General features: G+C 41.7%; 7 protein-coding genes and 1 long non-coding RNA gene across 11 annotated transcripts; 7 read left to right on the forward strand and 1 right to left on the reverse strand.

The window, feature by feature from the left end:
• Positions 1-16,453: 16,453 nt before the first annotated feature.
• LOC309718180 lies at positions 16,454-17,569 on the forward strand. Its single transcript, XR_014279904.1, has 4 exons — positions 16,454-16,556; positions 16,668-16,754; positions 16,859-16,997; positions 17,129-17,569. It is a non-coding gene; the product is annotated as an uncharacterized lncRNA (long non-coding RNA).
• Positions 17,570-19,421: 1,852 nt separating this feature from the next.
• Positions 19,422-25,846, reverse strand: sdf2l1 (stromal cell-derived factor 2-like 1). The gene is made up of 3 exons (XM_082555254.1): positions 25,603-25,846; positions 20,125-20,321; positions 19,422-20,029 (listed from the first exon to the last, which is right to left on the reverse strand). Exons 1-3 carry the CDS (start codon positions 25,778-25,780, stop codon positions 19,751-19,753), a joined length of 654 nt encoding a protein of 217 aa, XP_082411380.1. The 5' UTR covers positions 25,781-25,846; the 3' UTR covers positions 19,422-19,750.
• Positions 25,847-27,568: 1,722 nt separating this feature from the next.
• Positions 27,569-36,686, forward strand: marveld2b (MARVEL domain containing 2b). 2 transcript variants are annotated; one of them, XM_082553339.1, is made up of 7 exons: positions 27,569-27,640; positions 29,882-31,108; positions 32,263-32,298; positions 32,393-32,571; positions 34,086-34,257; positions 34,335-34,385; positions 35,592-36,686. In XM_082553339.1, the coding sequence occupies exons 2-7, from the start codon at positions 29,897-29,899 to the stop codon at positions 35,706-35,708; spliced, it is 1,767 nt and encodes a 588-aa protein (XP_082409465.1). In that variant the 5' UTR covers positions 27,569-27,640; positions 29,882-29,896; the 3' UTR covers positions 35,709-36,686. The 2 variants fall into 2 exon arrangements, with proteins under 2 accessions (XP_082409465.1, XP_082409464.1); XM_082553338.1 differs by lacking the exon at positions 27,569-27,640 and adding an exon at positions 27,647-27,800.
• Positions 36,687-37,683: 997 nt separating this feature from the next.
• On the forward strand, positions 37,684-51,384 carry oclnb (occludin b). Its single transcript, XM_082555249.1, has 9 exons — positions 37,684-37,796; positions 38,396-38,460; positions 39,819-40,488; positions 41,368-41,532; positions 42,809-42,924; positions 44,172-44,276; positions 44,435-44,606; positions 50,458-50,499; positions 50,585-51,384. The coding sequence occupies exons 2-9, from the start codon at positions 38,420-38,422 to the stop codon at positions 50,681-50,683; spliced, it is 1,410 nt and encodes a 469-aa protein (XP_082411375.1). The 5' UTR covers positions 37,684-37,796; positions 38,396-38,419; the 3' UTR covers positions 50,684-51,384.
• A 7-nt stretch (positions 51,385-51,391) lies between these two features.
• On the forward strand, positions 51,392-58,137 carry gtf2h2 (general transcription factor IIH, polypeptide 2). 3 transcript variants are annotated; one of them, XM_082555251.1, is made up of 16 exons: positions 51,411-51,462; positions 51,720-51,834; positions 52,116-52,216; positions 52,302-52,379; positions 52,482-52,518; positions 52,967-53,053; positions 53,141-53,191; positions 53,787-53,841; positions 54,036-54,141; positions 54,221-54,311; positions 54,419-54,614; positions 55,381-55,444; positions 55,535-55,638; positions 55,733-55,835; positions 55,914-55,953; positions 57,361-58,137. In XM_082555251.1, the coding sequence occupies exons 3-16, from the start codon at positions 52,161-52,163 to the stop codon at positions 57,469-57,471; spliced, it is 1,179 nt and encodes a 392-aa protein (XP_082411377.1). In that variant the 5' UTR covers positions 51,411-51,462; positions 51,720-51,834; positions 52,116-52,160; the 3' UTR covers positions 57,472-58,137. The 3 variants fall into 3 exon arrangements, with proteins under 3 accessions (XP_082411378.1, XP_082411377.1, XP_082411376.1); XM_082555252.1 differs by lacking the exon at positions 51,720-51,834 and having other exon boundaries at positions 51,392-51,462; XM_082555250.1 differs by lacking the exon at positions 51,720-51,834 and having other exon boundaries at positions 51,444-51,669.
• Positions 58,138-59,924: 1,787 nt separating this feature from the next.
• On the forward strand, positions 59,925-73,265 carry dhfr (dihydrofolate reductase). The gene is made up of 6 exons (XM_082555255.1): positions 59,925-60,079; positions 60,554-60,603; positions 69,814-69,919; positions 70,124-70,247; positions 70,491-70,606; positions 72,832-73,265. The coding sequence occupies exons 1-6, from the start codon at positions 59,988-59,990 to the stop codon at positions 72,911-72,913; spliced, it is 570 nt and encodes a 189-aa protein (XP_082411381.1). The 5' UTR covers positions 59,925-59,987; the 3' UTR covers positions 72,914-73,265.
• Positions 73,266-79,530: 6,265 nt separating this feature from the next.
• LOC309719067 (multiple epidermal growth factor-like domains protein 9) lies at positions 79,531-121,106 on the forward strand. Its single transcript, XM_082554879.1, has 6 exons — positions 79,531-80,227; positions 86,940-87,159; positions 105,809-105,948; positions 110,902-111,051; positions 118,258-118,527; positions 118,724-121,106. The coding sequence occupies exons 1-6, from the start codon at positions 79,681-79,683 to the stop codon at positions 119,233-119,235; spliced, it is 1,839 nt and encodes a 612-aa protein (XP_082411005.1). The 5' UTR covers positions 79,531-79,680; the 3' UTR covers positions 119,236-121,106.
• Positions 121,107-123,024: 1,918 nt separating this feature from the next.
• LOC309719068 (lymphotoxin-alpha-like) lies at positions 123,025-129,697 on the forward strand. Its single transcript, XM_082554880.1, has 4 exons — positions 123,025-123,492; positions 126,487-126,511; positions 126,601-126,660; positions 126,899-129,697. Exons 1-4 carry the CDS (start codon positions 123,280-123,282, stop codon positions 127,306-127,308), a joined length of 708 nt encoding a protein of 235 aa, XP_082411006.1. The 5' UTR covers positions 123,025-123,279; the 3' UTR covers positions 127,309-129,697.
• The last annotated feature ends 13,995 nt before the right edge of the window (positions 129,698-143,692 follow it).

Consider the following 143,692-nt stretch of genomic DNA (forward strand, 5'->3'; position numbering starts at 1 on the left):
GAAAAAGCAACATGTAATTCCCATAAAGTATGATTTTATGTTCAACACTCTTCACTCACTATAGCCGGTGTAATTGATGGCACAATAAAAATTGTAAACAGTGAAAGGGAGAGTGGGCATCCCTGTCTGGTGCCCCTCTGGAGACAGAAGCTGGAGGATGTTTGGTCATTTGTCCTGACACAAGCTGTTGGGAAACTATATAATGTTTTAACCAGTTCATGAAGGAGTTTCTAAAACCAAATTTGTGTAAAGTTACAAATAAAAATTTCCAGTTAACTCTAGCAAATAAGTTTTTGTTTGTTTTTTTTTTGTTTTTTGCATCTAGAGATGCAATTGCATTGTAGTTTCAGCGTTTTTACTGCATGAATAATCTATCAAATTAAGTAATCAACGTGTATTTGTTGATGAATGCCTCCCATGTATGAAACCAGTTTGATTAGGATTTATTATGAGGGGGGTTATCTCTTTATAGAATTCTGCTGGAAATCAATTTCATTTTTAGATGGGTGTCTGTTGTGAGTATAAAGCTTTGTAAAAGACCCCGAAAGTGTTGTTTTTTCTTTCAGGATCATATACTATTTTAAACGATGTTCAAATGAATGAGAGGAAAAAACAAAACAAACAATCAAACAAACAAAAAGAGGTTCCATAAGGGTGCAATCCGGTCGTTAAGTGATGACGTGACGAATCCTACTTCTGGGCCTAAAGTAGTCTGCGTTTAATATGGCTTTTGTGTTGTTAACATGTTTAATGTTTTGTATTTTCTTCTATTTAATCTCAAAAAGCTCCTAAAACAGTCAGTGATCACTGTTGACCTCCCTCGGCTTTTATTACCGCAAATCATTTATTTAAGCTCAGTTTTTAAAACCTTAGGATGTAACTACAGCCCAGCCCATGCAGCAGTATATGAATGACTAACCTCGTATTGTGGATGGATTATCTCAGTTGTTCTCCTGGCTGAACTTTGGTACTTTTACAGCATCCTGCCAAGCAATTACATTTGTTCCTGACCACCAAGAACACTCACGTTAACTTTTGCGTGGAGAAAAAAGTTAGCTTGTTTATATTATGCTAACATAGCTGTGTCGCTAGCGGTCACATAGCACATCATTATAATCAGAATCAGAATCAGAATCAGAATACTTTATTGATCCCTGGGGGAAATTATTTTTTGTTACAGTGCTCCATTTTAAACCAACATTAAGACAAGACAGACAATACGCTAACTAAGAATAGTACAATATATACATATATATACATACATACATACATAAGTCACTTATAAATAAATATTTGGAAAAGAAACATGTGTAGTTGTAGCAGCAAACAGTGTGTTAAGTGGATGCGTTGTACAGGGAGATGGCCACAGGCAGGAATGATTTCCTGTGTCGTTCAGTGGTGCTTTTCGGTAATCTCAGTCTCTCACTGAACGAGCTCCTGTGACTGACCAACATGTCATGGAGTGGGTGGGAGGTGTTATCCAACATTGTCTTTATCCAGCATCCGCCTCTCCGACACCACCTTGAGGGAGTCCAGCTCCATCCCCACAACATTGCTGGCCTTACGGATCAGTTTATTAAGTCTGTTGGCATCTGCGACCCTCAGCCTGCTCCCCCAGCATGCAACAGCATAGAGGATCGCACTGGCCACCACAGACTCATAGAAAATCCTCAGCATTTTCTGGCAGATGTTGAAGGACCTCAGTCGCCTCAAAAAATAGAGACGACTCTGGCCCTTCCTGTAAAGTGCTGTGGTGTTTTTAGCCCAGTCCAGTTTATTGTCAATGTGTACTCCAAGGTATTTATAGTCCTCCACAATGTCAACACTGACCCCCTGGATTGAAACAGGGGTCAAGTGTTTCCTGGTCTTCCTGAAGTCCACGATCAGTTCCTTGGTCTTTGCCACGTTGAGCTGCAGATGATTCTGCTCACACCACGTGACAAAGGAGTCGACCACAGCCCGGTACTCTGTCTCATCATCCCTGCTGATGCATCCAACCACCGCAGAGTCATCAGAAAACTTCTGAAGATGGCAGGTCTCTGTGCAGTGGCTGAAGTCTGTGGTGTAGAGGGTGAAGAGGAAGGGGGAGAGGACAGTCCCCTGTGGTGCCCCTGTGTTGCTAATCACCTTGTCAGACACACACTGTGGGAGACGTACATATTGTGGTCTTCCTGTCAGGTAATCAACAATCCAGGACACCAGAGAAGCATCCACCTGCATCGCTGCTAACTTATCACCCAGGAGGGTCGGCCTGATGGTGTTGAAAGCACTGGAAAAGTCAAAAAACATGACCCTCACAGTGCTCGCCGGCTGGTCCAGATGGGTGTAGACACGATTGAGCAGGTAGATGATGGCGTCCTCTGTTCCGAGACTAGGCTGATAAGCGAACTGAAGGGGATCCAGATGTGGTCTTACTATGGGTCGCAGCTGGTCCAGGATGAGCCTTTCCAGGGTCTTCATGATGTGGGAGGTCAGTGCCACGGGCCTGTAATCCTGGGGGCCACTGGGACGAGGCGTCTTTGGTACAGGGACGAGGCATGATGTCTTCCACATCACCGGGACCCTCTGCAGACTCAGACTCAGCATAAACAGTTTATGAAAGACTCCACACAGCTGGGGGGCACAGGTCTTGAGGACAAGGGGACTCACTCCGTCTGGTCCAGCAGACTTGCCTGAGTGAAGTCTCCTCATTTGCATCTCAACCTGGTATTGAGTGAAGGTGATGGGTGGGGGAGGGGTGTCAGGAATCTCACAGGAGGCAACATGTGAAGAGAGAGGCTGGCACAGTGGTGTGGCTCTGGATTCCAGGCTGACTGCAGGTGAGGTTGTGGGGGTGGGAGCAGACACTGTGGTGTCGAATCTATTGAAAAACAGATTCAACTCGTCGGCTCTATTCTCACCTCCCTCAGCTCCCCTGCTGTTGGTTGGCCTGAATCCAGTGATGGTCTTCATGCCCCTCCACACCTCTCTCATGCTGTTCTGCTGGAGTTTCCACTCCAGCTTCCTCCTGTAATTGTCCTTAGCCTCTCTGATCTTGTCCTTTAGTAACACCTGGACCTTCCTCACCTCCTCTTTGTTGCCCCCTCTGAAAGCCCTCTTCTTGTTGTTGAGGAGGGCTTTGATGTCCTTAGTCACCCACGGCTTGTTATTTGGGTAACAATGAACAGTCTGAGCTGGAACAATGGAGTCGGTGCAGAAAGTTATGTAGTCTGTGATACACTCAGTAAGCCCATTGATGTCCTCGGCGTGAGGCTCACAGAGTGTTTCCCAGTCGGTCACCTCGAAACAGCCCTGTAGTTCCGCTATTGCCTCCTCTGACCACCTCCTAACAGTCCTGGTGGTCACAGGTTCCCTCCTCACAATTGGCACATAGCGGGGGGTGAGGTGAATCAGGTTATGATCTGACCTACCAAGTGGGGGGAGGGAGGAGGAGCTGTATGCATCCTTGACGTTAGCATACAGTACGTCTAAAGTTATATACCAGCTAGCCAAACTTCATGTAACAAGTGTCACCTGGCAGTTTGTTGCTCTCTGCCAGGTGATTGGCTGAAGAGCTGTGAAAAGGTAGTGGGTGTGTGGGGGGAAGTCAGCGCACTTCTGTGGAAAAAACCAGAGGCAATTAATTCACTCAGGTGCGAGTGGGTATACTGTCATGTGACCACGAATTTTAATAGAAGAATTGATCAAGCCCTAGATCGACTGCGCGCAGGGAAACTGATCAATATTCGGTGCTGTCTCTGCTGTCCTTTTTTCGTTCTTTTGATTGATTTGTAATTTTGTTTTGGTTAGTCCGTCCAGCCGTAAAGGGGGTTATTGATTGAGAGTAAGTTGTGTAAGGGCGGACTAACCTCCCTTTTTGTTTTTTGTTTAATTGTTTGTGCCTCTTCCCTTTATCTCCCAGATTGCAGGCCATGCATAGCACTGATTCCCAGCTGCGCTGAGACCCGAATTGTTTGCAGTGTGTGCCACGATTGCAGTGTCGCTAAGCAGGTTGTGACGGGTTGCAGTGTTATTTTCGCACAGTTTGTGTGGTAAGTCTCATATGCAGCTGGGATATCAGCAGGATGTGTTGTAAGTCCTGTCTGGAAATGACTGGGAATTTGCATGTCTAACTCATGTAATAAATAAATGATCAATTTATTTCTTTGCCCCGTTTACTCATCCCTTGTCCTCGGTTACATTCAGTAACCCTACAAATGTCACTGCTGTTTAGTTTTCTGTCTGTATGTTGGAAGTGATAACAGAGCTGTACATTTTAATTTGTTTCCAAAACCCCGCAGTCAGGAAATGCTATATTGTATTTAGATAGAAGCTAGCGAGCTAACTCCCTGCTAACTTCTAACTCCGTTAAATGTCATAAATTCCGTTTTCATGGATGCCTGGATGTTAAACTCAATTGTTACACCTGGTAGAGCAGAACGCTGATCATTTTATTAAAGATGAAAGACTTTAGACAGTTTTTCAACTCTCAGTAATGCCATAGTGATCGTTTGATATATGGACCTGCAACGAAGTTTAGGCCCAGACACGGCTAGTGACGTCAGACTTGACGACCGGATATGTACACCCGGATGGTGTTTCAGCTGCTGGCTGAATTCCAAAGATTCCCTCAAGAAATTGAATTCACAATATAGAATGTTGACCAGAGACAACCTCGCGCCGAAGCTGGAAAATCGCTTATCAATTAATTCCAGAATGTCTGCAAATGTCTGCAGAGAAAATATGGTTTTGGTTGTGTTTTTTTTGTAACTGACACTCAACACAGATGAGTGAAAGCAAGAGCTGCACATTAGCATCTTCATTAATCTCTCCTGACTTTTCCCCCTGTTTAAGAGCACAAAAGTTGGAGGCACTGCAATGTTTGGCTTGAGGACCATCCCTGACCTGTAAGAGAAATCCTCTTGTCAATCACCATTGACTTGATGAGAAATAGCATGAAACCTGGCTTAAGTCTTCGCACCCCAGTGAGAAATATTGTTCCAAAAGCACGAACAGCTCCATGTGGCGCAAAGATTTTAAGATATCAGGTCAAATAGGAGAGCCTGGGCAAAAAGACAGACTCACATTTTCCAGTCTGACCAGACAAATTGAAAATGGGATCAATAAAGGCTACCCAGAATCAGAAATAACTGATGCTATAATTTGTGCTATCACACCAGGCTTGCAGTTAAGGAGTTACCTAACTTATCTTCTCAGGTCTCATTACCAGGAGAAAAGTGCCACAGAGTTATAGAAACAACTCATCTCTGAGGTTCAGAGTAGTAGAGAGATGCCCAACAATTTCTTGATCAGGACAATGGACATGAGATAGAAAATCCTGCTTGCTTCTCAGGGGGTTGAATGTATGTATCTAAAATATGATCCCTTAGCTACTGCAAACAAATACTTCAGATGAATTGTTGCTAGAGAAGCTAAATATCCCAGTCACAAATGAAATGGAAATCCAGCTCCATCATGAGTAGCTACTGTATATACTGTCCAGTCTAATGATTCCCCAGTGGGAAAGAGAAGCATAGCCCAGAAAAGAGTTCCTCCTTCCCGCCGATCTTCTCAGAGATATAAAAGAAATGCATGCTGACATGGTGCTGCTAAAAGATTTGAGGGCTGAAGTTACCCAAATAAAAAAAAAACCATTCAAACTCAACACCAGCATCTCAGCAGCCCGTTTTACCACCAGCACCCTTCTACAGCAGCACAGAAATACCACCCAGGGCATAGACCTAGGCATGTGAAGGGAACAGCACAGTGGGACACAGGTTCACAACGTTGTGCTACAGATGAGATGTTTGCATGAAACAGAAGAGACAGACTTTTAATTCATTTGAAAGCCTGATGCTTAGCCTTGTCCACCCTAGCTGTAAAACTCAGAAACCAGTTTTACTTGTTATCATCTATCGTCCACCTGGGCCTTACACAGAGTTTCTGTCTGATTTCTCAGACTTTTTATCTGATTTAGTTCTGAGCTCAGATAAAATAATTATTGTGGGTGATTCATCCATGTAGATGCTAAAAATGACAGCCTCAACATGGCATTTAATCTGTTATTAGACTCAATTGGCTTCTCTCAAAATGTAAAAGAACCCACCCACCACTTTAATCACACTCTAGATCTTGTTTTAACATATGGCGTAGAAACTGAACATTTAACAGTGTTTCCTGAAAACCCTCTCCTGTCTGATCATTTCCTGATTACATTTACATTTACAATAATTGATTACACAGCAGTGGAGAGTAGACTTTATCAAAGTAGATGTCTTTCTGAAAGTGCTGTAACTAAGTTTAAGAATATAATCCACCCACGGTTATCATCTTCAATGCCCTGTACCAACATAGAGCAGAGCAGCTATCCGAATGCTACTCCAACAGAGGTCGATTATCTTGTTAATAATTTTACCTCCTCACTACGTACGACTCTGGATACTGTAGCTCCTGTGAAAACTAAGGTCTCAAATCAGAAGTACCTGACTCCGTGGTATAATTCTCAAACACGTACCCTAAAGCAGATGACTCGTAAGCTGGAGAGAAAATGGCATATCACAAATTTAGAAGATCATCATTTAGCCTGGAGAAATAGTTTGCTGCTTTATAAGATAGCCCTCCGCAAAGCCAGAACATCTTACTATTCGTCACTGATTGAAGAAAATAAGAACAACCCCAGGTTTCTCTTCAGCACTATAGCCAGGCTGACAAAAAGTCAGAGCTCTTTTGAGCCAACCATCCCTTTAACGTTTACTTGTAATGACTTCATGAACTTAATCATCCAATAATATAATAATAAAATCCAATAATAACTCCAATAATCATCCCACAGATGTAATATTATCTACAGCTACTCTTAGTACCGTTGATGTTAAGTTACTCTTTTTCTCCAATTGATCTTTCTGAGTTAACTTCAATAATTACTTCCTCCAAACCATCAACGTGTCTTTTAGACCCCATTCCTACAAAACTGCTCAAAGAAGTCCTGCCATTAACTAATCCTTCGATCTTAAATATGATCAACCTATCTCTAATAATCGGCTATGTACCACAGGCCTTCAAGGTGGCTGTAGTTAAACCTTTACTCAAAAAGCCATCTCTAGACCCAGCAGTCTTAGCTAATTATAGGCCAATCTCCAACCTTCCTTTCATATCAAAAACCTTGAAAGAGTAGTTGTCAAACAGCTAACAGATCATCTGCAGAGGAATGGCTTATTTGAAGAGTTTCAGTCAGGTTTCAGAGCTCATCACAGCACAGAAACAGCTTTAGTGAAGGTTACAAATGATCTTCTTATGGCCTCTGACAATGGACTCATCTCTGTGCTTGTCCTGCTAGACCTTAGTGCAGCATTCGATACTGTTGACCATAATATCCTATTAGAGCGATTAGAACATGCTGTAGGTATTACAGGTACTGCGCTGCAGTGGTTTGTATCATATCTTTCTAATAGACTCCAATTTGTACATGTAAATGGAGAGTCCTCTTCACACACTGAGGTTAATTATGGAGTTCCACAGGGTTCAGTGCTAGGACCAATTCTGTTTACACTATACATGCTTCCCCTAGGCAGCATCATTAGAAGACATAGCATAAATTTTCACTGCTATGCAGATGACAACCAGCTCTATCTATCTATGAAGCCAGATAACACACACCAATTAGTTAAACTGCAGGAATGTCTTAAAGACATAAAGATCTGGATGGCCGCTAACTTTCTGCTTCTTAATTCAGATAAAACTGAGGTTATTGTACTCGGCCCTGAAAATCTTAGAAATATGGTATCTAACCAGATTCTTACTCTGGATGGCATTACCTTGGCCTCCAGTAACGCTGTGAGGAACCTTGGAGTCATTTTTGACCAGGACATGTCCTTCAACGCACATATTAAACAAATATGTAAGAATGCTTTCTTCCATTTGCGCAAAATCTTTACAGTTAGAAATATCCTGTCTCAGAGTGACGCTGAAAAACTAGTTCATGCATTTATTACTTCCAGGCTGGACTACTGCAATTCATTATTATCAGGATGTCCTAAAAACTCACTGAAAAGCCTTCAGCTAATCCAAAATGCTGCAGCAAGAGTACTGGCAGGGACTAGAAAGAGAGAGCATATTTCTCCTGTTTTGGCTTCCCTTCATTGGCTTCCTGTTAAATTCAGAATTGATACATTAAAATAACAGCCTGCATTCCATCGAAATCACTAATGAGATGTTATGGCACAGCAAGAACATTACTAACCAAAATAACAACGTAAATAACGTTTCAACATAACTTTATTATTCCATGAGTTATTTACAAGTTTCTCTTTGTTCACAGCCATTGACATGTCAAAGAGGTTAACACGTGAGGAGCGGATCACAATTGTGTTGATATCTGGTGAACGCAGTAACCGGGTCATTGCAGCAGATTTCAATGCAAGACACCCTACGAGACCACCCATCTCCCATGCTACAGTTAGCAAACTGCTTGCTAAGTTTCGCGAAACTGATTCAGTGTTGGATTTGCCCAATATGTGGACGCAAGAAAACTGTCACTAATGAAGAAACAGCAGTGGCTGTCCTAGCTTCATTCAGCAAGAGCCCACAGCATAGCACGTCACTGGAGAGTGGCATTAGTCGAACATCCCTTCGGCGGATATTAGCTACTCACAAATGGCACCCTTACAAACTTCAGCTACTGCAGCATCTCAACGAGGATGACCCAAATTGGCGCACAGAATTTGCAGAATGGGCAAAACAAAAACTGGAACAGGAACCTCAGTTCACGCAGAAGATTTTGTTCAGTGATGAGGCAAACTTTTATGTGAATGGTGAAGTTAGCAAACAAAACCACCGCTATTGGTCTGACACTAACCCACATTGGATGGATCCCTCCAAGACTGTTGGACCAACAAAAGTGATGGTTTGGTGTGGTATATGGGGTAAAACAATAGTGGGTCCATTCTTCATCAATGGAAACCTCAAGGCCACTGGATATTTGAAATCGCTACATGATGATGTGTTTCCCTCTTTATGCACTGAAGCTGGCACGTTCCCTGAGTTTTTCCAGCAACACGGTGCACCACCACATTATGGGTGCCAGGTCCGAGCATTCCTAGATGAACAGTTTCCTGGAAAGTGGATTGGTCGCCGTGGGCCAGTGGAATGGCCCCCAAGGTCTCCTGATCTGACCCCCTTAGACTTTTATCTTTGGGGTCATCTGAAGGCAATTGTCTATGGTGTGAAGATACCAGATGTGCAGCACCTGAAACTACAAATACTGGAATGCCTGTGCTGGCATTTCTCCTGCGGTGTTGCTGTCAGTGTATGAAGAGTGGGAGAAGAGGGTTGCACTGACAATCCAACACAATGGGCAGCACATTGAACACATTTTATAAGTGGTCAGAAACTTGTAAATAACTCATGAAAGAATAAAGTTACGTTGAAACCAAGCACACCATTGTTTTTCTTAAGATAAGAGAGAGAGATAAGATAGAACTTTATTAATCCCTCGGGTGGGTTCCTCTGGGAAATTCGACTTCCAAAAAAAGCACAGCAACGACCGAAGTTACAGTTACAGAACTGTTATATATATATATATATATATACACACACACACACACACACATATATAAATACAGAGACAAATATAAATAAAATATACAAAGGGGATAAATAGAATAAATAGGAATAAAAAATAAAAAATAAAAATACAAGTTCTTGTGACATTACCAATAAGTTTGATGTGTCACATGGCCCTCTTCCTATTGAAAAAAACAAAAGTTGTATCCAAGATGGCTGACTTCTAAATGGCCACCATGGTCAGTGTTGGGAAGGTTACTTTTAAAATGTATTCCATTACAGAATACAGAATACATGCCCCAAAATGTATTCTGTAACGTATTCCGTTACGTTACTCAATGACAGTAACGTATTCTGAATACTTTGGATTACTTAATATATTATCATGCTTTTTACAACAACGTGAATGTACTATTGCTGTGTGATTTATTACTATTACTGAAGGTCCGCGACTCCGAACTGTAGTAAAGGGACCTCTGACTAATACGGCGGGGTCCCTGTCAGCTCGTAGCCGAAAAATAGCTTTACTTTGTTGTGTGGGTCAACTTTTCTTGCGAGAGACAGAGAGAGGCGTTGAACTTATTGTTTTCGGAGGAAAACACGAACACAGCGTACAGTCGAGTCTTAATAGCTTACTTACAACTGGGCTCGTCACGCTCTCTTCTTGGCTGCAGTGGTTATTATTATATTTACATGCTTCCAGCTCCCATTTTTGCTCGATGACAACTCGTACCTTTCCACTCCCCTTTTTCTCCCTCCTCGCGCTCACAGACATATAACGTGTATGGCAGTCCATTCTCCCTGCAACACGGACTACACTGCCCATGATGCTACATTCTTTAGAGCTATGCTTGTAGCATTCTGCCTGTTAGCTTAGCACAACAACAACAACGAAAAGGCGCTCTCTCACCCAGGAAACACACAGTCGCAGAGAGAGAGAGAGAGCGTCGCCCTGTAACCATGGCAACCGTAACGCTGCCGCCTGGAACAAAAGAACGTAGCTGTCAAAGAAAACCCAAACAGTCCTGACCCGCGACAATATGAAACAGGAAAGTACCGCAGTGTAATCCATTTATTTCAACAAAGAAACTGTATTCTGAATACCACCTTTTTAAACGGTAACTGTAACGGAATACAGTTACTCATATTTTGTATTTTAAATACGTAACATGTATTCCGTTACTCCCCAACACTGACCATGGACACCACCCATCTTGAAGAGTTTGCCCCCTCACATATACAGTACTAATGTGCCACAAACAGGACTTTAATATCACCAACCATTCCCATGTTATTACAGTGTATCCATATAAATGGCCCACCTTCAGTTTTCAGGCCCCTCTTCTGTGGAACCAGCTTCCCTTTTGGATTTGGGAGACAGACACCTACTTTTAAGATTAGGCTTAAAACTTTCCTTTTTGCTAAAGCATATAGTTAGGGCTGGACCAGGTGACCCTGAACCCTCCCTTAGTCATGCTGCAATAGATCTAGGCTGCTGGGGGATTCCCATGATGCATTGAGTTTTTCCTTTCCAGTCACCTTTCTCACTCACAATGTGTTAATAGACCTCTGCATTGAATCATATCTGTTATTAACCTCTGTCTCTCTTCCACAGCATGTCTTTTATCCTGTCTTCCTTCTCTCACCCCAACCGGCCGCAGCAGATGGCCGCCCCTCCCTGAGCCTGGTTCTGCCGGAGGTTTCTTCCTGTTAAAAGGGAGTTTTTCTTTCCCACTGTCGTCAAATTGCTTGTTGGGTTTTTCTCTGTATCTATGAAGCGCCTTGAAGCGACTTTTGTTGTGATTTGGCTCTATATAAATAAAATTGAATTGAATTGAATAGAAGAAGCCATGTCATGAGATCAGAGCTCCACTGACTAATATTGTCAATACTCAACCTTTTGAACTCATATCAATTGATTTCCCACACCTTGAAAAGTGCAAGACCAGTTATGAATACATTATTGTAGTCATTGACCATTTTACACTTTTTGCCCAGGCTACAACTTCCAAATCAGGTAAAACTGCTGCATGCAAAATCTTTCATGACTATGCTCTAAGATTTGGCTTTCCAGCACGAGCGCATCATGATCAAGGTGCTGAATTTGAAAATTAGCTGTATGTGCAACTGAAAAACTACTGTGGAGCTGCTGAGTCCAGGACTACTTATGAGTGCCTTCGTCTCCTCCGTGCTGATGTTGGATGCTGGGGTTTTGCATTGCTGGGACAGGCCATCAAAGAAGTGGAAAAGAGGGCTTTGTTATCCTACCCTGGAACACCACCAAGTCATTGGTTTAGGTATGTGGATGACACCTGGGTGAAAATCAAGTCTCAGGACTTACCAAAATTCACAGATCAAATTATCTCTGTGGACCAACACATCAAATTCACCAGAGAGGATATGAAAAGGGGCAGGTTAGCCTTCTTAGACTGTGAGATTTCCATCAGTAATGGGGGACATCTAAAAGGTGATGTGTACCATAAACCTACGCATACGTATTTAAGGTTTGACTCTCATCATCTACTGGAGCATAGATTGAGTGTCATGAGGATGCTACAACACAGAGCGAACACCATCCCCACAGACACAGCAGCCAGGGAATCAGAAGAACATCACATTAAGAAGGCCCTGATTTAATGTGGTTATCCCAGCCGGACATTTGTTAAAGCTGGGAAGATTCAAGATTGTTTATTTGACACCTAAAGACACTTAAAGAAAGCTCCAGTCGATCCAGGAGAGAAGGACAACTGCTGCCTAAACAAAAACCTAGTAATCCCGTATGTGTCAAGAGTATCGGAACAGTTGAGACGCATTTTTTCTAAACACTGCATTTCTGTGGCTTTTAAACCCCAAAACACGTTGCACCAAAAATTGGTCCACCGCAAGGATCGGGTCCCCCGACACAAATAGAGTAATATAGTGTACACTGTTAAGTGCCAGGAGGACTGCCATACATTAGGTAAACCAAACAACCTCTGGCAAAGTGGACGGCAGAACACAGAACAGCCAACTCGTCAGGCTAGGACTCAGTCAATTTACACCTACGGTGGACACTCTTTCAGCAATAAGAATGTACAGATCCTGTACAGGGAGGAACGTTGGTTTGAGAAGGGAGTCAAAGAGGCCATTTACGTGAAAAGGGAAAGACCATCTCTGAATCAAGGAGGGGGCCTAAGGGTACATCTGTCACCATCTTACAATGCTGTGATTGCAGCCATTCCCCAACTCTCTGTATATGGTACTCATGGCCATTGATCAGTGGTCTTTGATCAGTGGTTGTTGATGTCATAAGAATTTGCATATTAATGATCAAGGAACTCAATTCCAAGCCATAGGTTATTTCAGAGGGGTTTGTGGTTGTGGTGCTAGTTATTATGCAAAGTCAGTCATTATGCAAATGTACTGTTTATAAGGTTTGGGAAACTTGCAGTCAGCGGAGACTGAGGAAGTCACTTGGACGAGTGACGAAACGTTCCACTGAAAATACTGCATCCAGATGAAGAGACTCAACTTTTGGTGAGTGCTCAGACTAGAAAATATAGGAACCAGTCCATTTGATAACTGTGGCCATAGAGACAAACTGCTGAAAAACTAAATGCAACTGCAGACAATGAATACCTTCTTCTTGAGAAGATTTCATTGTGCATTCATACTTCAGTGTTAAATCTGCATCATTTGTACATCACAACCACAAACCCCTCTGAAATAACCTACTGCATATCCCAACGGACACCTCCCTGGAAAGGTAACATGTCACACTGATCCAGTGGCAACTATTGGGATCGGCCTGTTCAGTCCCTTCAAACCCTCATATGCATTTCCACTTACTTTTTTTACACAGTCCATTTTGCTTCAGAAGGTTCCTAACTGAGAGAAAGGTGAGCCAGAGGTATCTGTGTGGTAGCAATAATAAGAGCTGTTTCTCTATCTCTATTCTTTAAATACAAAATAAAGGAGCTTCAGTGCTTCCATTAGCATAGGAAACACTGGAGCATCATTTATGAAAGAGGAGGAGAAAACGCTGTCCCATAAATTATTGTAATGGATCACTGGCATACAAACAATCTGTATAATAAAATTGCACAGATCATGGAATTTCCTCCCCCTAATCCTTAACAAGGAGGAGGACATGAGATGAGAAATGACTTTGGTTCACAAGAGTAAAATATAAGAAAATAAGATTGATTTAATTTTTATGTGCTATGGGATAGATTTACTAAATTCAAATCATTGTGATGTTGCAGTTGCTTGGTGACCTATCAGCAATGTACTTTAATTTAATTTATATAGAAAGATACAGCTTGTTCACTGCAGTAAAAAACAACATTATGCGACTACTGGATCAATAATCCAGCCTGAAAACATCACTGCAATTCAGATAAATGACAGGAAGCCAAAGGAGAATCTATATACTTTTGATATAACCAAAAACTCTTCTGATAAGACTGAGGTGTTATATTTTCAGAGGACTGCACAAGAGAACTTCTGTACAAGTTGCAAACCTTTTTCCATACAAAGTAAACAAAAAGCAACAATTGCTGTACATCATATAGGTTATGTGGGAGTCTCTACAGAGTCCCTGCAGAAGCCTAAATCAGCTCTTAGTCTACAGCTGTTAGGGTATACCCTACACTGTTAAAGGCCAAACTTCAATGAGATTCCATTTAAAATGTGTTCAGGAGGATGTTGGTTTTCCTTTATGAACTAATGCCCTATGTTCTGTCTAGGTTCCACCTCCTCTGTCCTGATTGGATGCTGCTCACAGAATCCACCTAATTGCCAATCAGCAGAGCACTACTTAATGCCTGTGGAGCTGTTTTTCTGGGCCCCCTGGCCATTTTGATTGCTGTACCTGTGCAGGATTGCATGCCTTTTTGACTTGTATGTGCATTTTGTGTTTCTGAGTTCAGACTGCTTGTAGGGGAGAGCTGCCTTTTGTTTTGATTCCCTGTTTCCTCCTGTTTATGTGATGTTAGGTAGGTTATAGGTTTGTAACAGAGGACAAGGTACGAGTAAAAGGGGCAAGGAAATAAATTGATAATTTATTTATTACATTAATTAAACATACAATTTCCCAGTTATTTTCAGACAGAACTTAAAACACGTCCTGCTGATATCCCAGCAGCACATGAGACTTACCACACAAACAGTGCAAAAAATAACAACACTGCAAACTGTCACACCCCGTTTAGCGACACTGCAATCGATTTATCTGTGGCAAGCACTGCAAACAATTCAGGTCTCAGCACAGCTGGGAATGCATGACCTGCAATCTGGGATATAAAGAGAAGTGGCACAAACAAAAAACAAAAAGGGAGGTTAGTCCACCCTTACACAACTCACTCCCAACCAACAACCCCCTTTACAGCTGGACGGACTAACCAAAACAAAATTACAAATCAATCAAAAGGACGAAAAAGGACAGCAGAGACAGCACAGAATATTGATCAGTTTCCCTGCACGCAGTCAATCTAGGGCTTGATCAATTCTTCTATTAAAACTCGTAGTCACACGACAATATACCCACTCGCACCCGAGTGAATTAATCACCTGTTTTTTTCCACAGAAGAGCACTGACCTCACCCCACACACTCACTACCTTTTCAAAGCTCTTCAGCCAATCACCTGGCAGAGAGCAACAAACTGCCAGGTGGCACTTGTTACAGGTTGTATATTTTGTTTTCTTTGTGTTAGGCAAGTTCCTTTTATTTTCATATCAGGGATGTTTTGTTTGCTATGTTGGTCTCACCTCTCCCTGAAGTTAACCCTCAGTCTGAACTAGAACTGAATTAGAATTTCTAGCAAGAAATAAACCTTTTAACTTACCATCTTGGCTCTTCCTTCACTATTTACCTTTATGTTGGTCCCTTCTAACCCCTAGACTAGCCTGGGGACATAACAAATGAGAGAGCGAAAAGCAGTAGTGTTTACCATCATCTTCCATATTTTAACATTTAATAATAAAACTGATGTCATTCCACTGTTCAATCCATTCATCATTTTGCTGGTCCTTTTGTGTTTTTACTTGATATAGCAGAGGTGGTTGTTGACAGATGGAGCACAGTACATCTGCTGACAGCACTGAAAAACTGGAGCTTCGGTATTACTGAATTTGTTAAATATGCTGAATGAATACACAACATAATGACTCGTGTTCCTCACTTAGGCTACTATTTAAGATGAATGGCTAATTAAAGCATTTTAAAATTATGTTAATTACTCGAGTATCAAAGGCTGCTATCCTGGGCCCGTATCCCTAAAGATTCTGAGAATCCTCTCAGAGAGCTCCTAACTTAACCTAAAAATTCCTTGCCAGGAGCTTTAGCTTAGAAGTGATTCCAGAACATTTTCAGTGAACTCTGAGCAAGGAATGGATGGAAAATCTTATCTTAGTGAGGAGGTGTGGTTGACCCCGTTGCTAGGTATGAGTCATCATTTCAAAAGCCGTGATTGGTTGATCCTACAAGTTTGATGGAAATGAGTTTTTGGTGATAATGAGCAAAGGATGTACCCTCAAATCAATAAACATAATTATACACTCTAATCTTACGCTGACTGTAATTGTGAATAATATTTCACATTCAAGAAAATATCTGGAAAATGAATAGTAAGCTGTAGGGGTTATAGCCTAACATTAGAATCTAAAATATGTGAAAACTTAAACTCATTACACCCTGTTCAAATAATGATTCGTGTCTTATTTGCTCATATTAATATCCTAGCTGGCATATTTTGTACTTTCACTCCCATATGGACCCCATTGAAAACAAGATGGCCTATCTCAAGGGGCTGTCCTTAATGAAGTAGAAATCACAACGTTACAAGTCCAGTGTGGTCTTAATGAGGGTAACACGGCTCAGCTTTTATCAATGTCTGTGATTGCTGGCTGGTCTATTTATAAAGGCTTGTTAACAAATATCCTACAAACACAGAAAATGGAGAAAAAAGGACTCGCAAGCCGAACTGGACTGAGGAGCAAGGTTTGTTGCTGGCCCAGTTGGTGAATGAACATAAAGGTATGTTACGAGGAAAATTTGGCCCAACTGTCACTAGCCAAGGCAAGAGGCGCGCCTGGGACACAATATCCCAAATAATCAATGCCTCTTTTCCACTGGTGGTGCGGACAGGCGACGGTTGTGAGATAAGGTGATATGTGCTGCAGTCCAAGGCAAAAGATGAGATTGCAGCACACAAGCAGGAATCCTCACTCACAGGTGAGCAAAATATTATAGCCTACCACATAATCTGGCAACTTGCGCCTGCTGGCAAAGTTAATTTACATGCCTAAGTACTGTGTTCATTGACTGTTTCTTTCTAGGGGGTGGACCACCTGCAAAGCGGCTGTCCCAGGTGGCTGACACTGTCTTTCAAGTCCTGGGACACTCTGAGGTCAGTGTCACCGGGCTGCCAACAGGCATTGACACATCAATGATGCAGGCCCTTGAAGTGCAGCAAAGGTAGGACATAGGGTTATTCATATCTACAGTGTTTATTCATTGCAGAAGCCATTTCATGTGTTATCCATGCTCATTGTATTAAATTAATTTAATCAAAACAATAATTAAACTAGGCCTATGTATTTCTGTAGCATGGAGCCATCACAAGAACCGGGCCCATCAAGTTTGCCGATGAGATTGCCGCCTGAACTATCTGCAGCTGCTACTCAGGATAGCCCGGCGGATCAAACACCATTCCCATCCGCAGCACCTGCTCTGTCAGCATCCCTGCAGGAGAGCAGATTGCAACTCACAATTGATGTGTTTGAACAACAACAAAAAAGTCCTTTCCCTTCAGGAGGAGTACTACCGCCTTAAAATTGAACACCTAAAAAATAAACCATTTACAGATTGTGTTCTGTGTCTTGCATTTAACAATTGCAGGTGATGTGCAGTAAAACTGTGGTAGTTCTTAATACCATCACAAGTTCTCAAAAGACATGGGGCTACAGCTTGCCTGAAATGTAAATTTGTGAAGTTTGCCCTGTAAGGCAGTCCACTCTGGGCTAGGTTCCCCTGTGGAATGTAAATATCTTCTTCACCACCATCCTCCAGAGGTTCTGCAATCTGTCTAACCTTGCAAATATTGTGTAATATTGCACAGGCTATGATGACTTTGCTGACTTTTTCAGGCCTCAGCCGCATCTCTCTGTGGAGAACATGAAAGCGCCTCTTAAGCTGGCCTATGCCACGCTCCACCACTGCTCTTGTTGTCTTGTGGGCCCTACAATAGAATACAGAGACCTTTAATTATTTGATGGAAATATTGCACTACTTGGATGCTCTAACATATTGCTTGCATTTCATTTCCATGATTTTTGTATTGTTTGGCTTACCTGTTATAGTTTAGTTGGGGCCCTTGGCGTGGCTGGAGATAAGGTGTAAGGAGCCATGGTTTGCATGGGTAGCCACTGTCCACTAACAAGTGGTAATTAGCTGGCACATAGCGTCTCTCAAAAAGCTGTCTGATGCTACTCTCGGAGAGCATTCTCGCATCATGTGTGGAGCCTGGCCATTTAGCCACAATGTCCAAAATCTTACAGGCCGCATTGAATACTATTTGCACATTGATGCTGTGGAAATTCCTCCTGTTAACAAAGACAGCCTCGTCCTCTGATGGTGCAATTATTCTCACATGTGTTCCATCAATTACACCCACAACGCCAGGGAATCCTGCAATGTCCATAAATGCCCTTTTATGTGTGTGTAAAGTGCGGGCATCCAGCGGGAATGAAACAAATTGTCTCACAATATTAGGTTGTGACAAAGCTGTCAGTGTTTGGGTGATGACTGCTGACGGAGGATTGGGACAGACCCAAGTCATCACTGCTGCATTGTTGCATTTTCCCGGTTGCCAAATACCTCAGGGTTGTGATTACTTTAGTCTCCGGTGTAATAGCGTTGTGGCGTCGAGTTGGTGAAGTAATTGCATCTCTAAGGAGATCCACCACAAACATGATTCCTGCACGATCCAATCTGTAGCGTCTCAATAATTCCCTGTCATCCAGTGTTTGCAGGACATCTCTCCTGCCTCTTCTGTTGGCCATTTTGTGCAGCTACTTAGGGGAACTCCTAAGCCACTAAAAGTCCTCTTCCCTGCTCTTAGCAGATCTCACCTTAGGAGCCCTTTTAAGCGCTAGGAATCTCGAGGAATAGCTTTTATATTAACTGGGATAGTCGTGTCACTTTTAGGGGAAATTCTAAGAAAACGTCATGACTCTGAGAATTTTCTTAGAATTTGGCCGCTAGGAGCCACTTTTTGCACAAAGATTCTTTAGGGATACGGGCCCTGATCTCCATCACAGAGCCATTCTTAAAGTTTGCCTTTATGAAAAAACTAGAGTGCGCTTTCTAACATTCACACACTTTCATACTGCAACGTAGGGTTAGTATCTTGCCCAGACTGCTCGATCTCCTGAGCCACAGTAGAAAACTCACAGTGAGCAGAGTGCTTGTGGTCCCTTTGTGAAAGACCTCCAACATTGTGCTACGGGGGACTATGGGGTCACAAGATAAGGGTTTTCCTCCATTGCAACACTCTACAAAAGCGCAGTAAAACAATCAACTGTTACACATTACAATAAATAACCAAGCATTGTAATTGGACTCAGCACTGAGGTGGAGTATTCTGCCACCTTGTGAGTCTGGCAGGTTGTACACTGCAGTGTAAACAAAGGCTGACAGGATCAATAACGGAGCCAGTCTTGTGTTGTGCCAATCCCAATGCAGCAGCTAGAGTTAAGGTAGCAGGAGACATCTAGACAACCTGCTAAGCTTAGATAAGCTCAGCAAAGAATCCAGATACCAGAACCTTGCAAACACAGGAACAGTGGCGAAAAGACAGACAGTGAAGTGTGCTCTAATTACACCTATATACACCAAATATGAAATAAAGAAAGGCTTTATTACATACAGTACATGTCATTATGTATTTCTGGACAAAATTAATCAAATGATAGTTTTCTTCAGGGCTATAGCCATCCTCATGCATCTCCCCTGGCTCAATGTTATCCCTCATCACATTCTCCAAGGAAGAAGCTGAAAGAACATATTGAGGCTACACTACGTACACACAAATAATGCCTGCCAACCCCCTTCATGTCACAAAACACCCCGAGTGCTTCACATAGAAAAGATTTCTCAGTCAAGTCATACATCAGGTCCAGGCAGAAGCATGTCCATGCTCATGTCTCCTAATGATGATGATGATGATGTCAGAGTTCATCGTGGCGCAGCGGTTCCTGGCTGGGCTGGATGAAGACACCCTCCATAGTACGCCACCAGTTGTGCTGATTGGGGGAGCTCATGCCGTGCACCTCCCGCTGTCCACGTATGGGGTGGCCATACTGTTCGCCCGTCACACTCAGGAAGACGTCTGTGCCCAAGTGTTTGAAGCGCACAGCCTCGTCGCGCTCCCAGTGAATGCCTTCACACTGAACCGTCCACACGTCCAGGTCGTCACCCTCGCCATTCTCTCCGAAAGCACTCACCTCCTGTGGATGGTGCAGAGGAGAAGGGAAGCATTTGTACCCTGGTGAACATCCACATGTGTTTAAAAGAGCAAGAGAAACAGTTGTGTGTGTCTGACCTGGTTATTAGACAGAGGAGAGCTGAAGTGGTGTGTGTGGAGGTTTCGTCCAGTCTTCATGTGTGTGATGCGAATGGCCTGGCCACATTTGATGGGAGCACCACGCAGACATGGATTGTTGGGCTTCCCACGAACCTGCCAGTAGCTGTTGGCATCATCTGCATTCTCCACTCCAGTTACAGACTGCTGTCCACTGCCTACACACACACACACACACAAAATTATACAATTAAGTGGCATCGAGGCATCATGCATTTATAGTACTTTTGATCTTGAATTATTAATTACTGTTCCACCAATGAAGCACAGAGTGCTCAGTGCATGCAAGCCTGTTAAGATTCAGCAGCCAAGTAGATAAAGACTTGTTGTTGAGCATTGTGCTCATAGAACAGGCTATATGCCCATTATATACAATTTCATTCTCAAGGTTTGCTAATATAACCAAAACCTTCTGCAGATGATCTCCAACTCTGCCCATTTACTTCAATAACAGTCTGCATTCCATCGAAATCACTAATTAGATGTTATGGCACAGCAAGAACATTACTAACCAAAATAACAACGTAAATAACGTTTCAACGTAACTTTATTATTCCATGAGTTATTTACAAGTTTCTCTTTGTTCACAGCCATTGACATGTCAAAGAGGTTAACACGTGAGGAGCGGATCACAATTGTGTTGATATCTGGTGAACGCAGTAACCGGGTCATTGCAGCAGATTTCAATGCAAGACACCCTACGAGACCACCCATCTCCCATGCTACAGTTAGCAAACTGCTTGCTAAGTTTCGCGAAACTGATTCAGTGTTGGATTTGCCCAATATGTGGACGCAAGAAAACTGTCACTAATGAAGAAACAGCAGTGGCTGTCCTAGCTTCATTCAGCAAGAGCCCACAGCATAGCACGTCACTGGAGAGTGGCATTAGTCGAACTTCCCTTCGGCGGATATTAGCCGTGGGCCAGTTGAATGGCCCCCAAGGTCTCCTAATCTGACCCCCTTAGACTTTTATCTTTGGGGTCATCTGAAGGCAATTGTCTATGGTGTGAAGATACCAGATGTGCAGCACCTGAAACTACGAATACTGGAATGCCTGTGCTGGCATTTCTCCTGCGGTGTTGCTGTCAGTGTATGAAGAGTGGGAGAAGAGGGTTGCACTGACAATCCAACACAATGGGCAGCACATTGAACACATTTTATAAGTGGTCAGAAACTTGTAAATAACTCATGAAAGAATAAAGTTACGTTGAAACCAAGCACACCATTGTTTTTCTTGTGACATTACCAATAAGTTTGATGTGTCACATGGCCCTCTTCCTATTGAAAAAAAACAAAAGTTGTATCCAAGATGGCCGACTTCTAAATGGCCACCATGGTCACCATCCATCTTGAAGAGTTTGCCCCCTCACATATACTAATGTGCCACAAACAGGACTTTAATATCACCAACCATTCCCATGTTATTACAGTGTATCCATATAAATGGCCCACCTTCAGTTTTCAGGCCCCTCTTCTGTGGAACCAGCGCCCAGTTTGGATTCGGGAGACAGACACTATCTCTACTTTCAAGATTAGGCTTAAAACCTTCCTTTTTGCTAAAGCATATAGTTAGGGCTGGACCAGGTGACCCTGAATCCTCCTTTAGTTATGCTGCAATAGACGTAGGCTGCTGGGGGATTCCCATGATGCATTGAGCTTTTCCTTTCCAGTCACCTCTCTCACTCACAATGTGTTAATAGACCTCTCTGCATTGAATCGTACCCGTTATTCATCTCTGCCTATTCAACAGCATGTGTTTATCCTGTTTTCCTTCTCTCACCCCAACCGGTTGCAGCAGATGGCCGCCCCTCCCTGAGCCTGGTTCTGCTGGAGGTTTCTTCCTGTTAAAAGGGAGTTTTTTCTTCCCACTGTCACCAAAGTGCTTGCTCATAAGGGGGGGGGGGGGGGGTCATATGATTGTTGTTGTTTTTTTCTCTGTATCTATTATTGTAGGATCTACTGTACGCCTTGAGGCGACTGTTGTTGTGATTTGACGCTATATAAATAAAATTGAATTGAATTGAATATGCACTTCTCTCTGAAAACAACAAGTAGATCAACAGGCGCTGCTGAGGGACAATCAATAGGTTTTTGATATAGAATAAAACTCTTCCGTTAGAAATTGCTGGAGACTGTGTGCAGTCTGTAGGTTTATACTTGAGAGGAAACTAGCAGCGTTGTTACAAACTATTCTATGGTATCTTCCAGGTAATGAAATCCTAAAAACTTAATTCTGTTCATCGGGACGTAGGATATAAAGCCTTCCTGACAGAAGGAGTGAACGATGAAGGAAGTTCAACACAGTTGAGTTTTCTTTGAACATTGACTACCATAACAAAACTGAAATGCTATTTGGAGGAAATGTATATTGCCATGATTGTTATTGGGTTTCTGTGATAAGTCAGGCTCTCTACTTCAGGTTCTGAGCGCACTCACGAGAAAAGGACTGCATCATCCCATTGAGTGTGGGCTACTCCAATCAGACACGATCTAATGATGATAGAGATGACGATGACAACGACAAAAATCCAAACAAGAACATCAAGACAATATAACAGTAAAACGTAATGCTTTTGCAAGTAGGACAAGAGTTTAATGCAGTAGAAAAATCACTATTAACATTAATACTGATAGCGTAAAAATGTTACTGTCACACAGCCTAATATAGGAGACGTAGAAAACACTTCACTTTTGTCTGAAGATCACAGTGAAATTAATTAGATTCATTGATTCATTCATTCTTGGTGTATGTCCTGTGTCCTAGTAGTTGTAATTCTAGCAGTATAAATGAGAACAAGCAGCTTAATTCTGTATTTAGAATTATGTATGAAAACATTTGGCCATTCTGCAGCACCAGCTGAACACATGCACATTCCAGTGACAACACAGTGCAGTCTCAGCTGGTACTTTACAGCTGACAGTGAAGTTGAACAGCAGTCTAATGCACTTAAACATTCAAGAATCTCTTGCAGACAATTTTGAACCAAAACACATAACCTGCTCCCAACCAGGTTACCATGGTGAATAAGTTGCTATGGTGATTTAGCTGGGCAAAAAGAGGGCCAATTTTTTGACATAGAAAGAAAGGCTTTAAGGTCAACATAGCTCGCTACCCCATCAGTCTCGCTCTGTACACAAGATTATTCAACATCAGATCCTGTCACATCCACATGTTGAAGATCTTGTGTAAAAGTGGACGTCCCTGTTCAGACTTTAAGTATATATTTTATATTGTTATATATCAGGGATGTCACCAGAATTGATACTTATGATACCCTTTGATATAATATTTATAATAATGTGTATTTATTTAATTATCTGTCAAGTACCACTGGCATGGTAGGGAGCTTATGTACCAAGGCTGCAGTTTTTCCGGAACAGATGAGTCTAGCATACACTTACAATTGTTCTTGTCCATCCTTACATGCTGATAGGAAAAGAGCAACCACTAGCACAGGAAAAAAATACACGTGGAAGACTGCAGCTAGTGCAGCTGCCATTACAGCTCTGCCCAAACAACACTTGCAAGAAACCAGATTTGTTTTGTAACTGAATTTCATGGGCAGGTGTGGGCCATTCCTTTGTTATATAAATATCAACATCATCATTAGAGCTTAGAAAAACAAAACTAATATGTTACATTACTAAATCACTGAAGCTTGAGATGCTAGCTGCGTTTCCCAGAGATTTCACTTGAAACCACTGTGACACCTTGGCCCACCCTATCATGTGACCTACTGAGGTCACTTGACATAAGGTGTGAGTTGGGGTTTTGAATGGGTTAGAGACTCAAGATGTTCCCACCTGACAATACCGCCACATCAGCACTCATATAGTAGAAGAAAACTAGAAGCAAAGACATTGCAGTGCGTGTTTTCAAAGTATTTTCCACAAAGTCTCACCCTTTCAAACTGTTGCAACATGTCTTTCTGTATTATCTGTACATCTTTGAGCTTCTGCACTGATATGTCATTAAAATAGGGGTAAAAACCGACAAAATGATACGGTCTTCAACCCAGCTGCAGCAGTAACGGCACAATGTGCCAGGTTACGAAAATCAAGCTGTACATGACCTGCAGGAATGCCAGCTTGCAACAGTGGACAGGATGTCAACTTTGTTGTATGATGCTGCATGATCTCCAACTTCTCCTAACTAAAAGTCGCAATAAGGAAGGGGTGGGCATGTTTTACTGTCTCTGCTGCCTGCAGAGAATAGGTTTTTACCTTTACCCATTTTTCTAAAATGAAAGATGCTACGCCATTTGTCTGTCCATTTTACAATCACCATCCAATATAAAGCCCAGATTTGTAACTGTGTGCTTAATATGTGGAGCCAATTACCCTTTATGTTAAGCTCAATAAATTGAATATTCTATTCTGTGATGCAGCCTGTCAAACTTATAATGTTCTGACTACAGTTAGATTCAGTGTGGAGTTTGAATGTTCTCCACTGCCCTTTGTGCAGACTAGTGACCTGTCCAGGTGTGCCCTGCCTTTCCCACTATTACAGGACAGTTTGGTCCATATTTTGTGGGACAAATATACCTGTAGACCACCACATTTCATTTAAGCAGCTTTACAAAATCCACAGTCATCTTTATACACATGTCCGATTTCAATGGTTCAAAAAATTAACAGAAAACTGACTGACAAGTAGCTTGATAGCTGGGTGAGGCCTGCTCAACTGTCATTCCATAACAAATGAAGCAGACATAATATCTACATCTGAATTCAAAGTGTTGATTTTGTCATTTAAATGTGAGACCCAAAAGAGACGTCAGTGCAAGCTGACTTGACATCAGTTAAAGTCTAGGCTGTTCTATGATTTCAGCTATATTCACTTCTAAAATGACTTATCTGAGAAAGTTTGACGTCACATGAGGCTAAAGTGGATGTGCACTTGTCCCAGGCTGGCTACACATGTAACAAGCATTACCTCGCTTTCAAACCAGCAACTTTCAGGGACAAGGCCGAAACATCTGCTAGGACCGTACGATATGAAAAAGAAGTGAGTTTCATAGTTTCAGTGAGTCACTGTTACAGTATGCAAACCTTACTTAAAGCCTCTCTACCAAATGGCAGATGTGAAAGTCAGCCTAACCCTGGTGCTTGATGGGGACGACCCCAAACTCACTGACTTAATGGATGCTCTTATAAAGCAGGTAACTCTATAATGCCAAACTGCACTGATGGGAATATCAGTTTCTCATTCTTGTGCTTATAGCACAAAAGCAGCACGCTCCCAAAGACTAACTAAGACATGCAATCATGGAGCGAACCTCTTCTTAACTTCAGCGTGGGGAAAGGTAGTCGGAAGTTGTGCTCGGGTTGAATTTCCGGGTATTTTTTGCTTCTACAAAGCTCTTCTAGCACAGTAAGCGCAATGCTGACGCCTCAGAGCTGCTGTGGCCGTACACCGGCAGCTCTCTGAACACTTACCTGAGCCGTACTTAACGTCGTGGGAGTGCAGTCGGACGTTGTGTCTGGTGTTAAACAGTTTGACTAGGGAGCCGCAGGTCACATAACTGAGCTCCGAGTCTCGTCCTTCACAGCTGGACCACAGCAGCAAGAAGAGCAACGACCTGATGAGCCCGCGGATAGTACCAACCACCTCCATCTTTGTGTCTCTGCTGTCATGACCGGCACTCACTTCCGAACCGCAATGCTGCTTTCCACCAATCACCACTTGACAAGTCCTAAAATACGGAAGACAATGTCAACACGTGATTGGTCAGAATAGGCATATGCGTCGTTATAACAGTTAACGACAAACAGTAGTAGGATTCATGCAGAAGCAGCTCCGCCCCTCACACGTTATTCCCGATTTAAACTGCCTGTCCCTCTGATGATGATGATGATGATGATGATGATGATGATGATTGGATAACCGTGGTACATTGGCATAAACATTAGTTGGCCTGGGAACTCAGATGAGCCGAAATAGACAAGATAAGATGTGGTTTTGCCACTCAGATGGATTCAGGTCAAATCTACTTAACAAATACTGTGAACAGTAAAATAAAATAAAAAATCTTCTCAAAAGACGAAATAGCATTTGGTGATGTTTCAGATCGTCGCTGACTGCAAAGGCTCTTCCTCCAGATAGCTATCAGCTACTACCAGTTGGCAGTGAGGGGAAGGGAGAAGAGAGCGGGAGGAGATGGGACACATGGCACCCACCACCTGTACAATTTAACATACACAGTAACCTGTCTAGTCTAGATGTGTTTATGTTATCTAATTTAGAAGCGTATTTCTATACATACAAGACAGAGAAAAAATTATGTATTAATTATGTATTGTCTTGACCACGAAAGTGCACTTATGTTCATGCCAGTGCACTGAATCATTATGCTGTCATCATTGATAGTCAGCTGTCAGCCTCTGATCTCTCTTCTGGCCTTTCTGAAACTTTTAAATAATATAGTTATTGTCACTTTGTATCGATACAATCCAGTTGCCCTCTGAGCACGGGGGAGTACTTCATTTGATCCAAAAAACACACTGAATGTAATGTACCCGATCATTATAAAGAACTTGGCAATGGTCACTGGTGGAATATCCTTCATTTCTAACACATGCACACACAAAGAGAGAAAGAAACAGGTGAGGGTGAGACAGAAGGATAAACAAAATAGCAAAGAAAAGAAAATAATTAAATCTAGAAGAAAAGAATAGAATCCGAATTTAGGTTCTCTCTTCTTTGGTTTACTTTTACATTGGATCGACTCACAAAGTGTCTGGGAGAAGACGTGCAAAGTAAAAGACGTATAAAACCATCAAATGTAATCTCATAAATTGTCAATAGTGAAATTTAAACTACCCTAAAATCCTAAATCCTAAAATTCCTACAACATAGCTATATGGATGTAGGTGCCATTTTTCAGCGTCCCTTTGGATTTCAGTATTTGATAAATGTTTTTTCCTGCAGATTGATTGACTCTGCCTGTTAATCATCACATCGGCCATTCAAAAAACGAGTCACTGGAATTAATATGTTTATTTTACTGCTCTGTGCATTAAACTATCAGACTGGTGGTTTTCTGCAGCATTAATTACATGTTCTGCAACAGTGCGGTATTTTGTTTGTATTTTTAATTTTTTTTATAGATTTTTAATCACCATCTCATAATGTCTCTGACTCATTAGGATCAGATATTAGGACTCATAAGGATCACCCTATGCTGAGGAAGTACATTTCTATAGAGTAAACTGCGCTCACATCTATCAAGAAATAAGGGGCTAAGCTACCGATATCACTTACGTTTCCAATCAACATTTTTTACAGTTATAATAAGTGATACTTTTTTTTGCAAAAGAATAAAAATAAATGTATTAAAATATTACTTATAAAAACGGTTGTTGAAAGTCGCCTTTACTCAAGGGAACACAACAATGTGGCGTAAGAATTAGAGAGTGAGGATTCAGATGTGAAAAGAGGCCGTGAACGCATCGTGAGGCTGGCCGGACAGGTCAGGTAAGTTTTACCGCGGTGGGGAGGTGCGAGCACTTTGCTTTTCCGGCTCCTGACTGCGCTTTAACCACTGTTCATAGCGATGCCTGACCTATAAGTGTGAGAAAACAAAGACAGGAGGCTGTTGCCTGTGTCACAGACCAGCACCGACACCAGTGAGAAGGTAAGTCAGCGAATGAGTGAAGTTTGAATAGGAGGGGAACAGATGGACTTCCAGTCTGAAGTGCTCTGTGTGTTGTGGTCAAGCCGTGCACTCCCAGCTCTGCCACCCTCATCATGTGTCGGTGCGCTTTTGGGACCTGACGGTAAAGGCGGTACCTTGTGCTGATGTACAGACGCCCTTTGAAGAACCTGTGACCAACATAAGAGATTAAGCTAGGAGTCCTAAATAGTGTATATTTTGTGAGCCTTGAGTCATGGGGAGTCTGAGCTAAGCTCTGTAAAACTACAAATCTCTCCTTTAGTTTACTTATTGAGGAGTGCTGCCATGAAGCAAGAGAAAAAAACGTCCTATTGTGCAATGTCATACTGAGAATATTCTAGAAATATTCACAAATAACGTAAAAATGAAATTATTGTGAATGTTCTCTGTTTAAACAAAAACAACAAAACAAAACAAAATCTCTGATCTTGTGCTCATTTCTCGTCATTTTACTCATGGAATTAGCTGTTTTGCTACAGTTCCCTTAAGCTTTCCCAGTTTTTACAAATAACAGTTATATTAACTTAATAAATGGAAGATGCCTCATGTAGACAGCCTTGACTGAAAAGTCTGCTGGTGTGAGGCATTCACCATTTTAATTATGGCAAGAGTGCTGCTCTGCAGCCAAATGAAGGACAAGCGCTGAAACCTTGACCTGACTGATGAGATGTGAGACACAGTGGATTGCAGTCAGCTGCACCACACTTAGTGGCAGACAAGCCTACAGTGGGGACCTGAATTAAAGACTCCAGTGACCGAGAAATAGACTTGGTTGATGAAGGACATTTTCTTGTACATCACATATAAGAAAACAAGAAAGCTAGGAAATATTTATGTGGATGATACTTTCCCATGCTTCAAAATCGCCTCAAGGTGTTGAGAGATTATTGTATGATCTTTTAAGAAGACATGGTTCCTCTTTCATCTAAACCAAGCACAAAATTCCAAAACTAAGTTTAAAATAGCCTAAGCACAGTCTGGACCCAAACCTGCTGAGGTGTGAATGGTCAGTGTTTCCAGCATAAAGCAGTTCTGAAAAGGAAAAACAAGCCAAAATTCCTCCACAGCAGAGTTGGTGGGTATTCGGTATACCAAGTATTTATTGGAGCTCCTGTGTGGAGCACTGACACAGCAGTGCAGACTGGATAATCACAGTACTTTTATTATCTTAGAGGGATAATTTTGGAATTCGTAGACATTTAAATCCAAACAGTTTACTGTTCTTCAAATTGAGTAAAGACTGGTCACCCACCAGCAGACGAACAGTTGGCTTTACAGCATACGTTTTGCATTTATGACTCAATTAATGGAATTACATTACATTCTGAATTTGTTTCATCCAATTTGTGTCATCTGATCATTTATTAAAGTTCTCGCTGTAGCTGATATTTTTTTCTTGGACCTTGGCAAAAATTCAAAAGTACAGTGCTGTCATGATTTATGGAAAGCAGTGAAACTGTATCAGTGAACCTGCAAGGAGCAGAGGTATTCAAGGTGGATGAGTTTAAATACCTCCAATGGCAGTGCCCAAGAGAAATGAAGAAGAGAGTGCAGGCAGGGTGCAGTGTACAGTAATGAAAAGGAAGGTTTATAAGTAGGTAGTGAGACCTGCCATGATGTATGCTTTGGAGACGGTGGCACTGACAATAAGACAGAAGGCCAAACTGAAAATGCTCAGATGAGCAATCCAGGATTAGCAATAGGTACATTGGAGGGACAGCTCAGTCTGGGATGAGATGGTTTGGACATATGCAGTGGAGGGAGAGTGTCCAGTTTATCCAAAGGATAATGAAATAATGAAGATGGAGCTGCCAGGCAGGAGAAAAAGTGGAAGACCTCAGAGGAGGTTCATGGATGTAGTGACAGATGAGGATGCTGGGACAGGGTGAGATGGAGGCAGATGATCTCCTTTGGTACCCCCTAAAGGAAGCAGCTGCGAGAAGATGAGGAATGAAACTAAGGCCTGTGTTTTTATTTTAGAGGTGCTGTAAGTTCAGATCTTGGTACTATGCCATTGTAATCCTCTCTGTTTCTCTTTGCAGAAAGTCAAAGCTGCGATGTTTTCAGGAGTCTCCAGATTTGACCGAGTGAGGGAGATGCCACTCTATGACCAGGTCCCAGCAGATTCCCTGTATGGGGACCTTGCAATACCTCCACCTCCACAACTCCTGCATGGGACAGTGCCAGCTGTCAGCTTAGACTCCCTGCCCCCTCCCCCTCTACCTGAACAGCCACCTGTTGGACCTGAAGCTTTCTATCCCCCCAGCAATGACGACCCAATGGACGAAGACCGGGACGCTATGGACATTAAGCCAGTTCGCCGCTTCATCCCTGACTCTGTCAAGAACTTTTTCCGTGGCAACAGCAGTAACCGTGGTAGCAAGGGTGGGTCTGGCCCTGATTCCCCTGCTCCTTCATCCAAAAAGAGTGCTAAGTGCCACACCACATCAGGAGTCCCCTGCTCACCGCCTCACTCTGCCCCTCCATCTCCCTCCCTTCCAGGCTCCTATCGAGACCGCTATGGTGGCTCTGGAGGCAGCTACACATCTCAAAAGGAGCGAGATGGACTGCTGCTCGGTGCCGAAGCATTTGACTCTGCATCTGCAGTGCCCACCAATGTCTCAGTTCAGACGTACCAGGAGCGGGTGGAAGAATATCATGCGCGCTACTCCTACATGAAGTCATGGGCTGGCTTGCTAAGGATCCTGGGCGGTGTGCAGCTGCTGCTTGGAGCTGCAGTGTTTGCCTGTGTCTGCGCTTACGTTCATAAGGACAATGAGTGGTTCAATATGTATGGGTACTCTGGGCCGCAGCTGTATGGAGGGCTTGGTGGAGGCGCTGCTGCATATGGGTCTGGGGGTTATTTATACACAGGACCCAAGACGCCTTTTGTTCTGGTTGTGGCTGGCCTTGCATGGATAGTGACAGTTATTCTGGTTGTTCTTGGCATGACCCTGTACTACAGAGCCATCCTTCTGGATTCCTCATGGTGGCCTCTAACAGAGTGTTCCATAAATCTGGTGCTGGGTGTGCTCTATTTAGCCGCAGGATTGGTGTATGTGAATGACACAACTCGAGGGGGGCTGTGCTACTCGCCAGTCTTCAATAATGGAGTGAACGGTGCATTCTGTCGCACCGAGTCTGGCCAGACAGCAGCCATTATCTTCATCTTCATCACCATGGTGCTCTACTTTATTAGTGCAGCGGTGTGTGTGAAGCTGTGGAGACATGAAGCAGCCAGGATGAGGAAAGAGGGGCTGGCACAGGAGGTCTGACACACACACAAAAAGCACAAAAATAATATTCACAGCTAAATACCTAATCTGACCTTTAATGCAGAGGCCTGGAGATACTCCAGAGAACATTTTGGGGGCTTAGGGTTAAATTTGTCATGTAATAAAACATTAATTCTATTACATGACAGTGTACCCCAGTAAGTAAACTATCATGTTTTTGCACCCATCCTGTGCTTTTATATCCAAGATAAGAGATCAGCACATACAAAACCAAAACCTAATGCCAATCAATCCTCTAGAAAATAGAGTCAGCATTCCTGGACGCTGTTGTAAGACCGCTTTGTAAGTAATGTTAAGTAATCACCCGCTTCACTGGATGAGCTTTTTTTACATGCAACAATTTTATTTTCAGTGTAATTCAGTGTTATTTCTATTGCACCAAATGACAACAACAGCCACAGCAATTTCAAAGTGCATTACACTGTTAGGTAATAACCCTACAATAAAACTGAAAAGTAATACTGAGCAGTGATGCTTATCCTGTTGTGTTTTTGAATAGTTATGCCCCCCAAAGAACTAGCCAGCTGTTATTCTCTTTATCTCCAGTTTTTATTCTAATCTAATATTCAATTGTGTATAGAAAAGCATAGAAAAAAGTGCTTGTATGATTGGGTCAATAAGGCAAGTTCTATTGAGTGATCAGATGGAGTAGAAAAGTGCTATATAAGAGCCAGTCCATTTGTTTATTCGTGTGTTGCACACCTTGATGATTTCACCATGGAAATTAAGCTAAGAAACAAACTGAAGCCCAGCATTCTACAAGGAGAAAGATTATTCACAAGTGGATGTCAAAGCAAATTCAACCCAAGATCAGATTATGCACTGCTCAGAGACACAGTAAAACAACCCAAGAGCTTCATGTCAGATTGTACAGGCCTCAGTGAACGTGAGAGTTCATGACAGTAGAATTAATTCAATTCAATTCAATTCAATTTTATTTATATAGCGCCAAATCACAACATAAGTCGCCTCAAGGCGACTGAACAAGCGTGGTTTGTTTGGAAGGGTTGGGAGTAGAAAACCTCTTCTATCTAAAGAGAACATAGCATCACAGCTTAGGTTTTGCAGAGAGGGTGTATTTACCCAATGTCAGTAAACTCCTGTTTCTCTTTTTCATTACACAATAGATAAGAACCATTGGCTCATCTGTCCCACTCTCTATAGTAAGTATGAGAAAGTGTTTGAAATGTTCCTGCATACACCAAGGTGCACACAGTATGTATGATCTGAACATGTGTCTATGTTTACCTGCCGCAGCTTGGTCCATCCTCCATGGTGTCGGAGCAGACCCCTCTCCCCACCATTCAGCCAGACATCATGGATGCTCCCAACCACTTAAAAGCTGCTCCTCTCATGGCACCAGAGCCAGAGATCCTCCGTGGTCACATACCAGCCGGACACATCCCCAAACCTGTTGTTATAGCCGACTATGTGGCGTGAGTATTACCATCTAGGTTTCGTCTTCCAGCTGTGTATTGTGCATTTAACAGGGAGGCCCTAGTGTAGTATCAGATGTCACATGTACATTTGACATACAAACAGACTGATTAAACACAGTCCCCAATTTTGTTCTCGTGTTGCAGTGTTTCCCTATTGTAGTGTCTTTACCTTACATTATAAAGTGCCTCAAGGGGACTGCTGATTGGATATGATGCTATATAAATAAAATAGAATTAAATTAAAGTGTTTTAACAGAAATAAAACCTCCAGCAGTGCAATGATGACCACTGTGTTTTTGTACATGGGTATTCTGGGAAAGCAGTATCACACTTACGTCTGTAAATGAAAAATACATAACTCCAAACCACCCAGAATGGTGTGACCTCTTTTAGTTTGTGAACACTCCAGTACAGACTATGTGAATTATGGCTCTTCTAGAAAACTCACTGCTACAAAGGCTGAATAACCATTTCACCAGTGCTACTGTTTGTCACACTTTCACGTTAGGCCCATCTCACACAAAGTGGCATACAGTTCATGTGTAGCTTGTTGCGCGTGTTTCTGTTTACACCATCTGATGTCCTCCTGTCGGTCCAGTTACTGGATCAACAAATTTAATGTTGGTCCAGGTTTCATCATTGCAAGTGACTAGTCATACTGTAGTGATGTCATAGCTTTGCGATGTGGAAACACCATCACATCACACACCAAACCCTCACCACAATCACACCTTGGCCCTAACAGCCCTCATTTTGGATTTTTTTTTTCTTGAGTGGACATCCGCAAAGCTATGACATCATAACTATGTTTGGTCAGATGCGATGTTGATCCTGGACAAATATTATTATGATGATCCAGGAACAACACCGACACACATCAGATAGACCTTCTGGCCCAGTGTGGGTAGGACTAGGAAGTGCTGGTCTTTGGCATTTAATGTGCTACACTGTCAAAGAATGCCCTATGGAGAATCAAAAATAAGTATTGCCACACATTTAATTCCTTTATCACTGAACTCCATTGTTATCCAGAAAGTGTCATCACACAGTGTCCTGCTGGCCTAAATACACAGCACAACTCTAAATGTGGGTTAAATCCACACTACAAATAGTACATTATTACTTGTGCTTGATAACAGTTTGCTAAAAACTCCTCTGACCAGCTCTAGTAGAACATTACTGAGCCTTCAAAAACAATTATTTTTTGAGTGCATATTTAAGCTGCCTTCACTGGTTCCTTTATGATCTTAGATCTTTTCATGGATTTGGTGTCAGTAAGACAAAAATTAAAGGTGCACACATGGTTTAGAAAGTAGTTTATTCAGTTACCAGTTTACCAAACTAACTATTTTCTAAACCATCCTCAGAAATCAGATTTTTATTAGCAGTTTAAGATCAAGAATAAGATAAGTAAGATAAGATAAAGGAGGGTATCCCAGTTAAACACCTGTGTTAGACACATTCAGCTGCCAGTGCTCCAAGAAATATTGTTTCCTTTGCTGTTTCTACAGGAAGTATCCCAGCATTTACACAGATGAGGAGAGGGACCAGTACAAGGCTGTGTTCAATGACCAGTATGCTGAGTACAAAGAACTGCATGCTGAGGTCCAGGCCATGGCCAAGAAGTTCGAAGAGATGGATGAAATGATGGCGAACCTTCCATCCCGGCCCTCCAGCCAAATGGTAATTTTGCTAGCGAGCAGATAGACAGACACACACATTGTAACATTACATCCAGTAACACGTTTGCTTTGTTTCAGGAGAAGGAGCGGATAAATGGTATTTTAATGGAGTATCAGAGGAAGAAAGCTGTGAGTATACATCATGAATTGTTGTCTGTCAGACTGGGGTCTTAGGGAAGGGGTGTTTCTGTAAAAGATATCCCTTCATGTCTCTGTTAATAACAGTTATTATTTTTAATAATACTTAGATCAAAGAGCTGCCCCACTAACACTCTGTTGTGCTTTCATATATTTGGGGGGGGGGATGTTTTACAGAAAGGTTTGGATAAACCAAAAAACCTAGCAGACACTTGTTTGAGTGCATAACTCCAAACTCTCATCAAACCTAAGAAGAATCTATTTACAACATATGAATTTGTTTGGAAAATAAATGCAGTTTTTCAGCTGAGTCACACTTGTCTCACTAACCATTATATATCGTTCTTGTGTTAGACTCATATTTTTGTAGTTTCCAGTATTTGTTTCATTATTGTTTTATTTTTATCCATCCATTTTCTGTCACTTCACTGGGCTTGGGTTGCGAATGCAACAGTCTGAGAAGGGAAGTCATTTTTAATTGGACTTTAGTCAAGGAACTGAAACCCCAGAGGTTAATAATCTAGTGCTTTACTGCGCAGCATTAATCTAACATGGTTTTTTATTACAGGAGCATCCTCACCTCCCTGACAAGAAAACAAATAAAATAAAAATAAAACCTACAAGCAAACATATAAACTCCTCATAGAAGGGTCATACCTGCTGAATATCCAAACCCAGTGCACAGTACCACTTAAAATGAATAAATCATTAAAAAAAAAGTTTAAAAAGTGTTCTTCCCTTTTATTTTAGTGAAAAAGCACAAGTAAATTGTTTAAATTTACTTCACATCCACTGTCACAGATGATAGATGAGTTGGTTTTCTAAGTCTCTCTGCTGCTGTACATACAAATCCTACTACAGGAATCAGAAAAATGCAGATGCCAAATCACCTTACTGTTGTGTGGTATAGCAGGTGATGGGTAATGGCTTTTGTAGGATAGAAGGCCATAACAATGACAGTGATTTGGAGCTCTAGCTCAGATTAATCATGGCAGCTTTCTTGTACTATCTATCCTGTTTTCATATTTTGACAAGCAAACGAACACTGAAAGTCTGAAAAACCCAACTTGAGACCTCTAATGGTGTGTCACCATTAGGGTTCAAATGTACTGCCTGGTTTCTTAATACTTGTGTGGTTTACTGAAATCTTTGTGAAGAAATGTACTCAATTTTACTGATTTATGTTTTCCTTGTTAGGACCCAACATATTTGGAAAAAAGAGAGAGGTGTGAGTATCTAAAGAACAAGCTCTCTCACATCAAACAGAAGATTCAAGAGTACAACAAGTCCGTGGGCTACAGCGATGCCAACTAAGCAGTTAACACAGGTGTGCTCAGGTGTGCTCTGTGACAACACAACAGTGGGACTGTGGTGTAAATTTAAAAAAGACGCTTGTCTCTTCCAAGTGAAACTCCCCGTTACTGCTGAACCATAATTCCTGACAACAGAGGTGACATTATCACATTGAAATAGGTGGAAAACACTGCAGTCACTCCATCATGATGGATGGTAGACTCACTGTCACTAGAAGGAACATCGTCTGGGATGTGTCGTCATTATAGAGGGAATAGTAAAAGTCACGGAAACCGTAAACTTCAACAGAGTGTTGGTAAATGAACATGCACACAGCACTCCCCGATAGTTGTAAAAGAACATATTGGGGATTTTGCTGTTTTAGAGACTGTAAGATGGCCATGTTAGCTTAGCATAACAGCAACAACAGCAACTTCAAAAGAACACTGGTAGACAAGCAAAGAGATGAAATCTTCATGTTGGATGTTGCTATGGAAACTTTAATACAGTTACTTTTATTCATGGGCAAGATAATAAAGATAGTTGACTGCTTTCCTCTGACTGGACACTGTTTTTTTTATCTGTAGTTTTGGTTTGGGGTCATATGATAGATATGTGTATTTGCCTTATTTTGCATTTAAACATGAAACCTGTGCTCTGAATTTATATTTTTAACTATAATGTAAATTCTGCTTTGTGATTTGTACAACTTTGCCATAGTAAATATGTGTTTAAAATTGGCTGACATGGTGGTGCAATGGTTGGTACGGTCAGTCCACATGATGAACAGATTCTCCACAAGAGATCTTTTAGGTGCTTGAAGTTAAAGCGAGATGAGGAGGTAGGGAACGCATCACAGGACATTAAAGTTTCCCAGCAGAACCTTGAATCAGTTGACTATTTGAACTCTGACCTGTCTCCGACCGCACAGCTCCATGAACACCAAGCTGTCTTCTGGTACCTTTCTTTTGTAACCTTCATTAAAGTTTTTTGTTTCTATCAATGTGTGCTGCAGTGCCTTCCTTTAGTGCCAGGTTGTTGTTTTCTACTCACTGTTCATTTCATGGGAAAACCTTTAAAGCCGACCACTCTGTTCAAGGAACACAATATGACTCTTGGTGCCAAAAATCCTTATGCCAACTCCCATGACCCCTACCTGAAACGGTGCCCATTGAAAGATTGGTAATAAGTTCTGCTTCCAGGGGTTTTAATTTTGCAGCTACTCTGATGAATAAACTAACAGCTATCCAAAAACAGCAGACCCAGCGACATTTTCTGCAGCAGCTGTTCCTGAAAAACTCAGTATTGTCACTCACACCAAATTTAAAATGGACTTTGAACAAAGAGTTTCTCTGCATTCACGTGTTAAGTAAGAGTATTTGTATAAATGAAAATGAATACAAAGACAGCAGTGACACTGATAAATGGGTAAAGGAATAGAATATTTTCTCAAGGTGTGTCTGCTAGAAACTGTCCAAAAAGCAAAGAAACATGCGGGCTACTAGAAGTGGTCTACTGATGCAGGGGTCAAGGTGGCTGCTGGACTCACAGCGGTGCACTGAGCAGAAGCTCTACCTGCAGAACAGGTTTGACAGGTTACTGTTTGTCCTACCAAGTTTCACAACAGTAGGAAGACGGGATGGGGACATCGGCTCAGGTTTCAGGTACATCGAATTAGTGGACGTATGCATTTTAACAGAGATCAAGTCTGGCACGTCGGGATTCGCATTTCTTGATAGTAACCCTGCTTTTTGTCGAAATTGCGGGATAAATAGATGTTCAAAAGAGATTATGTTTGTTATTTTAAGTGGAGCAGATTGAGAGTTCATTTGTTTATAATCTGGTTTTAAGAGCACTGGAAATAAAGCTCAAACAGTTCCTGGAAGAGTACACGCATCTTCTGCCTGTTTCCAGAAGATGCAGGCACTGAGGACAGGTTAGTCCTGTTTCAAGGAGGAGGCGACCACGTGACGAGCACACGCCTATATGCCCGTCTCATTGCTACCTGAGTGCGCGCTGTGGATGGAGGCGGTCGCGAGCACAGTGTTTGCGTTCGTATTTCAGTGAGTGTGTATTGTGTTCATCAGCAGGACGCCGATCATCACACAGGTAGGTCCCTCTTAAAGGTGTAACTAGAGTTTACGGACAGTTTGAAGTAGAAGAGATGAGCATTGATGTTAAAGTCAGTTTACAAGTGATGGAATGGATCAGTGTTATCTGCTCAGACAGCTGCTTTTAATCTGAAATGGCCACCATATTAACAGGCTTCCTCATAAACACAGGCGCTGTTTTCCATCGTAGTGCTTTCCATAGCCAGACATTGGTCCCCTGATACGTCACTAGTTTGTTAGATTTTCGCATTCATCGTTTGAGATGACCATAAAATATATCATTTTTAACAAAGCGTCAAAGTAAGGCACTTCATGAATATTAGTGCCAATCATTTCTAATCATTCCTAGCCCCACATTTCAGAAAATCAAACGCAATTTGAAGTGTTGACTTTTGAAAAGTATGTATCACATAATTGATTCAGTTACCTTAGACAAGAAAAACAAAGAAATCATGTGAGCTAGGAAATCTGCACAAACACACATTTGTAACAAAAGGCTGAGAGCTGGTATGTGCCTCAGCAGGAAAACTAGTCTGACACATGACATTATACAAAAGCTTTTGGATGCTCATTGCTTCTTGTGTGTTGTCCTACTAGAGTGAGTGGAAGTTGACCTTAAGTATGCCGAGCAACAAACACAGCAACCACAGTGGCAAAAAACGGTAAGCTGAATTCCCTTTATCATTCACTACGCACAGACACCTGCTTCATCTAGTCATTTATGGACTCAGCTGACTTAAGCTCAGTGCAGTGTTTATGGTAAATAAACCTCTGGAAATGTAGACATGTTCGAAGAAAAGCCTCAGAATTCAATGATTTTAAATTAATGTAAGGTTTAAAGGATTTTCACATAACAAAAGTGACAAATTTCATCATTTTTGAGCAAGCGTTTGCTTGTTTTTAAATTGCCAGTAATACATTTAAAAAAGCTTCAATATAGGCATCAGAAGACCGTAAAAGGTTGTGTGATGAAATTCAGGCAATTGGTAATAATAGTTATGCCTTTCTATTTTGTGGCTTTCTCTTGTTTTGTATATATTCCTCTTGACTGTATATATTTATCCTGTTTGTTATTTATTCCTGCTGTCCTACTCTTTATGTTTTATTCTGCATAGTTGACATGGAGCACCCATAATTTCATTGTACATGTGCAATGGCAATAAAGGGCTTTTCTATTATACTCTATTCTATTCTAACATTAATTTCAAATACATGACAAAAATGTTTCATTGCAATTTAAGGCATCCAAAAAAAAGTTTCATTTTCACTGGGAACTAACTCAGTATTCTTTAAGGAGTGGCCCCCACCCAAAATTCAAATGACTGGATTGTTGTATTTGTAGGGCCACAGAATGCATATTTTCTGTTATTAGGTAAACCGCTTCCGCGCCGGACTTTCTGACGTCTTTAGCTGTGCGTGCTTTTCCTGTCTGTGTTCAATCCCACACTATTTCTCTTTGTCACCCGACTGTTGGCATAGTTTTCATAGTTGCCATTTTCCAGCGCTCCAGTATTCACAAGGCATTGCTGCAGTGGGCCGATTCACGTTTGATTAGATTTTTACGTCAGATGCCCAACAGCATTAGTGTCACCTTTTGGGCTCAAACCATAGATCTTTGGCTTATTAGTGTATAAACAATTTGTTGTATTAAAAAAAACTTGAGTTCTACCAAGTTTTTTTTGTTGTTCTTGTTAACTATTTGACAAACGCATCCATCCCTAATAAACTTTTTTTTTTAAATCATCTTTAGCCTTTGGAAAATGTGTGATGGACATCAATGAGGCTTTGGCTTAGTTGGGTTTTAGATGACATGAGGATTTTCTTTTTCAAAGTGATAACCTGTTCATTTCAATGACGTGAAGTAGATCACACCATTATGAGAAGTTGCCCTTGTGATGAAAACATTGACAATATTAGACCTTATTCTTGGGGTAGCCTTGCTATTTTTATATCAGTACTTGGTGTTTGCTTTTCCATGTCTTGACAATGACCACAACTCATCTTCTCTCCTCTGTTCCAGCCACAGGCACAGTGAAGTCATGTCCAACCCAGCATTTTCCTATTATTCTGGAAATAAGGTGCTTCACTTCTATCGCTGGAATTCACCACCTGGTGTGATGAAGATAATGTGCATCATCATTATCATCATGTGTGTGGCTGTGTTTGCCTGTGTGGCCTCCACACTGGCCTGGGATTACGAAATGAGTCTCATGGGGGGCGGAACTGGTCTCATGCCAGGCTCATATGGCAGTGGATATGGAACCGGTTATGGGGGCACGTATGGTGGCTCATATGGTGGCTCATATGGTGGTGGATATGGTGGTTCCTATTCCGGCTATGGAGGAACAAAAATGGATCCCAGATCTGGCAAAGGCTTTATCATTGCCATTTCTGCAATTACCTTCATAGCTGTGCTTATTATATTCATCATGGTTGTGTCAAGGCAAGGTACTGCCCGTTCATCAAAGTTCTACCTGGCATCAATCATTATCTGCGCCATCTTGGCATTCCTGATGATTATTGCCACTATTGTGTACCTGGTGGCGATAAATCCAACAGCACAGTCCACGGGGTCTATGTACTACAACCAGGTGGTACAGATGTGTGCCCAGTTCCAGAACCAGGTCCAGTCCCAGGGCCTCTTCTTAAACCAATACCTTTACCATTACTGCGTGGTGGAGCCCCAAGAGGTGAGACACTTTTTCTCTAATAATGTGTGGTTGGATCTTTGGCACAGGATGTGCGGTTTCTGTGTAGTTCCTTTCTCTGTGTATACTGAGAGTTTGTTTAGTTTCAGCCAGAGAGGTAGCAGTAAATTAAACTCGCAGTTAATGGACACATGAAGATGAAATTACGACTTCAAAAGACTAGAAGAAAAATGCAATAGAACTGAGTGGTGTCAGGAAGAGAAAAGTCTGCAAATGTTCATTTTATTGGAACTTTATGTGTTCGTCTACTTCAAAGTTATTAAAAGCAAAAGAAACAAAAACCTGACAAATGTGTGTGCCCCTCTTTCAGTACTAAATCAGCTTGTTCTGGGTGCACTCAGGGACTGGTGCAATTGAGCTCCAAACTTTTCACATTTCTTAAATTGGGGAAAATACTGAACACCAGTGTTTGCTTGCCTTATTTTTGTTAAATTGACGCCATTAAATGTTAACTGTAAGAACTGCAAACATCACCATAACCCTGACAGAAACGGCGTCACTGACTGTCGCTTGTGGGCAGGAGATATCTTGAGCAGCAGAATACATGTTGGTGATCAGGAATTGGGTGTGTTTCTACACATTTTTGCACTAAAGCAGCAATCAGCTGAACTGAGCAAGCGTGCCGTTGGAAACCAACTAGTACATGTAGTGATACTGGAAACCCAGTTTGTTCTACATGAATTTGGAATCATTGTTTCATGGCAGACTTGTACCTGCAAATGTCCTTTGGCCAACTCATTGTTTGGTGGCAGGTGTTATAAGATTGAGATTTTTAGGGAAATGTGTGAAACTTGCCTGTCATTTACATCCCTGATAATGGGTATTACTTCAGCTCCATGATCTTGGTTGTGCTTCTTGCAGGCCATCGCTGTGGTTATGGGCTTTTTGGTGTTTGTTGCCCTCATCATCCTGCTCGTGTTTGCGGTCAAGACTCGCCAACAGATCAGGCGCTGGGGCCCAGAACGCATTCTCTGGGAGGAAGTCAAGGTTGTCAATGTTGGTCACCACAACAGCGTCGGGGAGTGGGTGAGTCTGTGTGTGACTGTGTTGACATCAGCATCGCATTTACCTGTTTACTAAATAGCAAAAGCCTGTATCAGCTGCAGCGTAACTTAATTCAGTCAAATTAAGGTTGAACTAAATATATCAGGTCAGCTCAACAAATTCCCCACTCAGTCTCCAACTCTCTGTGAATATTTTTGAATATTTTAAATACTGTAAACATGACACAGATCTGCAGTCAAGAGCTGGAACACACAATATCTCTAAGGTGTGTCAGAGGGCTTTAAAATTTCCACAACATTAAAGTCAGTTGCAGGGTGATAATGTGTTATCTGCTCTTATCCACTATTCAGAATGCTTGGTTTTGATCTGTGTAATCTCTAAACAGACTGTTAAGAACATTAAAACAGTCTGGGACATCCTAACAGCACTGTAAATGGCAATAAAGATGCATAGGAGCATAATTCATGTAATTGGCTGCAGATTCTAACCACTACTACTACTTCAGAAATTACACAACTTGTTTGTTACAAAAGCTGAGAATTGATGTGTGTGTGTGTGTGTGTGTGTGTGTGTGTGTGTGTGTGTGTGACAGGTGAGAGAGACACTGGGCAGAGGAGGTTTCACCTGTAGTTTCTGGGTGTGGTCTGTTTAGCCACTCTTAGTTTCAGCATGATGTGCTGTGGTGTCACTGTGATGTCATCTAAAGTGAAACAGCATGTTGTTATATTTTTATTCTTTTAAACATTAACTCATTAGATCTTTCACATGTTCAGATTAATTAATTTATTCCCTGTCTTCCGATGGTAGTGATAAAAATGGAAAATGTGTATCTGAGTATTATGTCCATGTAGCTTTAATTCCAGCTGTGTACTTTCCAAGTAGCACCATCAGGCCTGAGATTTCATCAGGTGTGCTGGTTAAAGGCACTGACTAAGACTTCTTGTTGACAATAGTGAAGGTATTTGTGGTATTCAGACATACAGGGACAAGTAGAGGAACCGGTTGGTCCCTGCGGATGCTTCTTGCTTCATATGGAGGAAACAGGTTTCCATGACCTCAAGTATGAGCGTAGTATCTCATTAGGTTATGATAAGGCACTCTCATTAACGATATGGGACGAAACTCATTAATGTGAAAAATCGTTGATGACATAATCGTGGTATTTTCACCTTAAACCTAAACTCAAAATATTTGTAGAGCCACTTCCACCCTTAAACTGCTCATCATTTGGAAAAGTCCCTTTAATTTCAATCTGGCATTGTAGAAACTCTGAGGCTGACTATGTTTGTTGCTTCAGGTGACCAACGTGTCTGGTGATCCAGAGGTGTTTGTTAATGACCATAACGATAAAGTTGGGGCCTCTAGAGACTATTTAGACCAGCTGGACTACAACAAGCCTCTATACCTACCAGGGTAAGCATGTTCTTCATTGTTATGAAAAGGTATCATTAAGCACTGGGGGAATTGGGGTTTTGTTTTGTTTTGTTTGTTTTTTACAGATATAGTGATGCTAGCAGCTCTATTGGGTTTTTATTCTTGAATAATAAATTACTGAAATGACTGAACAGTGTATAATTTGTTTACTTAAAACATGATAGAGTCTTACCTTGGGTGTCTGGCCTTTTGCACATGCAGCATCACTGTCAGTCTGTTTTTGTAAATGAAGTTTTGTAGGACTAAATGTTCTGGGGTGGGGTGCAGAGGCGGGGGGGGGCTCACATGATCAGGACTGTGGCCTGATGGAGTTAGTTACACAATTTTCCTCTGTAAACCACCAAAGTTCATCTAAAATAAAACAGCTTGGAGACTTCTGGGTGGGACACCTGCTATCCCAGCTGGTGAGGAGGGGTAGACGCTGAACAGTCACCAGTCTATGATGGGGCTAACACAGTAAGACAGACAACCATTCACTTTCACATTCACACCCACACCTACGGTCAATCTGTGTGTTCGGACTGTGGGACAAATTGAAAATGCCCCACACAGTACCCAAACAGACATGGGAGAACATAACTCCACACAGACCATGACACTTACAATCCACCACCAAAGCCTCTTTGATTATATTTTTAACGTCACTAAATTCCCAAGAAAAGGGATTGTTGGTATTATATTGTATTGTTGGTGCTGTAGTGAAAAACACTCACTGAAACACAGAAAATAATAACATTTCAAATAGAAATGTACAATGAAGATACATTTATTTGTGAGTGTGGGTCAATAAGAAACTGTTCTTCATGGTTGTGTAAAAGTGCATCATTATCAACTTTGCAAAGATGAACATCTCAGCTGCTGCAGAAACTGTTTCCTGTGCTGTGTAGAGGGAACTCCAGCTGGTCAGACAGGGATACTTCTGTTCAAATCAGGTCAACAAACGATCAGTGTCCCTGTACCAAATTTGAAATGAGGTCTGGTGCAAAGAGAAGAGGTGCACATAACTCTGTAGTAGCACTCGATCACAGTGATCCATCTCTGATGGGTCAGCTCATCCATAAGTTTTGAAGTTTAAGGTACTGAAGGATAATGGGGAACCATATTAACCATATTTGAGACCAGTTGGCTCTGTAAACATGCTACAAGGGTTCAAGTGTGTTTTTTTTAATGGCAGATACTTATAAGGCTTTTGCAAAAATGGATGAATCAGTAAATCCTGTCTGCAGAGACTCTGACATCAGCAGCTATGTGGGAGGCCTGCAGCCCAGGCTGAGGGACTACGACACTGGTGTGGAATCTGGGGATGACCTAGAGGAAGAAGATTTCAGTGTGTGAGTGCATGTGATTCCATTGCCAGTTATTAGCTGATTGCAATTAATCTGCTATTTCTAGATCAAAGCTGGTAATAAAGAACTTTGTCTTTGACCTTGACTGATTCGTATCTCTTTTGTTTTACTGGTTATGTACTGAATTGTCTTCTTGCATATAGTTTGTTTCCCCCCATTTTGGATGAGCAAGAGCGTCTGGCCTACAAACAGGAGTTTGATAGGGATCACCAAGAATACAAGAACCTACAGGCTGAGCTGGACGGCATAAACCAGGACCTGGCCGACCTGGACCGAGAACTGGACCGACATTCTGATGGCAGTCCAGAGTTCATGGTAAGGGCGGCAGCATCTGTCTGGTTCTTTGAAGGGAAGGTGGCTGGTCCACCCTTTTTTTTTTCTTTTTTTTTTCTTTTGCCTGTCTCGTTTGGCTCTTTTGCCATCAGAATTATTGTCTAAAGGCAAAGAAAGATGCCCAACGGATTTACTTTACCAAATTGACCATCCCAGCCTTGCCGTAATGGTCCATTTGATTCACCTTTTATTGTTTATTTTATTTTCACTTACTGAATACGGGACAGACTTGACTGGGGGAAAGAAGGGGAGAAAGAAAGAGGGAAAGAGAAACAGCTGAGAAGAGGGACGTTGAAACGTTATTTACGTTGTTATTTTGGTTAGTAATGTTCTTGCTGTGCCATAACATCTCATTAGTGATTTCGATGGAATGCAGGCTGTTATTTTAATGTATCAATTCTGGATTTAACAGGAAGCTAATGAAGGGAAGCCAAAACAGGAGAAATATGCTCTCTCTTTCTAGTCCCTGTCAGCACTCTTGCTGCAGCATTTTGGATTAGCTGAAGGCTTTTCGGGGAGTTTTTAGGACATTCTGATAATAATGAATTACAGTAGTCCAGCCTGGAAGTAATAAATGCATGAACTAGTTTTTCAGCGTCACTCTGAGACAGGATATTTCTAATTTTAGAGATGTTGCGCAAATGGAAGAACGCAGTCTTACATTTCATAAATGTATGCCGTACCCTAGGTTTTTATACTTAACCAGCACAAGGCATTTCAAGTAACTGAAATAAAAATTAAAACTGCACTTTTTAAAAAGTATTCTCCATATTATAATAATTAAAAAAAAACTAAATCTAAAACAGAAACCAATGAAAACTACACAAACAATTTTCAGACAATAACAGTTAAGCGACCTAATGAGTATCTAACAAAAACCAAACACTCAAAATGAGTTAACAATGACTGTGATTTAGATTTCAGTTCAGATAAAATATTTACAGTGTGTTATTTATTTTAAACATCCATGTAGATACTAAAAATGACATAGCATTTAAACTGTAATTAGAGCCAACTGGCTTCACTCAAAATGTAAACGAGCCCACCCACCACTTGAAGCACACTCTGGATCTTCTTCTTACATATGACATATAACATTCTTCCCAGAAAAACCTGTTTTTTTTCTGTTCATTTCTTTATAATATTTAGATTTACAATATTACACAGTAGATGTCTTTCTGAAAGTGCTGTAACTTAGTGAAAGGATATAATTCCTCCACTGTTATCTTCTTCAATGATATGTGCCAGCACAATGCAGAGGAGCTACCTGAACTCTACTCCCACAGAGGTTGATTATCTTGTTAATAGTGTTACATTCTAACTGCGTATGAGTAGTAATATACCTGTACTTTTTTTTGCCCCCCCCCCCCCCCCCCACCCCGAGGGCATTCCCCCCCCCACCCCTCTCCCCCTACACCCCCCACACCCCCCACCCGGGCATTTTTCCCCCCTCCCCTATCCCCCTCCGTGTCCATGTGCGTGTGCACGTGCGCGAGAACGGACTTTTTGCACGTGCATGTGTGTCCAGGGGTCATATGAGTTCACATGTGTTTAATAGAGTATTATTTAATGAAACCATAATGTGTTTTAATTAAACTCTTTTTAAAGGATTGTATAGGTCTCAGAGTTCTGTTATTTAGACATAGGTGATTTAATTGAACTACTTTAGGGGTATTTTAACTAGTTAGGAGCCTTTTGCATTTTCTTCAGTGCTATTTAGGAGCAAATAGTTTTAAAACAGAGGGCTGCAAATAACAGGTATCCCTTTAGAAATAAACAGTGATACTTCTAAAAACCGTGTATTCCCACACAGCATTTAATTTAGCTAGTTTAGGAAGATTTCACTTTTCTAATAGTTTCACAGGCTAATAGTTTTTAAATAGAGCACCACAAACAACATGTATCCCTTTAGAAATAAACTGTGATACTTCTAAAAGTACATATTCACACTAGCGCTGTATCAACCTCAATGTGGCTTTAATGCAACTAGTCTTATAATTATCTACTAGTCTGCAACAGTTAGACTCGCTGATTACACATAGCTGATTTAACTACTTTAGGGGCATTTCACTTTTCTAAAAGTTTCACAGGCCAATAGTTTTAAATAGAGCACCGCAAACAACATGTATTCTTTTAGAAATAAACTGTGATACTTCTAAAAAACACATATTCACACACTCTGTAACAGTTAGACAGAGGGGGGTACAGTTAGGCTCCCAACAGTCTGTAAAAAAGGTATGAAGCAACAAAAGAGGAGACCTTATCAAGAGCATCCCAGCCCAAAGGTGTTTCTTCACAAATAGTTAATTCCCACACTCTGCAACAGTTAGACTCGATGATTACACATAGCTGATCAGAGGGGGTGCAGTTAGGTGCCCAACAGTCTGCAAAAGAAGTCATGAAGCAAACAAAAGATGCTCCTTATCAAGAGCATCTCAGCCCAAAGGTGTTTCTTCACAAACAGTTAATGGCTTTAATGCAACCAGTCTTATCATGTCAGAGGCCAACAGAAACCATGTCCAACAGAGTCTCCAAAGGCCTGCCACCTTTCTTCCTTACATCATGCTCTTTTATCTCTACATCTCAGAGGTCAACTGAAAGTAGCCCCACCTATATAAAAACACCCCATCAGACACACAGTATTTTCCTCAGCACTTCACAACTGCCGCAAGGTATAGCGTTTTAACTTGTTATTTTTTCACCTGAATGTGCATTGGAGCCGACTTTGCTACCCGCACAGAGCGTTTCTGACAGTCGGACGCTGCTTATACAATAGAGAAAAGCAACAATACAGAGTGTTTCTCTGCTCCAAGAAATCCGAGGGCCTTTCACAAGGTAAGCATGTCTGTTATACCCAGGGCATAAATGTCTGTATGTCAGTGCTGATTATTCAAACATTGTTTAAAATGTGACACATATGTTGTCCGAAAACATTTCCTCTAAATTTGCAAAGTTACTGATTTAAAAAATATATATTTTCGAATTTTTAGTTGCATGTCAAACATATGATAGACTCTTGAGCATATTCGTATAGCTAAATTCACAATGGTATAACCGTGCTAAATAAAAGAGGCCCAAGCACCAATGCACTCTAATCCACTCCGCTAAACTGTATGTTGATAAGTACATGTAGCGTACCTCTACCTCTACAGCTGAAAACAGTTTGTATCCGCACTCTGAGGGTCTGCTGAATTGTTTTAATGGCACTTTTTGACGAACAGCAGATGATGAAATCCTATTTATTGTAGAAACTGTCCCTAAGCTATTGTTGCTCATACTTACTGAGGTCCCTAGCTACTTCCTTACTATGTCAGTAAACTTTTTTGAAAAGGAAGCTGTTGTAGATTTAAAGAAACATCTTAATTGAAGCAAAGGCAAAAAAAAACTGGAATGAATTTTATGTGACTGTTCATATTAAAGCCAACAACAAGTGAAAATCCAAAAACGGCTCCAATCCTTTGTATTAATGATCTCCCCCCCTCTCTCTCTCTCTGTGTGTGTGTGTGTGTGTGTGTGTGTGTGTGTGTGTGTGTGAGTGTGTGTGTGTGCCCTCACAGAAGGAAGGTCACAGCAGGAGCTTTTCTCAAACGCATTACCAATCAGTTTTTTACAAGAAGTGTAGCTCATACAATGGTATAAATGTATTCTTTGCGATACTTTATAAATATGAAGCTAAAGATTTTGAGTTCGTGCACATTATGAAGCAAGAATCTAAATATCTGTGTCACAATGATTTCTATAAAAGCGTGTTGTTTATGGGGATAATGTAACAAATCTTTTGTGCGTCCTATTAATGATCAATGATAATTGAAGAGGAACCCTGACTCAGGACATTTTCATGACAAGTGACAGCGCAGACAACTACTAATGAGAGAACCTGTTTTATCATCATAAACACGATGATATGAAGCATCGTTAAAGTGTCACTTCAGTAATGTTGACTCATGTTTTTAATAATGACATGTTTTTAACTGTTGCAGACTAGTAGATAATTATAAGACTAGTTGCATTAAAGCCACATTGAGGTTGATACAGCGCTAGTGTGAATATGTACTTTTAGAAGTATCACAGTTTATTTCTAAAGGGATACATGTTGTTTGTGGTGCTCTATTTAAAAACTATTAGCCTGTGAAACTATTAGAAAAGTGAAATCTTCCTAAACTAGCTAAATTAAATGCTGTGTGGGAATACACGGTTTTTAGAAGTATCACTGTTTATTTCTAAAGGGATACCTGTTATTTGCGGCCCTCTGTTTTAAAACTATTTGCTCCTAAATAGCACTGAAGAAAATGCAAAAGGCTCCTAACTAGTTAAAATACCCCTAAAGTAGTTCAATTAAATCACCTATGTCTAAATAACAGAACTCTGAGACCTATACAATCCTTTAAAAAGAGTTTAATTAAAACACATTATGGTTTCATTAAATAATACTCTATTAAACACATGTGAACTCATATGACCCCTGGACACACATGCACGTGCAAAAAGTCCGTTCTCGCGCACGTGCACACGCACATGGACGCGGAGGGGGATAGGGGAGGGGGGGGGGGAAATGCCCGGGTGGGGGGTGTGGGGGGTGTAGGGGGAGAGGGGTGGGGGGGGGAATGCCCTCGGGGGGGGGGCAAAAAAAAGTACAGGTATATTACTACTCGTATGACTCTGGATACTGTAGCTCCTCTGGGAAAAAAAAAAAAAAGCCTCAAATCAGAAGTGGTGACTCCTTTTAATGACTCACACATGTCCACCTTAAAGCAGATAACCCATAAGTTACAGAGGAAATGGCATGTCACTTATTTAGAAGATCTTCATTTAGCTTGGAAAAAGAGTTTGCTGCTCTATTTAACAAAAAACAAAACAAAAACAACCCTGTAAAGCTAGAATATCTTACTATTCATCTCAGATTAAAGAAAATAACAACCCCTATTTTAGGCAGGCTGACAAAAAGTCAGATCTCTGTTGAACTGACTAGTTCTTTAACCTTAACTAGTAATGACTTCATGAATTTTTTTCACAAATAAAGTTTTAACCAAAAGAATATTCACATATTCTGGAATATGTGCCACAGGCATAAAATTCAGTACTGGAATTTATCCTTCTGAGTTAACTTCAGTCCTTACTTTCTGAACCAGCAAAATGGGGGGTGGGGGGGGGGTTGTTTTGTTTTAGACTCCATTCCTAAAGACTGTTCAAAAAAGTCTTGCCATCAATTAATCCTACAATTTTAAATCTGATGAAATTTACATTGTATTCAATTTCATTGTGAATGTACAAGTTGCAGTGCAAGGCAACAATTTAGCTTCTAACTGTCAACAGTTTAACAGCAGATGCGAGGTGGCTGGTTTTATAGGAAACTTTATAAGACTGATATGTTGGGGCGACCATGGCTCAGGGGAATTGGGAAGCTCATCTACTGGAAGGTTGCCGGTTCGATCCCCCTGTTCTCTCTGTCCTGGTTGTTGTGTCCTTGGGCAAGACACTTTACCCTACCGCCTACTGGTGTTGGCTAGAGGGGCGATATGGCAGCCTCGCTTCTGTCAGTCTGCCCCAGGGCAGCTGTGGCTAAGACTGTAACTTGCCTCCACCAGTGTGTGAATGTGAGAGTGAATGAATAGTGGAATTGTAAAGCACTTTGGGTGCCTAGAAAAGCACTATAAAAATGCAATCCATTATGTGTTTGCTTATATTCAAATAATTCTACTCAAAATCAAATAATAAATCCAGTAATAAAGTGTTAGAAATGGTTTGAAAACTTTAGCATAAAAGAAAGTTCTGTGTGAGAATTTGGGATGATGCTTACTTCTTTAGCCATCTAATATATGTAATCTGATCTCAGGATGCCTTGAGTGACTATAACAGGCTGAAGGACTTCAAGAAGGTAAGGTTATTATTCACATTCTCAGCAGTGAAATTTGTGTGTAAAGAATTCAAACAACAATACCTTTCTTATGTATTGTCCACAGTCATCAGAGTACCAGATTAAGAAGAAGAGGTGTAAATATCTGAGATCCAAGCTGTCGCACATCAAGAGAAAGATCAGTGAATATGACCGTCGACCCTGAACCTTCAACCCAAGACCCTGTCTATGAACTGAACTGTCCAGTTTATGATGAACTCCTGTATGATTATTATTATAGTGATGCTCTTGCCTATGAAATGCATTTTTATAAGCCAATCAAGTAAGAGTTTTTCTACAACAAAAGGATAAATAAAATGTGGATTTTTTTTCTTTCTTTTTTACCTCTCAGTTCCACAAGTAAAATTTTGAAAAACAAGTAAGGTTTATAGACTTTATTGTTTTTCTCTTGTGATCCGAAATGTTTTGCATAATTGTGGGCACAGTTAAGATGAGACTTATAAATTTGTTCGGTATCGGAGTAGCTGTGCATGTGCTCTTGTAAATGTTTATTTTTATTCTTTCGATTGTTCTGAAGTAAACTTTTCTATACTTTATTACCTTGGCATGATGGATATAAAGGAAAACTCTGTTTAGTATGGGCGCAGAGCTTATGTTATTAGCACATAGCATAAATGTTCATGGATCTGGGCGCTAATAACTTCTAACAATTGCCATGTACTGCATTAAACTACCATTAAGCATTGTCATTTTTTTTAGTTTTCCCACTGATTTTTGCACTCTCCCTGATATGTACAGTATGATGTAAAATCACAAAGCTATTTGTTTGTATATGACACTGTGTAAACTTTCATTATAATGCCGCGGCCATCATGCTACGATAATAATAAATAGTATGTCACCGGATCCTTTCTCTTCTTTGCCCGTTTCCATCCGGAGGAAAAGTCTTGTTGCACAGCTTGCGTTACAGTATAGTCAGAGTTGGTGAGTGTTTATATTTATTGTTTAGTTAGTATAGTAAGTTATAAGGTGTTTAAAATCATAGTCCTGTGTAACTGCATGATGTGAGTCCCGCATCATGCTTGTTGTTTGAACTGCATGAAAATCACTGATTTATCAGGACTTTTAGCTAGCTAGCTAGCAGGCGGAATAGAGTCGACGAGCTGGAGTAATTCGTTGGTGGTGGAAAGTGTAAGTTCATTTCAAAACCCGACTTCATCTGTCGCTTCTCTCACTGTAAGGTCAGCGAACCCAGTGTCAGCCTCACGCTGTCCTGGAAGAACATGGAGGGCTATGAGCTGTGGCTCAGCGGACTGCACTTACAACATCTGTTAGCTTGACTCTACTTACAGGCAGGTCTGTGGCGCTGATAACGACCCGTACGTAAAGGTGCTGTTTGGTCTGATGATGGGGTTTTTATTAACATGTTTTTATTTACCGCCAACTTCCTAGAAGGTAGCTAGTCACCGAGGTAATCTACAGTAATCGATAACTGCCACTGTGCTTCTAAGCAAGGCACATGGGTTAAATGCAGAATGAGCAATAACCGAAATGTGGCCATACGTCCTATCCTTAATGCAGCGTGTCATGAGTTATTGTGAGTCTGTAGTACCGAATGTGTGTACTTGGTTTGGCAGTGATTTGGCTGGGAGCGTCTGTTGAATTTCTGGCCGCCAAACACAATGGATGAAGAACCAGAGAGAGCCAAGCGCTGGGAAGGGGGCTATGAGAGGACATGGTGAGACTGCTCAGCCATGTGCATCTGCAGCTTGAGCTGTGTGTCGTCATTCCCTGGATTATTGTGGAATATGTTTCATCCTCAGGGAGGTGCTGAAGGAGGACGAGTCAGGCTCACTCAAAGCCACAGTGGAAGAGATTCTGTACCAGTCCAAACGGAAAAGGTGTGCGTGTTTGTGTCTACCTGTCTGTCTGTCTATCCATCCCATGATGAAAATGCTTGTGTCTTCTCCTGCTCCTCATCTCATGCTTTCTTTGCTGCACAGGGTGATAGAGAGCCATGGGCAAGTGAGGCTTGGAATGGTGAGTTGTGCAGAGCCTTGTGTTTCCCACATGCGTAACACTTTTTGTGGTTCGTTATTGAAGTGGAGTGCTGTTTCAGCACTCTGAAATAAAGCATAGAAAATTTACACACAGTTAACTAATTATTCTAAATATGTGAGTAGTTGTGTGTATATCTGTATAATATCATGTGTTTGCAGAATGCTGCTGGATCTTTACTTTTCAGTTTAAAACCTTGAAGTGACTGTTTATGTGATTTGGTGCTCTATAAATAAACCTGAAATGAATGAGAAGTTTCCTGTCGTAGCACAAAGCCAAGGCCTCTGAGCTCTCATGTCAATATAGGATCTGCTGCACATTCTATATTTGTAGCCCAACATACCCGCTGGTTAATATTGTGCATAACATCTATTTTTTTGAAAAAATTGAAAAAGAAAGTTAAGATGTTAAAGGTTGTTTTGTACTTCAGATGCGTCACGTGTATGTGGTGATTGACTGTTCGCGTAGTATGGAAGACCAGGACTTAAAACCAAACCGCCTCACCTCTACTCTCAAGGTAAAGCAGAGCTGTCTCCCTGGACACCAGCAGCTACAGTGTGATTGTCTGCTAACCATCTCATCTCATCTCTTCTTTCCTCCTCAGCTCATGGAAGTATTTGTTGATGAATATTTTGACCAAAATCCCATCAGCCAGGTATGCCATAAGTCATATTCTGCCCCTTGTCACTGTATACAAACACACACTGGTTTCATACTTTTACTCAGATGCCCAATCCAGTTAGTTTCCTTTTGACTCTTAGCTCCTCCTAAACTACTGAATTCCTCATGCTCCCTCTAAGGCTGGGCTGCTCAGCTTATACGCCTGCTGATTGTGACAGACAAAAAAAAGTTTGATTTGCCAACCTGGAGCACAGACTTCATGCTACCACAAAGCAACACCTGATAATTTTATAAAAATGCACAAAGACAGTTGGGTGTCTTAGATTAGTGAGGGTGACAGACCCTGGTGGAAATGGCCCAACATGCAGTTCTAATGGAGAGACGTCCTGTCCGTGAAGGTTGACCGGGTTGTAAACATGCTTTCTAATCTGTATATGTCAGGTTTAACATATGAGTGTCCTGACATGCTTTCGAAGCCAGTCTTACGGGTCCACTGGAGGTGCCAGAGTTTCAGCATTGGCCCCAGGTTGCTGCTGGGTTACACTCGGCTGTGTGCGGATGTTCAGCAAACTTCCAGAGACTAATGAGTGACTGCTAGTAAGTGAGTTGTGCTGTGTTTTGTTTTGTAGGTTGGTATTATCACCACAAAGAACAAAAGGGCTGAGAAGCTGACTGATCTGGCAGGTATCTGTGATTTGGTCTCTTTGAACCAATGTTTTTTGATTTGCCACTAAACCTTTTTCTTTTTTTTAAATTAGCATCAGTGTGCCAGTGCCAGTGTTAGTTTTTTGGTTTTTTTTGTTTTTTTTTTTAAACCTCACGTCATCTGTTCTGTAATGCAAATGTACTGTGTGTGTGTTGTTTCACGGCATCACCAGGAAATCCAAAGAAGCACATCACTGCTCTGAAAAAAGCTGTGGACACTGTTTGCGTAGGAGAGCCGTCCCTCTACAATTCCCTCAACCTGGCCATACAAACCCTCAAGTAGGTTTAGCAGAGTCATTGTTTTTGATTAGCTTCTGTAGTGAGACGTCATTGAGCTGCTGTCTGCCTCTGTGTGAAGGCACATGCCTGGACACACGAGCCGGGAGATCCTGATCATCCTCAGTAGTCTCACTACATGTGACCCAGCCAACATCTATGAGCTGATCAAGGTGAAGCCACTCTGTTTTTTGTGCTGAGAGTCATCAGTCCATTGATTATCTTATAGACAAGTTAGCTCAGGTCCAGAGACAGCTCTGTGCTCCATCTCCTCCGTCAGACCCTGAAGTCTCTGAAGGTGCGGGTGTCTGTCATCGGTCTGTCAGCAGAGGTCCGGGTATGTACAGTGCTGACGAGAGAGACAGGTGGCTCGTACCACGTGATCCTGGATGAGAGCCACTTCAAAGAGCTGCTGATGCTTCACATCAAACCACCTCCTGCCAGCTCCTCCTCTGAATGCTCTTTAATCCGCATGGGTGAGTATGCTGACGCTGTCTCCATCTCTTGGTATTCAGTCAGCTCCTCTCCCGTCACTTACCTACAGCTGCAGCAAAAGCCTTTGGAATTAGTAGGATTTCCTTGTGGATCAAAGTTATTAATAAAAACAATGGAACTAAACCAGTGACACTGGTGAACCCCAAGTAATCACTGGAAGTGTCACGTTCACCTTCTCATATACTTAAGCTCTTTGTGTACGTTGCGTCCAATATTGAGGCCACCAGTAAAAGTAACGCACTTGTCCAACTGTCCAGGGTACAATGTGGGTACATGCTGTCAGCAGGTCTAAACACAGAAGCTTTGTTCTGTTAAGCTTCAGTGCTTGCTGCTGCTCTGGTGATTCTTAAGTAGTGTTCTGCTTTGTTTTATTCCCTCACTGCATCAGCAAATCTGACTCACTTTCAGCTGCTAGACTTTGGAGATGTTTTCCTTCAAAATAAAGCAGTGGTTATTTCTGTGTCATCTGTAAACTGTTGATCTTATTATGTGCTGATGAACCTTTAGGTCTTTAGAATTGTGTTTGTATGCTTTTGTGGCTTTGTGTGTCTGTATAATGCTTCTTCTAAGCTCTTGTGAAAGTTGCTGTTCATGGTTAGATTAGTGTTGAAATCCTTCAGAGTTTCTGATAGCTATTTCTTGTGGTGACGTTTTGAAATGATTCCTTTGAAACAGAACCAAGATTTGGAGAAAAAAAGTAAGTCATTCTCACTGAATCCACTTGATGTGAACCTTGTGTTTGCTCAGGTTTTCCTCAGCATACCATTGCCTCTGTGACTGACCAGGATGCCAAGCCGTCGTTCAGCATGTCGTGAGTAGAAAGCAGTGCGATTAACCGCATGGCTAAGACTGCAGGTTAAAATGAATATTTGTTTTGACGCTCGTCTTTGTGTTTGTCCAGTCATCTGGACAGCAGCAGTGGTCCAGGTCTGTCTCTGGGAGGATATTTGTGTCCACAGTGCCACGCCACTTACACTGAGCTTCCCGTGGAGTGTAAAGTGTGTGGTATGTACTGTTCAGTTAAAGGATTAGATGGGAAAATTTTTTTTTATTTTTGTTGTTGTGTGTTGACTGGCCTATGTGCTGTTTTATCTCCAAGGTTTGACTCTGGTGTCGGCCCCCCATCTTGCCAGATCCTTTCACCACCTCTTCCCCCTCCAAGCTTTTGTAGAGAGTCCAGTGGAGAACCTCCAAGGAGACAGGTAGCTGTGATCTACTCTCACATTGAGATGCAGATGGTGTTTCACTGCATGTCTTATACTGTTGTGGTTTGGTTTCAGGTTCTGTCAGGCATGTCAAGCAGAGCTGAAGGATAAAAGTGTAAGTGGCTGAATATCTGTGCAGCACAGCACAGTGTTATTCTTGTTGTGAAATGAACTTCCAGTTTTACTCATAAAAGCCAGTTTGCCTGTCACAGTCAACTGCCCTCAGTCTTTGCTGTGTAAATTGAGTCATTTGTCGAGGTTTACAAGTGATTTCTGCTCACGGGTATGCGAATAACAAGACACACTTTAATATTGGCTTTAATTCACAAAATGTTTCAGAAACATAACATCCAGCTTCTGTTTGGCTTGCTCTAAAGATCAGCATCTCTGTCGAAGACTGGGGGAAATGTGGTCTGTGACAAGCCAGTATAGTTACCCGTTCTTTTAAATTTGCCATGAGGTTCACCAGTTTTATATATTAACACACCTACAATCTCATACAGCAGGCATCTGCATATGAATATGCAGAATCTGCAAGATTTTTGCTTTTTCCTTATACAGTGGATAGCCATCATCTCACTCTTGCTGAAATTTGTCTGCATCCCAAACCATGACCACTCTACATGTCCTCCTAAGAACCAGGAGGACATGTAGAGTGTTTTTAGTCTATATCTTTTGACTTATTTGAGCTACCCTACTAAGTCCTGATGTGCTAAATAGAGGATATGCTGGGCTTTCCATAGATATCTCATGTGTTTGGGTGGAATCTTTTCACTCCAAAGAGCAAGGAAATCACACAACAAGTTCAACAGGAAGATTCCTTTTTTCCTCGGTTCTCAGGAGGATATAAGCCCAATTCCACAAAGCTGGGATGCTGTCAGATTTAAAAAAAGAAAAAAAACATTGCAACAATCACAAACACATTTCATTCAGAAAAACACAAGATGTTTAAACAGAGGCAAATTGTTTCACAAAAGGTATTTGCTAATAAGGCGAGAGACAGACTTTCTCAGGAGTGAAGATGGATAGTTTCACCAACCTGCACAAAACTGCATCTTTGAAAATTTGAACAATTTTAATGTACCTCATTGTGAAATTGTCAAAACTGTGACTTGTGCCATCATCTTCAGTTCATAATAATAATTATATAAGTGTCTCCATGCTGCCCCTTTTGTATCAATATTATTGTTGTTATTATATGTATATTATTTAGGTTTTTTTTTAAAGATTAAATAATTATTTAAAGTATATGTAAATATAAATTTATACCCATCTAAGAATGAATGCAGATAGGATAAGTCAGCAGACTACTTGATTATTTACAGATTTAAGCAGCACACATTTCCACCCACATGTGCTGGCTGGCAGAGCTTAAGTTTTGGTGAAATCAGGGGCCCGCCTTCAGTTGCTGTGACACTTTGTGCCCTGCTGGATTCATTTAGATTTTTTCTTGTAAAAACTGTATAATGTCTTTATCTGCCTTTTATTTATTTGCTCTGTCTGCATACCTGTGACATTCCAGATGTTCAGCTGTCCATCGTGTCACAGTGTGTTCTGTGTGGAGTGTGATCTCTTCATCCACGAGTCTCTGCACTGCTGTCCCTGCTGTATTTACTGTCAGACTGTTCCTTGAATCTCTACACAAGCTTTATTCACATCTGATAGGATGAAAATGAGGTCACGTGATTTTTTTTTTTTCCAACAAGGATGATTCTTATGGAGCTTCTCACTGAACACTTGAGATCTGATGACTGGGAGTATGAGATGCTTTTAGTCCATAATTTGAGGTGGAGAGACTCCTGTAAATACAGCTGCTGAGCTGCTGCATTGGTTTCTGTCATCAGATTACCACATACATAAAGATTTCTGTCATCAAATATGTCAGATATCTTTGGTAAGCATTGTAAAAATATGTTTTTGTACTCTAGCTCTGGCTGTAGCATGATAGCTGAACACTTGTACTTCAAGCTAAATTTCAGCAGGTTTCGTTGAGTTTGGATTTTGGGGGTTCCACCCACTCGTCAGTTGTAAGCGTTTTACATTTTACCCTTATACTTAGGACTGACTTTGACTTTGATGTACTTTAAGACGGCAGCTTTTTGACTAAATAAAAAAATGCAAATGTTTTCAGCAGAATTGTGTTATTTCACAAAGAAGACAAGCCGTATAGCTCTCCGAAAGAAGAAGCAGTCATCTTTCATCTCTCGTCAGTATCTTTTCATGTTCGGGTGGCTTGGACTTTATTATCCTTTGCAACTAACAGTATTCAGAAAATCCCAATTAAACTCTCAAACCTTCATCAACAGGCTCTTTTGGCATGGTCTTTGATCTATAAACATAACTTTTCTCCACAAAGATATTATATTTGGAACAACTGTAACATTCTATACAAGAATAAGTCACTATTCTTTGAAAACGAGTTTAATAAAGGGATTCTTCTTGTAAGTCAAGTATTCAGTAATGCAGGATTATTATATAATTACTCAAAAACAATACAGAACTCCTTTGGGTATACACCCAAAGGAGTTCTGTATTGTTTTTGATGCCATACCATCTCAGCTATCCATGTTGTTTAGAAATACCACTGTCTCCCCACATCTGTTCATGTCTTACCCTGTTCTGAAAGAGTCTCCTTTAGGTCAGATTTGATTCTCCTCTTGTAAAGGTGTGAATGCCAAGATTGGGTCTCTTTTTCAAGAGTCACTTATCTCTGTTCCTCCATCCATTTAATTCTGGACTCATTTTGTCAGGACACTGACTGGAAAAAGGTTTGGTCTTTGTAACAAAAAATCCTCCTTACTAACAAAATGAGATTTAATTTAAGCTAATTCATAGATTTTACCCTGTTAAAAGCTTCCTTTAAAAATATAAGTGACATAGACACATTTTGCGCCTTTTGTAAGATTGTCCCAGAGACCTGCTCGCATTTACTTTTGGTTGTGTACCTTTACTCAGATTTTATGGAGAGATATCACTAGTTGCATCTCTTACAGCATCTTATCAAAATTTGTACCATGTTTTTATTGTAATCAAAACACGTTTTTATTTGGTTATACTGACTCTAGTGAGCTTTTTACCTCATGAATCTGATTTTACTCCTCGCCAAATACCGCATCCATAAATTCAATTCAATTTCAATTCAGTCTTTATTGACAGACTTTATTTCCATAGTTAAAAGGATGGCTCACTGTCGGATCTGTGTGTGCTAAAATTATACTGTTTCTAGAGCCGTCCAGTCGTTCTCTAAAAGTGAACTTTAAATTCCGTAAAAGTCCAAATACCCACAGCTACAAACATCTGACTGGCACTAGACCCTCTAGGTATCCTAAGAAGGATTCTCCTTGCATCATTATATGCAACATGCAGCTTCTGCATGCTACATTGTTTGTAAGATGACCACAAGCGGGCAGTATATGGCGGTGCGCTTTAAACCCACTTTAACTGGAAGTGAAGAAAAGCTGAATTTGCGTACAATAGTATTTTCCTGCACAGAGTTTACACCGTTGTCGCTATATATCATCATCATCATCACTTATTTGATCAGTAAGGGGGTAAAGGGGGTAGGAACCGTAGAAGTGTAAACTACTCCTTTTCGAGCACACACATTCTATAGACATAAATATATACATGAAAATTTGATGATTTTTAAGTTTTGTTTTGTTTTTCTTTTTTCTCTTGTTATTTCAGTTATATTTGCATGTTCGAAATAAAATTCTATTCTATTCTAATAATAAAGTGAAAGATGTATTTCACCATTAAATGTAAGTTCTCAAACAAGAAACCGTACTTCTCCCCTTTCAGGAAAGAATTAGATCTCTGACTACAATTTGTTCCTCTCACAACAAGAAAGCTTTAAAAACCAAAAATATTTGTAATATTTTTAATCTCTTTAATTATTCGGCGTCAAAGCATCTCTCGCTTTTGTCCCCCTTTTAACCTGTATTTCTATACTATTTGTTTAATTATACATACTGTTCCAATGTATTATAATTTTGCACTACAATAATACATTGTGTTCTCCATGTATTATGCTTGCTGTTGTTAAAAAAGGTTTCTGTTGAAATAAAGTTGGAGAAAAAAAAGAGAAGCAATCGTCGTCATTTCCGGCGTTTCTGTGGCGGGAGTGTACAGTGTCAGTCCACGGTAACGATGGCCCGCGTTTTGAACGCCATTGTGGCCGTGTGCCCTGACCGGGGAATCGGCAACAAGGGAAACCTGCCATGGCACCCCATTAGGCTCAGGTCAGTCCCGCCGGCCGATGTTTTTGTATCTCTTATGTCGAGTATCTGTGTTTATATTGATTAATCGACAGGATTTCTGAAATGAACCGTTTTGTATGGCACTGTACATCGGCTGTGCTACATTTTTAATCACTGTACATATCTTCAGACAATCAATATGCTTTGGCTAGATCTCTGGTGAAGAAAACATTTTTAATATCTTATCTGGGTAATGGACGTGTACAAGTGACTTTGGCAAAACCTGACAGCAGCTTCTACACTGTGACAGAAATGTTGTTTCTGGCTCAAAGTGACTTAATATCATTCATGAGAAATAAGTCTGAGATGTGTTTGGCGGATTATAGGCCAACAATTCATTCACAACAGTTTAAATATGGGACATTTGTTGGTACAAGCTAAGTCTAACCTAAGGTCAAGCGAGCTGATGTAGCGACGTTAAAATGTACATCTGTAAACATACATGTTCTTTTACAGTAAGGAATTCGCACATTTCCGAAAGATGACAGCAACTCCGTCAGTGAAAGGTAACTCATCTCCACCTTGTCTTTGCTTAGTCACAGGTCAAAGTTCTCTGAGTGACCTAACTTAAACATGAACATAAAGCAACAAGTGTGCTGCTTGTATCGAAGGGCCAGGGTTGAATAGAATAGAATCATTCTTTAATTGTCCCACAAGGGGAAATTTGGGCTACGTCCACACGTACCCGGGTATTTTTGAAAACGGAAAATCTCCGTTTTCAAAAATACCCGGGTACGTGTGGACGTAACCTTGGTTGTAACAGCAGCAAGAAAAACACATATACAAACAATGCTGCTTGGCTACAAACTTTCCTGATACCAACTTACAGTGTCCTATCTCTTTAAGACTGCACCTTACTCCACCCTTACCCTGTCCCTCCCTCTTCTTGAGGTAGGCCTACATGTCTACCACAGCTATTTCAATCTTCTTCTTTTTTCTTTGCAAAATTCACCAAGATTCGTCCTTCTGGATTTCTCTGCTTAACATCAAATCAAATCACTTTTATTGTCACATCACATGTGCAGGTACATTGGTACAGCACATGTGAGTGAAATTCTTGTGTGCGAGCTTCACAAGCAACAGAGTTGTTCAAAATACAATAATGTAAACAAGCAAAATACAAGAATGGCTACATCTGAAACTAATAAATATATGTACAATATATAATAGTATATGCATTTCTGGATGTGTATACTAAATATTTTTCTGTGTGTGTGTGTGTGTACACATATTTTACAAATTAAATAGAGTAAACAATGAATAGAATATATAAAATAAATAAAATAAAATATACAGAGTGAGACATGTGCAAAACAGTGGCATTACTGTACAGTATGGAGTGCATAATGTTAAAGTTCCAGTAGTGAAGCTGAGGTGTCTATGAAGTGTTCAGCAGTCTGATGGCCTGATGGAAAAAGCTGTCTCTCAGTCTGCTGGTACGGGACCGGATGCTGCAGAACCTCCTTCCTGATGGAAGTAGTCTGAACAGTTTATGGCTGGGGTGACTGGAGTCCTTGATGATCCTCCCCGCTTTCTTCAGGCAGCGCTTCCTGTAGATGTCTTGGAGGGAGGGAAGCTCACCTCCAATTATCCGTTCAGAGCACCGCACTACTCGCTGGAGAGCTTTGCAGTTGTAGGCGGTGCTGTTGCCATACCAGGTGGTGATGCATCCAGTGAGGATGCTCTCAATGGCACAGTGATAGAAGGTCCTGAGGATGCGGGGGCTCATGCCGAATCTTTTCAGTCTCCTGAGAAAGAAGAGGCGCTGCTGCACCTTCTTCACTGTTTTGTTTGTGTGTACTGACCACGTAAGATCCTCAGCCAGATGTACACCAAGGAACCGGAAGCTGCTCACTCTCTCCACAGCAGCGCCGCTGATGGTGATGGGGGTGTGTACTTCTCTGCACCTCCGGAAGTCCACTATCAACTCCTTTGTCTTTGCGACGTTGAGGGTGAGATGGTTGTCTTGACACCAGTGGGTCAGGGCGCTGACCTCCTCCCTGTAAGCTGTCTCATCACTGTTGGTGATAAGACCCACCACTGTAGTGTCGTCCGCAAACTTCACAATGATGTTGGAGTTGTTAGTGGCTGTGCAGTCGTAGGTGTAGAGTGAGTACAGGAGAGGGCTCAGTACACACCCCTGTGGAGCACCAGTGTTCAGTGTGATGGGGGATGAGGTGATGCTGCCCAGTCTGACCACTTGGCGTATGTCAGACAGGAAGCTAAGGATCCAGCTGCAGAGGGAGCTGCTCAGTCCTAGATCCTGCAGTTTCCTGTCCAGCTTCGAGGGAACGATGGTGTTGAATGCTGAGCTGTAATCTACAAACAGCATTCTCACATACGTGTCTCTCTTCTCCAGGTGTGACAGGGCAGTGTGTAGTGTCAGGGCTATGGCATCATCAGTGGACCTGTTGTGGCGGTATGCGAACTGTAGAGGGTCCAGTGAGTCGGGTAGTGCAGAGCAGATGAAGTCCCTGACCAGCTTCTCGAAGCATTTGCTTACGATGGGGGTCAGGGCTACAGGTCGCCAGTCGTTCAATGAGGAGATGGTGGAGGATTTGGGTACAGGGACGATGGTGGCCATTTTGAAGCAGGCTGGGACTACAGACAGAGAGAGGGAAAGGTTGAAGATGTGCGTGAACACTCCAGCCAGCTGAGCCGCGCATGACTTGAGGACGCGGCCGGGAATCCCGTCCGGACCAGTAGCTTTGCGTGCGTTCACCTTCCTGAAGCACCTCCGCACATCCTCCTCAGACACAGTGTGCGCACCGCGGATGACGTCAGTGCGCACACTGTCCGGTCTCATGGTGTTTTCGCTGTGTCGAATCTAGCATAGAATACGTTTAGATCCTCACACAGAGAGGCCGTGGTCTGCGGTGTGCTGGTTTTCCCTCTAAAGTCTGTGATCGTGTTTAGTCCCTGCCACATACTCCGAGGGTTGTCAAACTGTTGCTCCACCCTGTCCCTGTACTCACGTTTGGCTGCTTTGATCGTCTTCCGGAGTTGGTAATGTGCGTGTTTGTAGTCCGATGTGTTCGCGGAGGCAAAGGCGGTGCTCCGTGCCGCGCGAACATCTCCGTTAATCCAGGGTTTTTGATTTGGGAAGGATTTAACTGTTCTGGATGGGACGACATCTTCCACGCATTTCCTGATAAATCCGCAGACTGAGTCTGTGTATTCATCAATGTCCCTAGCAGCCACGTGAAACATTTCCCAGTCCGCGTGATCAAAACAGTCCCGCAGCGCAGACTCCGATCATACTAATCCAACACCTACTAGTTACCTGTTATTTTACCTACATGTTGGTGAAAGAACACGACTTGGTGTTGGTGCTATGGTAGAGTATCACTCCCTGCTCCTGTTACTATGAATGATGGTGTTTTTGTATAACTTATCTGTTACAATGGCCTATAATTTTAATAAAAAGCTCACACACGCCAAAGCACATAATTCGATTCACCCACTAATTATATTCGCAGTATTCATTCAGTGTGTCTTTCTGGATTTGCTAGCTTAGTTTAGCTCGTAGCCAGATCTCTAGCAACATGGCCTCTCCACCCGTCCCTCCTGCACTTTCCTGCTCAGTGTGTCAGAAGTTTAGTTACTCCTCTGCCTCCTTTAGTAATAATGATACTTGTACCTGTAGTCAGTGCGACCGAAGCCACCCTCATGTGTTGAGGAGCAAACTCTGGTTGTTGGCAATACTGTTTTGAAACGTAAAAATAATAAACGTGATAACCTCAAATTACAGAAAAAAACCCATCTAGATAGTGACTATAAAAACGATTGACCAAGTTACAGATATTGCAGCTCATTTATTTAACTTTTTCTTTGGTGTGTGGGGAGACATACATGGTGTGCCCATCAAAAGTCCCACGGCTGTCTGCATGAATTATGAGCAGGGCTGAGATTTCGGCTCCCACATACCGATGGACAATTAATAACTGACTTATGAAATTAATCGTGGGACAGATATAATTGTGTCAAACAAAAATGGGCCAGATGTGACCCGCGAGCCATACATTTGACACTCCTGTTCTGGATCTTGTATCTGGCACATATGGCATAGAAACTGAACACTTAAGAGTATTTCCTGACTGTTTTCCTACTTTTGTCTAATCCTTTCCTAATAACATTTAAATTAATGGATTACACAGCACATCAGAGTAAAATAATCTATGGGATAATCGATAATTACTTGATTACTAAAATAGCTGATAGCTGCAGCCCTACAGCTACCTGAATGCTACTCTGTTTTTGTTGTCAAAATTTTTTTATTGAGAATTCCTTAATCATGAATATGCATATTGTCATGACCATTGATCAAAAACTGATCAATGACCTTGAGTACCATTCACAGAGAGTTGGGGAATGGGTGCAATCATAGCATTGTAAGATGTTGAAAGTAAGATTTACCATCTTACTTTCAACATCTTACAATGCTTTGATTGCACCTCATGGTTTATTTCACTCACTGCTCAGTGACGAAGTTTACGTCACTGGGATCCAAGCAGATTTGTGGAAAGTGTGACATTCCTTTTTTTTTTTTTTTTTTTTTTTTTGCAACATCCACATAAACTAAACAACATGGTAAATAATGTAATATGTTTTACACTATCATTGTGAAACTACATATTTTGGAGAGTAGTATATATCGAAAAGTAATTCACTGTGTATCATAACACACTCCAATTCAACAGATGTAGCTCAGGATTTTAGCACAGATTTACCTCTGTCCAGACCCATCATAATTATGTCATTATGTCAAACCCATACTTTGGGTTTTGTGAAAAAACAGAAGCTTGTCAGAAGTTGGTTGTTATTATTATTAATTATTAATGGCCCGCTTGTATGTGGGAGCTGAATCTTCAGCCCTGCTGAGAATCTATGCAGGTAGGGGTGGGACTTTATTTTGATGGGGCACACTATGTGGCCAGTCACATGAAAAGACAGACTGGGACCATACCATCATACCAATTCTTGATTTAACAGGGAGCATATGAAGGGAAGCCAATATAGGAGAAATATGTTCTCTCTTTTTTAGTCCCTGTCAATAAAGTGCTTTGAGTGCTCAGAAGAGTAGAAAAGTGCTATATATGAACCAGTCCATTTACCATTTACTCTTGCTGTAGCATTTTGGATTAACTGAAGACTTCTCCAGGAGTTTTTAAGACATCCTGATAATAATAAAATACAGTAGTCCAGCCTAGAAGTAATAAATGCATGAACTAGTTTTTCAGCATCACTCCGAGACAGGATATTTCTAATTTTAGGGATTTTGTGCAAATGGAAAAAAGCAGTCGTATATATGTTTAGTATGTGTGTTTGAAGGACATATACTGGTCAAAAAAATGGTTCCTCACAGTGTTACTGGATGCTGAGATAATGACATCCAGAGTAAGAATCTGGTGAGATACCATATTTTGAAGATTTTCAGGGCCGAGTACAATGACCTCAGTTATATCTGAATTTAGAAGTAGAAAATTAGAAAGCATCCAGGTCTTTGTCTTTAAGACATTCCTGTAGTTTAACTAATTGGTGTTGCTTCATGGATAGATAAAGTTGGGTGTCATCTGCATAGCAGTGAAAATGTATCCAATCCCTTCTGAAGATACTGCCAAAGAGAAGCATGTATAATGTAAATAGAATTGGTCCTAGCACGGAACCCTATGGAACTCCATAGTTAACCTGTGTGTGAAGAGGACTCTCCATTTACATGAACAAATTGAACTCTTTTAGATAGATATGATACAAACCACTGTTGGACAGTACCTGTAATACGTGTACTGCATGCTTTAATAGGATATTATGGTCAGGGTTTTGGGTGGATAATGGGAGGAGAGAAGCTGCAGAGAGGCATGTAAGACATCTCTGCTTCCTCCTCCCAACTCCGGATAATCACATTTTGGGGTGGTTTAATAAATTTGGCCAGATTTCTAGAAATGAGAGCTGCTCCATCCAAAGTGGGATGGATGCCATCTCTCTTAACAAGTCCAGGTTGGCTCCAGAAAGTTTCCCAATTATCTATAAAGTAGGGGTGCAACAATACACAAAATTCACGGTTCGGTTCGGTTCGATACTTTGGTGTCACGGTTCGATATTTTTTCGATACAAAAAAAATGTTCATGCCTTTTTAATTTGTCATTTATTAAACTTATAAATATATATTTTAACTCAAAAGTACAGTTTTTAAATTTAATGTTGCTGAAACAAAAGTAATTAAAAAAATAAATATATCTCAGGGCTCTCAAAATTTCAAAATCTCTGGTAGCCCTTCGGGCATTTTTTGGTAGCCCAAAATAAATGTAAGTAGCCCGAATAAAAAGAGAGAGCAATTTTGTGATTGATGTTTTGTTTCCTTTACAATATTATACATTAAAGTATAATATTGTAAAGGAAACAAAACATCAGTCAAAAAATTGTTGAAAAACAAATTACAACATTGTATAAAAATTACAATCATCAACTCAAATACTTGGTTCTAATTGAACAGAAATTTCTATGAACTTGTAAGAACTGTGTAGGACATGGAATCAGTCTGTGTCAGATCCTGAATTTGAAATTTCCACTGAAGTCACGGGTAAGAGGCAAGTGGAACCAAGATCTAGGCCATTTGCTTTTTGAAGTTTGCAAAGACTGCTAAATTTTGCCAGTGGTAGTTCACTCTTTGCAACATAGTACGCTGTTCTAAACAGATTTTTCAGGTTTATTTTTAGTATGTTATTTGCAATTGGTGTTTGTTCTGGGAAAGATATTGCAGACTGAGCAATAATGCATTTCTTGCATTTCTCATGGGTTCTAATGGGGGCCTTTCTTAAAATGACTGGTCCCAGTAACAAAGGCGCTTGTCGACTCAGGAATCGAGAGAAAACCAACAACACACTCGGCAGAACATTATGTTATTTACACGGGTGCACATAAGTGGTCCGCATGTGCGCATTCGCTGTCAAAATAAAAGACGCGCACCAGATAAGAAGTTGCAACGCGCGTTTGTGTCCATATAAAAGGCACTGTTTTTGTCCGCTAGAGTGGGATTTTCACGGCACATTCTGCACCACATCTCTGTGCGTTCATCATTTGTTTGAAGCCAGCTCACCTCCTGCAACCACTTTTCCGAGAATACGTGCTGTTTTTATGGTTCGGACTCCTTCTGACATTTTGGAGGTGGAGGAACACCAAAGTAATTGCTTAAAGGATTTTGTTTCTTCGACATCTTTAAGAGTTCTAAACAAATGTCTGTCCTCCTCCAGAAAATCTTATGTATGCAAACACGCGTTTTGGTTTTTTTTTTTGGTTTTTTTTGGACAGCGAATGCGCACCTGCGGACCACTTATGTGCAGCCCCGGTTATTTAGCTTGTCGTATTGCAGCCACAGAAATTCTTTTGTCCATGAAACCATAAAACTGCACTTTCTTTTTGCCTTATAGTCTGATTTGTCATAACTTTTCCGTTTTGTGGTAAGCTTTTCTTTGGCTGTCACTTCTTTACCCTGACCTGTCTTATTTGGCTCAGCAGAACTAAAATATATATCCTGCTGCTTTTACACACGCACTCACATAACGCTCAGCGATTCTCTGCGCGATCAACCTCTCACATGTTTAAGCTGCGGGAGATTTCACTTGTCATGTTTGCATAGTAAGCGAATGATTGATAAGACGATGTCAGAGGAATTGGTGCGCAAATTATCATCACTCACCAATCAGTACTGTCGCTCTCTATACACAGTTTGCGCGATTGCAAAGTGAAAGCAAAAAACAAGCGCAAATTCAAACGCGATTTCAATATAATAATAATAATAATAATAATAATAATGGATACTTTATTGATCCCCATGGGGAAATTACTTGTTTTTCTCTGCATTTGACCCATTCACTCAGTGAAGCAGTGGGCAGCCCACTAAGCAGGCGCCCGGGGAGCAGTGTGTAGGGACGGTACAGGGTAGCCGTTAAGTGGATTCGAACCGCCGACCTTCCGATCATGGGGCGACCACTTTACCTACTGAGCTATCCCTGCCCCCCAATATGTCACATATTGACAGTGGCTCACCGATGCCAATGACATAATTACCCAGCTACATTTCCGAAAGAATGCAAAAGCATTGACATATATTTTTCCTTCAATAGCCCGACGGGCAGGGCAGAGATAGATTTTGGTAGCCCGACTGGAAAAATCGCTAGCCCCAGGACGTCGGGCTAGCGATTTTGCAAGCCCTGTATCTGATTGAGGAATCACTCATCTTTGGAAAAGGGTTTATTACAGAGAAATGGCTCTTTCCAAAATAAAAGCAATACTATCCGCTTCTTCTGGGCTATATTCTCAGCAGCATATTGTAGCGGGTCAGGGCTGTTCGGGGTTCTGTTTGTACAGTTATGTTTTGTTTATGTTGCCATAGTGACGGGTGACGCCCTCTCGCTGCAACGGTGTGTCCTTCCGGGGTCAGAGGGTGCCCTGTGTGTTGTTGTTGTTGCTGTGCGGTTGCCGCGCTGAGCAGTTAGCTAGCGGCAGTGTTCTTCTGCAGATGTCAATAAATGGCTGTGCTCCCTGGCTAGCTCACGGGAAGCAAGACCAAACGACACCTCCGTCTCCTCCTTGTCTGAGCTCGCCACAATATTAAACATATCAGGTCCCCATAAGGAGAATCATGTGCTAACGGCTGTCTAAATGACTCTGGTAAAGTTTGTAGCATGCATGCTTGTTGTTTTTGTCTGCTTCCACTTGATTTTGCACTAGGATGATGTCGGCGTAAATGTGCAGTCATATTCGTTGTGTTCCCACTAGTGCTGTCAGCGTTAATCTCGTTGAAATGACGTTAACGCCACAACACGGCAAATCTCCGTTAATGAGCTACCGCGGATCGCCCCGTGCGTGGGGCTAGACGGCCAACATGTTAACGAGCTAACTGCGCTAACACACTAGTTCCCACCCATGTAATTGAGCATTGCGTGGCACATCCAACATACTGTTTTACTTTTGTCCATGACGCGCTTACCTTCAGGGTCATACGTCACATGAAAACCAAAATAATTCCAAACGCCAGATCTGAATGAGGGTGGGGGAGGTTCAATTTGCCATGTTGCAAGGAGCGCTTAACTTCTGTCTCGCTAGCTTGCCCTGCGCTCTTCCTTCTGACAATGCTGTCTGTGTTGAACGCTCAGTGGATCTGCGCTCGACAGTGCAGCCTAGGCAGAGTAGTCGAACGCAGATTCACTGAGCGCTCAAAATAAATTACAAATTTTGTATTGTTCGATACATATGCGTACCGAACCGAAACACTGTATCGAACGGTTCAATATCGATACGAGTATCATTGCACCCCTACTATAAAGCCCACATCATTTTTTTGGACACCACTCAGACAGCCAGCAATTTAAGGAGAACATGCAGCTAAACATGTCACTCCTGATTGAGGAGAGGACCGGAGAAAAAAGACAAAACAAAAGACTGGGTGGTCAGCTACCAGGACTTTTTCTGTAATTTTACACATTTATTTCTTACAATTTAAGTCTGAAGAGTTCTGACAAATTTCAGTTACATATTTAACTTAATTACACAGACACAAAGTGGAGTTTCACTTGTTCGTCCCACTTAAGATCAAAATGGGCGGTATGTGGCCTGTGACATAAAAGGAGTTTGACACTCCATGCACTGGAGATTGCACGCTAAAACATGTGATAATAATAACTGATTAAATGAATTCAAAACCTGTCTTTGTGCAGGCAAGCAGAATGTGGTGATCATGGGCAAGAAGACGTGGTACTCCATCCCAGAGAAGAACAGACCTCTGAGCAACAGAGTCAACATTGTCCTCAGCAGGAAGTGCAAGTATTTGTCACACACAGTGCCATTTCACGGTGTCACGTTTTATCATAATGCCCAGTGTGCAGTGCATTGACTTCCTGCGTGTCTGTGTGAGTGTGTGTGTGTGTGTGTGGGGGGGGGGATATTTTATTACTCAGTGCAGAGTTTTGCTACACAAAGTATTGCCCTGTTCTAACTGACATGCTGTAACTGGTCATTCTGGTCCAGAGTGCCCCCTGCAGGAGCACACTACTTGGCGTCAGACTTCAGCTCAGCCCTCAGGCTAATCGAAACAGAACTGGCTGATCAGGCCGATCAGGTCTGGGTTATAGGGGGCAGTTCTCTCTACAAGGTATGTTTGTATTCACTTCCACTTTTTTTTAGAGTCAGAAATTGGTCATTTTGAATTAACCAAAAAAGAGTAGGCCAGGCTAACTGATTACATATTAATAGTCAGCTGGACTCTAAATAGTTACTCCAAAGTGGTTTTTACTGTCACACTGGTGACTGCTACTATTGATGGTTATATAGTGAAGCACTTCAAGAGAAGCTGCAACTACACACCTTTCTCTTTAATTATGTTTTGATCATCCAGGAGATGATGGGGAGCACGGGAATGAGAAGACTGTTTGTCACTCAAATTCTGAAGCAGTTTCAGTGCGACACATTCTTACCTGAGATCAGTCTGGACAAATATCGTCTGCTGCCAGAGTAAGACCATCACACATGCTTGGCACTAGTTTATGCATATTTGTCACACATTTCAAATCATTAAACAGAACTAAAATACCCCTGAGTCACACTAATTGTCGGGAATCCTCGAAGAACAGGCCGAGGAGTTTCCCTGATGCTTAGCTTTGTCCACCCTAGCTGGAAAATCCAGAAAACTGTTTTATTTCTTATTTATCGTCCACCAGGCCCTTACTCGAAGAAGTCGTACCATTAATTAATGCTTCAATTAATATTAATATGATCAACTTATCTCTATTAATTGGCTACGTACCACAGGCTGTCGAGCTGGCAGTAGCAATCACCTGACCCATCTGTCAGCTAATTATAGGCCATTTTCCAACCTTTGTTTTTTCTCAAAGGTTCTTGAAAGAGTAGTTGTCAAACAGTCAGTCAGGTTTCAGAGCTCATCACAGCACAGAAACAGCTTTAGTGAAGGGAAAATGATCTTCTTATGGCCTCTGTCAGTTTACTTGTCTCTGTGCTTATCCTTATATTTTATTACAGTGGTTAGAGCAGGGGTGGGCAATTCAAGGCCTCGAGGGCCGGTGTCCTGCAGGTTTTAAATCTCACCTTGGGTCAACACACCTGAATCAACCGATTCGTTCGTTACCAGCCCTCTGGAGAACTTCAGGACATGTTGAGGAGCTAATGTAGCCATTTAAATCAGCTGTGTTGGATCAAGGACACATCTAAAACCTGCAGGGACACTGGCCCTCGAGGCCTGGAGTTGCCCACCCCTGGGTTAGAGCATGCTGATAGGTAAGGTGATGCACTGCAGTTGTTTGAAACATATCTATCTAACAGTCTCCAGTTTGTTTGTTTGTATTGAGAGTCCTCTTCACACACTTAATTACTTGTGTGTAAAGAGGATAATTTTGGGAGTTCTACTGGATTCTGTGCTAGGACCAATTCTGTTTACACTATGCTTATGCACTATCATTAAAAGGCATAGCAAACGTTTTCACTTCTATGCAGATGATATCCAACTTTTTCAATCCATAAAGCCAGATAACACACACCAATTAATTAAACTTCAGTGATGTCTTAAAGAAATAAAGACATGGATGATCTCTAATTTACTCCTTCTAAAATCAGATAAAACTAAGGTTATTGAACTCGGCCCTGAAAATCTTTGAAATATAGTACTGAATGGGAAGTAGAGACTTCAGCTTCCAGGCCCCTCTTCTGTGGAACCAGGTCTCATTTTGAATATTTTTGCATATAGATTGGATCAGGTGACCCTGAATCCTCCTTTAGTTACGCTGCAATAGGTCTAGGCTGCTGGGGGATTCCCATGATGGACAGAGTGTTTCCCTTTCACTCACTATGTGTTTATACACCACTCTGCATTTAATGATTAGTTATTATTAATCTCTGGCTCTCTTCCACAGTGTGTCGTTGTCCTGTCTTCCTCCCCTCACCCCCAACAGGTCGCAACAGATGGCTGCCCCTCCCTGAGCCTGGTTCTGCCAGAGGTTTCTTCCTGTTAAAAAGGAGTTTTTCCTTCCCACTCTTGCTAAAGTGTTTGCTCAAATGGGGTCATCTGATTGTTTTCTCTATTTTCTTTGTATTATTGTAGGGTCTTTACCTTATAATATAAAGCTTGAGGTAACTGTTGCTTGGAGTTGGCACTACCATGAGCCACTGATATTTGGAAGTTTTACTGTAATCCACCAGAATCCCATTTGTCCCATTGTGGGCCAGTGCATGAAATTCTTGTATCTTTGCAAGTTCTATAATGGAGCCGTGTGACTATTTTTGTCCATGCAAGTGTCGAGAGGGAGTATCTGACACTACACAAAAAATAATAATGCAGTGCAGTGCATCATCGCAGTACAATTTTTTTTATATGGAAAATAATTTGTTTGATCCTCTACACCGGGCATTTTGTATAGGGTCACATCAGCCGTGGCAGTTCATCATGGAAAAACAACTAATCAACACATTTCAACTTTATATTCAAAATACTATTTCAAGAATTATCTCAAAATTTGTACCTCCTTCTCAAAATGATCAATAGCTCTAATACTCCTTGGTACACACATAACAAAGTAAGGAAAATGTTGAAGGTTGATTATATAATAAAGTGTTATGTGAATGATGTTGAAATTGGGTATTTGAATGTGAAATAATGCACTTGCCTCTAAACTTTATTTGTAGATGAATCAAGATGCATTAAAGGTTAAAGATCATTTCTCCTACAGGTTTCCAGATGTACCACATGAGCTGCAGGAGGAGAATGGGATTCAGTACCGATTTGAAGTCTATGAGAGCATCCAGGAATGATGAGGCAACGCAGAAATCAAAAAAGTTGATGTGATTTGTAAATGATCACCATTATGTAAATGCTGGACTTATTGTTTGGAACAGACGGCGGAAAACAAAAACAAACCTGTGTTAAGTAGTACTGGAATTGACCCACCACACTTCACAGGTGTGATGGAAGTGATGCTGGGACTAGATCTAGTTTGATTTGAGTTTGTTCAGTTTTGTTTTCTTCAAGTAATGAATGATCTTAGAAAAGGAAGAGGTATGTAAAGGTGTAGTCTCTGATCTCTTTTCTCATATAAATGTGTCACAGCAAAGTAAACAAAATAAAGTGCAACTGTGGCTTCTGGAAAGTCACTTGTTTAATTTATTTATTATTTTGTCCTCTTTCCTTTTGCAATCAGAATTTTGATCTGAATGCACAGTGGTGACGAACACATTTTGCTTTTGCAAGAACAATTGTCAATTTTAAACAACACCTTATACATTTTTGATTACCATTTGGGGGATGCAGAGATTTTGTTACCCAAGTAGCTTTTTATAGATTGTGTTGACTGGGATTAAATTTTTCCTGTACGATGGATTTCAGTTGCTGATATTCAAGGAATTTACTGTTGCTAATTCTATAGTTATTCAAATGAAATACATTTGAAATCTTGTATAAGATGTTCTAGATTTTTTTTTTTATCCCTTTCACCAAGCTGAATGCCAAGCGTGAACAACAAATTGATTCACTGATCTACATCATCAGTTTTATTTTATATTACCTTTTTGACAAAAGCTACAAAATGGATGGCTACAACAGCTAAGTTTGCTTCTTAAGCACTATATGTTCACTAATAAGGGTAGGATAAAGCTGTCGTTGGAAAAAAGATGTTGATAGCTACCATAGAAAATTAGTTAGAGAAGCTTTGAGATGCATGTTTTGGAGACCTAGAGTACTTTTGCCCCTTTTCTCATAGATTTACATACAATCAAAAGTGTCTCTGAAATCACAGGAGTCACCCTCTGCTGGCTATTAAAAGAATGTTGGTTCAAGGATTGTTAACTTGGTAAACTTTTATTAGAGTGTTAAATGGCTGCAAAGTAAAGTCTACAAGGTTTCCCACTCTGACAGCTTTCAGCTGATACAAACGACCAGGCAATCGACCTCCAGTACCTGCTGGGACAAAACTGCCCCCACCCCTCTATTCAAGGCATTTCATGAATAAAAGGGAGAGAAAATTGAGTAGTGTAGAGTAAGGGTTCCCCATAGAGGGCCTTCTTTACCTGTACAAATGCCAGCTGGTACTGCTCCATTCACTGGACAAGATCCTTGGCACCTTTTGGTCAGGTCTGACCACAAACCAGTGGTAGTAACTGGCAAGCCCCAAGACCAGCCTCACCTCTTTTTTTTTTTGTTTTAGGAATGTACTTACCAGTTACTGTACCTCCATCCATCCAATCCAAGAAAATTTGCCAGTAGCCCCTGGATGAATAAATAAACATGAGCTGTGCCTACTCGGTCCAGGAGCTTGCTGACCTGGGCCATGGGATAAGCGTCAAACTGTGAGACCTTGTTCACCTTACTGATACTCAGCACGTGATGAATGACTGTATATTTGCACAATTATTTCTTCTTTGCAGCACCTTTTCAACGACCTCCTGCTGCACACCACAGCTCTCTCCTCTGGGCCGCAGCAGCAGAGCGACAAACCATGCCCTGCCACAGCAACAGAGGAGAGCTGCCTCCATCCTCAAAGACCCCCACACACCCCCAACACAGACTGTTCACACTTCTGCCCTCGGGACGAAGGTTTAGAAGTGTGAAATCCAGAACATCCCGACTCCACAACTCCTTCTTCCCCACTGCTATCAGACTCTTGAACAGCTGACCTATTTTAACAGTAATAATAATTTTTTCACATCAGGTCATCTTACATATCAAACCAGCATATTAAGCTCATAGCTCTTTTGCACACAAATCTATTTAATACTTCAATTTTTGTCTCTATTTATTTATACTATTTGTATTTTATCTGTTCTAGTCCTATTTGTACATATTAACCGGCATCTGTGTGTGGACAGCAGAGAAAGAATTTCATTGCACAGAGAAATTATTTTCTTTGTACACATGACAATGCTTTGAATCTTTGAATCTTGAATTTTTTCTTAATCATGAACTATAAACATTGATGAGGTGCATCTTTTGACTTTGCCTTTATTATAGTTTTAGCATTTTGATGCTGTTAACAGTTACATACTGAGCAAATATGATGATAGCAGCTAACCTTTGCCATGCCCAGCTGGACCACAGACCTTTATGGCATTGTCAAAAGGAGCAGGAAGTGAATTCTGCATGGGACAAAACTCTTCATGTCATTATTTGTGCAGCTATTAAGGATTCTTCAGCGATACTTACCGTAAAAATAACTTTTTTGGCAGGTTTTTGGTGGAGTCTAATGGAGTATAAAACTGGGGCCCATATGTAAATCTGAACCCTTCACACACATAAGTCTTTCTAACTATCCCCTTTTCTGTTTTCAGACTATTTCTTCGTGAAATGAAGGGAAATTGTTGAAATTAGAATTTACTTAATCTTTATTTTCCAATTGAGGTGAATTGTTCTGGAGCTGGTTCCTTTTATCCAACTCAAACCTGTCAATTCATCTTAATACTGGGAATAATGTAAAATAAATCTCAGTTTAAGTCATACACCTTTTCTTAAGCACTGCTAAATGGTCATTTCCATCAGTAATGTTTTGAAACAACACTAATACTAAATAACATATTAATATTAAATAGTACCCTGAAGCACACTGAATTTCTTTGCATCATTTATTACACAATTTGCCCTGAGGATACTCTTGTGAAAGCTGAACTAGGGAAGACATAATAGAAGATATAGTACAAAAACAATGCACAGTGTATCGGCAACTGTAGCCCCAGTAACACACACCTGGGACATAAAATTAAAAATAAATCACAGGAACTCACAGGGAGAGAAAAAATTAGAGCTAACTTCACTGCAGAGATGGAGAAAGATGTAAGAAAAGAAAGGAGAAGGCAGGTATAGACTGCTAGGTGAAACTTGATAAACTGCACATTTAAAGATTATATGTGACGTCATTATTTTTAATCACATATTGGATCTGTATATGATGTGTTTTGATCAAATGTGTGTTTTTATTTTGTGAAACATCTTGCAAAACAAACTGAGTGTAGTAGTTTTGTGTTATTCAAGTGTTGCATGACAATTCTCTGTATCTTTTGCAGGATAAGCAGTTTGGCTTGGACACAGTAACATAAAAAAATATTTCTGGTGAACACCTTCAAAATATTGTCAAATTACATGAATTGTTAAATATGGTTCTTTTTTTCATTTCTTTGTGTGTGTGTGTGTGTGTGTGTGTGTGTGTGTGTGTGTGCGCGCGTGCGCGTGCTTTCAGTATTTTTCCTTGGTGTAACGGATCATGTGTGTTGCTCACAGTATACACGTGTGCTACACTACCGTTTCTGAATATGGCCATATGATTCCGAGCTTTTCTAACAAACTGACTTGTTATCGCCCCATGAGGCCACTAGGGGGCAACAAACACTTGCCAATCATAAACTGACTACAAGAAATCAAGGGACCATACCCTTACTTCCTGTGGTGACCTTAAAATAAACGTCTAAACTTTTGCGTAGGCACAACCTAAACATAACGTGACTCCCCAATCCTTACTCCTCACCAGCCCCAAGAAAAGAGCAACAGCACAATACCATTTAAGATGCTAGAATCAGTTTCTTTGCTCTGGAAGTAGGCAATGCCAAAACATAAAAAAAAAAAACTTCTGTTGAGCTTCCACAACAGAAATTTTAAAAAAGACAGTTCTCTAATCTAGGCTCCCTATCAATGAACAAGAGGAACCAAAGGTAAACAAAAAAAACAAACAAAAAACGACTCACTTCTGCTGAAATGTGCTGTGGTGAAATATTCACAGTTCACTACTTAACAAAGATTATTTACAAAATCCTCTCAACAAACATTTCAGGAGTAAATATAAATAAATACATATTGGGTGATATCTTTTTCAGCTGTACTATTGTGCAGTTGATGGTTGCTTTTTGAGAAGTAACAGAGTGAATCCTCCTGCAGGAGCACTGCTCCAGCCCACACAGCACTGGCATCCACCTCGAGTTTAAGATGGCACATGAAATCTGGAGCAGCGAGGAGAGGAGCGCTGCAAAGGAGAGCGTTAGTATCATCAACAAATTACTTAACAAGTGTCAAGTGTGGAAAAACTACTTTTGCAAACAGATCTACAGCATATACAGTAATTGAACATTTGAATTCTTCTAATGTCTTGATGCATTCTCAATCATCCAGGTAAGTAAATCTCCAAAAGTTGATTCTGTTCATTTGGACGTAGCGTTTTCAGTGGGAGAAACGTTTCGTCACTCATCCAAGTAACTTCTTCAGTCTCAGCTGACTGCAGGTTTCCTCACTGAAGGAAACCAGTCCATTGTTCCTTCAGTGGGCTGGTTTCAGTCATTATGCAAATGTACTGTTTTTAAGATTGGGGAAACATGTAGTCGGCTGTGACTGAAGAAGTCACTTGGATAAGTGACGAAACGTTTCTCCCACTGAAAACGTTACGTTCAAATGAACAGAATCAACTTTTGGAGAATTCTTCTAACCAGTACGGGCACTGTGAACAGCTAACAAATATGAGAAAACATCACGAATAAAGGGTTTTCTTAACTTTTTTTATTTTAAAAACTTGCTTGCTATAAAATCAACATGTGACGCATATGTGTAATACTGCAGATATTAACTGTATGTTTGAAGTGGCACGATGTCCATATTTTTAGGGAATATTTGGGTGGTTAAGGCAGTGCATGTTATTACTGATTTAATAATCAATTACTAAATCAATTAGTAATCAATTATGCTGCAGAATTTTTTTCATTCTACTTTTGAAGGCACATTTTTGTTGTTTCCTTAGAAAAATTAGGAATGAAAACTGATTGTAAAATGAATAAATTGACTCATAAATAACAATCTATAAAATATAAAGCTTTGCTTTTTTGTAGTGTCACAATAATTCCATTCCTGGTGGAATTCATTTCTATTTTATTTATATAAAATTGAACTAAAGTAGCTGGGTATCCTGCAGAGAGGTTTGCGGGGGCCACCCTCAGCTCAAAGGAAAACGGCACCTCATTTCCTAATGCATTTACCTCCATCCCAGAACTGTGTTTCTTTTTCTTTCTTGTAACTCTCTCTCAGCACAGGAACCATAGGATTCACAGGAGGACACTCTGCACCCTGAGTTTTTCCAGCTTTACTCTTTTATATTTTTAATAAACCAAACATCTTCTAAGTGGTCTGGTCTTTGTTAGTGGAACAAAAATGGAAATGTGTTGCTTGAATATAATTAATTTACATATTTGTTGTTGTTTTATAATAACAAGTGTCCTATAATTCTTACGGGTGAGTATTTTAATGCAACATTAAACCTGTCAGTGTGTTCTAGACAATTTCACCACATGCAAGATAGGTATTGCTGAAAACACGATGAAGAAAAACAGGTATGTAAAGATAATTATTTGTTTTTATAAATTTTTTAAAACAATACAATATTAAAACCGGACTCATTTTGATTATTATGCAATATAAAAACACATTTAAAGGAGCAGCATGCTCTGACTATAGCTCTCCCCACATCACATCTGCTGGATAACAACACTGAAGACCTGACAAACCATCTTCTTGGTAGAAGGCTTGTACAGTTTTCATTGTGGGTTTTTTTTTTAACCATGACTAGGTGATGGTTACGCTGCGTTTAAATGTTTGATGGACTCACACGTTTTTATTAGCAAAGCCTTAGCACGGTCCCATTCGCTCATAGCCTTGCTGTCCCATTTTGGGTAAATGAGAAAACTAAAAACGGAAAAATGGTATTACTGCTTTAGTTGTTGTACATGTAGTACATTAAGCTTGCCCGCTGTTTAACCCGTGATCTTTTGCAGCCTGCGCTTTCCATGGTCAGCTTCCTGTTTGATGCTTGGCCCAAATATGCCACCATGTCACTGGTGAGGACATGGAATATGGATTATGCGGTTTCACAACCAGGGTTTAGCAAAAACGTGTTCGTTTTCACATACGTCAGGAGAGAAAATACCCATGATCCACTCAAACTTATGCCCAAGTCACCTTTATTTCACACAGAGCTTTTTATTAAGCTGTAGATTGCGTTTCAGGAAGAGTAGCTCCAGGAAATTTTTTAATGATGCTAGTAAATTTTATGACAGTTAATGCGTGTGGTGTTATTAAGAGCAAGGCAATAATTGGACCTTTAGGCCAGCAATTATTGGAAATTTCCATACCTAAGCGGGCGCATACTGAGGTGTAAAATGGGACAAAAAATAATAAACTTATATTTGCCACATTATTTTTACAAAGTACCCTATCAATACAAAAAATTCATGAATGGAAACCGGTTATAATTTTCGGGGAGGCTGAGACACTTGATAATTTACAACTTATTGTCTGCGGCGTGAAAAAGGGACTATCCAATCAACGAGCGATCGAATGCCCCGTGGGCATTTTTCCTGGGCTCCCATTGGCTCACTGGTACGTCGATCTGAGGAACGGCTCGCGCTAGGTTGCAGCGCAGGTGAAGTGTTGACGGTGGTTCATAGGGCAACAAACAGCAGTGTACGCCGCCGGGAGACATCAATGCTGGAGTACACGTCCATTCAGGGAACGGTCTGAGGAAGACCATTACTGGGGCTTACATGGAGAGCTGAGGCTGAACATGACGTTAACGTCCTTAATGATGTACATATCTCTGCTTTTACTATTTATTTTGTATGTATATAGTGGGTTTTCTGAAGCTGCGCCCCGCATCAGTACCTACGATGCGTCGTCTATCTCCGGGAAAAGCGGCTCAGCCTCCGATGCCTGGGATACCTTCCGCAACGACATGCTTCGCAGTTTACCAGAGAGCTGGTTCACTCTCTCGCCTTCAGCCGGACTCGCACCGTTGCCGACTATTGTTTCAGCCGATCCTTCCACCACCACCACGGCCATCTCCAAAACGCCAACCACGGACCCGACACCCACCCCCACCAGCACAATTCACGCCCCTGATGTTGGAATAATCCCATACACTAAAGAACAAACAACACCGTTTTCCAGGCTAACCGGCGTGCGCAAGCGGTCCGCCGACGCGCGAACATCCCTCTTCACTCCGGAGAAAATGCTGCAGACCTTGGTGTCCATGGTTTCCCAGCGCACGGCCAACGATGCCTGGGCTGCGGATAATATCGACACATCTGTTACCTCAGTGGAGAGCAGCCAGGGTGAGTCCTGTGAAGCAGGAACCTTTGCAGATTTAACGTTTGTGTTGCGCAGTCACATCAGTAGGCTCGGATGGTGGCTCCGTGGGTTTGACGCATCCACCGAATTAACCAGATTGCAACAATGGGCAGACGCCTCAGAGTGCATAGTGTGCCCCTTTGAAAATAAGCAAGAGCCTAGATGCTTCCCCTGCACAGCTCCGTTCTAACATAGGGTTTCATTTTTAAATTATTATTATTTTAGGACGAGTGTGACATATATTACGTTGTTGGGGTTGGGTGTGGGGGGCTTGAGGGGGTGTGTAATCCTGTTGTTGTTCACTCAGTTTCTCCAATTCACAGAGAATTCATCCAAGCCTTGATTCTGTATAGTCAGAGCAGCCATGTTTGCAGCTGACAGGGAATACGCTGCTCATATAGCTGCTTCATCTTCTCCATTGTTGTTTGCTTGGCATATTCAGAACAAGGCCATCCAAGCAAAATGGCTAGGCAGGCCAAGCCATGAATGAGCAATGACAGTGGGGGAGTCTGCCCCCTCCTCCTCCTCCTCTCACACCTCACACACATCTCAGCATCCATGGTGTTGTTCTCCAGTCTGCCACAAATACCGCACAAATGTCCAAAATTCACCTTCAGCAGATGGTGTGTCTTCGTGCTTTGGCTTTCTTTTGCCCTTATCCTGTTGTAACCACATAAAAATGGTTTTTATGTGTTCTTGTTCAACACTGTCTATTCCCTTTTTGTCTGTAAAAGCTTCATCCCCTATCTCCCCGGGCCACACTGTGTTCTGCTTGTAGCTTTATAGAGCACTACACACACCAACACGTACACACACAGTTGCACACCTCCTGAACCTAAGTGTAAAATTCAGGCTACTGTATTTGAATGATATTGGCTTCCCCACACCAGGGGGTCCAATCTAGTCATGTTTTTTTTACAGTGACCCCTTTGTTCTCCTCACTGTGTCCTACCTGACTGTCAGCATTAATCCTAGTGATGGTGGCGGATTAAGAAAGCTGGTTGTGGTGTACTGCAGCCATAAATGGCTATTGAGAAATCTCCAGATTTGACTGGTTTGGGAGGAAAGAAGTAAAGCTTGGGTTCTGGTTGAACTCCTGGTAGATGGGCCATTAAAGATGCACAAATGTTCAGTGGAACATTGTTAAAGAACATCTTCCATTTTGACTGTTTCGAGTTTGATTTTGGCTTAACCTTATAACAGAAGTAGCGTTATGCTAAAATATACATAAGAGGCCTAATTTGAGAGGCAACATGTTTTAGTTTCTGAAAGTGGCATATATCTAAAATACAAACTAACTCTGCTGCCAAGTGGATCACCGTTGACCTGGTGGATGCTCAGAGGTTATTTCTTGGTGCTGGATCACAACTGTATTCCAGAAATGAACACAAGCACAATATTCCCCAGCTCTGACCTGTTATGTTATGGAAATGGAATCCCTCAAGGTGTTCATCTGTGTTGTCAGGTACCTGCATGTTAGCAGGGGATCCTGTGGGAGCTTAGAGGCCACATAAACACCCTGGAGTCTTTGTCTTGTTCGTCAAGCCAAGAGGCTGCCACCATCAGGAAGTGCTTTTTCAACAGGGGGTGGAGGCATGGGGGTCTGCTTGGTCTGCAACAGTGTTTACGCGAGTGGCCCTTTACAAAGTAACATCCACATCAGCATTATCCATTTCACATGTAAGTAGTTTTACTGTTATAGTTAGCTGTGAGTATCTATAAGTCTATAACATGGCACATAAACAAGAAAAAATTCTATTGATACTGATTAAACGTTATCAAAAAAACAGTTTTCGAGTTTATTTTTCTTTTCATAATATGTAAGTAATAAATATGTAAGTCTGTTTGGGCCATAAGCATTCTGGTTGGACAAAATAAGCTTTTGAATTGGTTTACCTTATTTTCTGTCATATGCACACTGTCACAATGGTGGATGCTCACATTAAAAAGGAATGATTGTTCAAATAATGAGGTTAATGTACCTACAAGTAATCCCTATCAGCTAAAAGCTCAGGCTACAGCTCTAAACACTGAGTTTCAGGCTGTTTTTTGTGCTCTTGGTTATATAGAGGTAATATCCCTAATATGGTCAGCTCTCGCTATGAGCACAAAAGTGAACAGACAGTCGCTAGTAAAGCAGAATGAAACAAACAGCTTTGTCTCTGTCAAAAGGCGAACTGAGGAGGTGAGCCAGGGCCTAGTATATGTTAACTAAGAATGGTTTTCTTGCTCTAGTAGAGTTCAAGGATTGAAGTATGGAGCTAGAAATAAATGAGTGAGCAACAAAGTTAAAATGTTGAACTTTGGCTGGGATCACAGAAGCCCCACCCACCTGCTGTTCAGACCTTCTGTTCATAATTGACAGCCAATAAGAAAAAAAAGTTAGCCCAAAGAGGAAAAACAGGTTCTGCACGCGAGCAGATAAATAAAGATTTTTGAACTGCGATTCATGCAAATATACTCTACCAGAGTGCAGGAAGTGTTCAGTCAAAATGCAGCATATTTACCAAACTGCTTCCTGGATCCTTTTTCATGTTAGTGAGGCATTTAGTCATTTCTCCTTTTAAGTCATTTGATCCACTTTGTTACGTGAACCGTGAGGTCAAAATGAAACACATGGCCACGTGTCAGGTCATAAATGGAAACTTCAGCTGGCCTTGTTTAGATTTGTAACTTCAAAACCCCCCAAACTCTCTATTCTTGTAGCGTGAAGGCCACTCACACGACATCATCACATCATTCGGGATAACGCCTCGCTCGGCTACCTCAGTAGATTCTCTTCCAGGGCAGAGGCCCCATAGACCAATACCATGTGGTGTTTTTCCACAGCTTTACTTTGCAAAGTCTCCCAGTGCTTCATGGAAGATAATGCGTTTTGACTCTCCAAACAAATCTCAAAGCACAATGATTGTTTTCACCATAGCAAGCTCTAAATTAGGCAGGACAGGAGGCAGTTGTTTTGTTTTTCTTTTTCTTTTTTCATGGCGAGCAGTCTGCCACTGTCTGTTCCTGAATACCAGCAGCCATGCTGTCACAACCCTTTACAGCAAGTTAAATAGGAGAAAGATGAACTCTTGCTTCGGTTCCTCCTCACCTTCTCTTCCTCGCTGCACGCAGTTCCAGTGCAATCTAAATCAAACTTGCTGCCGCGGCCTCACAGAATCATCTCACACCTAGCGGAAGCTGGGTTTTAAGAATGAACTTTGTGCGTGTGTTAGGGGTGATGCATTCACTGGATCGCACACATTTTCAGGCGTGATCAGAACTGACAGTTCCTATGCGGACATTGCTGTAGCAAAGGCCCAGACTGTATATTCAACAAGCTTGCGTAACCACAGGCCTTTATTAGTTACATAAAACTCCAAGCAGCAGTGGCAGACGAGTATAATCTGAGTAGGACGCCTGAGCGGGAATGCATTAAAATTTAGCTGTCCTTTCCTCTCTTAATGTTAGTTGAGATATTGTGTGCACACCACATATAAAAACATGCTGTTCTGCTCTCTTATTTGTCTGTTTTCTTTGTCTCACTGCTGAGCACAGAATGGAGACACACAGTCGAGCCTTCAGTTGCCACACCTAGCCTGAGATCAGATGAATAATAGATTGGCACTCTGTGGATTCATCCACATGTCTGTCATTACATCCTCCATATGCAGCACAGTTGCACACTTATCTCTAGACTGTCTAGAGTCTCCATGAGATGGGAATCTTGTTTTTTGTTTTTTTGAAGCATAAGTGAATTGTGCTTTCAACAAAACAGAAACCAGCCAAAGAAAGACAAGGTTTCATTTGAAAAATCTGGATGAGCAAAGTGTAACTTTGTGCACTTCTTTAGCACAACACAGTGGGCAGCTCCTAGACACAGATGATATTAGTGGACTGTGGTTCGATTGTGCAGCTTAAAGTGAACGATGGTGGAAGCCAGGGCAGCACCTAGTGTCTTCATTTCTGGGCATGCTCACATTTGGTCCATTTTCAAATTAAATTTCTCTTCCACTACCAGTTCCAAAGTTTCCAGATTCAGTAAATGTGTAAGGCAGGTGTCTGTGTAATGTTGGGCTAAACTGGTTTATGACAAATGCTAGCATAAAGACTTCGCTCTTTACAAACACAGTGCATCACGCCGATTCCATTAGCTGTGGAATGCTGCAATGACAGTGACAGCATGATCAGCTATAAAAAGGCTTAAAACATTAGGTCAAATGTTTGAACTGAGATGAGTGAAATTCTGGGTTTTCTGTTCCAGGAAAAACTGAATCAGTCACCATGGTAACAGACTCTGTAAACTTCAAAGTCTCAATTTCTTCCTCACTCTTCCCCTCTTGCTGCACCAGATCCACCTGTGTGATGCCACATTTCCTCATTCATAAAGTTGCTGTAAAAGCATAATTCATTTTACAAACACTTAGATGTTAGTGTGCTTTTTTAATTAACATGAGTGCTATGACATTCACTCAGTTGTCAGTATATAAGGACAGAGTTATTATCTACTCGGAATATTAAATAAATTTTAGTCTCCATCCTGCTAACTCTGACTCTGTAGGCAGTAATGGAGCTATCAGAGTGACAGCCTGTTTTTGTCCACTGCAAACATCTATTGAGCCTTACTGTAGCAATCACTATTTAAAGAAAAGGGTCTTTAGACAGAGAAGACTGATCAATGATGAATAACTTGTCATATAGTAAATGGTAATAGTCATAAAAAATGCCTGTCACAGCTGGGATCTTTGAGATAAGGCTCTATAAAACAACATTTTGAAAGGTACATGGTCTGAAATTCAGTCTGAACATGTCTCAGTGGGTTTTTACAAACACTTGCATGGGTTAGGCCAAGTGCAAGTGGCGTCCTCACATTGACATCCAAAATGGATATGGATCACGGATTCTGACTGAGTCAGGCCCGGATCTTTGGTTCTCATCATTTCTTAGCTCCTCTGATTAGATCCATTCATAATGGCTTACTCCCTGGCACAATCTGTGCTCCTTATTTAAAATGGCTGATCCCCCAAGACTGTATTGAAGTATTGAAGTAAAATCATGTTTAGCTTTACTAATAGTACTTTTCCAAGTCTTTATTCAATGCAAGCTCCACGGAAAGTAACGTACAGCATCTCTGTTATGACTGTAAGAGAGCCATCATTTGTAAGGGAAGCTGCTGTTAGATCAGGTTAACAAGGGAACATAAAAGCTGAGTTTTTCTGTAAATCTCATTAAGGGGTTTTTATTCAGTAGTGGGGAAAATAAAAAATAAAAAAAATTGTATTTTTAAAAAAAGTGAGGTTGTTATAGTACTCCAGTAGATTCAATTTTTACTGAATAAATATTGAAAAAACAAAATGATCTTTTGCTATCTGGGTAATTAACAGCAGGTCTATCAGTAAACTGTGATCTGTTTCTTCATATTTTAATCCTCCGTTTCTGACTCCTACAGTTTGAATAATTAGATTCACAAATCAAACCTAAATTAGGGTTCCAGCTTCATCTAATGACACTTCAAGTTGGGTAAAAGATGCCAGCAGACATTTATTTTTTTGTATCTATTTTTTTTTTTTTTTAATTAAACATTCATACTTATTATGAAGATGACATAGTATCTCAAGATGATTATAATTACTCCTCTTCCTTGCTGTGATTTCAGGTAAATATCATAGTCAGTACTGACATGTGTTCATTTCTCTCAGGCCACCGGATTACAAATGCAGATTGTCCTTTCCACATTCATGCATGTGCAGCTGAATGTGCGCATGAACATGCTCTGAAATGACTGAACTTGCTCTGATCAGCTGGTCTGGAACAGGGAACTCAGTTACAGATTAGAGTTAATCAACTCAGAGTTTACTTTTACACTCAGAGTTTGTTGAAGGTTCTTCGTGGGGTAGGGCTCAAGTCACTGGTGACCTATCTAGGGTCATGGAGAGGGTGTGGTGTAACTTTAGAGACCTCCAAATGCAAAAAGTTTCACTTTAAGTGTTATTTTTAATAAATTGCATGCTCAAACAAATGTTTTGTCTCACTCCCATTTCTCCTTGTTCCATGTTAAAGCTTGGTTCCAAGCTTGTTAGAACCTCGTTAAGATCCAACCGTACAAAATATGATATTTTTTTTGTTGTTGCCATTTTTCAAGCGCTTTAACCTTTTGATCGGGACTGTATAGATCTGCTAGCGGTTGTCACAGTTGTGGGACACATAACTGTGGTATCCAAGGAAATGGCAAAGACACTTGTTGCCGATGGGAGAGGTTTGCTGTCTAAGATATGGTTAACATTGTGAAAGGATGTATTTTAACCCAAACCGCAATGTTTTTTGTTTTTTTTACCTAATCCCAACAAAGTAGTTTGTTGCTAGACCTAAACAAACAGGGAGTGAAAAGGAGAAAGTGTTGAACAAGCAGGGTGAAACCAGGGTAAAAAAAAATAAAATTATAGATGAAAAGTTGAATGGTTTATGACTTTGAAGGAAACATATGCATTTTCATCTTTAAGGGTCACAACAAAAAGGTTTTAAAATCCCTGTTTTGCACATTACACAAGTCACTGCTTGTTGCATTTGAAATGTTTTGTTGTGAAATAATATTTGTGAAATAAATAATGTTCATCATTGTGTAGTGTGGTCAGTACTGACCTGCTTTCACTACTGTTGTCCTTCATGCGTTATTTACATTTTTTTTGTCTTTCCTGTTTTTTTGTCACACCCCAGCCACCACTCACTCAGAGATCCTTTGTAACTGCAGCAGTGACTTTGAGGGGATTTCACATCCCGACGACTGTGACAAGAGCACCGGTCAGTGTTCGTGTGTGAAGGGCTACACTGGTCTGCAGTGTGAGGACTGCGAGGAGGATTACTTCACAAATGGCACCAGTGGCTGCCAGCCCTGTTCCTGCGACTCATACGGTGCAGTGAACCACCTCTGTGACAGGTAAGGCTGCTTTTTCAGTTTCCCCGCGAGGGCAGCCTCTGGCAAAAAAGTCAGTTTGTTTTGTCAACACAACTGAAGAGAGACAACTCATTTCTGTGCTGTGTCTCACTAGTAAATCAGATAAGCTTTGTTTACATATTTACTGCTTTTCTGACTAACTGTGGTATAAAACGCACATGTCAACTGTATCTCTGTATAGAATGTAAGGGGGGCTGTATTTTAGCATTTTTTCAGCTTGTTTTGGTTCAGCCTTACTGCTTGCTCCAACAGTGACCAGCAGAAATAGATGTTTACATTGCCCAGAACCACATTGCTAGTATTTATCAGGTAAAGTTGGGTATTTTGTTAACTGGTGAAGGACAAAACAGAGAGAGTCGATTCTGAAGCTGTTTTGGTGTTAAACATGGTTTCTTGACTGTTGTGTGTATAAACAGGCAACAACTCTGGTGGATTTGGCATAAAAATGCAGAGCCAGATAAGCAAGTTAATTATTATTTTTTCCCTGTATACATAATCACAGCCTAGACTTTCAGGTAAGGGCAGAAGCGGCTGTTGATCAGAAGGTACAGTGGTTGGTTGACCTACTGTTAACCCACGGTCAGTGTCTGGATCTTCCAGCGTGTTTCAAAGTGAAGTTGCCCCTATGTGTCCATCAGAGTGCGAGTGTGTCCTTCTTGGATGAAGTGCTTATAAGACATAGAATGAAAGCATTGTATGAATGTGGATGGCAGGAAGATTGTAGTAGAAAGCTCTTTAAGCGCTCAGATTGTATGGACCAGTCCACTTGATCATTAGCCAATGGCATGACTTTGTATTTTGATAAGTAGGGTGAGCCTTTTTTCTTTTTCTTTGTATTGTCCTGGAAAATTGGGAAAGAAAGTTCTATAGGTGAGCAATAAAGCTGTACCCACCTTTTCAGGCATAGCATCCTGGATTTTATTTAGCTGCCTAAAAGAGACTTGCAGGTATTACAAGGCTGGAAAGTGTCAGGTGTCGCTGTGTGCAGGCAGGAGTAGTGGACCCAAAGTGCAGACTCACGGCAGGCAAAAGTGTATTTCAAAACTCAGCTTTTAATGCTGGATGGCAAAACGTAACAAAAGTCCAAATGAACTTACATAAGCAAGCAGGCAGCCAGACCACACAGCATATATGAGGGTAGATCACAACACTGACACAGAGAAACACAGGGCTTAAATACACAGAGGGAGCAATCAGGGAATGGGTAACAGGAGGGAAACACAGCTGGGGCAAATCAGGCCTAACGAGACAAGGGGAAGCGAAACCAGATATATTAACATAAGACATGGACCTTCAAAGTAAAACAGGAAACATAACACAGACTGAACTTAGAGACACAGACTCACAGGCAGGCACTACAACAGAGGGAACAGAGACGTGGGACCAGGGCAGACAGACACTGACTGGACATGGGGATATCACAGACAGGGGAGACAGCAACTAAGGATTACACAGAGACATAAACCATAAGAAAGAACTCTAACAAAGAAACCAAAGACTAGAAAAGATAAATAATATAATAAACTCAAACCTCTGGGTCAACGACCCAGGCATCCTAACACAAATGCTATTTATGGTCTCCTCACAACAATGATAAGTAAAATAAACTGGGCCAATATGGCATGTTTGTTAATACAGGGATACACATGTTAATGTGATCTCTGGTCTCCCACTCAGATACACAGGTCTCCGAGTGTCCAGCATTCAGACAGCTACCTGAGGACAGTCATGTGAGAGAAAATCTGCTCACACAGATATGTAGAGCCAAATACTGTCAATAAGGCCTCTGCAATGTTCTGAAGACAGTTAAACTTGTCAGGTAGTGATGTACAGCAGGTGAAAATGCAAGCTGCATGAACACGCACAGCTATGGATTCCAGCTGCTTCGATGTTGCATTAACTGGCATTAACTCAGCCAGTTAATGCGAGACAAATCCAGCTGCTCATTAAAGATTTCTGGTTTGATCAGAAAATAAAACATTGGTCCATACACCTGAAAGCCCCAAAAACGCAGTGTGAATTCTGTCTCGAGTCTACGGATGTATCCGTGTATTTCCGTGGTGCTGATGCTGCGCTGAGCGGACAGCTCCTGAAGCTTTTGAAGTGTCGGAATATGGAAAGCTAACAACATCCCTCTCACCAGTAGGCTAAGTTATTTTTAGCCAATTACAAGTTGAATCTGGTAGTTGGGGTTGTTGGTTAAGATACCGTCATTAAGAAGCGGCACAACTAATGTGTCTATGCGAGCTATTTTGCGATGTGCACCGCTGGCCTGGCCATTTATTTTTTAATGCGCCTTCTCAGATTAATTCACTGCGTGTCGTGCCCAGGGCTGGACTGGGACAAAAAATTGGCCCGGGCATTTTGACTACAGACCGGCCCACCAGGTATTAAAGCCATAAAGCCTTTGGATGAAAACAAACGCGATTGTGACAGTGATGTACAGTCTTGTTGGTATATGTATGATTTCTATTCATTTTACGTCAGATAAAAACTTTGGTTGTAAGCTTCAGATAATTATTTAATAACAGCCAGACATTTTAAATGAAAATAAGAAAGTATTTCTTTGTGCCCCCCTTTCCCTGTTAATGCCCTACCTGGCCCCCTGGCAACACTTTGCTAGACCCCTGCACAGTTACCAGCTGTCAGCTACTTGGTGTTATTTGTCTCTCAGAAACAGTTCATAACTTCCATTCAACTCATTCATGTCACCTAAAAGGTAAACCTGTTTCTCCATCACCTGTTCAGCTCTGATGATTCAGTAAGGACATCTCCGGGTTTCATCTTCATGTTTCCCTCTCACCAGATAACCAAACCGATATCATGACCAGCAGCTTTTACAGCTGTGGCTCCAGCAAACATCAGCTGATACTAGAAATTAATATTAAATAAATTCTAACAACAGCTGATCAAGCTTAAACGTGCTGCTGTTGTTTAGCGCAACATTCGGCGGTTTCCTCTTTCTGGCGCAAAGTGGGCGATAAACAAAGAAGAGAGAAAAGCCAATCAGCTGATCATTGATCAGTTTCATGATTGAAGTAGCAACAGGAGAGAGAGGGGAGAGAAGAGGCAGCTGTGCAGCGTAACGACAGAATAACTCCAGCTTTGTGTCTTTTTCCATTCTAGCTGAAGTACGGGACAAACTGTTCCTTTTCAGCTCAATACGAAACTCGTAATATTTTTCTCTGAATGCGGGACGAATGCGGGTTGGCGACTCTACTAACTAACCTTATGAATAAAATAAAGTTCGCTACAACAATGCTGATGAAAACTCTGTCATGCTAGCTAGTACGCAGTACGAGTTATTGTAACTGACTGTAAAAAGTCAGCACAACGAAAATAAACTACACCTAAACTTGATTTATATCTGACCCAGATAGACTGCAGGTCATAACTTCTTACCTGAAGTTCAGTTCACCTGACACTCGGACCGGTGCTGCCTTGGGTCTCTGCTCCTCCTGCCTCCCTTTTCCCTGTGGAAGCTCCGCCATAGCCACCACCAAACAACTGAGTTATTTTTACACACCGGCCAGTATCTGGCCAATCCACCACCTTTCATTTTTTATACCCTTACAAAAGAAAAAAAAATCATCGGCCCACCGAGCATGCCCGAGTATGCCCGATGGCCAGTCCAGCTATGGTCGTGCCATCAGTTAGCCCTTCTTAGGGTGCTTAGTCTAGACTGTTGTAGGCAAGCTGTCTTTTAATCTCTTAGTAGTTAAGTAAAATATTTTTTCTGGGTTCTTGGAGGTCATTCCAGAGCCTGTTTTGGATGTTGGCTTCCTTTTGTTCCATTCTCTGTCAAGATATTCCCACACTACTTCAATAATGGTAAATGGTCTGTATTTGTATAACGCTTTACTTGGTCCTAAGGACCCCAAAGCGCTTTACACTATACACAATCATCCACCTACCCAACTCATTTCTGTGCTGTGTCTCACTAGTAAATCAGATAAGCTTTGTTTACATATTTACTGCTTTTCTGACTAACTGTGGTATAAAACGCACATGTCAACTGTATCTCTGTATAGAATGTAAGGGGGGCTGTATTTTAGCATTTTTTCAGCTTGTTTTGGTTCAGCCTTACTGCTTGCTCCAACAGTGACCAGCAGAAATAGATGTTTACATTGCCCAGAACCACATTGCTAGTATTTATCAGGTAAAGTTGAGTATTTTGTTAACTGGTGAAGGACAAAACAGAGAGAGTCAATTCTGAAGCTGTTTTGGTGTTAAACATGGTTTCTTGACTGTTGTGTGTATAAACAGGCAACAACTCTGGTGGATTTGGCATAAAAATGCAGAGCCAGATAAGCAAGTTAATTATTATTTTTTCCCTGTATACATAATCACAGCCTAGACTTTCAGGTAAGGGCAGAAGTGGCTGTTGATCAGAAGGTACAGTGGTTGGTTGACCTACTGTTAACCCACGGTCAGTGTCTGGATCTTCCAGCGTGTTTCAAAGTGAAGTTGCCCCTATGTGTCCATCAGAGTGCAAGTGTGTCCTTCTTGGATGAAGTGCTTATAAGACATAGAATGAAAGCATTGTATGAATGTGGATGGCAGGAAGATTGTAGTAGAAAGCTCTTTAAGCGCTCAGATTGTATGGGCCAGTCCACTTGATCATTAGCCAATGGCATGACTTTGTATTTTGATAAGTAGGGTGAGCCTTTTTTTCTTTTTCGTTGTATTGTCCTGGAAAATTGGGAAATGGGTGCAGTGATCAGTTAAAACGTGCAAACATAAATGGAAATACAGTGTATAAGGTAAAGCGTGAAAGTCTAGACCAGGGGTAGGCAACCTTTCTGATGAGTGCCATCTAAAATTTCCTCAGAAGCCAGTGTGCCATATGATTGCATTAGCAATAAATTTAATAACGCTCTATATTAACAGTTACACACTATATAGAACCACTTTATAGAATTATATTTGTTTGCAGATGCTGGCAGCTATCAGCGAATAGTTATCAGCTATTTTGAAACAAAAAAAAAAAAGACACTTTTTATCCATAACAGCAAATGAACTGTACAACAGAAAATACAAATTGTCATGAACAGCTGTGTGCAGGCAGGAGTAGTGGACCCAAAGTGCAGACTCACGGTAGGCAAAAGTGTATTTCAAAACTCAGCTTTTAATGCTGGATGGCAAAACGTAACAAAAATCCAAATAAACTTACATAAGCAAGCAGGCAGCCAGACCACACAGCATATATGAGGGTAGATCACAACACTGACACAGAGAAACACAGGGCTTAAATACACAGAGGGAGCAATCAGGGAATGGGTAACAGGAGGGAAACACAGCTGGGGCAGCTCTTCTCTCCACACACACATTCACACACTGGTGATGACAGCTGCCCTGGGGCGCACTGACAGAGGCAAGGCTGCCGGACACTGGCACCACCGGGCCCTCTCACCACCACCAGTAGGCAACGGGTGAAATGTCTTGCCCAAGGACACAACGACCGAGACTGTCGGAGCCAGGGCTCAAACCGGCAACCTTCCGATTACAAGACGAATGCCCAACTCTTGAGCCATGATTGCCCCTACTAATGTTTCTAATGTTTAGATTTAGACTCTGGCGAGGCCAGTCGATGACTGATAGTGTTTCATTGTGTGTTTTTTCTATCCAGGTATCCCTTTACTGCATTGGTGGTGTGTGTGGGATCATTGTCATGATGAAAAATTAATCTGTTACTGTTCAGATTTTTCCTAGATTGTGTTCCATGGTGCATCAAAATCGAATGGGTTTTTCTCCCACTCCCAATGCTACAGCCTGAAATGCAGCCACAAGCCACGGCAGAGCCTCCGCATGTTTTTAAAATGGCTGCAAACACTCACTGCTGTACCTCTGTCCTACTTCAAAAATGTAAAATTTGGATTCATTATTCCAGAAGACCTGTTCCCACTGATGTTCAGTGTTCAAAGAAAAACCTGAGAACAACCTTCAGAAAGACTGGAGAACTATTGCTCAAAAAATGAATTCTGACACCATGGAAGCCAATTTGGGACTAATGCTAATAAATTTTAGGACATGATTACACCTGAAAATGACCTCAAGCTTTTGTTTGAATTCTGGAGGGAAAAAAAAGGTTTCACCCATTTTGAATAAGAGAAATATTACGACTGGTCAGTACTTAACAGTAAAATCAATAAAACGAAGACATCATTCGGGCTTTCCTTTAACACTGGCTCAGTCACTGGCTTAACTTGAATTTGAACATGTTTTGCATAAAGGGCTTAGCGACAGCACTGATTTGCACGTGAGTTAACGACAGAGTGACTGCATTTAACCACCAGTTTGTCGAACACAGGGTGACTGTAGCTCAGGAGGTAGACCAGGATATCTACTAATCAGAAGGTAATCAGAATTGTTGCTGGTTTGATCCCTGCCTGCATACCAAATATCCTTGGCCAAGATATTGCAAATTGCCCTCTGACACATCCATCAGACTGAATGTTGGACAGAAAAAAGTGCTTGTATGAACTGGTGTAAATGGGTGAATAAGACATGTTGTATGAAGCGTTTTGATTGCTGAGGTTGAGTAGAGAAGCACTATCTAAGATTCTAATTGTGTCACTGTGATCTAAACTCTGAAACAAATCCTCTTTATGAGGCTACTGAGATTTACTTTGAGCCTCCATGAACCCTTTCAGGTATTTTTATCATGTAGACCAGCTGTACACATTTTGTATAGAGTGGGTTATCAGGACAAAGGCTCTGATTTGTAATGTACCTGCAAATTGGCTACAGCATTTTAAAGGAGTCTTAACTTTAGCTCCAAAACTGCTGTGACACACCAAGCTTGAACAGACTGCCTGCTGTGAATTAGTGTTTGTTATCTCTAAAGATGGGGCCGAGATGTTCAAGGGATCAGCTGTGCTCAGACACGGTGTTCATTCGCAATCATTATTCTGCTCATTGATCCAGGTTGTCTTGCTGCAGGCCTCCTGGAAGATGTCAAAATGTTACCCACCCCGGTTACTTCTCAAATCCAGTCAAAGAACACATAACAGCTCTTGTACACAGCCTTTCTACAGTCACAAGAACAGACTGGGAAAAGAAGCTGCGTGTGTGGGTTAGGAATGCGGTAAAAATAGCGGCTGTACTTTCTGCCTCTAGCCATGAAAAGGAAAGCTGCTGTTTAGAAGCTTGAGTCAGTGTCCGCAGCGTGTGGAGGATTTGTTTTGTCATGCCCCGAGAAACATGTTACTCACCTGAACTAAATCCTACTGGGTGGAGTCCTGTGATGCAACTACAGGATGTGTTTTTCATGCTGATTGAGATTTTGCGTGCACAGCACTTTCAAATGATGGTAAAGGTGGAGGCAAGAAGGTTATTTTGGGGCTCTGGGCTTTCACACAGCGCCTGGCCTCTGATAACCATCCCGGCCTAGCCTAGCCTCATTCAGGAGCTTAGCATTGTAACTTATCCAGATTAACCAGCTTTCAGACCCCCTGGCCTGCTGCTTTAGGTTTCTTTCCCATTAAGTAATGAGCTGAAGTAAAGGCAGTCTGTGCTGTGGTCATGTTCACTGAAATCACAGTGATAACAGCAGAAATTATACCAAGATTTCAAAGAATTAGTTCAGGAATTACTGACCTGGTCAAGAAGCTGGGGAGGAGTAGTTACCTTTAGGCATGGAACATGATGAGTTTCACTCCTGACAGTCATCTCATCACACCTGTAAAGTTCCTCCTACTCTCTGTCATTAACGTTGCATATTCAACCAAAGCAAGAATATAAACTGGAACATTTTAGAGAATTTACTTAATTCTGTCAGAAGATTCACTAAGAGCCCTCTTTCACATAGTCTGACATAAAGACTGGAAATGGGCTGAAAACAGTTAAACATTTCACATCTTAAGACTGCGGATTATATGACTTTGTTTATATCAAACAAGTGTTTGATATTTTAAGTGTTGCTTAAAATATTGTTGGATGAATTTTCTTACACAAGTAGGACTGTCTGCTTGCTCTTCGGAGCTGAACAGAATGCACAGCCGCATTTCCACAAGAATTAAGCTCTTAGCCCCAGAACTGCTGAAGAAAAAAATAGTATTAGAACATTTTTCTGTGCTAATGAAGCTATTCAACTACAACTCTTAAATGGTTGTGCCTAAAAAAGTTAAAAATACAAATTTCCTGAAACTTTTGGACTGACAGTGGGTTAATTAAGGCCAGGCAGGAATAATTTGCAACTATGACAATGGCAGAAAGCTCACAAGCCAACTCTACTAGAGTGACAGAGCAAGTTACACCCTTAGGAATAAGAGAGTTTGGCTGTTTGGAAAAAAAAATTGGTCAGTATAACCAAACCAAAACCTTTACTGTACTTGTTGAGTTGGAATCTATTTCTTTTTAAATATGAAATGGGAAATGGTGAAACCTTGCTAAGGAAGATGTAAATTGTTAATGTTTCTTCTACATAACTTAACAATGAATAAAATGTATAGATTATGTAGATTATGTATGTCTGTTTCTCTACATAAAGATTTCAAAAACATGGCATGTGATTATGCATCAACATATTGTTCCTGTGTTGTTGGCATAATGTGATATTTAGAAGGTTGGAAACTAACAATGCTGCTTCCTAAAATGTCTGTGTACAGTTTTTAGCTAATAGCTTTTTTGGGAATTGCATTGTTGGTGCAAAACTGTCTGTCAAACTGTTATTTTTGGCATTTTTCATAGATTCAGCTTGTGAAGTGATAACATATTGTGTTTTTGTGACAAGTTGCTAGTAATTAAGTTCCCTTTAATTGGGTCTTTGCTCAGTTATTTTTCAAGTGCAGATACAGCACTGTTTCATCCCCTAGGTTAGCTGCCTTTTTTATGATTGAATGATTTATAGGTCAGTGTTGTGTCTTAACTAACACAAAATATTCCTCTGAAAATATACTGGACCCAAAAACATGTGGAAAAAAAAGAAACTGCAAACGACCTTGAAAGACCCACAGAAATCCTGTAGAACTATTGCTCTAGAGCACTTTTTAAAAGGTCTAGAAAGTTTGGCACGGTTGTCGAGAGCCTGATAGGCTTTAATGGCAGCATTTAGTTATAACACAGTTGTAGTTTCCTAAATCCAAGCGAGCAACTAAGTCTGAGCTTTGCTGTGTGAAGCAGCATTATGTAACTGCCGGACAGCCTGTAGCCCACAGCAAGTGCTCAACGCTGTGCTCTTCTGTGAGCCTCTGTTGGGGCATTTGCCGGGGTGGAAGTAGAAGATTTTTGTTGGTTGTGCTGTCATGCTGCATACACATGCTGAGTGTTTTTAAGAATGTCCCCTGCATTTCTGAGTCACTGTTTTTGTTTGCTGGTGCATTTATCTGTTTGGCTAGCCAAATATAGATGACACGACATCTCAGGCAGATGCTTAAAAGCGCCTATTTTCAGTTCTCTAAAACTTCAATTTAAATGCCAGAATTCCACATTTGTTCCTTAGAATTGAAAAGCAAGACCTTCTTTCTAGAATATCTACTTCATTTCGTTTTTCTGCACAGAGGCAGAAACCACTTTATGGAAGGTCAGTTTTTTCTTGTATAGCCTCTAAGAGAAAATAAAGCATGCCCAAGCCCTGCTCAATGAATATCTGCCACTATCCTCAAACTCAGAGTCACATGTGATCAAACTAATGAATTTATAAATTGACAGCAGTAGCTTATGTCAGGAAGAGGAAGTCGGGTTGGATAAAAAGAGGCCAAAGTGCCTTCCAGTACTTTGCATTTGGACTGTTCTTTACCCTGAGATGACATTAGTTGTTCTCAGTGTGAAATGATCATCTGTGTTCTTTAACTAAGTTGCAGTGGGCACACAAAATGGGGAAACGGAAATCTTTCAGCACAAGCAAACTTTTTAGTGCCTTGGGTTGTAGATTAACTCACCATTTAACAGAACTGCTGATAATGATGTGACCTCTGCTCACAGGAGGAGTGTTAAGTGTGGTGAATGCTCAATATAAAGACATTAAGCCACAGTTTGGGAAAATAAAAGATGACAAATGAATGAAAACTATATAACAAAACTAAGGGCTGGGTAAGATTGTAAAAACAAACAAACAAACAAAGCAAAAAAAAAAAAAACAACAACGAAAAAACCCCCAAACTTTGCCTCACTGGAGAACAAAACTATGGAAAGTAGTTTCTGTTACACGTGAATTGTACTTCTACATCAAATCTATGCCGTAAATTATGTCACGAGTTACGCCACTGGACGTGCACCTCCCTAGAAATGCAATTCCACGCCAGGAGGAATGCCAGCCAGTTGAATGGCATTGAAGGTTCTGGTGTAGGGAGTAAAGGAGTTTCTGGTTACTATGTAAGTTAGAAGGTGGATTTCCTGCAGAAGTCTAAACCTTTAGAAATGCCATTTAAAGATTTGCATAATCACACAGGTTTCCAGATGGTTACTCCAATGAGACTCAGTCACAGCCTCAGTACCACATGGACGCTCCTGTCAGGCATCATAGCATAGCAGCTAAAATGAATAGGAACATGGCTCAATACATGAGTGGGTCACAGAAAGGAATAGGCAGGAATACAAGAGGAGCAAAACACCAGCTACTGGTAGACAGAGCAGTCGTCCCACGACTGCAAGAGCAGACTGACCAGTCTGTACTGCTTGGATTGATTACAAGAATGCTTATGACTAGATGCCCCTCACCTGGATCCTGGAATGCCTAGAATTGTACAAGATCAACAGGACCCTTAGAACCTTTATCAGGCACTTAGCAGGGATGTGGCATACCACACTAGAGGCCAATTTCAAGCCCATAGCACAAGTCACCATTAATTGCGGGATCTATCAAGGAGATGCTCTGTCCCCACTGCCCCCCAGGCCTATGCCTGAACCCCCTCAGTGAGATCATCGACAAAACTGGCTACGGATACCAACTACGGAACGGAGCAATTGTCAGACACCTCCTGTACATGGATGACATCAAGTTGTATGCCAAGAGTGAACAAGACATCCGTTCACTGATCCACACCACCAGGATATACAGCTATGACATTGGAATGTCATTTGGATTGGAGAAGTGTAGTCAGATGGCAACAAAGAGAGGGAAGGTAGTCAGAACTGAGGGGATCGAACTACCAGAAAGTAACATTGTAGACCTCAAGGACAGCTACAAATACCTGTTTGATTGGGTAACCAATCAAAGTTTTCTTATTAAAGACAGGATAGCTTGATAGGCAGAGGAGCTAAAATGACAGGAACCTGTTGTCCTGCACTAAGACTAGGGATGGGTACCGATATCCAGCGCCATTATGGCACCGGTTCTGACATAAACGGTGGTAACCAGACCGAAAAGCAGCGCACATTTCGGTGCTTTATTTCGGTGCTTTTCTTTCCCCTGAGATGTCATACACTTTGGATTCTAGCCAATCATTTTAACTTTCCAAGAATAGTAAGCGGGCCCAGGCACGTACGTTCTTTTAGAGCAGAGCTACAGATTAAAAATGCCCAAGGCGAAGCGGTCAAAAGTCTGGCTGTACTTCACAGCAAAAGATGCAAACTCAGCAGCCTGCAACAAGTGCTTTAAGGTGATACTGCGCAAAGTAGGTAACACCTCGAATCTGATGAAACACCTGGCGACGCATAGCGTTTTTTTAAAAGCCGAGAAATGCACCGTATTTGATAGCTTGCTGCAAGATCTCACACCGAGCACATCTACTGCGGGTGTGATGCCTGTTATCGGACCCGGAGTTAGCAACATCCCCCATTAACCCGAAGAGGAGAGTCCTGGCCCTAGCCCTGCCAGTGTAGCACCAGTTCCAACCAAAGGAGGTATATTGTATCAACAGAAAAAGCTAATGATTAACATTCTGTAGAAAAAAGAGACTGCTAAAAATAAAAACATAAGAGGTTTTTGGACAAAGTTTGTTCTCCATTCTTTAAGCACCGGTTCGAGCACCGTTTAAGCACCGGCACCATTTCAAAAGTACCGGTTTGGCACCGGTATCGGATAAAACCTAAACAATACCCATCCCTAACTAAGACCCACTACAAGATGGGATTATTCTATAGTAACATAGGTGGTTGCCTTCAGTAGTTTAGTAGAATAGTGCTTACTTAAGAAAGTATTTCCTTATTTTTATTTTTACTGGAAATCTACAGCTGTGAAGAAGTAATGAGGATGATGTGGATCTTGTTTCAGGGAAGTGTTCTGCTTTTTAAACCTTTGTGACGTTCATGTGAATTGATTTATCACTTCCCTAAATACCATTGCACACTGAATACTCCACCCTCCTGCTCTCTGCTCTCTTATGGCAGTGGCAGTTATTTTGACCCATGAATAAACCAAACCTAAATATGGAGCAGAATAGGTCCTCTTTAGTGTTAATAGGACCATGTTAATTTCAGTTTGAGCCTGACTGATCAGTTAAACAATATTTTCAGCTGATATTATTACCTTATCAGTTATTAGCTAGGTAGTCTAGCAAATACAAATGTGTTTCACAGGTATTTCGGTATGCATTTCACTATTCACCAATAGTGAAATTTTGGACTTATACTAGTTTAAATAATAACTGTTTAGCTAGATTTCCTTCCCCTTTTGAACACAAAGAAATAAAGGAAATAACTGTTTTAAGCACTGTACGGTACTGGATAGCAGTCTGTGCTTTGCTGTGTGAGAATGAGGAACTTGTCAAACCTGTTTATGTTAATATTAACTAAATAACTCACCAGCAGCTGTTGTATGCGGACATATAAATATGTGATCATTACTGACCCTGTCCTAGGACACTAAGCTTCTCTATTACCCACTCTAATAGAATTCTCTCAGGGCTGGCGACTGTTTAAAGCCGAGTGACATTTGTAACTCTGTCCTTGCTCAGTCTTCTTAACAACCTTAATGAGATTCCCCTCTTTTGCTCTCTCATGATCTTGCATTCTGTCTGTCTGCAAATCATGTGATGTAAAGTGGACACACACTGTTACCCAGTTTGTTGGGTTAGGTCAGGCCAGTCTTTGACAAAAGAGCTTTAATATCATCTTGCATCTGTCAGAACACAAGAGTCAGTAGTGTATGTGGGTCAGATCCTGTGGGCAATGTCTATAAGGATTTTTTTTTTTTTTTTTTTTACCATTACTGTGTCAAAAAGCACCACAGTCTGTAATGAAATATTGATTTTGGCTACAGATGTTTCTGTGTCTATGTCAGGTCACTGGAGGCATTTTTGCTGTTCATCTAGCATTACTCTGCACCGATTGTGATATTTCAGTGGCGAACAGTATTATTAGAAATGACGCAGAAAATGCAAAAGTCTTTTTCCGGACTACATTTATTCAGTGTTTTATATCAGGTAGCTTAAAGGCTTAAAGGTAATGCACATTGAAAGTTTTGGTTAAAATGTCTTTAAAGAATCCTTTAGCTAATTTAATTAGGTACACAAATAATGTTTTCCTATAATGGTATTACCATTTGAGAGATGAATTTCATTGCAACCATAGTATTCTTCACATATTGCAGTTTTAAGCTGGCTCAGTCCAATGGGTATTCAATTTTCTTTACACATTTTTAGATTTAAACTTAGCAAAAGTGACTGTAGCTAGTAAATTAAAAATGGTGGCCTTTGAGGCAGCTGCTTTTTCTGTGTTTGAGAGCATGCCTAACTTTACATGGTGACCTTGATAAGTAGCAGGGGAAAAGCCTAGGTTGTCAGCATGAAATTTGAGAGAGTTCAGCAGCAGGCTTTACTGGAGGAGAGAAGAACTCCCTTTGCACTTTGCTGACCTGTTGAATGCACAAAAAGGTGTATAAAATATTTAAGGAAAACCCTGAAAAGCAGAATATTGCGTCTGTAAAGTCAGTAGTTAGGCACAGGATAGTTTCTGAGTGTAATCCCCCCTCATAAGGGCAGCTGCTAGTCCCTGCTACCCGGCAGCTCTACTGCAGGTTGTTTGAGTGCCAATAAGAAAACACATGCAACAGCAGGTTTGCGTGCCTGTGTTGACCTGTCTGTTAGCTAGACAGAAAGCTTAGGAGTGCTGACTTCCAATCGAGACCTCAGGGCACTGCAGAAGATGACTGGGGTGAGAAACCATTAGAGATTCCCAAAAAAGGAACCCTGCAATCATTAAAGCTGTTCTGCTCCCCCTGTGTAGATCCTGCTGATTCAATGATCTTAGCACAGACTAAACTAAATACTGAGTGAGTTTGGGCTTGTAAGGAGAGGAGCTGCTATACAGGCAAGTGATGGGGTGCCCCAAATTTACAAGACAAAACAAGAGCCTGTTAGTGATCTTTGTTTTGTGGTTTTAGTACCTCAGGCATTCCTGCTTCCTCCAAGCGTTTAAAGACATGGTCATCTTAAGTTAATTGGAGAATGTAAATTGGCTTTGGTTTGAGGTAGATAGAGTGCTAAAATTGAATTAAGTGCTAAATAAACGATGGTTAAATATGACTTGTAGTCTAGATGACTTTGCCAAGTGCTAGAAAAATGTGAGCATGTTACATTAAAAAAAGAGAACCTTTTCTTCCCCCTTGTTTTTGTTTTGTTTTCATGATCGTGGGAAGTGAACGTAAAACCAGACGCGCTAAGCCCTGCTATAACATGGAATATTTGGACACGTTCATACAGATGAAAGGCTAAGACGGCAAAGGGAGATCTGGCTCTGCTTTTGGTTAACACACCCTTTGAGCATTTCACTGCTCAACCAGAAAAGCAACTAAACCTGCTTAGTGTACTTCCTTGTTTATTTTTACTGAACCTTGTGGCTAACTGAACTGTCAACGTCCCCGTTACAGAGAGGACATTTGGCCTGATCCAACACAGGAGCAGCCAATGGGGCAGCGCTGGCGTGGCAGCAGCAGCAGAATGGGGTTAAGCTTTGTCGCTTATGTTATACTGACCTACTTAACACACAGATCTGACGCAGAGCAGCTTGGCCAGCACGGGGCCATGAAACTACATCAAAACAATAACAAACCCCCTCCTTCTGGCCACAGAAGACAAAGAGAGGGTCTTCATAATCTCACAAGCAGGACCACTGAGACGCAACGTAAACATTTAAAGCCTAGTTCAAACCTATGAGTTCCTATAGATTAGATGAAGCTACAGTAGACAAACAGACGGGCTGCATCGCTGTGCAATACCACGTCAATGTAAAGTCATTAGTAAAGCTGCATTAAGATAAGATAACTCTTCAGAATAACCACTTCAGAAAGATTGTGATCAAAATATAGACCACAGTGTAGAATTCTGTGTTAACTGTAACCAAAATGTTGACACTTGTTTTATCCTGTTATCCTAACACATTTTCACCATTAATCACCAGATGATTGTTATATGAATTAGAAAGCTCTTGCTAGGAATCATTGGAAACATAGTTGCAACAGTAGGAGTATAGAATGAGCCACAGTAATACAGATCAGATCAAATCTGCTGTCCTCTGTATGTTACACCATGCAAAGTGTTTGAGGTTAAATCAGAATTTATGTGACAGTTCTGACAGTGTAAGGGGCATTGCATAATGGTGGCCTTTATCAGTCAAAAGAGGGAAATACAAGAATAAACTTTGCAAGAAGAAGCTTTCTGATTATAAATCAGTCACTGGTGACATATTTATTTGCCTCTGACAGGATCCAGGATGTTTAACATCAGTCAGGCCAGGACTACCATATTAACTGAGAAGTCCCAGCACTAAAGCAAGGAGGAGGAAGTGTGTTGAAATGAGCTGAATATGTGAAGGTAGCAGGGATATGACATTTATGAACAGCAGCACTGAGAGTCTGCCAAAACACTGGCTGATGGCAAGACTCCCAGTTTGTAGCAGAGGATTATTTTGGTGTGATCATGATCCAAAAGTAATGATTTGAATCCAGCAGAACTCTTTTGGGCAGAGCATTTCCTATATACTAAAATGTGGGCACAATCAAAGTTTTTAGCACCCAAGAGAACCCTCCAGGAATGTATTTAAATTTAATTATTTCTTTTAAATGGGCAGAAATAACAGCAGAACGAATCAACCTCTGGTAGAGCCCATCTAGGGGGAAGGCTGGGTTTTATTTTATCCACATGTTTTATAAACCGATTTTCAGGGACTATAGGCTATTACCTTTCAATTGAAGTATTATATTTTGGCATTACAGTTTGTCTGTTGAAAGCTTTATTTAAATTTCCAGCCAAGTTAAAACTCTTTATAAAGGCCTGGAGGTTTTCAGACCTGTTGTAGTTATTCCACAAAAGATCCCCAAAGGAAAAACGCCGAATTAGAGGTATTTTAAAAGGAGAGACAAAGCAACACAGGGCCTGTTGGATTTGCAGGCTGCACCTAAGACAGCACAGCTCTTAGTAAATGAGTCTTTATTTAGAGCTCCACACAGAGGAAGGATCACTAGAAACTGATGACAGATTGCATTGCATTGCCACAGGTCAGTGTGTGACTGACTGCCAGGCAGCTGGAGCAGAAACATGTCGGTGCTTTAAAGGAAAAATGCATCATGTTAGTTTAGCTGATTTTCCAGCTGATGTCCCTTGTAGTATTTATTACTGTACAGATGGCTATTTATTATAGCATACTTAAAAAATGTTTTAGTGTTCATTTCAGGCAGCTGCATGCTGTATAGTGTTTTTTGTTTGACATCTTTCTTTTATTTTTTCCTCTTAGAGAAATACACATGTATAATTAGCCAAAGGTGAAAGGTTGTATTTTATACAAGGAAAAGTAAGGAATCAAAGCCAGTGGACCATCTGGCCTTACTGGGATGCTGCACATTTGATCAAAAGTCAGCTTTCAAGTACACTCAACCGCAGATCCTGATGCAGAGTGAATGTTAGAGTTGAATGATAGAACATTACAAGTTGTTTTCTTCTCAATAAAATATGGAAGTTTCAGCACATTTAAAAACAAAACTCTAGCTCCTACCCCCCTAACTTTACAAGCAGTTTTCATATTACCTGCTTCTCACAAACAGAAGGTGTAAACACGGGGTATTCTTAAGATGACCATATTAGGCGTATCCTCGCTCTCTGACCACATGCTGATTTTGCCAAAGTAGAATCTCGATTACAAACACACTCATCAGGAAAGTTGCAAGCTAAAAGTTTGACCAAACTAACAGATAAAGACAGACAAATAATATTGCCCCAATAATTTGTGTTTTAGTTTAGTTAGTTTTCCAGGTTCACAAAATTCATGTTGAATCAGTTTTCAAAAGTCTAGTTTCTATAAGCCCCACACACTCGTTTATAATCACTTAAAGAAAAAAAAAAATGAACTTTTTTTTGTTTAGAATGGCAATGAACGTAATCTAATCTAACACAAATAATTTGGCTATTGTAAAAACAAATCCCTTTACATTTTCTGTCATTTTTTGATGAGCAAAGTATCTTTCTGTTTAGTAATAAATGGCAATTTTAAATAAATCTGTTTTTTTGTATCGTGTTTTTATTTTTTCCTTTGGCAGCTGGACATTATATCTTTCACTTGCTTGTATTAGGGTCATGATGTATCACGCTGATACTTTTTGTTAGTGCCTGATGTTTGTGTGTGTGTTGTAGCCAGAGGATCGAGGACTGTTGATCTCCCAGCCTCGTCTTCAACAGTGCCCACGCCTCACTAAGCATCGCTATGGGCCTCTTCATTTGCATTAAGTGCAGTTGTTTTAACAAAGCCTTGTTTGTATGAAGACCCACGCACACATTCATGGAAAGTGCTTCGAGTCACTTGTGATTTGCTTCAATTGTTTTGAAGTCATTGTCCCAAGATTACAATTTTGAGTCCATTGTCTGGGTTTAAGAGCTGATCGGGCTCGATTTAGCATTGTTCTCTTCCAAGGAATTTACCTCCAGTGAGCGGTGGATGAGAGAGAAAAACAAAATCTCTTCTTGACACTCACACTGTATTAATGAGCATTTGCTATTTTTAACACAGCATAATGAGAGCAAAGGTCTGATCTATGAAAGACACATTATCATGTGAAATAACTCAGTTGCGAGTGTGTTATGGCTGAAGAACTCAGATGTAATTGGATTTAAGTTTGCTGGAGGATTCTTGGAGATGTTTTATACAATGAGATTTTCTCAGCTGAAAGCAATCATTCTCAGTTATGTAAAGAAAATGTGGCCAATAAAAGCCTTGATTCTCGATGCTCTGACGTTTCATAACCTGACAGACAAAGATCACAGTATTCTTTAAAACATCTCAAATGTCTGCTGTTAATATTTTTTAAACATAAGAGCTGCTTAAGAGTTGCTTGTTTTCAGCATTCAAGAAATAGAACCGTGAACCTTGATTTATGCTACCTTTGTATGTAATAAATATACATTTGCACAATGTGTATTTTTCATCAAAGGTAACCACTCTCAAAAAAGTGCATGCTGGGAGGTCCACTAATAAGCTACCTTTGTTTGTAATCCGGCTTTATATGCTACTCAGCAGCACCACATAGCTTTGTCCAGTATATAATTACTTTACATGATTTCTTACCACATTTGCCACTAATAAATCACCTCATGTAATTAATCAAGGCGTGGAGGGAAACCTTTTGTTAAAACCAAACACACAGACACACACACAGAGTACCTCATTGACATGCTGCCATGGTGTTATGGTCCACTGAAATGCTTTCTGCGACTGTATTTGATCCACTGGGTATTGATTTTTGTCTTCTGTTCTGCCCCCACAGTTCAGGGACATGTGTGTGCAAATCAGGAGTGTATGGACCGAAGTGTGATGACTGCTACCCGGGTTTCTTCGACTTCAGTAGCACTGGCTGTCGGCCTTGCCAGTGTAACAACCACACCAACTACTGCCATCCGCAGTCCGGTGAGTCAGCTGAGGACAAACGCTGCAGTTCAATGATCTCATTTTCATTGTCACTAAAACCTAACCTATTTTGTTTTGTAATTTTTCATTATTCAGGATTGTCTGAGTCAGCCGTGAAGAGCCACAGTAGCTTAGTTAGTGAAAGCATCTGCCTTGTAAACAGAAAATCCTGCAAATCCGCACAATCTGATTCCAAAATAAGAGCTTTTGTTTAGACAAACTGACTCCAATAAATATTATTTGGAAGCACTTTCCTTTTTGAAGTAATTTGTTATCAGAGACTGATTTTTTTTTTTTAATCATTTTTCTCAATAAATAAAGTCCAAGAAAACAATCAGCTTCATTTTAGAGGACAACTTTTACTCTCTGCTTTTTATCCTACTTCATTTTACATGGAAACTTCACTTAAAATTATAATCATCATAAAAACAAAATTTTTTTTATGATACCAGTACTGACTACTACTAATAATGACAACAGATAACCTGTATTTGTAAATGGAACTGATATTTATGTATATAAATCTTGTGATGGTTTAACCCCAAATTCATGACATCACTCGTTGGTTTTTGGCTGTCAGAGTGGATTTTCAGAGCCAGTAGTAAACTGTGTTGGAGCAATGTTATTGCTAGCAACTACAATTTCACTCAATAAAGGCGCAGACTTCTTTGGCGGTCTGTAGCATACACCAGCTTGTGTTATTTGTCAGATGATTCAATTGAAACGCTCCAAAAGGCAGCAAACAAGTCCAGCTCAGAGACTCCAGGTAATAGAGTTGAAGCTTAAACACTGATCAGCTACACCTACTAGTTGTAGGGTCAAAGTGTCCTTGAGCAAGGCGAAGACAAGCAAATCCCAAAGTTGACTGTCAGGCAATTTCAGTTGGATGCTTTTGCATTGGGCTTTTTCTTGAGAACCCTGACATGGACAACACCAATCTGTTAGAGCTTGGAATGAAAGAAGCAGCGTTTTCAACATGCACTGTTTTGTTCATTGGCATTGCATAAGAAAGGCAGTGCAAATTGTCCAGTCTTTGCTGATTAAATACTCAAAACTCTTTAAATTCAAATGTTGGATTTGTCCAGGTTACAGTAACACCTTGATCGCATACCCAGAGAACAGTCTAATGCCGAGTTTAATTAATCTTTGGCAGCACAAAACTCCCCCACTTTACTTCCTTGAAGTAAATATTTGCTGTAGTCTGTGGTCTCAGCAACCCGAGAAGCAAGTTAAACACTAGGGTGCAATTCCAGTTCGGTTTGTGTTCTTGAGAGTTTGCACCTTCTTCAAATGTAAAGGAGGATTGCTGCTCGCTTCCCAGCAGTCAGGCCTTGAGACTTAGAAATCACTGGCTAGTGACAACCCCGAAAAGGAGGAACTGCGCAGGGGGCAGTGTGTGTGGGTGGGGCATGTGTGTAGCAGTTTTAGACGGCATATGTCTTTGCATTATAATGCAGGCGCAGATGGAGCTCTTTAGCCTTCACTTGGGCTCAGTGTTCATAGTGCTATGGATTGCCATAGTTCAGGTTTGACAGCTCCCTTTAAAGAGCGATTGTGGCTTCTCCCTAAGGCTGCTCACACAGGAACTCCTTGCACAAATGCAAATTAGGCAGTATCCCAAACACTGTCTCATAAACACATTATTTTCAACCTTAAAAGTATCTAATGCAGGGATAAGTAAACAAGATGATGTTTCACTAGAATCTCTCTCTCTGAACCTTAAAACATACATTCAAATTTCATAATACTTTAACATATTAAATTCTGCTTATAAATTGGTGTCTCTGAACTGAAAACAAGCTGTCGTTGCATTTAGATATTCACTTTTCTGTCTTCTTCTTTAAACAGTAATTTAATCTCTGTGTGGTGATGGCTGAAATCCTGGTTACACAACGATATGGCATAAGCCTGTAGGCAGACTGAGTCACATCTACATAACCTTTGTCAGAGCTCATAGAGGCAAAACAGTTCAAACAAACATCGAAGCTCAACTCCAAACAGCACAATAGTGGTGATTGCCGTCACAGATATTTACAAGAATAACAATGCCTTTAATCTGGGATTCTTTTTCTTAAATAAAGCACTGAAGCAAAGAGTATGTTTTGAAAATTCTTTAAATTTAAAAAAGGTGAAAAATATGCAGTTATGCTAAAGTGAGAATTAGCATGGACATCTCCTTGAATGCAACAACCCACATTAAGTATTTCCAACAAGTGTTTTAAAGCCTGCTTTATATGTTTTCAGTAAAATTTAAATGTTATCTGTAGATAAACATTAAATGAAAATAAAGGTACGAAGGAGAGTAAAGTTGAAAGACAGAGCATGTTGTAGTGAAGAGGTAAATACAACATGCAAATGAACTGGTATTTATGCAGTCCTTCCCTGGTCTCACTGAACATTCAAAACAACTGCACTTTCTTTATGTAGTCTAAAAACTGTATTAATCCCACATCCACACCTATCAGTCATATCTGTCCTAATCATATCTGTCGACATGACTGATCTATTTATATATAAATAAATAAAACTTGTTTCTTGGTTGGTGTGTTAAAGGTGCAGTTGCACAGCCTTTGTAACATTATTAACATTTTTGCAGAGTGCAAAAATATTTTTTGTTTTTTTAAATCATCTACTTCTGAAATGCTTCCTATTTGGGAAAGAAAGTTCTATAGGTGAGCAATAAAGCTGTACCCACCTTTTCAGGCATAGCATCCTAGATTTTATTTAGCTGCCTAAAAGAGACTTGCAGGTATTACAAGGCTGGAAAGTGTCAGGTGTCGCTGTGTGCAGGCAGGAGTAGTGGACCCAAAGTGCAGACTCACGGCAGGCAAAAGTGTATTTCAAAACTCAGCTTTTAATGCTGGATGGCAAAACGTAACAAAAATCCAAATGAACTTACATAAGCAGGCAGCCAGAACACACAGCCTAAATGAGGGTAGATCACAACACGGACACAGAGAAACACAGGGCTTAAATACACAGAGGGAGCAATCAGGGAATGGGTAACAGGAGGGAAACACAGCTGGGGCAAATCAGGCCTAACGAGACAAGGGGAAGCGAAACCAGATACATTAACATCAGACATGGACCTTCAAAATAAAACAGGAAACATAACACAGACTGAACTAAAGACACAGACTCACACGCAGGCACTACAACAGAGGGAACAGAGACGTGGGACCAGGACAGACACAGACACTGACTGGACATGGGGATATCACAGACAGGGGAGACAGCAACTAAGGATGCACAGAGACATAAACCATAAAAGAGAACTCTAACAAAGAAACCCAAGATTAGAAATGATAAATAATATAATAAATTCAAAACCCTGGGTCAACGACCCAGGCATCCTAAAAGAAAGACTAAAACAAGTTCCCCAGTACCTGTATTTTCTACCGGTGTCCTGTTAACCCTGGCATCTATTAGACTGATTTGGATATATTGCAAGCCTAATAAATATAATGCGATTACATTAAAGCAATTGGTCAATCCAGGATTGGTATGTTGTAACAGGCCAGGATGTTACCTTGGAGTTCAATATAACCTCGACATACTTCATCCTGAAGTGAGCTGTGGTTTTTATTGAATGATTAAGTATATATAGTAACATGAAAGTTAAAAATCCATTCCTGTTAACATGCTCAAAGCATTCTAAAAGTATTTCTCTTTGGCCCACCTGGCTGCCTGCATGTAGTGCAAGGTGATTGCTTTGCAATGTGCCAGATTATCTTAAACCTTAAACCAAATTCACCATTTCGCTATTACATTATATTACTTAAAACTCTAAATGGCAATAGGCTAGCCAGTGAGTTCCAATAGCCAGATCACATCCACTGTCTGTCTGTTTGGTAGCTCACAGTTCAGCGATATTAGCATGCTAGTTGGCGTTCAGCAATATTAGCTGCACATTTGGTGAAATTGCAACTGTTACCTTAAGCGGTCTCAGCATAGTTGTTGCTTTGTCCTCACAGCCATTTGATATGTTTTAGAATGTGGTTAAGTATGTCAACCCAAGGAAGCTCTAATAGATTATTTGGCTATTTCCTGATAGACATTAAATGAGGTTCCTGTAAGAGCGAATAATGGTTTGATGGTATGTTTAAAAAAATAGGAATCATGACTCTTACTCCTCACCCTGATGGTAAACAGTGAAAACTATTAAAAAATATGTATTTTTTTGTCTGACCACCAGTCCAGAATCCAAAGACATTTTACTGCTATGTATTAACAAAAACATCAAATACACTCTGCTTCAAGACTTTTTGCGTTGTTTTGCACTAGTAGTTGCTTGTTTATGAAAACCCAAATATAATAAAAGATTTTAGTATGGTTCTGTGTTAATTTTTTGTAATTAACATTTATTGAGATTAAAGAACTCTTTTTAAGGGATACCTGGCCAAGATGCCACCAGCAACTATCTCACAATTACAAAAATTATACAATAAAACACACGCCAAACACACACAAACAAATTAATTAATTAATTTAATATTCAGTTAAAATTGAAACCATTTCATGTTTTGGAATTGGTCTGAAGGATTCTTAGTTTTGCTTTAAAGCACTTGATGAAATGAATTCTGTCATTTTCCAGTCATTCTGCACAAAAGCTCTTTTTGCCAAGTTCAGTTCATGCAAGTACAACAGAAAGCAACAAGTAACCTTGTGGACGGAGAAATTACCAGCATGTTGCATTGCAAACAGGGAACATATATAGGAAGGCACCAATCTGAGTATTGCTTTATATTTAAAACTGTATAAATGAGAGTTCCTCCGACTGAGAGTGTAACTCACATTTGTTGAGTGTCTTAAAAAGGTCTTAAAAAACTTTGCTTTAGATTTTTAAAATGTCGTCAGATTACATTGTTATATAACCAACTACTTTCGTTTTCTGTCATAAGCAGATCAAGAAAGAATAACAGCTAATCTTGTGACCTTTGTTCTACCTTTCAGGAGTGTGTCTGAACTGCGAGGGCAACACCCACGGATTGAACTGTGAGAACTGCAAGCCTGGTTTTTACCGCAGTCCTGGAGCTGCCCTGACCGAAGCCTGTGTGCCATGCCCCTGCTCTAACTCCACCTCCAATGGCACCTGTCACACTGGTGAGCACTTGTTCACATGTCAGGCATTTAGCGCTCATCCAATGGCTTGTTGCAGTGATTAAGCAGATCTGGCCTCCTGGCTTTATACTCCATTAATCCTGGGATTTATGACATAAAAACCTGACAGTGATGATGTCTTGGAAAGCATTTTCCACCTTCAAGCTGTTATTGCTGAAAATAACTCGGAATGACATCATGGTGTCTACTGTTGGCTGGTTATACAAACTAAAAAGTGAAATGCAGTCAAAGGGAGATGTAATGAAAAGGAAAGAAGGTGACATCAGAGAAATTATGTAGATAAGCAACCAGCAGCCAAATGTTAGATAACCTAAAAAGCAAACTACATATAATACCACATATACTGCATACATACCTTGTGTTTGTTGGCAGATTTTGAATGGAGTGAAATTAAAATGAGCCTTTCAAGGTCTGGTCCTGTTCCTGGATCTGCCTATTCACAACACCGCATAAAATGTAAAGTATAAAGAGAATCCAGTGATTTGCAATCCACTGTACATTTGAAAGAAAACTATTATTTCAAAGGCAACATATTGAAACTGAGAAAGTTTATTCCGGATATAAACTCATTTTGAATATGATAACAGCAGCATGTTTCTCACTGTGCAGCCACTGCTTTGCACCCTGTAACTGTACCATTAAATACAGTGCTGCTTCACTGCTCAAAGATGAGTCACTCACATTGTCATTTTAGGATTCTTTCAGTCCTTTAAGATATTACATTAGCATGGCTTATTTTTCTGAAATTATAATGATTTCAAAAATTGCTGAACAGTTTGGAAACATACCATCTATGAAAAGTGATAATTCTCTCCCTATTGTTATCTGCTGCTTTTTTCTATATCCAGTCGTGTAATTAACTGATCTTATTATTTGTGTATATTTCACCAAGTGTATTGCAACATTTCTTGAATTTTACTGATATGTGTGTTAAAATGCAGTATTTTTTTAAATGCCAACATGGTTGCAAGTTACAACATTAGATATGTTCTTTTTGTATTATTTTTATTTATATGTGGGATTTAACTGACTTGCAAAAACAACTTTTTTGGAAATTGAGTATCAATTATTTCCTTTGCGCTTTTCTGATAACTTTTCAACTGTAAACCACAGTCTTTTCGACGTTTCCAGACAAAGATCAGCACTCTAGTTCCCACTTCTTTCACCTCAGGCTGCTGCTGCCCTACTTCCACAACCTCCTGGAGGTCTCTGTGGAGCTGACATCTGAGTTGAACTACAGTCTCTATAACATTCTCAGACTACCTCAATTCTTCCTTTAATTTCATCGCAAGGAAGTAGTTAAAAAAAAAAAATGAAGATCAGCATCTGGTCAACAACAATGTTTGAAATGATAAAATGGTGTATCACATGTCCCATATCAATGTGCAATCACCTTCAATTTTCTTGAGTAAAAAAAATCAAAATTTAACATTTGGTGAGTGAGAAACACATAACATAAATAACATATATATGTAATAGAGAAAAAATCATGGACCAAAGATGAGCTTGGCATCAATATGTCAGTAAAGAAAGCCTTTCAATTGCTATTGTTTTGAAGTTTAAAAAACACACCTTTTCAAATTGTTGTAAATAGGTTTAATTGCGTGGGTTCTCTCCGGGTACTCTGGCTTCCTTCCACAGTCCAAAGACATGCAGTTAGTGGGAATAGGTTAACTGGAAACTCTAAATTGCCCATAGGTGCGAATGTGAGGGCAAAGTGTTGTTGGTGTCTATGTGTTAGCCCTGCAACTGGCGACCTGTACAGGGTGTAGCCTGCCTCTCGCCCTAAGACAGCTGGGATAGGCTCCATCCTATGAAAGAACATGCATAGATATACTTCCTTAGATATACTTAAGTTAAGAATCAGCTGAAACTAAAGCAAATGCAAGGCAGACCAGTTTGCATGTGATGAACCTGCAGAATACTGCAGTTTTGAAATGCAGTTATTTAATTTCAAATAAGATACTGTGCTGTCCACCAAACAAGGGAATTTGGCAGTTACCTTCAAATTGCCTGAACTTCATTCCAGGCGTTAAATAAAATATGACCAGGAACCTTGCTACATGTGCTGTGCAAGTGATGAGTCTCTCATGGTGTGAGTTTGTGTGCTTCAGACATCACAGCTCATCCTTGTTGAACTGCACCATAACCCTTTCTGCAAACTGCCTTTGGAGGTTTGCGTTCAGCATTGCATCACTGGCCTCGCTTTCTACTGCTTATTGTCTTCTATCACCTTGCCCTTCCCCCTTTTGGGGCACACAGCTTTGCTACATCTTGATATGCCCTCCACCACTATTGGTGGTGGCCTGCATGGCAACAGCCATGTATAGATGCACTTAGACTGGCGGATCAGGGTTGCCACTGCCAGGGGCCATAGCAGAGGTTACAAAATGTGGGAGGGAGGGGATGGGACATGAACCAGGCAGAGCGTAGCTGGGACGGCATGTTCACAGCTGGGCCATTTCAGCGCCACCCAGGCAGCAGCAGACTGGAGCAGGGGGATGGGCATCATCGTGTCCTCTATTTAGACAGCTTGAAATATGCTTGGGATGGTTCACAGGGTGAGGTGCTCTCATGTTAGTGGTGCACAGCTGTCGAGGATCTCACAGACTCAAGACTAGAACTGGAAAGAGATCAGCCTCCCTGTATAGGTTGCCCCGGCAACAGTGACAAGTGAGAAGATGCCACAATGCAGTATCATGGCTCCACTGTGAGGGGCAGATGCTTCCTAAATGTGCTGATGTGGCCTGTTGCAGTAAATGAATATCCTCTGTACTGACACTCGGAGAGGTGAAATGGAGCATTGCACCAGTTCAGAATGTGGGTCACACATATTAAATCATCCATGTATGATTGTGTCTTTACCCAGTGGTATAGAACAGTCAGGGTATTTCAGTTTATTCTAAGCTTCATCAGATATTTTGACTCATTTGTTTAAATCGTCTTGTGTTATATAATTGTGTATGTGGGACCTGCCTGCCTAACAGTACCACTCAAATGTGTGTATGTGTGTGCTGTTGGAAAGAGGAGTGCTTTGCACTTTTCGCTTGCAAAGCAGCTCCTGTTTCCTTTTGGTTGTATAACCCAGCAGGTGACTGCCTTTAAACCCCCAGCAGAGGTTAAATCAACCTTATCAGATGTGCCTTCCTTAGTTTTGCTGGAAATCAACACAGCCGTGTAACTACAGTAGATGGAGACCAACATCTAGGCCACTGGAAGGCAGCTATCTGTGCTTAAATCATTCAATGCCAACAGCTCTCCTGTGCTGACGACTGGAGAGGGAATGGTCTACTATGCTGCAGTGTCACACACATTATTTATACGAGTTCTCAACTTCTCATAGCCAAATTGTGTGCCTTCACCCCCTGCTCAATGACCCAGTTTTTGCTGTTCAGTTTTACACATCAAATCAAAGCTCGAACAGTAAGGTTTAGTAGCTCAGGTATCAGTGAGATTTATCCCACTGCAGAATCAGATTGCGTCAAAGAAATAAAAAGAACATTTAAGAACCAAACTGATGGTTCTTTTCTTTACTTATTTTCCACCACCAACATGTTGACACACACACTTTTCAACAAGTTTCAGAGCAGAACTTTGAGCAGTGCAGAACTAAGTTCTGTCAGAAGAAAATCAGTGGCTCCTAGTTTTGGAGCACACATTCTGTGGTTCTGTGCCAGAAACCAGTCTTTGTTATAAGAAAGTTGGAACCTGTTATTCTTTGGACAGCAACAGTGTTTTGATGAGAAGAGCAATCTGGGAACCAGTAAAATGGAACTGCAGGCTTGTCAGCTTGTGTTGAAAAGGGGAAAACAATGGGACCGTTTGCCATATTGTTCATGTTGCAAAAACTTTTTACCTATATTGGTGGAATATTCACTACTAACCTGTCTAACCCCTTTAGATTGAAGTAAATGTTTGCTATATGATGTGTTAAAAACTCCCCTCTACCAGGTAAATAACACAATCCTCCAATCCCCACCATCTTGATGTTGTGTTTTGTCTGTTGCACACGCATGTGTGTAAAAGTAATTTTGCAGGCTTGGTCAGTTACATCAGATACACAAAGAGAAGTTGAAAATGGGCCAAAAAAGACTCCAAGGTAATCACCTCAATGTTCTACTGTAGAAACATGTAGAAATAGAAATAGAAACACTACTATTCTGGAAGACTGCACATCCCTGTTGTCTGTTGAAGTTCAGGGCTGGGGTCAGCGTGCACTGGGCTTGAGCATCAGTCTCCGTTCTTGGCTAGCTTTACATTAGCACACATTAGCTTGTGCATATGCTCTCAAAGAGACAAAGCTTTGTTAGCAGCATAATGTATTGTGATACAATTCAGTCACTTAAATTAGTTTAATTATAACTTAGACCAGAGTTGTTCCAGAGTTGGACAAGCAGTGGCTGAGAAGGAGCAACGCTGCTCCTTAGTTTTTAATGGCGCCAATTAAGATGCCTCAGGATGACCACTGGTCTTACTATGAATTCTTCAGTGATAGTTACCTATGTTGTTCTCATATTCTCTTGGACTGACTGAAATAACTCTCTGACAGATTGTTGAAAGTTTGCAAATACTTGCTGTTTAATTTATAAATGCAAACAGATTGCCAACATGTTGTCATCAGTCTGTATGAGTCTCTCAATAAGCACAACTCGAGGGGATTCAAGTTCAATTTCAGACTGATTGCAGACTTGACTGATTTTTGTCTTATGGCAATTATGGCGGTTTTTACTGGCAGCGTTGTATTATGGGCAGAAATCTGTGCCATCAGAAACTGAATTTGAATTAGTCTAATTTGAAATTGAATTTATGGTTTGAAAATGTCACAGATTTCTGCCCATATTATATGCTTGATGTCATTTTGCAGCCAAAAAGATAACTGACATGAGATAACTTTTATTAATTAAAAAAGATACTGGAAAGGTTTGACTTTGACAATTTGTAGTTGACAAAAGGTAATAAATTGCAATACTAAGCATATCACTAAATGTTCAAAATCACAATACCACATTTTGAATGAATTATTGTGATAATTTTGTGTCATGGGGATGATTCCCACCTCTAAGTCATATGGCAAAAATCCTCCTACTGCAGACAGATTAACCCTTTAAAAGCAAAGGCTGGTTAGCCAAACACTGGAGCCCTTTGGGCAGTGTAACACATACTTAGCTTAAAATAATATTACTTGTAATTAAAATCTAAAACTGAATACTTATTACAAAATAAGAATTCTAATCATTTGGCAGATAAGAAATTTATCCAATTCAGACTTGATTTACTTGTTCAAATAAGGCGTTGATCATTTGGTTTGATTAATCATCAAGGCTGCCACCATGTTTACTTCAGAATCAGAATCGTGTTTATTGGCCATGTATATGTGCAGACACAATCAAGGAATTTGGTTCCGGTAGATGGTGACTCTCAAGCACAGCAATGTAAATCACACACACACACACACACACACACACACACACACACACACACACACACGTGTCGATATATATACATTATACATGCATACACATACATACACAAAGCTGTGTAAACCAACTATAAATAACCAATCTAAACTTATATACATAGTATACAGGATGACAGAAATTAAATGAGGTGGAATGAATACTACAGAATGCACATAAAGTGCAGTTGCAGTCTGGCAGTGGGAGCAGTGCGACAGGTCAACCGTTTAGAAGGGAGATGGCAAGGGGAAAGAAACTGCTCCTATGTCAGATGGTCCTGGTCTGCAGGCTTCTGTGCCGTCTGCCAGAGGGCAGCAGGTCAAAAAGTATGTGTCCAGGGTGTGAGGGGTCTGTGATGATTTTCCCTGACCATTTTCTGGTTCTTGAGAGGTACAGGTCCTGGATGGAGGGCAGGGAGACGCCGATGATCCTTTCTGCTGCCCGTACAGTCCGCTGCAGTCTGCTCCTGTCCTGTTTAGTGGCTGCACCATACCAGACTGTGACTGCAGTGTAGAACTGGATTAGCAGCTCCTATGGAAGACTGTACTTCCCCAGTTGTCTCAGGAAGTACATCCTCTGCTGGGTCTTTTTGAGGATGGAGTTGATGTTGGTCTCCCACTTCATGTCCTGGGAGATGGTGGTACCCAGGAACTTGAAGATCTTCACTGTCGACACAGGGCTGTCTGATATGGTGAGGGGGAGCAGAGTTGAGGGATGTCTCCTGAAGTCCACTGTCATCTCTACAGTCTTAAGAGCGTTCAGCTCCAGGTTGTGCTGACTGCACCAGAGTACCTCAACTTCCTGCCGGTATGCAGACTCATCACCATCCTGAATGAGGCCAATGACGGTGGTGTCTTGGTGACACAACGCTGTTGAAGGGAGTGCACTTCAGTACTGCAGTCTCTGTTTGACGTGCCAGAAGATGTCATGTGACCAGTGGCTCAAGGCTAGGAGAAAGCTGACATTTGACATGCACTTGTTGCAGATGAACAGTGTTCATGTAAATTCTGGTTGAATACAAGCTATTACTGAGCTTTAAACAAATCACTGTTGTTGTTTTTTAACCCAGAATTAAAAAAAAAAAAAACACTAAAAAAATGTAAAACCTTTTCAGAGTACTTCATAGTGGGCCTGGCTGAGGCATAAGCACTCTGTGTTTTCACTGAGTTGCACAGGACAAACAGGGAAAATCACACCCTCCTCTGGAGATATGACACAACATGGTTCTCTCACATCCATATACTGTCAGCTTGAGCCACCTAGTGGCCCGACAATAGCTGTTTCATTTCGGGCTGTATAATATAACACAAGATCATACATGTTCAGAGGGTTCTTCAGAAAACACAACATAATATTGCTAGTCATCATTACAGCTAGATTTTAGAACCTCTGCTTGTAATATATGTGACAGACTGATGGCAGGGTGCAAACTGCTTCTCACCCTGTGGCAGCTGGGATAAACTCCTGGTAAAGCAGAAGAAATAAGATGGATGTATGTTAATGATATAGCGATCAAAGTTGAGACTAAAGAATGTGTTTTGATGTGGGTTTTTTTTTTTTATATGTGTTTAACATTCTTTTTGTCCCTGCAGTAAGTGTAATCTAGCAAATGCTCATATTTAACATGAGTAAACTTAAATCTCAAACAAAGCTCAGATCATGCTTGTGTACTTGAAAGTCATAAATAGCAGTGATCAGCAGCTGATGTGCAACTTCCTCTGTTCCTGTACAGATCAAAGTGGCTCTCCAGTATGTGACCAGTGCCTTCCCCAGTACAGCAAACCACACTGTGTTGAGTGCAGTGCTGGTTTCTACAAATCAGCTAGGATTTGTGTTCCATGTGACTGCAATGGAAATGCAGACCCTCTGGGCCCGCCCCAGCTCTGTCACCCTGACACTGGCCACTGCCTCCGCTGCATCAACGGCACTACTGGGACGCAGTGCCAGCTTTGTGCTCCCGGCTTCATAGGGGACAACCGCAAACTTAACTGCACCCATCCGAGTAAGTCCAAAACACACTGCTGGGTTGAAGATGATTACAAACGAGCATTATATAGAACTACAAACCATGCAAAGCTACTTAAGTGAAGGAATAAAAATAATGGGTTAAAATTTGGAAGAAAAGGTCTGCTGTAGTCTCAAATGTTTAAAAATAAAATCTGAAATGATTAAATACTTGAAATGCTTTTTCTCCTCAGCTCCCCGAATTATTCCCACACCAGAAGCTACAGCAAAGCACCCCACATCCTCCTCCACCACAATAACCACCAGCACTACTTTGATGTCTCCCAGAGCAAGAGGGATCCCAGCCTTCACATCAAGCAGCAACACCAGTACCACACTAAGCACCTCCTCCACCACCCAGGTTCTGCTGACCAGTCTAAGCAGCCCCACTGACAACACCACAGCTGCCCTGACAGAGGTCACCTGGACTCAGTTCAACGTCATCGTTCTGGCTGTCATCATCCTGGTGGTGCTGCTACTGCTGGGCTTTGTCGGAGGCGTGTACACCTACAGGGAGTACCAGAACCGCAAGCTCAACGCCCCCTTCTGGACCATTGAACTGAAAGAGGACAACATCAGCTTCAGCAGCTACCACGACAGCATCCCCAACGCTGACGTGTCAGGCCTGCTGGAGGATGAGGCTAATGAAGTAGCGCCCAATGGCCAGCTGGCACTCACCACGCAGGGAAACTGCTACAAAGCTTAGCTCTCCATCCATTTCCAAAGCAGTCACCTAGATTTACAGATGACATAAAGCTGCTGGAAAACACCAAATCCAAAGCTCCTTCATGTTTGACAGTTTGTCATTATACTGCTCATCTGCAGCATTTACAGCACCTGGCAACCTGATAGAGAGTTCAAAGTAAAGAGTTTCCACTTTTTCGTGCGATTTCGGGTGGAATGGGTGATCAGTGAAACGGGGTCCAAAGAAACCAGTTTAAGTCTTGCCTGCAGAGGGCACTGCTGGGGAGATTAATGAGGGCCGGTGAGAGGCTGGTGAAAGTATGCACCTGTTGGCTGAAACAATGGTTCTGGAACCAGTCAGAGGACTTCCAGGAGCTTAACATTTCAGATATTTTTAAAATGAATTTGTGACTGTTTAAGTTATAACTGAATCACTTGGTATGGTGATTTCAATCTGAGACGATGATTGTTATTTAATGAATTTGTATTCTGTTCTTATTTATTGGTTGGGAGAAATGCTGCACATGTATGCTGTGTTTATTCATGGTGTTTTATCTTATGTGCTGTCAAATGGTACTTTGAACTGGCTGATATGTTTTCATGTATAGTTGGTGTGTTTTGGAGAGAGAGGGAGAGAGAGTTGTAGAAGGAAACAAAGTCTGTTAGCACACGCGTCTTAGTGACCTCATCTTTTGTTCATAGCTTTCTCACTTTTGTTAAAGTGTGCCAGCTCACCTAAAACATCTAAGAGGAGTGTTTTGTTTAAAGAAACTGCAACTGGTATTTACAGACTGCTTTCTTCTGGCAGTATGGTGAGACAGTGACACATACTCGGATTGTGTAAAAGGCCATAATCTTATAATCTAATCTGCTCTTTGCTGCCTTCCTCAGCAAAAGTTGAACAAACCATTTCAATAAGTGCTTCTCATTCTTAGATAGGGTGAGTACTGTGACTCAGATGATAGAGAGTTTAAAAACATAAACAGTATTGTCTTGTTGATACTGTTGTGTAGTGAAACCAACCTGCAGATGTTTAAAAAAACCCACACACATCCTGTTCTCACCTACAATCAAATTGCATCATCTCAAGCAGTGAGTTGCTGTAATATTGATGCAATTTCCACCTGATCCCAGACAGGACCCCACGTTTTCTGTGTGAATATAGCTACCATTGGGTGGGTGTGCTTCTTTTTACCATGGTGAATGAGTAAAGCTAATTATGAAACCAACTCCTCAGGTACTGGCTCTTTCCCTAATGTGATCTCTGTAAATATTATTATTGTACAGATGAATGTGAATAGTAGCACTATTATTGTACAGGTAGAATACCGTGTGGACACTGTCACTCAACAAGCTCCCAACCTTTCACTTCCCAGAGCGTGATGTGGCGGTCGACCTGCGGCTTTTTGTATTTTGATTTCTTATTCTCAGTTGACTTTGCCATACACGCAGCTACAGAACTCAAATGCACCCACAACTCATAACAAAGAATTTAAAAAAAAGAGCAGTGTAAATAATACCTCACAGTCAGAGCCCAACTCTCAAATAAAAACGGGTTTAACTGTTGTTTATGTCTGTTGCACATCTCTTTATCACATTTTAACAATTCCCTCCTGAGACATAAAAAAGACTTGTCTCAATTCATTTAAAAAGTACAGAAATATACTCACATGTTAGCTGTTTAAAATTTACACTGCAAGCAGGGTTTTTTAAGCCTTTTATTTTCCACTGTGCAAATTAAAAAAATTAAAACATTCAGTTTACATCCTGTACGCAACACACAAAAGTTTATATATGATAAAAGGGAATTGTTATCAAAAGGTATCCGGTGACATTCTGAAAAATGTAACATTATTCCTTTCCCTTGATTAAAAAAAAGTCAGTTTCTGTTCAGTTAATTTCAGTTATTTAAACTGCTACATTGCATAAACCAAAGTACGTGGGAAATTCCAAGAAAATATTCCAAGTTCTACTGGACAGCTGAGATTTCATATTGGCTCTGATGATGCAAAATCCTGTTTGTTAAGTTGAAGGTGATTGCAAGGAATCATTCCTTTCGAAGAATGCAAAACATTTACTGTTCACCGAAACAATCAAAGGAAGTCACAATTACAAAGATGAGTGAAGAGGAACTTGATTTACTCACAGATTGTTTCTAGGTAACTAATGCCCTAATTACTGCAGGCTGACTGCTGCTAACCAGTTGACATACTCTCTTAAATTCTTTTTCAAAGTCTTTTTCAACTGCAGGCTACTTAAAATTGCTTAACATTGCCAACTTACTCAGATCAGTAATCTACAACACTTCATTGATTGATATATTATCAGCTTCTGTTTTCATAGCACTCTGAATTTTTTGTCTATGTAAGCAACTAATGCTGCAGCAGCATTTATTTTATATAACATTATGAGAAATTTGTCGTAATGTCATGTGACATTGAATAATGTCACATGACATAGGGCACATGAATAATGGAGGACAGATTAAATGCCAGTATGACTACAAACTGCAAATAAATGAGAACGATAGGAGGTGCAGTGTAATAGACTGTGTGTCACTTGGGTGCTCTTAGAATCTCATCTCCGCTTTTCACAGATGATGTTGCAGGAATGGGAATCAGTCTTAGGCCGTGGTCCCTACCCTCAACTATGGTCACAAGCTTTCGGTAGTGACCGAAAGAACGAGATCGCAGATACAAGCAAAATACAAGAAATTATCTTTCTCCCAGGAGTGGCTGGTGTCTCCCTTATAGATAGGGTACAGAGCTCAGCCATTCATAAAGGGCTCAGGGTAGAGCCTTAACTCCTCCACATCAAAAGGAGAGAGTTGAGGTGTTTCGGGCATCTGACAAGGATGCCTCCTGGGCAAGGTGTTACTAGCATGTCCCAATAGGAGCAGGTCCTAAGGCAGACTCAGGACATGCTGGAAAGATTATATCTCTCAGCTGGCCTGGGCATGCCTTGGTGTTCCCCTGCACAAGCTGGAGGAGATGGCCAAGGAGAAGAGGGTCTAGGCTTCTCTGCTGAGGCAGCTGCCCCCATGAACCAGCCCTGCATAAGTGGGAAAAAATTAATGTCGCTTGCAAAGCAGCTCCGGTTTCCTTTTGGTTGTATAACCCAGCAGGCGACTGCCTTTAAACCCCCAGCAGAGGTTAAATCAACCTTATCAGATGTGACCTACTGATCGGAAGGTTGGTGGTTCGATCCCTGGCTCCTCCAGTCTGCATGCCAAGTATCTTTGGGCAAGATACTAACCCCAAGTTGCTCTCTGATGCATCCATCGGAGTGTGGATGTTGTTAGAAAAGCACTCAGTTTAGTGTCAGTGCTTGTGAGTTTGGGAGAATGTGGCATGTTGTATACAGCGCTTTGAGTACTCCGGGAGAGTAGAAAAGTGCTATATAAGAATCAGTCCATTTATCTGTAGTTATCGTTCAGCTTGTTTTACTGTAAAGGTTTTTTTCTTTTCTTTTTTTGCAGAAACTGATTCAATGCATTCATAACTATGTGTTTTATACTAGATGTTGTTTTTCCGCTCACAAGCTACACCATCCTCTAGTTCTTTGGAAAATGTGTAAACCTACTACAGCATACCACTAATTATTTATTTATTATGTCTAGACTACACGGACGTGATTACAGCTAGTCTGCAAATTACATCTGGACAAAGGGGCAGATAACAGCTAGCAGAGTGCTGACGTTCATTCGAAAACACTGTCAGTGTCCTCACAAGCAGCTGAAAAACAAAGTCTAGCCAATGGTCATTAATGGGACTGTCATTCACAGCGTGTTCAACAGGAGGTGAGTTTTTATGGTCGTGGTTTTATATTATAATCAATCCCTCTCCTAGCATTCGTGCTTTGGTTCCACTAAAAACCAAACTAGCCAACGTATTTCACGGTGTTAGAGAAAAGCCAGCCCCCAAAAAGAGGAAGTTCGTGCTTGATACTCGATACCCGGTGAAACTCATTTAAAGCGAGACTTGCAACAACGTGGGCGACACCACGCTAATAAATGGAGATGGAGTATGGGAGCCAGCGGCTAATCCGGGAATAGCAAAGCAGAGGCATGGAGGAAGACAAATGGGGTTTTGAAGTAGGGGAGGAGGCAGTACTTCAAAGCCCGAACACCTCTCTTCAGTTACTGTCGCCGAACGAGACACGAAACAGGCGAATGGCTAAGCTTTTAGCCTTGGTGCTGGTTCTGGTGCTTGCAGGAGTTCTGCCTTTACTAATCACGATTTTACTCCGAAGTCAAAGGCATGCACCGCCGGGCAGCCAGGTAACATATACCCGACACACTCTTAAGATTTTCCGTTTAGAGCTGCTGCTGCTGAAATATTATTTTAACACTGCTTTAAAAAAATCAAAAAGAGAGGAGAATAGTTTAGCGCATATTAAACAATGTAATCTATTATAAACGCAGCTAACTCATACGCCTTTAAATCCTCGGCTGATGCGTTCAAGATATGTTCTACTCTTTATGTTTCCAAGCCAGCCGGGTCAAAGTTTATTCCCTCATGCAATGTTTTGATAAACTTGGCTACAGCATTAGCCAAAGCGCGTTGGCGGCGTACTTTCCACGAAATTATTCGCACTTGTGAGTCGTGGGCACACTGAATCCAAGCACGCGCGGTAGCTCGACACACACGCACACGGCCAGCAAAACAGAGCGCACGTGCCCAAATGTTGTTACCGCGCAGCTGTAGTTTGGAGTGCTTAGTTACAGAAACGCAGTGTTGCCAACTTAGCGACTTTGTCGCTATATTTAGCGAGTTTTCAGACCCCTTAGCGACTGTTGGGAAGTTCGCTAAAAAAAAAGACGTGAAAGCGCGTATCGCTTTTACTCTCAACAAGCAGCGGGTGCTGTAACGCAGTCAGTTCTTCTTTTACTCTTATGCTGTTTTGTGGATCACAAGGTTTAAAGCTACTTATAAACACACACACAAAGTAACTCCACCAGAGTGCCTATTTCGGGTCACTTTCACCGGTCCAAGCCCGGGTAAAGGAGTAGGGTTGGAATTGTGACATTTAAAAAAAACAAAAAAAAAAACAATAATTGCTAAAAGAAATTTAATTTGTAGTTCTAAATAAACTCTAAATGCATTTAGGACGTTTTTACTCACTTTATGTCTCTTCCACGATGTTATTTCTCTCTCCAACAACATAGGTTACAATTGGATTAGCATGACCAATTATGCAAAATTAGGCGATGGCGTCATTTAGCGACTTCTAGGACAGCCAATAGCGATTTTCCTTACTGAGGAGTTGGCAACACTGCAGAAACGTACTTGCTTAAAAATGCTGAAACCTTAAAAACGGCCTCTGTAAAAGACACCGAGGAAGAACCCAACCTATCATCTGTGTTAGTTTCGTTGCCTAGGAAAAGGTCCCACAGGACACTGCACTAACCGCTTTTTAGGCTACGTTCAAACTGCAGGCGAAAGCGCATCAAATCCGACTTTTTTGACTATGCGACCCATATCCGATCATGGTATGACAGTGTGAACAGCACAAATCCGATATTTTCAAATCCGACCTGGGTCGCTTTCGTATGTGGTACTGAATCCGACACACATCTGATGTTTTAGAAAGCGACTGCTGTTTGAATGGTTATGTCGCATTAAACCAGCTTTTTACGTCACTGACACAAGACAGACACCAATTATCAGCGTCGGAGAAGCGCCCGAGAAAACATGGTGAACGCTTCCTGGCCATCCAGTGAAACTGTTGGGAAGACAACGTTGGAGAAACGTGAACATTTTATTTGTACTGTATAATCTGCAGATTCTGACAGAAATCTGCAACTATCCTTTGAAGCGCCGCTCCTCTCTAAAACGGCAACAAGGATAATTATTAGGCCATATGAAAATAACAAAATAACTTTATAACTTAAAGCAAAATTGGGAAACGTAAAGTCAGAAACAAATCTTTATATCAAGGCCATCAGTCAAACACTACTGGGTCTAAACAGAGCGCGTTGTGTGTGACGACTTCTTTTGCGCATGCGTGGCGCTTTGAGGGTTCACACTAGAGCGCGTTTGCTGTCACATTTTATTTGTAGTGTGAACAAGCAGACAAAAAAAATCTGATTTGATAAAAAAATCGGAATTGAGCTTTAAGACCTGCAGTGTGAACGTAGCCTTAGAGGGATGAACTCCAAAATAAGGGATCTGTGATTCAGGAAATTATGGCCGGCGAAATTATGGCCGGCGAGTTCATTTTATGACCACAGTGTATTTGCTATAAAAAAAACTGATTGTGGGTATTTAAACTGTTATAAGTGACCTATTGGTATATACTCTGTCTAAAGAGCTTGGAAAGAAAAACGTCTGGACCTTCACAGACATATATACTCTGTCAAAAACATGTCAAACGCATTTCTCGTGAATTATATCAAGTCCTTTTCAGCCAGAAAGAACATTCTTATCACAAAGTGGAAGCCAGAATCAGTTTTTGGCAAAGAGGATTTTGCATATCTTTTATTTATTTAAAATGAACAAAAAAGTAATTTCAAGAGAGATCTGGCCAAGAGGCGAACAGAACTTGAAACAAATATAACATCACAGTTCTAAAAGAATATTTTATGTGACTGAAAAGGACTAGATTGTTTACAGGTACAATAATGCAGCATCATAAAGATGCTGATAAAGATACTTGGTCATTTTTTACATAAAGCCTTCCTGGATTGTTTTCACTGCTGTCTTTTTACCAATAAAGTGCTTGGTAAGTAAAGATATTATTTATTATTTAGAAAAATAATTGCTGAAATAGAACACAGAAACATCGGAAATCACTTTTTGTCAGATGATCGCTTTTTGGCACAATACTAAAAACTGTGTGGTCCTCAAACAAACGAGGTCATAATATTTCAGTAACTCTGAACCACAGAGTCAGTGAAGCGTCCAAAAACATTTAAAGACATTCATGTCAATGCTGTTTTTGAAACCTGCTTCCTTAGTTGTATAATGTATATTAAAAACAAACCCTCAGATTTGGAGAGTGTCTCTCTATCTTTTAGTCCCAAACCATTATTTAACCAGGAAGCGAAACTGTTGAAATTGATTGAATATTCCCTAAATGTTCTAACATAGCTCATTTACCAGGCACCTATAGTTTGAGTGTTCCTGTGGTTATTGTTTCTAATATACATAAACAGTGTTCTGCTATCACACTTTGGTGAAAATAGTGTAGGGTAGATTCATTGGCATCGAGTTACATCATATTTTTGGTCATTCTAATAAAGTATGCTAAGACTTTGTCTGTTTCTTTACAGCCAACCACGCCACCCGACCTGTCAGGTAAATGTTAATACTGTGTTAGCATGAAGTTAAAACAGAAACGCCATCACCACATTTCAAACAATCTCTTTTTTCAATCTGTGTTGTAGTCAACAAACTAGAAACTTCAAGACATCAAAACTTGGTTAATCCAGCTGCCATGCTAACAGGTAAAGTTAAAAATGATGTGTGTGTGTGTCTTTATCTTATGCTTATTTAAGTTTTTTTTTTCATTAACCACACTTTGTATGGAGCTTATCATAAAAAAAAAAGGTTCTGTGCCTAAATTATTTACACATGACTCTGCAAGAAGTCATTCACTTTTACTTAAGTTTGAAGCTAGCTATAAATTATAGACAAGTAGAAACATGAGTAACCTTAGTTTTTATTTATTTTTTTCTTCTTTAGCTCCTGTAGGGAATAACACGAATGGGCAGTACCTTCAATGGGCACATGACATCGGAAATGCTTACTGTCACGGCGGCTTCAGCTACTCCAATGGGGATCTTGTGGTGCCCAGAGATGGCTTGTACAGTGTCTACCTGCAGATCACTTATAGTGGTTTAGTGTGTCCTGTCCATAAAAAACTGATGAACAAGGTGTTGCATAGTTCAGAAGAATACAGAAATGATATGACTCTCCTCTCATCGATCCACACAATGAGCTGCAGCGAAGATGTCTGGAGTAAATCCCTCTATACAGCTGGCTTCTTTTTCCTGAAAGCAAAAGACAAACTACGTGTGATGTCATCACATCCAGATTATATTACCAAGGCAGAATACGAAGTGTTCTTTGGCGCTGTGCTTTTTCCTCACTAATATCTATATCACATATATCAAGATTGTTCGAATCCGATCTTGAGGATGGTTTTTAGCCTCTTCTCCAGGAAAATCAGTGTATTTTATGGTTTCCCCTTTACTCTTTTTGCTCATGAAACATATGCAGCTACCGATTGATTAACAGCAGTGAGAAGCTATTGAACAAGCTATGACAGTGGGTTAATTTCACCCTATGCAAGTTATAAGCTGCATTGTTTTTTACTCATTAACGACAGCTCACTTTACATACTGCCTCCTAAACTGGTTTCCTGGTATAAAATATATATGTCCTTGACAGCACATGACTCGTATAACTGCAAAACTCATCAATTATAGCCTTCTTATTTTTATATGTGTGGAATTAAAATATATGGGCGATTATGGCTCAAGAGTTGGGAGTTCGCCTTGTAATCGGAAGGTTGCCGGTTCGAGCCCTGGCTTGGACAGTCTCTGTCGTTGTGTCCTTGGGCAAGACACCCGTTGCCTACTGGTGGTGGTCAGAGGGCCCGGAGGCGCCAGTGTCCGGCAGCCTCGCCTCTGTCAGTGCGCCCCAGGGTGGCTCTGGCTACAATGTAGCTTGCCATCACCAGTGTGTGAATGTGTGTGTGAATGGGTAGATGACTGGTTGTGTAAAGCGCTTTGGGGTCCTTAGGGACTAGTAAAGCGCTATACATATACAGGCCATTTACCATTTTTATATATTTTGCCATTGTGATAATTGTTGGTGATGGTCCCTTTTAAAGTGTCTTGAAATATTTTCTCAAGTTCGGTTTAAATTTCTCAAAGTCGAGCAGTCTCAAGGTCTATAAAAGCAAAAGAGCCAAAGACATGACAAAGTGTGAACTTTATGTTGAAATAGAGACACTGCTCAGAAGTTTTCGGAAGACGGTGAATCATTAGCCCATAATTTCCAGCCACACACATACTGTTACCATCATGACTGTATTTATTTACGGTCACAACTAAGGACTTAAAAGTGAGTCAGTTCTCATAGATCTCTAGTTCAAAGTCCTACACTCTACAGCATTTAAACATTATGTTTACAGCATTTTACTGAAATAGTTTTGGTCTCTGTAGCTAATTCCTCTCAATTTTTCTATAACGCTCTCATTTAAATTGTATCGAGATTTAAAAGTTACACTGAAGGCCACTTTGCCTAAATTGGAGGCTGATACTTTAAGCTGTAAGGCTCCATCTCAGCTAACTAAAAACGAGATTATATTGGCTCAAAGGACACCAGTGGAAAGTTAATTGGCCACGTGGTGAATGATGCAGGAAACAAAAAAAGAGTGGAAGCATTAGCTGAAATATGAATTTTTTGTACAGTTGTAGATACAGTTGTGCTGTGGTATTCTGATTAAATGCAGCACTGGTTGCTTAGTGTCCAGTCCTGTAGTCATTGTAACATGTTTGTAGTAGTCTAAACCTGTGATGCTCTCATCAGGTAATAAAGCTTTAAAGGGGTGATAAAAGCATCTCAGTGCCAGACAACTTTTATTGTGTTTTGATATGATTGTTTAAAAGATTTAGCACAGCAGTTTGTCGGTATGAACACTGTGCATCGTTGGTGCCAGTGTTTTAACGCTGACGGTGAGAGAATTTCTCAGACTCATATACTCACAGTTTATTGACGTGTAATAGGAAGCATGTGCAATTTTGGGAGGAACGCTTAAATCACTGCACTACCTGCAGGTGTGACTCGAAATGTTTGAGGGATGCTGGAAGACTCAGTTGTAGAGTTAGTGATGGATTACGTTGTATACCATAGTATTTATATGTGGTAGAATGTAACTATTGTTTGTTGTTTTTTCCACGGGATTCATTGTAAACTGATGAAAACATATATGTGGAACTTTTCACTTTATACTTTTAACCTACGAGTTGCTGCTGTGTGCTCATATACACTTATTTAACAAGCCTAGAAATGTGTGTTTGTATTTAATTATTTAATTCATTGCTTGCAGGGAATTCTATACTTGGTGGTATATAAATCAGCATTTGCTACAATGAAAGAAATTACGTAATTTGTAAACTTGTATTTTTGTGCGAGTTGTGGGAATAGTTTCTAAAATCAAAGTTTATGCCAAGACACGATTTCCCGTTTTTTGGTGATCATTACAGATTTGTTTCACTTTCTGACCTTATATGTAAGACATTTTCTCATATTTCAAATGTTTCATGTCCAAAATCAGAGGCTCAGTTTGTGGGAACCATTTGTCTCCACAAATAACGGTTCTGTGCCTGCATCTGTCAATGGGTGGAAAGTTTTAGTTTTCACTTTATCCTTTCTCCTGATGGATGGTTTCTTTGGTAAAAGGGAGTGTTTTTGTTGCATCCTCACATCTCTGTAAGATGACCTAATGTTATGTTATTAAAGCAGTTGTCCATAGTGTTTGCTTTCCCAGTTACAAGCAGAATATTTTTGTAAGACTGCTCCCTTGAGGCACTGTTCCTGGGGATTCCTGGCAAGACATATCCACTTAGTCATTGCAGTGAATCACAAGTGGAAACTTTTTCTGTTTTTGTGCTCCACTGAAGACAAAGCTTTCCTTCAACCAGGAACGTTTTCTAAAGATATTCAGGAATATCTTTACACACAGACAGTTTGGCAAGTGATTTACATCAGCACTCAATATTAAGGAAATGTTTGCATGAAAGGGGCTACATAGTCTGGAACAATGCTTGGTAGGTGGTACGTGGCAGAATCCACATGGATGATGTAAAAGAAAATGTTATTCAGGCCAGGTCACCTTCTTCCATTGCTCTGAGGTCCTGTTATGTTACTCACATGCCCACTATACCCTTTCAGTGAGGGACCGGGCTCAGCACAGGCACCCTGACTGGTCCTTGAATTAAAGCTCAAGGACCAGTGTTTTATAAAACATCTTGGTAGAAGCAAAGCAAAAGTAAAAAAAGATAAATTCTAATTTTGTTCTCATCTGTGGGGAGAGAGAGGCAGGGCTGTGCAGAGAGGTTTAAAGGGGCGGGTGCTCAAAGTTAAAAAGGGGCACATTGAACCAGGCTGAATAACAACAACACACATTCACCAAGAATCTAATATGGGCAACAAGGCAAAGCAAACGTAGCCGATGTTCTACCTGATGGGTACAATGTTGCTGTTGAGGGGTTGCTGTGGATAGTGCTGGAGGGCAGGGCTGTGTTGATCTGAGACTGTAAACATTAAAAAGTCCACAGGAGAGATGGCAGCTGATTAAACAAGTGTCATGAGATAATAACAAAATGCAAAGATTGGTGACAGCGCTTGGAACCATAAGGCAACAAAAACTGTGAGAAATAATTTTTTTTATTATTATTAATCCTTTATTTATCCAGGTAAAAAATCTCATTGAGATTAAAAATCTCATTTCCAAGAGAGACCTGGCATCATAGCAACAAAAGTCACATACCACATAGGTATATAACATTTAAAACAAATACAATATCCCATACAAACATTTGTACAATTTAGGCTCTGCCTGTGAATCACTCTTTGCTTCTCTTCTTCCTTCCATCCCATCATTTCATATATCACTCTCCACTTGCTGTCTATCTGAGAACAAGGCACAACTTGCTATTGCAATAAACTATAATCTAATTATCCACACCTAACAACTCTTGCACTTAATCTATAATAAAATGATGACAGAAAAATGTTATAGCACTGCCTTTAGTAGCCTCACACAGCTCCTGCTGTCATGGTCTCCGTGCCTGCCCGGTCGGCCCCACAAGGCTACAATTGCTGTTGCTGTTTTCTCCCTCTCTGCCTGGGCGGAGCTCACTGTGGGCTCCCGCCCTTGGCCCACACACACACCTGACAACACTCACCCATCATCACCGGGAGCACTATTTGAGGCTGGAACACAGATCCTCTCGTCGCTGGATGATTGTACCCCTAACGTTAGTGTTCTCACAGCTCTTGTGCTTCATATCCGTGACTTGTGATTTGTTGGTGACCTGCCTTCTCGTCTGCTTCAGATCTCTCTCCCCCCCCCCCCCCGGACCTGCGACCTCCCTGCTACGGGAAAGTGTGTGAGTGTGAGCGGAGAAGACGTGAGCGAGTTACCCTGTGATTCCCCCCGGAGTTTTTGGATCCCTTCACTGTACATATATTGCACTGCACTGTAAATAAACCACACCTTGGAGATACCTTACCGCTCTGCGTTGAATCCCTGTACCAGATCGTGACAGAATCATCCAGCCACGGAAATGGATTCAGCAGACCCAGCGGTCTCGACTCCCACCCTCGCCACTTTGGCCGCGATGCTGGCACGCCACGAGCAGATGTTCATTCACCTTCGAGCAGAGCTCGCGAACCTCACACAGGCCGTGGCTCAGCTAACACCGCTACCGGCCGCTCCTCTGGTCGCCGCTCCTCCGTTGGAGGCGCCAGTTCCAGCTGTAAGTGTCGCGCCACCTGTTCCCTCACCTGTTCACGTTGACAGATTCCTCCCTACTCCCAGGGCTTTCACGGGAGAGATTGATAAATGTGCTGGTTTTCTCACTCAGTGTACCCTTCAGTTTCGCCAGCAACCGCAAGCCTTTTCTACTGATGGTGCTAAAATCGCTTATATCGTCCAGTTACTCCAGGACCGTGCTCTAACCTGGGCTCAAGCTGCGCTTCAGGCGGAGCCGGACATCACCTTTTCTGACTTTCTGACTAAGTTTAAAGGTGTGTTTGACAGGAAAGCCACAACTGCCACCGCCGGCCAGCGCTTGCTTGCGCTTAAACAAGGTAAACGCAGCATGGCAGATTTTTCTATTGACTTTTCTACCTTGGCTGAACAGGCGAAATGGGGGGAAGAGGCCCTTAAAAGTGCATTGCTCACTAATATTAATGAGGAAATAAGGAATGAACTTATGCTCCGAGAACTACCTTCCTCCCTGGATGCGCTTTTGGTTTTGTGTATGCGGGTGGACGATCAGGTGCGCGCACATCGGAGCGCACGCGCGCGTTTGGGGCATGCCCCGCTGGACTTTTGTGGGACCCCTACTGCGGCCCATGGGTTGTGTGACGCCGGGGATGGGGAAGAGCCCATGCAGCTTGGGCGCTCGCGGCTGTCGCCCGCGGAGCGCCAGCGGAGCGCCAGCGCCGCCTTGCCTCCGGTGAGTGCGTTTACTGCAGCCGTAAAGGCCACTCTGTCTCCTCCTGCCCAACGCTGGCAAAAGGGCGCGCTCACCAGTGATCGTGAGGGTGCTGGTGGGCGATCTGTCGAGTGAAAGCCCTCTCCCCAGACTTCTTTTACCGGCTACTCTGCGTGTTCGGACTGTTTCTCATTCTCTCTCCGTTCTCATTGACTCTGGGGCTGAGCAGAACTTTATTGACACCTCACTCGCCGCCAAACTGAACATCGCCTTGGAGCCTCTGTCACGCCCCCTCCGCGTTCACGCACTGTCGGGCCAGCGCCTGCCTGACATCACTCATGTTTCTGAATTCCTTTCATTATCTCTCTCTGGCAATCACACAGAAAGGATTTGTTTTTTTTCGTTTAAGGCTCCTCTCACTCCGCTGGTTCTGGGTCACCCCTGGCTTGTCCTCCACAACCCGCATATCGACTGGGAGAAGGGTGCCGTACTAGGTTGGAGTGTGGCCTGCCATATGAACTGCCTCCGGGCTGCGGCTTCCCCCGTTTCGCTCCCACCCACGGCCTCGCCGTCGGACGCCCCGGACCTCTCGATGGTTCCGCGGGTTTATCATGATCTGCGGGATGTTTTTTGTAAGGATCGGGCGCGGTCCCTTCCCCCGCACCGCCCGTACGATTGTGCCGTCGATCTTCTTCCTGGAGCTCCGCTGCCGTCTAGCCGCCTGTACAGCCTCTCCCGGCCTGAGAGGGATGCTATGGAGCGCTACATCTCGGAGTCGCTGGCGGCGGGGTTGATTCGCCCCTCCTCTTCCCCTGTCGCGGCTGGGGTTTTTTTTGTGGATAAGAAGGATGGTTCGCTGCGGCCGTGTATTGACTTTCGGGGCCTTAATCAGATCACTGTTAAGAACAAATACCCTTTGCCGTTGCTTTTCTCCGCCTTTGAACTGCTTCAGGGCATGACCGTCTTTACCAAGCTGGATCTGCGCAACGCTTACCACCTGGTGCGCATCAGGGAGGGGGATGAGTGGAAGACCGCGTTCAATACGCATCGGGGCCACTTTGAGTATCTCGTGATGCCGTTTGGGCTGACTAACGCCCCCGCGGTGTTTCAGGCGATGGTTAATGATGTCCTTCGTGATTTTGTTAACCGTTGTGTGTTTGTGTACTTAGATGACATCTTGGTCTTTTCTAAGACGCTCGAGGAGCACAAGGTCCATGTCCGGCAGGTCCTGCTACGCCTTCTGGAGAACCGGCTCTTTGTGAAGGGGGAGAAGTGCGACTTCCACGTGTCGTCTGTGAGTTTTCTGGGCCACATTATCGAGAAGGGGGACTTGCGGACAGATCCAGAGAAAGTGCGAGCTGTGGTGGAATGGCCTACTCCTCCTGATCGCCGCCAAGTGCAACGTTTTTTGGGATTCGCCAACTTTTACAGACGGTTCATTCGTGATTTCAGCAGAATCGCTCTCCCTCTCACTAAACTCACCTCTCCCAAGGTTCCCTTCCAGTGGGATTCTGCCGCTCAGCGAGCCTTCGCCCTGCTCAAGGACAGGTTCACCACCGCTCCCATACTCCGGCAACCGGACCTTACACGGCAGTTCGTTGTGGAAGTGGACGCGTCGGACTCCGGGGTTGGGGCAGTTCTGTCGCAACAGATGGACGGTAAGCTGCACCCGTGTGCCTTTTATTCTCGCCGTCTCTCCCCAGCAGAGTGTAACTATGACATCGGGGACCGGGAGCTTCTGGCCGTCAAGCTGGCCCTGGAGGAGTGGAGACATTGGTTGGAGGGAGCAGCACAACCATTCATCGTCTGGACGGATCACAAGAATCTGGAGTACCTGCGCTCGGCTAGACGTCTCAATTCCCGGCAAGCCAGGTGGGCACTGTTTTTCGCTCGTTTTGACTTCACTATCACCTACAGGCCAGGAACACGGAACGTAAAGCCAGACGCCCTGTCCAGGCAATTCTCCATCACTGGGGAGGACTCGGACCCTGAGCCTGTCCTCCCGGCCGCCTGCGTAATTGGAGCCATCTCCTGGGAGATCGAGGGGCTCATCCAAGAGGCGCTGGAGACCGAACCGGATCCTGGCACTGGTCCACCTGGTCGCCTCTTCGTTCCTTCAGCCGTCCGCTCTCAGGTTCTCCAGTGGGCTCACACCGCCCGCTTTTCATGCCATCCTGGGGTCCTCCGCACCTGCTCGTTCCTCCGACGTTACTTCTGGTGGCCTGCTATGACTAGGGATGCCAAGGAGTATGTAGCCGCCTGTTCGACCTGCGCCCGGAATAAGCTTTCGAACCGCCCTTCTGCAGCCTCTCCCTACACCAGCTCGACCATGGTCCCATGTTTCTTTGGACTTTGTCACGGGCCTGCCGCCCTCCGCTGGTAACACCACCATACTTACCATTATCGATCGTTTCTCCAAAGCTGCACACTTCGTCGCCCTCCCGAAGCTCCCCTCGGCCTTGGAGACGGCCCGGCTCCTCACCTCCCATGTGTTCCGTCTTCACGGGATCCCCGAGGACATCGTCTCGGATAGGGGGCCGCAATTCACGTCCCGTGTTTGGAGGGAGTTCTGCTCCGCACTGGGGGCCAAGGTCAGTCTGTCTTCCGGTTTCCATCCACAGAGTAACGGGCAATCGGAGCGGGCCAACCAGGAGCTGGAAGCTGCCCTCCGCTGTGTCACTTCGCACAACCAATCGACCTGGAGTGAACAGCTTCCATGGATCGAATACGCCCACAACAGCCACACATCCTCCGCCACGGGCAAGTCTCCCTTCGAAGCGTCCCTGGGCTATCAACCACCTTTGCTCCCGGCCATCGAAGGTGAGCACTCCGTTCCTTCTGTACAGGCTCACCTCCGCGGGTGCCGTCGTGCCTGGCGGACGACTCGGGCTGCCCTGCTCCGTACTAAGGAGCGGAACAAGACCCTCGCTGACCGTCGCCGGACACCGGCCCCCGTGTACACCATCGGTCAACAAGTATGGCTGGCTACCCGTTTTGTGCCGCTACGGACTGAGTCGAAGAAGCTGTCTCCTCAGTTTATTGGCCCTTTTCCCGTTGAGGCCATTGTGAACCCTGTGTCTGTCCGCCTCAAGCTGCCGCGCAACATGCGCATTCACAATGTCTTTCATGTGTCTCAGGTCAAGCCGGTGCTCTCCAGCCCGTTGTGCCCTCCCTCCAGGGCCCCGCCGCCCCCCCGGCTCGTGGATGGTCAGCTGGTCTACAATATCACCCGCATCATGGACTCCCGGCGCCGGGGTCGGGGTTTTCAGTACCTGGTTGACTGGGAGGGCTACGGGATAGAGGAACGCTCCTGGGTGCCTCGAGCTGCTGTCCTGGATGTTGCCATGCTCCGGGACTTCCACCGCAGGCATCCAGGTAAGCCTGGTGGGTCACCGGGAGGCTCCCGTTGAGGGGGGGGTACTGTCATGGTCTCCGTGCCTGCCCGGTCGGCCCCACAAGGCTACAATTGCTGTTGCTGTTTTCTCCCTCTCTGCCTGGGCGGAGCTCACTGTGGGCTCCCGCCCTTGGCCCACACACACACCTGACAACACTCACCCATCATCACCGGGAGCACTATTTGAGGCTGGAACACAGATCCTCTCGTCGCTGGATGATTGTACCCCTAACGTTAGTGTTCTCACAGCTCTTGTGCTTCATATCCGTGACTTGTGATTTGTTGGTGACCTGCCTTCTCGTCTGCTTCAGATCTCCCCCCCCCCCCGGACCTGCGACCTCCCTGCTACGGGAAAGTGTGTGAGTGTGAGCGGAGAAGACGTGAGCGAGTTACCCTGTGATTCCCCCCGGAGTTTTTGGATCCCTTCACTGTACATATATTGCACTGCACTGTAAATAAACCACACCTTGGAGATACCTTACCGCTCTGCGTTGAATCCCTGTACCAGATCGTGACACCTGCTGTTTCCTCCTCATGTCCTTACCAGGCATGTCTGGACAATGTTATATCATGAGTAATTTTTTTTTTTTTTATTCCATCTAAATAAAACACACACATGCACGCGCAGAATACTGTATATACTATGGGCAGCACGGTGCTGATCCAGAATCCTTACATTATTATTTATTACTAGAGCTACAATAATAAAGCAATGAGGAGGGGGAAGTAATAAATATGAAATAATGTATTTATGATGATTCCATTTGTTTCACTATCCACTCTGTGCAGGGGCAAAGCTTATTACATTTTTAAACTGTAGAGATACAATAATTTTTCTGCTGTAAAATCCAAATTTTGTCTTATTTAAAATATAAATCTAATATAATCTGCTTCTTAATGTATGTTCTTTAAAATACAGCGTGTGTTTTTAATATATTATAATTATAATAATGCATAATTATGTGGACATGCATATTAGATCGTTTTTTAGTGAAATATAATCCCTCCAGAAAGGCAGGAAAAGCCCGGAAACTTGCTTTAAAACTAAATATGTTTCTAAATACTTTATAACTAAATATGTTCCCTAAAACGGTGACAGAGCTACAGACCCATGACAGCCTTACACAGGTAGCTAGCAGCTATGACCAGCACTACTTGAGCAGTTAATAAAAGGACAGGTAATGTTTGTCGCGCTGTTGCACACACAGCACGCTCGTTTGTTTCAGTTCGTCAGTTGCAACAAGACAGCTTACCAACGTGTACGTAATAAGCTAATACTCCTGTGTGCTACACACTACAGTGTACGCTGTACACCTACTTAGTGGTTTTGTTGCATCAGTCTGTGTCTCTGAGTTAACTTGTGTTTCTCCTACAGCTCCGGACCGCTAAAAATGCGCGTGCTCTTTGTGAGCTCGTTCCCGGCTCGTAACCAGCGCGTTCTGCCGTCAAGGGCGATCATTGGTTAAATGTGATCATGTGACTGATGCAAGCCAGATCCTTTTATTTAGCAAAACTGTGATTAATAGTTAAATATTATTGTTGAGGGGCACAGACAAGACTCCGCACGCACACACATTAAAAAATAATAATATATATATATATTTTTTAAAAAGTTGCCTCAACAAAAGGGCACCTTGGGCACCCATCAGGAAAGGGGCGGGTGCTCAAGCCCCTCTAGCCCCCCCCCCTGCACGTGCCTGGAGAGAGGTTGGTGGTGAGAGGCATTTCCAGCACTGACGATGTGTTCCACCTCAGTGCTCTGTGTTAATAGAAATAATCCAGAAAAAAGGATTCCTTGATAGATCCCACATCATCTCCAAGTTGTAATCCACAGGGAAAACTTTGGAAGCTGCAATCCACTAGGAAAATGATGAAAGTCCAGATCCTTCTCAGAATTATAATTAAACACAGCAATGATGATAATGACGATGAGCAGAAATAGATTCAATCCAAGTCCAATCTGTAAATTCACCATGGGCATCTCCCCTTGGCACCTCTGCTGGAATTTCAATTGGTGAACTCCTGAAATCCAATCCTTTTAACTGCTCAACTCGCAGGGTGCCAGAATGCCTCCAGGTATCCCAGTTCATACTTCAAGTGCCCACTCATCCCAACTCTCTAATATCTAGTAAACCAATCAGGTGTACATAAGATTCACTGATCTTTACCCCCAACTTATTATCCTCTCCTTCCTCGACCCTTCACCTTTTTTAACTAAGGCAGAGGTTATTGAATTTCATGTCTCCATTAAGATCAGATTTTATTAGCACATTCACTTTAGCATAATCACAATTAAACCAAATACATCTTCTTAGAACTTAGAACTTTTTTATTGTCATTGTGCAGTTGCTTGCACAGCGAAAAGGTGCAAAAGTACTGAAAACAACATACAAAGGAAAACAATATAAGTACGCTGTATAGACGGTGTATGAGTTACAGAAACATTGTGGGGGGGGGGGGTGTTACAGGGGCAATAATATAATAAATAAGGGTGGAAGGGATGACTGGTCGTTAAGGATGGGAATGGTAATTGCACATCTGCTAGAATATTGCACAGAGGCCAAAATATTGTACAGTAAATGGAAAGACCGAAACATTGCACAGGGGATGGCAGCAACAGAGTGAGCGACACCATGAAATCTGTTCACGCTCTTAATTTGCATTTATGATTCTGACAGCCCACAGGTAGAAGCTGTTCTTTAGTCTATTGGTTTTGCACCTGATTGATCTGAACATTTTTCCAGAGGGCAGGATGTTGAAAAGGTGGTGGTTAGGATGGAGATGGCTCCCTCTGGCTCTGGAGAGACATCTAGAGCTGGCAATGGAGTCCAGGGGGGGAGGATGAACAGCCTATCACCTTCTCTGCAGTTCTGATGACCCTCTGGAGCCTCTTCTTGTCAGCTGTTGCGCAACCAGTGTACACAGGGATGGCATGCACCAGCATACTCTCACACATTAGTAGGTCAGTCAGTAGCCTGTTCCATCTCAGAACCCTCAGGAAAGGAGGCACTGCTGTCTGAAGCCTACCGTACTAAATCATAAACTTTAAAAGTCATCACATTGTCTCGTGCCACTGAAGGAGCTGCTCAGTGCTGTCAGAGTCTCCTGCATGGTGGGAAATGTTGTCCAACAAGGATGACAGCTTAGCCACCTTTCTCCTGTCACTCGCTACCTCCACTGGATCCAGAGGGCATCCTAGAACAGAGGTGGCCCTCCGGGTCAACCTGTTCAGTCTCTTCCTGTCCCCAGCAGACCACACCATAAAAGATGGCTGAGGCCACCGCAGAGTCATACAAGGTCTTCCAAGTGGGTCCTTCACTCCAAAAGGCCTCATTGTCACACACACACACACACACACACACACACACACACACACACACACACACACACACACACACACACACAGAAGTCCAGGTGCTTAAGAACCTTCACAGACATTACTAACTAATAATGACATCTGATTCAATCAATCAATCAATCACAGCTTTATTCGTCACATGCAGGTTGCCCTGCAGTGAAATGGGACCCCCCCCCCCCCGACCTTACACATATAGCACAAACATTACATGGGGATACAGGTCGGAGATTGGTAGAATCAGAGAAAAACATTGAAATGTACACTACAGTGGGGAAAGTGCAAGAGGAAAAAAGAGACCCCTACTCATGCTGTGCTTCCATGGTAGGACAGCATGAGAACAGGAAACAAAAAAACTCCTTTGCACAAAAAGCACATAAATGTCCACAGCACAACATTGTGAAGACATGACAAGCCGCGGGGGGTGAGGAGTAATCCGAAGCGAACACAGCAGCCGCCCTGCACAGCGCTACCATTCCAGCGCGGCACACAGCCCGCCGCGTTCCCTCGCAGGAAACAAGCATCGAAGGCGTTGGAAGGGGAGGGGGGATGAGTGAGTGCCTATCAGTGTAAGTGTGTGTGTGTGCGTGTCCATAGTTCAGCTGAGACAGTGTCCTTCGGCCTATCAGGCTAAGTAAACAGTCCTCCAGCCAATCCAGGTGTCCTTGCATGGGATGGGAAGAATAGCCGTAACACAGTCGTTATCAGGGAGTGATTGTTCGGCTCCAGCCTTGGGCCTGCAGCTGGCGCGTTATGGGGGACCGCAATGTTCATGTTGATTTTGTTAATTTCCATGCGAGCAGCCCAGGAGAATTTTCAGGCCTCTCGATCTCCCGTTGGAGAGTCGCGAGCCTCCCCATGATGGTATCAAACTTCTGTTCCATGGTGTTGTCATTCTTTTGATTCTGAGACCTCACAACTGCAGTGATCCGGTCCGCGATGTTTTCCAACTGTCGCTCAAGGGTCTCATTTTGAGCAGGCCTCTCTCTGATGTTTCCCCTCATACGCTCAATGGTGTTGTTTTGAGCCTTCACAGCAGCTGCAAGCGTCTCCAAGGTGTTGACCATATTACGTTCGTTGTGAGCGGTCGCGCCTCGTTCCATTTCGATTCCAGCGGGCAGCCTTGGGGGGGGGGGGGGGGTTTGAACAGCCGGTTCCGCTCTCTTATTTCTCCGATAAACCAGGGCTAAGCCAACTCCGATCAACATGAACCCTGTTATCATGTTCCGAATAGATAGATTCATGTAAAAATGTCTTTTTACATTTTTTTTTTACATTCTTCTAATGTCAAACGTTTATCTCTAGGAACACTATGAGATCTAGATTTTACAGATATATCCTTATACCTCCACACACCTACCATAATCTCTAACATCTAGAAACCTCCACACACATTCCTCAGTCACACCATACATTCTTGTGCTGAGACCTGGCTCTCGCTCTCACAGTTTATATAGTGTTAAATCACTACAGCAGCCACCTAAAGGCGCTTTATATTATAATGTAGTGACCCTATAATACACATTATCATATGTGTGATAGTTTTGGCATAAACCAAGATTCCATTCCAACAAGGAAAGAGCACTTCTTCTATATGATAACAGAAATAATACAAAAAAAAAACCCAATATGACTGAGATTTAATTTAAATTCTGTAATTTCACAGCAATGACTCTAGAGAAGACAGCTAAAAAAGCACTAGAAATTTGCTTGAATGGAAATTCAGTCCCTACCCTCACCTATGGTCACGAGCTGTGGGTGGTAACCAAAGAACGAGATCATGGCTACAAGCGGTAGAAATGAGCTTCCTCTGCAGGGTGGCTGGCCTCTCCCTTAGAGATAGGGTGAGAAGTTCAGCCACTCAGAAGGGTCAGTAAGTAGAGCTACCGCTCCTCTACATCGAAAGGAGCCAGTTGAGGTGGTTCGGGCATCTGACAAGGATACCTTCTGGGCAAGTTGTTCCAGGCAGGAGGCCCTGGGGCAGACCCAGGATATGTTGGAGAGATTATATCTCTCGGATTCAATTCAATTCAATTCAATTTTATTTATATAGCGCCAAATCACAACAAAAGTCGCCTCAAGGCACTTCATAGATACAGAGAAAAACCCAACAATCATATGACTTCCTATGAGCAAGCACTTTGGCGACAGTGGGAAGGAAAAACTCCCCCCCCCCCCCCCCCTTTTTTTTTTTGTTGTCCCGTTTGGATCTTTAACCATCAGAATTGTTGTCTTAAGGCCAAGAAAGATGCCAAGCGGATTTATTTCACCAAGTGGATCATCATGGCCTTGCCATATTGGTCCATTTGACTGACCTTTATTATAATTATGAATTTATTTTATTTTTGGTTGCTACAAACGGGACAGACATGACTGGGGGATAGGACAGGGAGAAAGAATGAAAGAAAGAGAGGGAGAGAAACAAAACCAGAGGGGAGAAGAGACGGTGAGAAAGGGGGGAAGAAAGAAAGAAAAACAAACAAAACACCTGGATCACCTGTATGGAGAAAAAAAAACGGAAGAGAAAACAAACAAAAAAACAGCAACATAATAAAAAACAGCACCATCACAATAAACTAGCTAGCAGTAGATAACAGTAGATACTAAATAATAAACGATATTGTGCAGCACGCAAGATAGACAGCGCACAATGTGCTTTGAGGCAGCAGCCAAGAAAGGTGTAGTCTGCGTCTGTGAACATCTGTGTGCACACCTGTGTGGATCAGCATGCTTGTATTCCAAAGGTTTCTCCATGTAACGATCTGCTAGGGAGTGTGGGGAGCCATAGCCCTGTCCCCCAGGGCATGAAGCAGGTATGGAGGAGATCCAGGCCCCAGAGTACGAGGACCCGAGGAGGACCACCAAAAGGGGGGTAACCGTGCCACCCTCCTGGGAAGAGCTGAGTAGAGCCCCAAACGAGAGGTCACCCAGCAGCTACGGAGCAGAGGCCAGAGGGGGTTGCAGTGGCGTGCCCGCGGGCTCTGCCGGCAGCCAGCTGTGCCAGAGAGGACCAAGCTTCAGGCCCAGAGGCCTGAGGGTACCCCACCCCCCGGAGGGGGCCCAGCCGGACCACAACCGCCAGGCCCCACCAATTGGCCACCAGGAGTGAGCCGGTACATACATGAGCGCCCAGCCCCAGTCGACAAGGACCACCAACACACCAACGTCTGAGGGCATCAGCCACCGGCAGGGAGTGTGGTGAGGGGAGATAGGCCTCCGTACTTTGGAGGGCCTGAGATGTTCCCAGAGAGGTTGAGTCTAAGACCCAACCTGACATATAGACACAGACAAACAGGCGCACACGGACACAAACATGCATTCCCACCCCATATACACAACCAAATACTCGGCACTCACCCAATGTGTAGACAGACACAAATAGACACTGCACAGACAGTCACACTCCCCAAACATACTCTATATCCCAGGTCCAGGTACCCCCGCCCCCAGAGGGGCAAGCCGCACCTAGACCCAGGAAATGTAACCCTTCTCTCTGGGGTGGAGGAGAAAAACTCCCTTTGAACAGGAAGAAACCTCCGGCAGAACCAGGCTCAGGGAGGGGTGGCCATCTGCTGCGACCGGTTGGGGTGAGAGAAGGAAGACAGGATAAAAGACATGCTGTGGAAGAGAGACAGAGATTAATAAAAGATATGATTCAATGCAGAGAGGTCTGTTAATACATACTGAGTGAGAAAGGTGACTGGAAAGGAAAAACTCAATGCATCATGGGAATCCCCAGCAGCCTATGTCTATTGCAGCATAACTAAGGGAGGATTCAGGGTCACCTGGTCCAGCCCTAACTATATGCTTTAGCAAAAAGGAAAGTTTTAAGCCTAATCTTAAAAGTAGAGATAGTGTCTGTCTCCCGAATCCAAACTGGAAGCTGGTTCCACAGAAGAGGGGCCTGAAAACTGAAGGCTCTCCCTCCCATTCTACTTTTAAATACTCAGGGAACAACAAGTAGGCCTGCAGAGCGAGAGCGAAGTGCTCTAATAGGGTGATATGGTACTACAAGGTCATTAAGATAAGATGGGGCCTGATTATTTAAGACCTTGTATGTGAGGAGCAGGATTTTGAATTCAATTTTGGATTTAACAGGATGGCCTTGGTTTGTCCACAGACAAGCTGGAGGAGGTGGCTGGGGAGAGGGAGGTCTTGGCTTGTCTGCTGCCCCAGATGGATCCATCAGTCCAGTGCCTCCATTAGTGTGAATGTGTGTCAATGTTTGAAAGCACTTTGACAAAAAAAAGAGCATTAAAAAAAAACCCCGCTTCTATGAATGGAAGTGAATGCGTGAATCATAGAATCTTAGAATCAAACATAGCATTAACACAACAAACACACACTTAGTAGCTACCAAAACCTTAAATTCCCATTGCTCAGGGAGTTACAGGCTAGGGTTCCTAAGGAAATGCTTTAACACTAACCTGTATAAAAAAGACATAATAAGTACAAAGGTACAAAGTTTATGACATGGACATCTAAGGAAAACATCCAGCCATCAGTCATCAGTTCATTAGTTATAGTGACTCAGAGATGCAGGAGACACCTGA

Source organism: Aulonocara stuartgranti (assembly GCF_965226115.1).
Source record: "Aulonocara stuartgranti genome assembly, chromosome: 12".
Lineage (NCBI taxonomy): Eukaryota > Metazoa > Chordata > Actinopteri > Cichliformes > Cichlidae > Aulonocara > Aulonocara stuartgranti.

Bases quoted from the DNA above. Each gene is read 5' to 3' on its own strand.
- gtf2h2 (XM_082555252.1), top strand. From the start codon at position 52,161: ATGGATGAAGAACCAGAGAGAGCCAAGCGCTGGGAAGGGGGCTATGAG. The intron at 53,842-54,035 runs GTATCTGTGATT...CGGCATCACCAG, and splicing joins GAAGCTGACTGATCTGGCAG to GAAATCCAAAGAAGCACATC. The intron at 55,954-57,360 runs GTAAGTGGCTGA...GTGACATTCCAG, and splicing joins CAGAGCTGAAGGATAAAAGT to ATGTTCAGCTGTCCATCGTG.
- LOC309719068 (XM_082554880.1), top strand. From the start codon at position 123,280: ATGGAGGAAGACAAATGGGGTTTTGAAGTAGGGGAGGAGGCAGTACTT. The intron at 123,493-126,486 runs GTAACATATACC...GTTTCTTTACAG, and splicing joins ATGCACCGCCGGGCAGCCAG to CCAACCACGCCACCCGACCT. The intron at 126,512-126,600 runs GTAAATGTTAAT...TCTGTGTTGTAG, and splicing joins CACGCCACCCGACCTGTCAG to TCAACAAACTAGAAACTTCA.
- LOC309719067 (XM_082554879.1), top strand. From the start codon at position 79,681: ATGACGTTAACGTCCTTAATGATGTACATATCTCTGCTTTTACTATTT. The intron at 111,052-118,257 runs GTGAGCACTTGT...GTTCCTGTACAG, and splicing joins CAATGGCACCTGTCACACTG to ATCAAAGTGGCTCTCCAGTA. The intron at 118,528-118,723 runs GTAAGTCCAAAA...TTTTCTCCTCAG, and splicing joins ACTTAACTGCACCCATCCGA to CTCCCCGAATTATTCCCACA.
- oclnb (XM_082555249.1), top strand. From the start codon at position 38,420: ATGCCGAGCAACAAACACAGCAACCACAGTGGCAAAAAACG. The intron at 40,489-41,367 runs GTGAGACACTTT...TGCTTCTTGCAG, and splicing joins GCGTGGTGGAGCCCCAAGAG to GCCATCGCTGTGGTTATGGG. The intron at 42,925-44,171 runs GTAAGCATGTTC...TCCTGTCTGCAG, and splicing joins AAGCCTCTATACCTACCAGG to AGACTCTGACATCAGCAGCT.
- sdf2l1 (XM_082555254.1), bottom strand. From the start codon at position 25,780: ATGGAGGTGGTTGGTACTATCCGCGGGCTCATCAGGTCGTTGCTCTTC. The intron at 20,322-25,602 runs GTAAGTGTTCAG...GTGTGTGTGTAG, and splicing joins CGACGTTAAGTACGGCTCAG to GCAGTGGACAGCAGTCTGTA. The intron at 20,030-20,124 runs GTCAGACACACA...CACCATCCACAG, and splicing joins CTCCTCTGTCTAATAACCAG to GAGGTGAGTGCTTTCGGAGA.
- dhfr (XM_082555255.1), top strand. From the start codon at position 59,988: ATGGCCCGCGTTTTGAACGCCATTGTGGCCGTGTGCCCTGACCGGGGA. The intron at 60,080-60,553 runs GTCAGTCCCGCC...GTTCTTTTACAG, and splicing joins TGGCACCCCATTAGGCTCAG to TAAGGAATTCGCACATTTCC. The intron at 69,920-70,123 runs GTATTTGTCACA...ATTCTGGTCCAG, and splicing joins GTCCTCAGCAGGAAGTGCAA to AGTGCCCCCTGCAGGAGCAC.
- marveld2b (XM_082553339.1), top strand. From the start codon at position 29,897: ATGTTTTCAGGAGTCTCCAGATTTGACCGAGTGAGGGAGATGCCACTC. The intron at 32,299-32,392 runs GTAAGTATGAGA...TACCTGCCGCAG, and splicing joins CATCTGTCCCACTCTCTATA to CTTGGTCCATCCTCCATGGT. The intron at 34,258-34,334 runs GTAATTTTGCTA...GCTTTGTTTCAG, and splicing joins CCCGGCCCTCCAGCCAAATG to GAGAAGGAGCGGATAAATGG.